At 50.2% G+C, this 138,842-nt stretch overlaps 7 protein-coding genes across 16 annotated transcripts in view; 6 read left to right on the plus strand and 1 right to left on the minus strand.

Annotated features, from left to right (window-relative positions):
• The first annotated feature begins 2,092 nt into the window (after positions 1–2,092).
• JUND (JunD proto-oncogene, AP-1 transcription factor subunit) lies at positions 2,093–3,926 on the plus strand. The gene has a single exon (XM_081896059.1). The coding sequence runs from the start codon at positions 2,313–2,315 to the stop codon at positions 3,348–3,350; it is 1,038 nt and encodes a 345-aa protein (XP_081752185.1). The 5' UTR covers positions 2,093–2,312; the 3' UTR covers positions 3,351–3,926.
• Positions 3,927–9,573: 5,647 nt separating this feature from the next.
• On the plus strand, positions 9,574–14,463 carry CIST1 (colon, intestine and stomach enriched 1). Its single transcript, XM_081895941.1, has 4 exons — positions 9,574–9,961; positions 11,750–12,088; positions 13,960–14,117; positions 14,303–14,463. The coding sequence occupies exons 1-4, from the start codon at positions 9,919–9,921 to the stop codon at positions 14,348–14,350; spliced, it is 588 nt and encodes a 195-aa protein (XP_081752067.1). The 5' UTR covers positions 9,574–9,918; the 3' UTR covers positions 14,351–14,463.
• Positions 14,464–17,133: 2,670 nt separating this feature from the next.
• Positions 17,134–75,732, plus strand: PDE4C (phosphodiesterase 4C). 4 transcript variants are annotated; one of them, XM_081895497.1, is made up of 17 exons: positions 17,134–17,305; positions 18,193–18,275; positions 27,239–27,456; positions 57,171–57,362; positions 58,280–58,316; positions 58,680–58,753; positions 59,075–59,127; positions 60,885–60,997; positions 65,427–65,520; positions 67,554–67,744; positions 68,159–68,257; positions 68,952–69,116; positions 69,750–69,849; positions 70,767–70,921; positions 71,243–71,365; positions 72,074–72,256; positions 72,804–75,732. In XM_081895497.1, exons 2-17 carry the CDS (start codon positions 18,234–18,236, stop codon positions 73,302–73,304), a joined length of 2,340 nt encoding a protein of 779 aa, XP_081751623.1. In that variant the 5' UTR covers positions 17,134–17,305; positions 18,193–18,233; the 3' UTR covers positions 73,305–75,732. The 4 variants fall into 4 exon arrangements, with proteins under 4 accessions (XP_081751623.1, XP_081751624.1, XP_081751625.1 ...); XM_081895498.1 differs by lacking the exons at positions 17,134–17,305; positions 18,193–18,275 and adding an exon at positions 20,705–20,746; XM_081895499.1 differs by lacking the exons at positions 17,134–17,305; positions 18,193–18,275; positions 27,239–27,456 and adding an exon at positions 29,504–29,730.
• Positions 75,733–88,015: 12,283 nt separating this feature from the next.
• Positions 88,016–98,441, plus strand: RAB3A (RAB3A, member RAS oncogene family). Its single transcript, XM_081895842.1, has 5 exons — positions 88,016–88,322; positions 93,957–94,184; positions 94,465–94,583; positions 95,477–95,601; positions 97,686–98,441. The coding sequence occupies exons 1-5, from the start codon at positions 88,107–88,109 to the stop codon at positions 97,874–97,876; spliced, it is 879 nt and encodes a 292-aa protein (XP_081751968.1). The 5' UTR covers positions 88,016–88,106; the 3' UTR covers positions 97,877–98,441.
• A 1,381-nt stretch (positions 98,442–99,822) lies between these two features.
• Positions 99,823–106,265, minus strand: MPV17L2 (MPV17 mitochondrial inner membrane protein like 2). The gene is made up of 6 exons (XM_081895929.1): positions 106,178–106,265; positions 105,041–105,261; positions 103,980–104,150; positions 103,766–103,842; positions 103,555–103,683; positions 99,823–103,044 (listed from the first exon to the last, which is right to left on the minus strand). Exons 2-6 carry the CDS (start codon positions 105,216–105,218, stop codon positions 102,973–102,975), a joined length of 627 nt encoding a protein of 208 aa, XP_081752055.1. The 5' UTR covers positions 105,219–105,261; positions 106,178–106,265; the 3' UTR covers positions 99,823–102,972.
• Positions 106,266–106,386: 121 nt separating this feature from the next.
• On the plus strand, positions 106,387–113,678 carry HAUS8 (HAUS augmin like complex subunit 8). Its single transcript, XM_081895810.1, has 10 exons — positions 106,387–106,543; positions 107,924–107,976; positions 108,484–108,505; positions 108,921–109,001; positions 109,729–109,799; positions 110,235–110,309; positions 110,617–110,775; positions 110,879–111,020; positions 112,102–112,243; positions 113,426–113,678. The coding sequence occupies exons 1-10, from the start codon at positions 106,420–106,422 to the stop codon at positions 113,544–113,546; spliced, it is 990 nt and encodes a 329-aa protein (XP_081751936.1). The 5' UTR covers positions 106,387–106,419; the 3' UTR covers positions 113,547–113,678.
• A 1,119-nt stretch (positions 113,679–114,797) lies between these two features.
• The window catches only part of MYO9B (myosin IXB), a 47,162-nt gene continuing 23,117 nt past the window's right edge, over positions 114,798–138,842 (plus strand). For 6 of the 7 annotated variants that reach the window (XM_081895337.1, XM_081895336.1, XM_081895340.1 and 3 more), the window contains exons 1-9: positions 125,443–126,336; positions 132,536–132,630; positions 132,881–132,943; positions 133,472–133,571; positions 134,083–134,183; positions 135,205–135,334; positions 135,679–135,768; positions 137,632–137,748; positions 138,684–138,818. In XM_081895337.1, coding sequence (XP_081751463.1) covers positions 125,488–126,336; positions 132,536–132,630; positions 132,881–132,943; positions 133,472–133,571; positions 134,083–134,183; positions 135,205–135,334; positions 135,679–135,768; positions 137,632–137,748; positions 138,684–138,818 — 1,680 coding nt within the window. In that variant the 5' untranslated portion in view covers positions 125,443–125,487. Of the gene's footprint in view, positions 114,910–125,442; positions 126,337–132,535; positions 132,631–132,880; positions 132,944–133,471; positions 133,572–134,082; positions 134,184–135,204; positions 135,335–135,678; positions 135,769–137,631; positions 137,749–138,683; positions 138,819–138,842 lie in introns of those variants that run through there. The other variant, XM_081895338.1, reaches the window with a different exon arrangement.

Consider the following 138,842-nt stretch of genomic DNA (forward strand, 5'->3'; position numbering starts at 1 on the left):
GCAGCAGGCCGCAACCCAACAGGGGCAGCTCTGATTTCCGACAGCTGCCTGTGCAAAAGCTGGCAGGCTTTTCTCGCCTGATGAATCCAGAAGGCGGAGAGGCTGCTCTGGCGCAGGGTCTCCCTCCCCTCAAAGGGGCCGAGCGCTGCACATCTGCTTTGGGTTAGCCCCCTCCCCCCTCCCTGGGGAGCCCCTCCCTCTCTGCTGCAGGCCCTGATAGGCTTCCAGGAGGGGAGGGGGGAGAAAGAGAGGCGTCAAGGGGGGGGCTTATCCTGATGCTCTGAGTAACCCCTCTGTTGAGCTTTCTCTAAGGACACTGGCTTTCTCCAACTCTTCTCTGACCTTTCGCTGCTATTGTTTCTCTGCTGCGCTACCGTTTATTTCGTTTTTGCACCATTTTAAGGAGGCCACTCGTTATTTTTTACATCTCCGCTCCCTGCAAAGTGCACCGAAACGTGTAAATACCGAAAGGCTGTGGCTCGGGCAGAGCCTACTCAGAGGAGTGACATTGACATTCACGGGCCTAAGCGATCGGTGCCCATCTGTTGCGTGTATAAAAGCAATTTCAGATAAATACTGTATTTTTCTGTGTATAAGACCATGTATAAGACGACCCCTATTTTTGGAGCCCCAAATTAAGAAATAAATAATTGCAACATTCCGTGTATAAGACGGCCGCCAATTACAAACTTAAAAAAATTAGGGGGGGATATAGTTTTATACACGGAAAAATACAGTACCTTGAAGGAAAAGGTGAGATATAGTTGTCAGCGCACATCTGTCTCAAGAGACAATGGAGTGCGCTTCCGAGGGTGAAGTCAAACTACTGTGTTAGCGCAAGCCTGGGTAGTGTTTCTGGGGGTCCTGAGCTGCTCGGACGGCAAGACCCTCTTCTCTGCCCCACTGATGGGGTCCAAAGGAAGGCAGAGCAAGACATTGGTCCCCAGCAGGAGTTGCCGAAAGAAGACAGACAAGGCGCCATCCAACTGCCTTAGGGACTCCTATCCCACAGGCAAAGCTGTCTTTTCCTCCCAAGATGCCAGCTGAGATGGACTTTCCTGCCTGGCGCTTCTGGAGAAGTTGGGGTGGGGGAGTCTGAGATGAGGTTTCCCCCAGGTCCAGGCTGGCAGGGAAACATTTAAACAGTGTAGCATAGCATAGTATCTAAATAATTCTATTTTATTTGCAAAATACGGAAATAAACAACTACCTGACTTTTAGAAGGCATCTGAAGGCAGCCCTGTTTAGGGAAGTTTTTTATGTTTGATGTTTTAGCGGTTTTTTAAATATTCTGTTGGCTGGGGAAACCCAGCCAGATCAGATGGGCAGGGTATAAATTATTATTCTTACTATTATCTTCAAAATGAGAGCTTCAGGTGATACTGGGAGCTCACACTTCTCACTCAGCTTGTATACTTAAGGCACATATGTAAGAGGCTCGTTTATAATTTTATTTTGGAAATGATGTCCCAATGAGCTGCATTGTTTTATACTTTCCGAATGGCCCTTTTACAACGCAGTTGTGCTCTGCATTATAAATCCAGCAAGAGCTAGAAACGGCTCCTTTTTCTTTTCCAACGTATTTCTTATCCATAATAATGATTTTGAGAATGGGCGTGGCGCGGGCAGATTTTTATCCCCCAAGTGTGGCGCAGAAGTTTGGGAACAGACAGAATGGGCGCAGCGAGCCCCCTTCCCAACTGGATCCAATGCAATCTGGATTGCAAAGTGGATTCAGTGCAAAGTGGATCCAGTGGCGGCCCTCGCGCGGCGCTGCCCCCTCTGCGCCCCCTTCCTCTCGGCGCGCCCCCGGCGGCCAGCCCGGCGATGACATCAGCCCAAGAGGCCGCGCGCTGTTGTGCGCAGTTGACGGCGCGGGTCGCCTGGCGACGGGGCGGGGGCGCGCCGGGGGGGGGAGGAGACGGGGGCGTGTCCCGGCGCCCAGCAGCCCTCCCCTCCAGACGTCACCTCCAGCCAATGGGAGGCGTCGGCGGTGAGCTCATAGCGGCCGGCGGAGGCTATATAGAGGGGGCGCGCGCGTGGCCGGCGCATTAGAGAGAGAGGCGCGCGCGGGGAGGAGGAGGAGGAGCAGCGAGGCGCCGTCGGGAGCGGGGGCGGGGGGAGGGTCCTCGCCGTCGCCGCCTGGGGGGCGCGCGGAGCCCCGATCCGCCCGAGGAGCCCTTGCGCCAAGCGCCGCTTGCGCGCCAGCCCGGCGTCGAAGGGGAGGCGGGCGCGATCCGGCCGCCTGCCTGCCTGCCTCCCTCCCTCCGCAGCCGGCGGGGGAGAGGAGGAGGAGGAGGAGGAGGAGGAGGATGGAAATTCCTTTCTACCATGACGACGTGTTGATCGCCTTGGCGGCCTCGTCGGCGGCGGCCCTTTCTCCCTCGGCGGCGCGCCCCGGCGGCGCCTTCCCCGACGGCTCCAGCATGATGAAGAAGGACGGGCTCTCCCTGGCGCTCGACCCGGGCGCGGCCGCCAAGAGCCACGGCGGGGGCGGCCCCCACCCGCACCCGCAGCACCAGCAGCCGCCCCCCAGCGGCGCCCCCGACGGCGCGGCGCTGCTCAGCTCGCCGGACCTGGGCCTGCTCAAGCTGGCCTCTCCCGAGCTGGAGCGCCTGATCATCCAGTCCAACGGCTTGGTGACCACCACGCCGACCAGCGGCGGCGCCCAGTTCCACTTCCCCAAAGGCGGCGGCGGCGGAGCAGGAGGAGCAGGAGGAGGAGGCGGCGCCCCCGACGAGCAGGAGTTCGCCGCCGGCTTCGTCAAGGCGCTGGAGGACCTGCACAACCAGAACCAGCTGGGCGGAGGGGGCGGGGGCCCCGTCGGGGGCGAGCTGCCCTCGGCCGCCAGCCTGGCCCCGGCCTCGCAGCAGCACGGCCCGCAGGAGCCTCCCATCTACGCCAACCTCAGCCCCTTCGCCGGCGCGGCCGGGGGCTACCCGACGGACGGGAGCCCCTTCCCGGCGCCCTCGCGCCTGCCCCCTCCGCCGCCGCCCGCGCCGCTGAAGGACGAGCCGCAGACGGTGCCCGAGGTGGCCAGCTTCGGCGACAGCCCGCCCTTGTCGCCCATCGACATGGACACGCAGGAGCGCATCAAGGCCGAGCGCAAGCGGCTGCGCAACCGCATCGCCGCCTCCAAGTGCCGCCGGCGGAAGCTGGAGCGCATCTCGCGCCTGGAGGAGAAGGTCAAGAGCCTCAAGAGCCAGAACACGGAGCTGGCCTCGACGGCCAACCTGCTCCGCGAGCAGGTGGCCCAGCTCAAGCAGAAGGTGCTCAGCCACGTCAACAGCGGCTGCCAGCTCCTGCCCCAGGCGGCCGCCCAGCAGCCCCACCAGGTGCCCGCCTACTGAGCGCCCCGACGGGGCGCACCGCCAGCCGGGACAGGCGCAGGAGCCGGGGGGAGGAGGACGATGCGCGGGGGGGGGGAGGGAGGCGGCCTCTCCTCTCCGGACCCCGGCTCCTCTTCCGCGCGGACCCCCACCCCCCCACGTCGGACAATGCAAAGGTGGATGGCTGCGGGCGCCGAAGGGGGGTCCCCGCTCTCCAAGACTTCTTTTGGGGCCGCGCTCGCCCAGAGGACTTGAGACGTTTTTTAAGACTTGGAAAGGGGCGCAGGATTTTGGGGAGGGGGCTGCTTTTGGAAGCTCCCACCCAGCGCAGCTGCCATTACCCAGTCTCACCCCCCCCCGGACTTTGCCCCTCTTTCCCCACCCCCTCCCAACGCAGCGTGCCCAGATGTGACTCTGCCTTCCACTCTCCCCCCCTCCTCCCCAGAGATCATGTCTTTCCTCCCGCCATATTTATGTTGAATATGCCCCTCTTTTCTTGCGGTTTTTCGGGGGGAGGTTTGCCATTATATCCTATCTCTTTATCTATCATCACATTCCATTGTGCAGTAAAACCCTGTGCAGGAGTTTGGAAAAAAAGAGACTGTCTGTTTGGCTTATTATTGCGTGGGAGAGTGTGGTATCGGGGAGGTTGGTTGGAGCTTTTCTCTCCAGAAGCAGCCTCCCAGATGTTTCTGGCCCTCGGCTGGCGAGGCAAACATCTGGAGGGCACCCGGTTGGCAAAGGCTGGCCTTGCAGAGTCAATTTTGAGGTGAGGCTCCTGAGCCCAAAAGTGTGGGGTGCCATCGCCCTCTGGTGCCCAGGCTGGGCACTGAACCCCTTGATACAGCCTTGGGCAGGAGGAGTGTGTGTGTTTTGGGGGAGATGTTGGTTATGTGGGATAGATTTCAGGGCCTCTTAAAAGCCCAGCAGTTTAGTTGCTCTGGGTCAGTATAGTAGTAATAATAATAATAATTTGTTAGTTATACCCTGCCCATCTGGCTAGGTTGGGGGTAGGTTTCAGCTTCAAATTCAGCTTGGCGGTAATTTTAAGATTCTCGGGGTGGCTGTTTGTTTTTTCCGGCCTGCCTTCCCTGGCAAACATGAGAAAGTTTAAAGAAAAACTATTTAAAGCAACTTTATTGCAAACAATTTTGAAGCCATGTAAGAGAGTTTCAAAGTAATTGCAACAAAACAACTTGGAAACATTTCAGAACATTTAGGGCACAAAAGGTCAGGGTTTTGGAGTATGGACTCCAAATTTGAGTGTTTCCTAATTTGTGTCCCTTTGAAACCCATTAATTCAATTTCTGAGAACTCAAATGTTACGAATAGGTAGCATAGTGTAGTGGTTAGAGTGTTGAACTACGACCTGTTTAGCCTGGAGAAGAGGAGGTTAAGGGGTGATATGATAGCCATGTTCAAATATATAAAAGGATGTCACATAGAGGAGGGAGAAAGGTTGCTTTCTGCTGCTCCAGAGAAGCGGACACGGAGCAATGGATCCAAACTACAAGGAAGAAGATTCCACCTCAACATGAGGAAGAACTTCCTGACAGTAAGAGCTGTTGGACAGTGGAATTTGCTGCCAAGGAGTGTGGTGGAGTCTCCTTCTTTGGAGGTCTTTAAGCAGAGGCTTGACAACCATATGTCAGGAGTGCTCTGATGGTGTTTCCTGCTTGGCAGGGGGTTGGACTCGATGGCCCTGGTGGTCTCTTCCAACTCTATGATTCTATGACCTGGGAGACCAGGGATCAAGTCCTGAATGGGTGGGTGGATGGGGTGACCTCGAGTCATTGTCTCTCCCTCCCTAAGCCTACCTCACAGGGGTGTTGTTAGGGGTAGAAGGGAAGAAGGCAACAATAGGCCTTTGAGCTCTTTTGGGGAAAGACGAGATAGTTACTGTATGTACCAATAAATAAAAGACAGACAGGTGGCCTTAAAATAAGTGCATTTTGACAAAATCTGATAGTAAAAGGTTTTGATTTTGTGAGTGAATTAGACTTCTTCTTTGGCGATCCCTTGTAGCCGAGTAAGATTTTATTCCATGAACACTGTTTTAACAGTGAGTCTGTGACTGGGGAGGCCAATTCTGGATCCACATGTCCTTCCACAGTGAGGACATAGGTTTCCGGGTGGGAGTTGATCCTGGTGAGGGTTTGCCAAGCATGCCTTCCTCTTAGCACGTTTCTCCCTTGCGTCCTGAGTTCAAGTGATATACTAGACTTGCTGGTCTAGTCTAAATCTTAAGGGTTGACTTCACTCACCTGCCTCCTCCTGAGCTTCTTGTTCAATTTCCCCTTTGGCAGCTTCCGTCCTCTCAAGCCATACTGAGACCCATAGGATGCAGCGTTTGGGCAGGGAATTTAAGAAGGGGGCTTTGTGTATGAGAAGGGGGGCTTTTGTGGACTAGTGGAACATTAAAGGCTGGGGTACGGGTGGTCTCTGACCTTTGGACCCTATCAGTGAGGTCAAGGGGTGGTTATCTGGATACACACTGGACAAGCTTGCACCCCAAACTTCCTTGCTGCTACTTAAACTACCCCTCCACTTAGAGCCACAAGCATTACAATCTCGATTCTGGCGAAGTATCTTAGGACAGGGATAGGACACATGCTTTGCATGTAGAATGACTTGGCATTGCAACTGCTGCCGTTTCCAGGTGGGAATGAAACACTTCCTGCCAGAAACCCCAGAGAGCCACTGTCGGCACAGACTGTGCTGAGCTCAGTGCTCTTGGCATAAGGCGACAGCTTATTTAAATCTTCCCCTCACGTCCATGAGGACTAGAATCTTTGGGGGAAATGCTAATAATAATAATAATTAATAATAACAATAATTTACACAGCCGCACTGCAGCTGGGAACTGGTGGAGCTCAGGGGCAGAGCCTGCAGAAGAGACTCCTCTTTAAATCAGCCCTTTATTCCAAACACAGTGGACTGGAAACTTAAATTTATCATTATGGAGTGCTCCATAACTCACCGCAAAGGGGCAGAGGCTCGGCAGCAGAAGATCTCTAGTCCAAGCCTGGTGTCTCCCAAGTAGGGCTGGGAAGGAGCTCGAGACTCCTAATGTCAGGGTCTCACTGGGCAAAGAAATTCTGCATTGCGGGGGGTTGGACTTAGATGACCCTCGGGGTCCCTTCCGACTCCCTCGAGTCTGTATCCTAGATTGCTAGCAGTTAGCTGGAGGGCCCAGCGGCTGGATGCAGTCGGAAGAGGCTCCCCCTCTTCTGCCTCCCGGGTTTGCTTTGCGCTGGAACTCAGCCAAGAGAGGCGTCCCAGACTGGGCTGTGTTTACATCTGTGTTTACTTCCCTGAGCTGAGTAACACAGGCAGGCGTACCTTGACTCCCCACAGCTTAATAGCAGAACCAGATGTGGACTGTCGTCCGGTTGCTAGAGAACTGGGAGGGCAAGGAGAGAAATATTTCATGTGCATTTGAGGCTGGGGGAGCGGAAGGGTGGGCAAAAACCTTCCCCCTTTTTCTCTCTCGGTAAGGGGGCTGTGAGCAGGGAGTGCAGCTAGCAGGGAAGACCCACAACCGAGAGAGCTGGAGCCAGATAAGTTATTTTCAGAGCAGACCCACCAAAGGCAGCCATGCCCATTAGGTTGAAACCCTGGTAGCATCACCAGAAGACAAGTGGGGTTGGGTACATGTCCCTCGGGGTCCCCTCCAGCTCTGTGATTCTCTGATTCTAGGATGCACAATCTATTTTATTATCCTAAGAAGGAGAGGGGATGGGATTTCTAGTCCTCACGGGTGCAGATCAAGGGTGGGAGAATTTTTATTTTTTGGTCGAAGGCCACTTTGGGATAATACGTCAGGGGCCACATTCTGGCAGCAAGAGAGCCAGAGCTGATGTTGAGGGAGGGAGGAAGTATAACAGAATAAAGACAATCCTGGTTTCTGTTTGCCCCGTGGTTGCCAAAAAAGAGAATCCTTGACCTTATCAACCCCATTGGATTTAAGGAGGTCACTCTCAAATAAGTATACAGAGGATTTTATATATATATAAATATAGTGGTACCTCAGTTTTCAAACATCTCCATTGACAAGCATATCAGTTTCCAAACGCTGTAAACCTGGAAGTAAATGCTTCGGTTTTCGAACTCTTGTCGGAAGTCGAACAAGCCACACGGCTTCTGTATTGAGTTTTCAGTTTTCGAACATTTCAGAACTCAAACAGTCTTCCGGAACGGATTACATTTGAAAACCGAGGTACCATTATATATATATATTTGTAAACACACACACACACTGAATAATGGGGAAAGGGCATGTATAAAACTCCTTGAAATCAGAAGAAGAATTAGAAAAAGGCGGAAGGCAAGCAGGTTTGTCAATTCCCCAGCTGTAAAATCATTAAGGGCCAAAGACCTGACCACCCTGTTTAAACAATACACTAGCCTCTTAGCATTGCTCTCTACTTGGGAGCATTTCCCCCCCCCCTTTTTCTAGGAAAAAGCCCAAGAGCCTCTTACATAAATAAATACAAATACCAGGGCAGACTCTTCAGAAGCGAAGAGCTAAATCAACAAAAACCGAGGGACACGGCAAGGGGGATTCTAGGGAGATGGTTCTGTTTCGGGCATCTAGATCCGCTCTCGCTTTTGTTATAAGAACATTTATAGCTTAGACCTTATAATTCTCACAACACTTGGGGGTTCGGGGTACCTGGAGATGCCAGGGGGTTGCAGCTGGGACATCCGCGGCAAAGCATGGGCTCTATGCCACGGAGCGGATGGGGTGCACCTCTGTTGGGGGGCACGTTCTCCTTCTGGGGCAGTTTGCCCACTTTTGGTCCCTCCCCCTCCACTCAGCTCCCACCTGTGGCTCCATGAAGCTGCCAGGATGTGCTGACAGTGGCCCCAATCCTGGAGGAATGGCTTTGACTGGGCAGCTGAACCAGGTGAGGGGAGACGATGGGGCTGAGACCCCCAAGGACTTAGGGGCTTCCCCTGCAGGCGAAGAAGAGACCAAGTGGAGGCCCAACGGGCAAGGAGGAGGTTTCTGCCTATGCCGGAAAGGAAAGTGAGGGGCAGGTGGGGCTCGTCCACCTTGGAAGGGAGCTCGTCTAAGAGAAGGAATCATAATTATTATTTTATTATTTATACCCAGCCACTCGGGGCGGCTCCCAACAGAACACTAGAAACAGAATAAAACTTCAAACATGAAAAACTTAAACAGGGCTGCCTTCAGATGTCTTCTAAAGGTCGGGTTAGTTGCTTATTTCCTTGACATCTGATGGGAGAGGGTGCCACCACCAAGAAGGCCCTCTGCCTGGAAGGCTCTGACCCCAAACCTCCTCTGCCTTGGGGGATATATTTGGGTGAAGAAAAGGCTCGGGAGCAAATGGTTCTTTGCAGGCCTCCTTCTGGCAACTCCTGCCGCCAAGATGGTGCCAAATGTCTTGCTCTGATTTCCTATGGACCTATCAGTGGGGCAGAGAAGGGGGACTTGCCGTCTGGGCAGCCCAGGACCCCCAGACCCACTGCCCAGGCCTGTACCCCGGGGAGGTCATTTCAGTGCTGCTAATGCAGCAAAAACAGAATAGGAGGCAGACACACTGAGTTCCTGGTCTCTGCAGTCGTAGCTGGCGCTGTGATTCTCCCACGGTTCGACTTCCCCTCTGGAGGCGAACTCCATTGTCGCCCAAGACAGGCAGATGCCAAAGGCAGCTGAGTTAAATGTCCAATTTCCAGAGGCACAATGTCAGACTGCTGGTCCATTCTGCCCAGTTCTGTGTCTACGCCGGCTGAGAGATGCTCTCCAGGGTTTCAGGAGTGTGGCAGGCCTCGTCTGCCTGCAGATTAAAATGCTTTAACGCGGCCTTGAACAAAAAGCAGCACAGACACCTTTCAAAGGCAGCAACGGGAAGAAAAGCAGCAAATCAGGAGTTAAAAAGTTGTTTTTGTTGGAAGGGAAATGGCTGCCGTAGGGATGGCGCCACCTGGCGCCTTTCCACCGCCACATTGCTGGTCCGTAGCTTCTGACTTTGCTTGAGGTCGGAGCCCCACTTGGGCGAAAGATTCCTTGGGGTTGGACTAGATGACCCTCGGGCCCCTTCCAATTCTACAATTCTGTGATGCTTCTTCACAAGCCAGGTAGGTGATGGCGTATTGTATCAGTTCTCCAAGGGTGGGGCAGGAGAGCAAGAGGGGCAGGAAGATTCAATGACACACACACACAAATATTCAAGTATTGCCTTTTTTTTTCTCCCCATCCCCTTGAATTTTAAAGGTGTGACTTATATTCGGACGTGGCTTATATTTGGGCCAATACATTATATTTAAAAATTCAGCCTGGCTGTGAGCCAATTTTTATTCTGGGTGAGGCCCAGAGGGAGGGACAAGTGAGTTCTGAGCTTGCTTTCCCTCACCTGTCCAGAAGGGGGAGCTGTCAGGCCACGCTCCTTCCTTCTTTCCAGGTGCCAAGCATCACAAGCGGGGATTTGGCCACTGCCCAGGTGCCCGCCTCCTTGGAGAGGTGGCAAGACAGGTGCCTGGGTCCTGTTCGCAGGCGGGAGGAGACTCCTTCAAGCAGCTGCTGTCCCTGCCTTCCTCCCCAGGAGAACCGGGTTCGGCTGCCATGGCCGTGTGGGTCCTTCTGCTACTGGTGGTCTCAGCTCAAGGTAGGGGGCTGGTGGGGGGCTGCAGAAGGACTGGGACCTGGGGCAGCAGCAGCAGCAGCATGGGCAGTGCCAGATTCACATCTAAGCTCAACAAGCCCTAGCTTAGGGCCCCACTCTCTTGCGGGCCCCAACGTTTTTTAAAGGGGAACAAAACTGGATGTCCGTTTCCGAAATATAAGATAAGAAACAAATGAAATAAAACCTACATCCAGCAACCGTGTTTTGTGTTGTGTAGGCTCCAAGGATGTGAGTCATGGGCCCCGCCTGCTCCCTCAAATATCCCTGCTTTGCTCCTTTCTATATATAGGGTGCCGACATTCTGCATGGACTGGTTGCAGGGCAACATGCGCAAATGGCTTGGCATACCTATTAGGTCCATCAGTGACCATCTAGCATATATTCAACACAAACACACAGTGGCAATTTACGTAAATCCAGCACTGCCCTTGGGGGTTGCCCAGCTGGTTGCCCCACCCCTTTCCTCTGCGTCCAACTTGTTTGTGACATTTGGGGACCCACAACGGAGAACAGCTGCCCGGCCCTGTTGCGGTCTGAAACACAACTCCCAGCCTCGCCGCCCGTCTTTGCCCCGTCCCTCACTTGCAGAGAAGCAGGATGTGGGGAAGTAACCAAACAGACTGTGCCCACGAAGGTGGGGCAGCGCCACAATCTGATTATTTGTGCCGCGCAGGTGGAGGAACAGCCCTCCACTTGGCTGGTAGGGAAAGGCGAGGTCGGTTGTAGCAGGCGGCCCCTCGAGAGCCTCAGCCAATATTTGCACCCGTTCCACCTTCATGGGTGTCAGAGCCACACGGGCACTGTGCCAGGAAGAGTATTTTCATTTCCCTTTCTTTCTGTCTTACTGTACTCAAGGCATATCACTGACACGCTGTCTGCCTCTCTAACATAAGAGAACCCCCAGTTTGGGAGGCACTCTACCCAGGGCCAGATTTAGGCTGGGTTGGAGTGTCCAGCTGTATCTCTTATTTGAAAAAATAAAGCAAGATTCTAGTCCTCATGACTCTGAATGAAAACGGCTTAAGGGAATGTACCTCAGACCTTTTGCATTCAAGGCCAGCTGCTCTGCCTTGAATAGCGTAGGAAAGCTGTCTGGCCGTTGGTCCACCTAGTCCCATACTGTCTGCACAGACTGGCAGAGGCCCAGGAGTCCCAGGCAGGAGTCTCCCCCCAGCCTACCCAGAGATCCCCCTGGGGATTGAACAATGGGACCTTTTGTCTTCTAGGTGAGATGCTCTACCGCTGAGCCTTCAGAAAACCAGAGGTAGACTAGCTTGGGCCATGGAGGTTCCATCGGGCCACCTTTAGCACTTCAGGGGGCTCTGCTGGATGACCCTTTGGGCTCCCAACAGTACACTTCGACGATTCACCCTCCAGTCTCTGCTTCTCAATTTGTATCGTATTATTTTATGCACTGTGGCTTGTCGTGGTTTTATCGATTTTAGTTTAGAAATTATTCATTGTAATTGTGAAGCGTGGGTTTCTGTTTAGTTTTTATATGCTGATGTTATTATTCTATACTATTCCAATGACTGCTGAATGTTACTCTATTTGATGCAGGTTGCTTATTTTAAAGTTTGGTTTTATTCTCACATTTTTGTATTGCATTTGATGGTTATAAGACGTCCATTCTTTGTTTCTTCACCTCGCAAACTGCCTTAGGTATAGTAAGATAGAAAGATAGTATACAAATTAAAAGTGATGATGATGAAGATTCCTTGAGCCGTGGAGGTTTGCTCCTTTCTGACTTCCCCTCCTCTCCCATTGCAGCTGTCTCCGCCACCACACAGGCCGCCTACAGATCTTCAGACACGAGCCCCCCGACCGTCTCCGAACAACCAAGGACATCCAGTTCTGGGGCGGAGGAAATCACTACACCCCACAGCGAGATCAGCCCCACGGCATCAGAAGCACCCACAGAAGAGACTGCCTCTGCCAACCGCACGACTCACCTGGGCTCCTCGCCTCCGCCCAGGCCCACTGAAAGCACCACCAGGGAGGGGGACAACACGACAACCGCCACCCTACTCACAACCCCCCTGGCCAGCTCCAGGGAGCCACTGCTCACCAGCCGAGAGGCCGGATCCACCAGCCACAACTCCACCTCAGGTGAGAGGCAGGTGAGGATGCCCTCTGGATCCGGGCAGCGTCCTGTGCCATCTCGAGCAGCAATATTTTGCCTGTCCGGGATTGGGGGCTAATAATCATGTTTTGTAGGGGATCGGATTGCAAGGGGTTGGACTGGATGACGCTGGGGGTCCCTTCCACAGTTCTCTGATTCTGTTAGGATCTTCCTGTAGACAGCTCCTGTATCTTCTGCAGAAAGGGTTTCTGAATGAGGAGCATTCACGATGGCTTGCGCTGCTGCTGCTGCTGCTAATAATAATAATAATAATATATTTATACCCCACCCATCTGGCTGGGTTTCCCCAGCCACTTTGGGCGGCTCCCAACAGAATATTAAAAGCATAATAAAACCTCAAACATTAGAAACTTCCCCGAAGTCTTCTAAAAGTCACACAGTTGTTTATTTCCTTGACATCTGGTGGGAGGGCGTTCCACAGGGCGGGCGCCACCACCGAGAAGGCCCCCTGCCTGGTTCCCTGTAACTTGGCTTCTTGCAATGAGGGAACCTCCAGAAGGCCCTCGGGAGAGGGACCCCGGTGTCCGGGGTGGAGACGCTCCTTCAGGTATACTGGGCCATTGAGGGCTTTCAAGGTCAGCACCAACACTTTGAATTGTGCTGGGAAACGTCCTGGGAGCCTATGTAGGTTTTTCAGGACCAGTGTTATGTGGTCTCGGCGGTCACTTTTTATCCTGCCTTCCAAGCAGAGTATTAAAGGCACCTAAAAAAAAGCGTGTGTGTTTAGAGTCGCACATTGTATTTGGAGAAAAAACAAAACTCCTACTCTGAATACAAAATAAAACCTGGAATGGACACAGGGTGAGAAGATGTAAGGAGTCTGACTGCAGCTGGATCAGGCCCAAGGGGGTCCCATCTAGTCCAGTGACTCCTCACAATGACCCCCCCCCCCAAAAAGAAGCCCCACAAGCAGGACCTGAGTGAATTTGAGCCACCAGTTGCTGTAGATTATGTGATGGGTGCAGAAATTCGACAAGGTACAACTTCCAGCACAGAGGTGAAGCGATGACAGGGCTGCACCGGCTGAATTCCTGCCTGCTCTGTATGGCTGGGAAGAGCACAGGGAAAGGAGCAGGAAGCAAGGCGGGGGACAGGAACTGATTGCAGTTCCTGCAATCAGTTGATCCCTTGTAGCCCTTGTAGACGAGAAAGATTGTCTTCCATAAACACGGTTTTAACAGTGAGTCTGTAAGTGACACTGGAGGCCAGTTCTGGATCCACATGTCCTTCCACACTGGGGTTTCCAGGCGGGAGTTGATCCCGGTGAGGATTTGCCAAGCGTGCCTTCCTCTTGGCACGTTTCTCCCTCGCGTCCTGAGTTCGAGTGTCTTCAAAGCCCATGACACCTTTGGGGAAGGCTGTTCTCCAACAGGAGCACTCGCAGGCCAGTCTTTCCCAGTTGTCAGTGCTTATACTACATTTTTTAAATTTTGCCTAGAGGCAGCCTTTGAACCTCTTTTGCTGACCACCAACATTACTCATTCCATTTTTAAGTTCTAATAGAGTAGCTGCTTTGGAAGACAATCATCAGCACCCGCAAAATATGACCAGTCCAACGAGGTTGATGTTGAAGAATATTGCTTCAACACGGGTGACCACCAGGCGGCACTGTTGCCTCACAATTCCCCTCTCCTGTTGGATTTTCTTACTGATGATTTCTGAATTGGAGGGACCTCAAGGGTCATCCAGTCCAACCCGCTGCAATGCAGGAATCTTTTACCCAACGTAGGGCTCAAACCCACGACCCTGAGGTTAAGATGTGGCCCTTGGGCCGCGAAAAGCTTGTTTCCAGGGCAAACGCTCTTGAGCTTCAAAGCCGTGTGTGTCTCCCCGACAGCTGAACCCGGCGAGGACGCGCCCATTTCCCAGAAGCCCGGCCTGGTGGCCATCATCTGCATCTTTGTGATCATCCTGCTCATTGGCGCTGTCGTGGTCCTGGTGAAATGTTACAAGGGGAGGGAGCCGGCCTTCCAGAAGCTGGATGAGGTCCCCATGGTGGGTAGACGCCTGGGATTTGGGGGGGTGGCTGTGTGGGGAGGGAAGGTCCCCCCCAGTTCTGGAGCCACGGTTAAAACTACGCTTCCCTCCTGGGCTAGAAAAGCTGAAAACCTTTGGCATCTCAACAGAATCTCATTGCAGCTTGAATTCCCCTCTCTGTTTTCTCTCTTTCTTCCCTGCAGGGCAAAGTCACAGAAGGTTCTCCGTTTGCCCATTTTCCTCCCAAGTAGCCTGGCTCCCCTTCCACCCCACTCCCCCCGAGGGCCTGCCCAAAGAAGGGCCGCATCCTGCTGTCACTTAGCGTGTGCAATAATAATAAGAATAATAAAAGTTTCCAAATTTGTCCCCGTGACTTTCTTGGGTGCCGGTTAATCTGGGTGTGTTCAGAGCACAGAATCATATAGCCATAGAATTGTAGAAGGGACACCCCAGCGGTCATTCAGTCTGACCCCCCTACAATGCAGGAATCTCAGCTCAAGCATCCCTGACAGATGGCCTTCCAACTTCTGCTTTAAAACCCTCAAGGAAGGAGAGTCCACCACTTTCCATCCCATGGTGTTGAGTTGGAATCTCCTCTCATATAGCTTGAAGCCACGGGTTCGAGTCTTGCCCTCCAGAAGCAGGAGAAAACAAGCATGTTCCCTCTTCCATGCGACAGCCCTTGAGAGATTTGAAGATGGCTCTCCTGTCTTTCCTTTTTCCCAGGCTAAACATGCCCAGCTCCTTCAACGGTTCCTCATCAGGCTCATCGGCTTCCAGACTCTGGATAATCTTGGGACTTGGCTACATTCAGTCAATTATATTGTTATGACTATGTTGTAGACATTTGACACCAGATGGCGCTGTAGAGCCATAATCTGTGTTTTCCTGTAATTTTAAAAATGAGTATAAATCTGCGCGATATCCTTCTTAAATTGCGGTGCCCAGAACTGGGCACAGTCAGGGCCAGATTTAGGTTGGATGAGGCCCTCAGCTCCTGAAGGTAATTGGGCCCTTTCTATGTCCAGCTGGCCTTTGTCAACAACAAATTGCTGCTCTTTTTTGGGTTGAATATATGCTATAGGGTCATTTATGGACCTAATAGGCATCTCAAGCCATTTGCACATGCAGAATGTAGGCACCCTAAATATAGAAAGGAGCAAAGCAGGGAGATTTTAGGGAGCAGGCGAGCAGGCGGGGCCCATGACTTACATCAGAGGAGCCGACACAACATAAAACATGGTTGCTGCATCTCGGTTTTATTTTATTGGTTTTCTATCTTATATTCTGGAAACGTACATCCAGGTTTTTTTTTACTTTAATTTTTTTTGGGCCCCCAAGAGAGTGGGGCCCTAAGCTAGAGCTTGATCCATGTGTTCCTGTGATTTTTTAATGAGTATAAATCCAGCCCCACTCACCCTCCTCTGCACACCTCCGCAGAGTTGGGCTAATGAGTAACGGGACCTGAGAGTTAATTAGTCACCCTAATTGCTCGGCCTGCAGGTCTCCTTGGCAGAAGGAGCTCAACTGGCATAATAATAATAATAATAATAATCGTGCTTCTTTCTGGAGGGGACGCAGGGGTACGCTCGCATAGCTCTAAACATTTTGCGAATCTTTGTACTTTTGTGCATTTACTGTATTTATTTCCCCCGATTTGAACTATAAAATGGTGATTTTCTTGAGTCAAAATGAGAGCACCCCTAAACATTTTTTTTAGAAAAAAAGCACTAATAATAATAATAACAATAATTTCATTATTTTTATCCCTCCCACCTGTCTGGGTTTTCCCAGCCTGTGGCTGACAGTGTCTTTCCACCAGCCTCGCAGAGGCAGAAATCTGAGTTTCCTGGCACCTTCTAAACCCCAGGGAACAAAAAATAAATAAACCTGGACAAGATAAATGGTACCAGGCCAAAGGGTGTGTTTTGGGTGTTCCTGCGAAGAGGAGACTGGTTTTGCCCAGCTGGTTTTGGCAGCAGGGAGGCTGCTTTCGAAACCAGAGAGGGTTGCCCATCAACAGAGAATCTGCTCAGAGGGTCAGCAGACAAAAGGAAAGCCTTCTTTCTTTCTTTCTTTCTTTCTTTCTTTCTTTCTTTCTTTCTTTCTTTCTTTCTTTCTTTCTTTCTATACCACCCAATACCCAAAGGTCTCGGGATAATTCATATAAAATACCGAATAAAGAAAATCAAAACAAAAATAACACAAACTGCGGAACTCCCAGCTGCAGGAGGCAGGGATGGCTTTGGGCAAATTCAGGGAGGGCTATTGATGGCTGCTAGCTGCAATTATTAGCATTATTATTGCTTATTAAATCAGTGCCTCACCCTTCGCTTGAGGGTCACAGGGTGACTTACAGTACTAAAACAACCGGTGGAGCCCCTCCATCGCCTAGGAGCATGCGCAGAGTGCTGCGGCGGAAACCCTGGCCTCTGAGAATTCAGAAGGAATAAGAAATGACATGTGAAATCCCTGGTGGGGTGTTAAACCCAGGGAAGCCTGCCCCCTCTGCCCGCCAAGACTTGGCAAATTTGTAACCGGAGTCACAAGGCTCCGGGTTAATTTCCCAACGCGCCCAATTAATCATTTATTTCTTTTATTTTTAAAAAATGGTCTTGGAACGCAATTGGCAGGGAGGAGGGTGAGGCCAGAGACCTCGGGCAATGGGCTCCCTTTTTGCTGGGAAAGGCTTAGGGGGCCCAAGAGCAGTGGCTGGATGGCTCAGTGGGTAGAGCACGAGGCTCTTGATCTCTGGGTTGTGGGTCACAGCCTCACGTGGGGCAGAAAGAGGGGTTGGACTAGATGCCCCTTGGAGGTCCCACTGAAATCTACAATCCTATCATAGTGCGATGTTGACGATGAGGATGGCAGTCGCACAAACCCCGGAGTCCTCCCCATTTCGGTTCTTCCAGTTGAACCAGTCATGTCCTTCTGCTGCTTCTCCTGCCAGGCTGGGACGCTTGCCAGGACTCCCTGGGGAGGAGTGGGGTGGGGGCAGGGGGTGGGGAAGGGTGCTCCAAGTGCCTGCATGCCATGGGTGCTCCTCCCCGTTTCAGAAAAAGGCACCCAGCCTCTGCTTGGATTATTTTGCTTCCTTTCCAATCCTCTCGACCGAGCGAAGGAGGGAGAGCCTTTGTGTTGAAGTTTCCCGCAAGGTGAGGGGTGCGAGTTCGAGAAGCAAAAGGAGCGAGAGAGGCCTCCAAACTGTAAGTCCAAGAAATGCCCAAATCTGTTAAGAGAGAGGGGGTGTTTTCGCCTCTGGGCACCAGATAATGAAAGCACACAAAAGGTGGCAAACAAGCTCTGTAACCAGCCTAAAAAGTTCAGGGTGGGGACACCCAGCAAGAAGTTTGGGGGCATCTTATCCCTCTGTACATATTAATGCTTTACTCTGTATTCATTGAAGGCTGTGCTGGTGATAATGATAATTAAAGGTTCATTTGTCATCAGTTAAAAGAAAAAAGGTGGCAAACATTATATACCATCAGTCCTGGAAGTGTTCCAAGCTAAACCTCTAGCACAGTTATTATATGGGGCTCAGATTTCGACAGGCTCAACTTGGATCTACAGAATTTATATCCAGATGGGCATTTATTATTATTATTATTATTTTTTCTTAAGGCAAATTTTCTCTGTCTCGCCCTGGGTACCAAATGCATCATTGCGCCTAGAGGCTAATCTTCCCTCGGTAGAATCACAGATCCGGCGTAGGACATTTAACTCTTGGCTTTGCCTAAACTCCAATCCCCCCCCGGTCTAATATCCCTAGTGCTGCAAGGTCACAAGAGCGCCTGGTCTAAAATTGCCCATCAAAAACTTCACTCTTGTGGTTTATCAGCACGACATCTGCTCACTTTGGGTTTTAGTAAAGCAAACAGTCTAATTTGTCAGTGCCTAAATGATCTCGAGCGTCCGAGCAGCTTGGCCACAATAAGGAAATTTTCATTTTGGACTAGTCAATAGAGGCATTATTATTGAAAACAAAGTTTGGCGGTCAGTGCTTTTAACCCAGCTCCGACTGAAAACTTAAGTTGCGAGCTTGCGGGATCAACCCTGAGATAGATTTTCTCATTTTCTTTCCTGCTCTTTGCAGGGACAGGAACAGGTGGCGGCCCACTCCAAGGTTTTGCCACCATGCGTCGAAGCCGGACGACGGTGTCCTTTCTGAGTATGGAGGTAAGGAAAAATAATGCGCGGGGGATCCCTGTTTAGGGAAGCTTTTAATGTTTAATAGGTGATTGCATTTTAGTGTTTTGTTGGAAGCCTCCCAGAGTGGCTGGGGAAACCCACCCAGATGGGTGGGGTATGCATGTATGTATGTATGTATAAATAAATTATTATTATTATTATTATTATTATTATTATTATTATTATTATTGATTATTATTAGGTGTCTGTGGGTGCAGGTTGGTGAGTGCCCAGCCAGGAGGGCGACGGACAATATTTGGGGTGAGGTTGCGGTTAATATCAGGTTACCAGATTTTTTTCCCAATGATTCCGGGGACACTTTTCAACTTCCTACTAAACAGATGGATTTTGTCAGGGGACTGATTTGTAAATCCAGCGACTGTCCCCGGGAAACGGGGGCGCCTGGTAACCTTAGGTGAAGAAGTCCATCGGAAGTTCTGGACCCCCCCTTCCCGTCTTGCTCAAATCCCAAAGTGCCTTCAATGCTCTGCCCTCTTCGTTGCAAGAGGGTCTTGTAAATAAAATCTGCCCTTTTCCCTTATGGGGTACCCAAGAGCCCGTCTAGAGTCCTTATGTAGCTTCCCTATCGGAAGGAGAAAAGAACAGAGGCCAAGCAGAGAATATTGAGAAGCAAAGCGGCTAGTGAGCCTGATCTTTATTAAAATGTTGCAACAGGGTCCTCACTCCCCACACGCAGGAGGGAGGAGGGACCCAGAAAAATGGGGTGCAAGCTCTTCTATAGACTCCTGAAATGGCCCCCCCTTCTAGCCAAGGGATGCACAACCTTTTTCCAAAGGGGGCCAGATTTGACGAAGCGAAGATGCGTCAGGGCCGAGCAAAGCTTTTTTTTAGGATTGAAGTTGTTGAGCTCTTTTTACAATTCTACCCCAAAGTGGTTGAGCTTTCTTTAGGTTTTAACCCCAGTGCTGTTAGGCTGTTGAGCTTTTTTTTTTTTTTTTTTTTTTTGCAATGCTGAGCTTTTTGAGGGGATTTTACCCCAGGACTTATACTTCCACAGGGGCCGCATTTAATCGACCGGTGGGCCGGATTAGGCCCCCAAAATGGACTTTGGAGGTGCCTGGTATAGGCTTTTTAAATTGCCGCTCTTCAATCTACAGAAGGCTCATCTGCAACAGAATCCTGTCTGCCAGGTTCCCTGTGGCTGGGTTTACCTGGCTGTTAATGGATTTACCTGGAGAGCCTGGCCCTCCTTTTGTGAGGATAAATTCTTAATTTCTGAGTCCCGGTCTCCGGCTCCCTTTTCCCCTTTAGGGAGGATTTGGGAGCAGGGGACATGGGGGAAGCGTTTCCCCTTCCCATCCAAACTGCAGAGGAATAGTTGAGGTCCCGGAAAGAGTCCAAAGGGCTTCAGGATTGCTCTCCACGTGGTTGATATACTTGTGGATGTGTTTGCCTGCTACGTTTATGAACATTTATTTTACACCTTTGACCTTCTGATTCTCATCACATTAGTTCTGCTTCCTAAGGAGCCCTTGAGCATCACCTGAGTCGCAGCATCACTTTGGCTTGGGGCTTGCTGGTCATTTTCTGACAGGAAACTTTCCTCCTTTTAATCAAATAACTCCAGTACTTTATTAAACTGGTTCTTCTGTGTCTCTGGGTACGTTTCTGGGTGGAATTTCACTTCGTATCACGGCGCTGCCACCAATTAATATTAATACCTTTGACCTTCTAATTCTCATAAGTTTAGTTCTGCTTCTTAAGCAGTCCTTGAGCATCACCTGAGTCGCAGCATCACTGGCTTGGCGCTTGCTGGTCATTTTCTGACAGGAAATTTCCCTCCTTTTAATCAAATAACTCTAATACTTTATTAAACTGGTTCTTCTGTGTCTCTGGATACGTTTCTGGGTAGAATTTCACTTCGTGTCATGGCGCTGCCACCAATTAATTTGGGCACAACAGCCCTTTTCCCCTTGTGCTGTTGGGCCCGTTCTCTCACTTCGAAATGGAGCACCACCTCACAGAACACGACTTCTGTTCAATTTTATGTTTTTCTTTCTCTGCTTCAACTTTTGCCAGTTCCAGTCTTAGTCTCATCATCTCTCATTCAGGGTGAGGATTTTCCTCAGATGCAGCAGCTCTGCACTGGGGCATCCCGAGTCTCTGGCTTGGCGCTTGCTGGTCATTTTCTGACAGGAAATTTTCCTCCTTTTAATCAAATAACTCCAGTACTTTATGAAACTGGTTCTTCTTTGTCTCTGGGTATGTTTCTGGGTGGAATTTCACTTCATATCACGGCGCCGCCACCAATTAATATTAATACCTTTGACCTTCTGATTCTCATAACATTAGTTCTGCTTCTTAAGCAGTCCTTGAGCATCACCTGAGTCGCAGCATCACTGGCTTGGCGCTTGCTGCTCATTTTCTGACAGGAAATTCTCCTCCTTTTAATCAAATAACTCCAGTACTTTATGAAACTGGTTCTTCTGTGTCTCTGGGTGCGTTTCTGGGTGGAATTTCACTTCTTGTCACGGCGCTGCACCAGTGAATATGCAACGGCCTCTCACTTCCAAACGGAGCGCCCACTTCCACCACTTCCCTCAAACTACCTTGTAGGGACTTGCGTGAGGTAAAACTTCACAATTCGGAGTCCCAGGCAGGATTGGTTCAAATGAACAAGAAGGGTTTTCTGGAGCAAGGAAGACACGGGGGGATGAAACTCAGGAGCCTTCAGCCGACAATGTTCTTTCCCTTCAAGGTTTTGCACTTAATCCTTTGCTCTGAACATGGAGGTCCTTCCTGTCAGTTACTCCTGAAGGACTTCCGAGTAGCAGAGCCAAGAGATCTCCGCTTGGGGAGGCTCCTCTTTCTAGAAGAATCTCTCCAGGAGAGCCAAGGAGACGGACTCTTTCCACCTCCCAATTCCTCCTTGCTCCACCTCAGCCTCCCAGTTCATTCCTGGCCCCATTACTCTTATTATGAGAATTGGAAGGTCAGAGATATAAAAGACAGTGGGACCTCGGGTTACGAACTTAATTCGTTCTTAACCTGAAACCGTTCTTAACCTGAGGTGCCACTTGAGCTGATGGAGTCTCCCGCTGCCACTGGCGCGCAATTTCTGTTTTCATCCTGAGGTAAAGTTCTTAACCTGAAGCACTATTTCTGGGTTAGCAGAGTCTGTAACCCAAAGTGTTTGTAACCCGAGGTACCACTGTAAATGTGCCAGGCAAACACATACATCAATATATAAGACGCATGTCTGAAACAGTACAGGAAAAAAGTCCTGGAACCATTTTGCCTCTCCCAAATTGACCTCAAATGTTTCTTATCTTAAATGTGCCCTGAAGGCAGGATTTGTGAGCAAAGAGACAATGGGGGGGTTTTTTCCTTCCCTCCCTCCTTGCAGAGAAACATTTGGTCAGTTTGGGAGAGTCAAAATGGATTCAGGACTGTCTTCCTGTACTGTTTCAGACATGGCGTTTATATAGTTCTGTATGTGTTTGCCTTGTAAATTTATGAACACCAAATTTATATATCGGAGACCTTGAATTCTTCTAACAAGGGGAAGGAATTATGGCTCTGCTTTAAAAAAAATAAATACATTTTTATTCAAGTTATATAAAGACAGGTAAAAATAAACAAATACAACAGGAAAAAAAATACAACAATGTTCTCTTCCCTAAATTATACAACGTAAAAAACCATAATAAAAAATCATATTCTGTTGGGCTCTACTGGGCCCTAGACTCCCCTCCACCCTTTTGGTAAGTATCAAATATCTTCCTCCCTTACGTATTTGATTTTTGATCTTATAGTCCGTCGCTGATAGAGTTGTTCTATCCCCGCCAGTTCACTTTATAAGTTTGGTCCAATATATTTCCAATATTTACTCCAATTTTGCTGAAATTTCTGTTCATCTAGATCTCGTATTCTAGCTGTTAATCTATCAAGCTCAGCGTAATTTACCATTTTGACCTGCCAATCATTTATGCTGGGCATGGTTTCCGATTTCCAATGTTGTGCCAGCATAATTCTTGCGGCCGTGGTGGCGTAGAGAAATATCGTCATGTCTTCTTTTTTAATTTCTTTACCTGTCATTCCCAGCAAGAAGGCTTCAGGTCTTTTGGGAAAGGTATATTTCAATATTTTTTTAAGCTCATTATATATTAGTTCCCAAAAGCCTTTCACCTTCTTACATAGGAATTATGGCTCTGCTTTTAGTCTTGTTGGAAGAATTCCCAGTAGGATAAGCGGCTCAGTTGAATTTCGCAGCCAGAGGGGAAGGGGCTCCAGGCTGCAAAAACCCTCCTGCAAATCTTTCCACCCGGCGAGACCTAACCCTAACCCTAACCCTAACCCTCGGGGAGTTAGGGGTTTCCCTTCCATGTGAAGACAGGATGAGGCCCTCTGCCTGGTTCCCTGTAACCTCACTTCTTGGGGGGAACCCGGAGATGGACCCCGGTGTCCGGGGGGGGAGACGCTCCTTCAGGTCCACTGGGCCGTTTAGGGCTTTCAGGGCCAGCACCAAAACTTTGAATTGTGCTCAGAAACGTCCTGGGAGCCAATGTAGGTCTTTCAGGACCGGTGTTATATGGTCTCAATGGCCGCTCCCAGTCCCCAGTCTGGCTGCCGCATTCTGGATTAGTTGCAGTTTCTGGGTCACCTTCCAAGGGAGCCCCACGGAGAGCGCATGGCAGTAGTTCAGGCATGTCCAAAGTCTGTTTCGGGGGCCTGATCCGGCCTGCCGGTCGGTTTAATCTGGCCCCTGCGGCATTTTTTTCCTGGGGTAAAAGCCTAAAAAAACCATAACAGCTTCAATCTGAAAAGAAGCTCAACAACCTCAACCCTAAAAATCTCAACAACCTTTGGGTAAAATCCTAAAAAAAGGTCAACAACCCACGGCCCTTTACTTTATCAGATCTGGCCTCCTGCAGTAGTCCAAGCGGGAGATAGCCAGACGGGGGTGTCCAGCGGTCAAGAAGACAATTTCTGCCTGTGCCGTGGGGGGAAGTGAGGGGCAGGTGGGAAAGGAGAAGAGTAGTAGAAGAAGAAGAGTTTGGATTTGATATCCTGCTTTATCACTACCCAAAGGGGTCTCCAAGTGGCTCACAATCTCCTTTCCCTGTGAGTTGAGTGGGGCTGAGAGACTTCAGAGAAGTGTGACTAGTCCAAGGTCACCCAGCAGCTGCAGGTGGAGGAGCGGAGACTCGAACCCGGTTCCCCAGATTAGGAGTCTACCGCTCTTAACCACTGCACCACACTGGCTCTCAGGAGCCCATCTGGGAGAAGGGAAACTCTGACCCTAAACCTAAATCTTTGGGGGGAGAAGAAAAGGCTCCGCAAATCCTGAGCGGAGTCTTCGTCCTCCCGCCCTCGGTCACGGCAGGCAGGCCCTGGCTTGCCCTCCGGGCGCTGGGCGATGGGTGCCCCTTCTCTCCGGGTTCCTTGGCAACGGGTCACGCTTCTTGGCCTCTTTGTCAGTTAGCGGCGGAGGACCGGTGAAGAAAACAAGCAGGAATTCCCCCTCGTTCTGGGCTCTTCTTGGCGTGCCAGCTGCAGTGCCCACCAGGGCTGGCAGGTCCTTGGCTCGCAGATTCTGCTCATGCAATGCCAAGCAGGCAACGATGCCCACCTCCGGGTCCAAATGTGCTTTTTTTGAATACACAAAAAAATTTAGGAGCATATCCAGTCCGGACACCGGGGTCCCTCTCCCAAGGGCCTTGCTGGTGAACCTTCAGTGTGAGAAGTGAGGTTACAGGGAACCAGGCAGAGGGCCTCCTCGGTGGTGGCACCCGCCCTATGGAATGCCCTCCCACCAGATGTCAAGGAAATAAACAACTATCTGACTTTTAGAAGACATCTGAAGGCAGCCTTGTTTAGGGAAGTTTTTAATGTTTGAGGTTTCCTTCTGCTTTTAAATATTCTGTTGGGAGCCACCCAGAATGGCTGGGGAAACCCAGCCAGATGGGTGGGGTATAAAAAATAAATTATTATTATTATTATTAGGCAGGCTTTGCAAAGCTCTTTTTTCTTTTTTAAGACACCCTGATTGATTCTTGTTCTCTCTGCTGGTTTTAAATGTTCTCCTGTTTGGGATTTGCCTTTAATTTGACTTTATACAGTATAACTGGTTTTTTCTAGCTGTGGTGCTTCACTGGCCTAGAAACGGTACAGGCCTTAAGCGATATATTGTATTAATTATAATAACAGTTTGATCGTGGGGCGCACTCCCACAAGGGGGTGGACGCTCTCCTTCACTGGAAGGTTTCTAGCAGAGGTCAGGGACTCTTCTGCATTGTGTGTGTGGGGGGGTTAGGGTTACGGTTAGGGTTCCCCGGGCTGACACTTGGCCCATATTGGGGAGGGGGATTTGAACCCGCAACCCACTTCCTCCAGCTCCCTTCCACCCTTCCTGGAGGCCAGGTCTGCCAGGTGCTCTCAGGCGGAAATGATTGGCAGCCGAGCCGTGAGAGAGAGAGTGGCCGTGCCTGCCTGTAAGTGGCAATTAACCCTCCTGCGGCGCTAATTGGCACCCCAGGGCAACCGTCAGAGAGAGAGAAGGAGAAAAAGCAGCTTGTTGGCAAGGAATCAGAAAAGCAGGTGCTCCCTCTGTGCGTCTTTGTTCCTTAGCTGAGCCTTTTCCCAGGTGCAGAGGGGGAGTTTGGCTGATAAACTCCCACAAGAAGAGGTCAGCTTCCGGTTTAAATGGGCACTAAGAACCACAAGGACTAGGAGCTTGTTTTATTTTGAAGGGGAAGTCCAGAGCTTTGCATGTAGAAGCTTCCAGGGTTCGATCCCCAGTATCTCCAGTCCCTGAACCCTGGATTGCTGCTGTCACACTGAGCGAGAGGAGCCAAATCATAGAATCGTGGAAAGTTGGAAAGGGACCCTTTGGGTCATCTAGTCCAACCCTCTGCAACACGGGAATATGCAGCTGCCCCCAACGGGGACTGAACCTGCAACCTTGGCGTTGTCAGCATGCTCTAACCAACTGAGCTGTCCAGACTGACTGTTGAGCCCCTTCCTCCCTTCCTGTTTTATTTGGCATCATGAAGACCTTGCTTCTCCTTCAGAGGAAGAAGAAGATCTTACTTCTTTTGTTCCCCCTTCCTTTCCTTTTTCTAAAATGGCTCGCCTTGCTTTTTCTTTGGAGCGATGTCATATGGAAGCAATAATAAATATGGAGGCGAGGGGATGAATTTTTAAAGCCTTTGCTGGAGGCTAATGCTTGCAGTTAATGGATGCTGTCCATAGATGGAGCTAGGAGATGGATCGAACTCGGCGCCTCTTCAATCAACCCACCCGCCCTCCCTCTCCCTCCCGCCCTCCCTAAGAGTCATCCTCGAAAAGTCTTTTCAGGGTGACGGTGATCCAGTAGACATAAGGACATCCAAAGACCACCACCATCTTCTTCTTCTTCTTCTTCTTCTTCTTCTTCTTCTTCTTCTTCTTCTTCTTCTTCTTCTTCTTCTTCTTCTTCTTCTTCTTCTTCTTCTTCTCCTCCTCCTCCTCCTCCTCCTCCTCCTCCTCCTCCTCCTCCTCCTCCTTTCCCTCCTGGCCGAGTAAGATTGTCTTCCATAAACACGGTTTTAACAGTGAGTCCGTGACTGTGGAGGCCAATTCTGGATCCCCATGTCCTTCCACAGTGGGGACATCGGTTTCCAGGCAGAAGTTGATCCCGGTGAGGGTTTGCTAAGTGTGCCTTCTTCTTGGCATGTTTCTCCCTTGTGTCCTGAGTTCGAGTGTCTTCAAAGCCCATGACAACTTTGGGAAAGGCTGTTCTCCAACTGGAGCGCTTGCAGGCAACTGTTTCTTAGTTGTCGGTGCTTATACTCCATTTTTAAAGATTTGCCTTGAGAGAGTCTTTGAACCTCTTTTGTTGACCACCAGCATTACGCTTTCCGTTTTAAAGTTCGGAATAGAGGAGTTGCTTTGGAAGACGATCGTCAGGCATCCGCACAACATGGCCAGTCCAACGAAGTTGATGTTGAAGAACCATCGCTTTGACACTGGTGATCTTTGCTTCTTCCAGTAAACTGGCATTAGTTCGCCTGTCTTCCCACATCCAATTTTTCGCTCACATCCAGCCTGTCACATCCTTTACATATAATGCCACTCCCTTCCTGTTTTCTTGTTTGATCTATTCCTTTTGAATAGTTTATACTCCTCCATTTCTACATTTCAGTCATGTGTCTCATCCCACTAGGTTTCAGTTACCCCGTTAAGTCGTATTTGCCATCCTGTATTAAGAGCTCCAATTCTTCTCGCTTGTTCCCCATACTCTGTGCATTAGTATAGAGACAACTGAAACTACAGAATCACAGAACTGTAGAGTTGGAAGGGACCTTGAGGGCCATCTAGTCCAATGCAGGAATCCTGCCCCACAGCTCTTCCTGGGTGAGGTCAAGTATAATCTGGGGCAGGAAGAACCAGATGTGCAAATATAGGGTGGGGGACACATGGCTTACTAGCAGGACATGTGAAAAGGATCTAGGGGTCTTGGGGGACCACAAGCTGAATATGTCAACTGAGTGATGCAGCAGCAAAAAAAGCGAATGTTATTCCAGGCAGCCACATGCACTGACCCAGAAGTCATTCCCTCCAGCTGCTTCCTCCTTGTAGTTTCCTACCCCTTAGCAGGTTTCCGCAGCACTGCTGCAGCTTCCAACGATCGTATTTAATCCAGCCCTTTGTTGGGGACTAGAATCTTACTTTTTTTTATTTACCGGTAGTCCCTTATGCCTTTTATTCAGAGCTGCAGTGTGTCATTCCAACTCGGCTTCCTATTTCCGATAGCAGGGCACGTAAGCAACAGTGTTCCCTTGTGGTTCGTGCCTTCATAGCTGGTGTTCACAGGTAGACTGCCTCTGAACCTGGGGGTTCTCTTTATTTTAGAAAGACGGGCAATGTGGCAGCCGGGCGAGGAAAGGGTGCTTCCCCAAATGGTCTGAGCACCCTGCTGACTCCCCCTCTCTTTTCTCCCCCTCCAGAGATCCCGAGAGCAGCTGGACTTGGGCCCCGGCATCGGAGCTCTCCCAGGGAACGCCGTCAAGCGCCGTTTCTCAGGGACGCTGTTGCTGCCACCCCTCGTCTCCCGGCATGTGGCAGGGGCTGACCTCAGCCGTGCCCCGGAGCCAGAACACGGCAGGGTTGTTTTCACCATCGAGGAGACACCCCCAGCCAGCACCGAAGGCACCAGCGCTATGAGGTAAGAGGTAGAGTTTTTCCCTGATGGTGTCGAGAAGGAAAGACCATGGGCATGTCGTGGGCTGCCAAATCTGCACAGTTTTGGGTGGCTTCTGAGCCTGCACAGAGTGCCCTCCTCTGAGAAGTTAGGAGCCAAGAACTGCCTCTCGCCTCTCTCTTTTTGGATAGAGTCTCCATTCCATGCCGAGATCGAACTCGTACAGCCAGCATCCTCTGGAGTGGAGGGGGGGGTGGCATGTAGAGTCCCTCAAGGGCCAGATAGCAAGCCTGGGGGGCCACATCTGGCCTCTCCCCCAGCCTGGGGCTCACAGGCCCTGCAGCTCTGTTTACCTCTTAGATAGGAGAGGAAAGAAAAGATGAGGAAGATTGCCAATTTCCTTTCCCTGCTCAGGCTCCTGTGCATTTTCCACAGCTCTGTAGCAGGCATAAATCTAGGGACCCCCCCCCCGCCCCCGTTTGCCTTGGCGATAAAAGTGATTTGGACGGCGACATTTCTGCCTGCGAGTCCCCCTTCCCCGCATGATCCACCAGAGGCGGGAGGAAGAATTGGAGCAGTCAAACCACTTTATTGCTCGTCTCGGTAATAATTAAGCTGTTGCAGAAATTGACTGGCTGATTGATTGAATTTCCTTTGCTTTTCCACTGCAAGGCACAAAACCGGCTTCTGTGGGAAGGAGGAGGGGTGGGCAATCGTTTGGGGCAGATTAAATTTCAATTCTGGCTTAAAGACGTGCTTGCGTAAAAAGTTTCCTGCCTGGTTGCAAGTTCAATTTCTGGCAGCGTCTCTGGGTAGGGCTCAGACACCTCCAGCCACCGCCTGAAACTCCGGAGAGCGGCTGCTTCCCTTCAGTGTATGAAACAGCTCCCTATTAAAATCAGAACACTGAGGACTAGAATCTTGCTTTATCGTTAGGGGAAGGAACATAGCCAAGTTCCTGTATGGCTCAATTCTAGATGGCCGGGAACAAGGACTCCTCTCTCACACACCCTGGAGAGCTGCTGCCAGCCTGTGCAGTCATCATTGAGCTTGAGGGGCCAAAGGCCTGGCTTAGCATCCAGGTCCTTTCTGTTGGTGTTTTTACCGCGTCTCCCCCACCTCCCCTTGATACGCCATTCGTCAAAGGGAAGGAGCCGCTGGAGGGCGTTTCGATCGCTGCTTTTTCATTTCTGCCGGTCGCAAACATAGTTTAGGGGTGTTTGTGTGCGTCTTAACATTGCTTTCTCCCCCAGTTTGAATGGGGACAGCTCCCAAAGGAATAAACCAGCCGTGTCTGGTGGTGCAGCTCAGGGTGACTCAGCTGGCAGCAGCAGGGGAAACGGGTGAGTGGCAAGGCTGGCACTCTTGCCCAGGACAGGCAGAGGGGGCACCATGGAACTGTAGAGTTGGAAGTCGTCCAAATCCCTGAGTCCCCCAGGTCTGAATCTGACACTCTAACCACTACACAACACGGTCTCGCTAGCCACTCTATGACACCCTGCTGACACCCATCGCAGCGTGGCGCTGTTCCCCCGCCCAACCCCTTCGGCAACCCACACGCGAAAAGCACGCAGGACTCCTGGGCTCTGTTTAACGCCAGGCCTAGGGGTCCTCTTGGTAACCCACTTGGGGGTTCAGAGCAGGGGGGCTGCCCTAAGGCTGCTTCGGAGGAGCCGGGTTTGGCTTCAGATTCCTCAGGGCTGCGGCATGTTTTCCCTGCAGTGTGTGGGTGGGTGGGGGGGTTGGTCTAGATGTCCTCAGGATCCCTTCCAGCTCTACGATTCTATTCTTCTCTGTTCCTGAATAAAAGGAGACAAGCATGTGCAGAGCGCGCCCGTCCTCGTCGCCTCTGGTCTGGCCACTGGGTGAGCCGCTTGGGGGGGGGCGGGGAGGAGAGGGCTGTCAGCCGCGCGGCTCCCTCCCTCCCTCCCTCCCTCCTTCCCCGCTCCCAATAAGTCTGGCCCCGCCGGCTCTATATAACGGCGAGCGCGGGCCGGCGAGGCGGGGAGAAGCCGGGCTGCCCGGAGAAAGTTGGCCGCCCTCTCCCGCCCGGGCGCCGCTGGGGCTTCAGCACCGCGCCATGGCGGACAGCAGCCCCTCCCGGCGCGCCCTGGAGCTGAGCCGCCAAGGCGCCGGGCTGGCCAAGCCGCCCAAGCACCTGTGGCGCCAGCCGCGCACCCACATCCGCATCAAGCAGCGCTTCCACTCCGACACCGAGCGGGACCGCCAGGCCCGCGCCTCCCTCCGCCCGGCCCTCCACAACCCCAGGATGTCCTGGCCCTCCTCGCTCCACCGCCGGTAAGAGCCTCCCCTCCCGGCTGCCGGCAGGGCGCGCCGCTTACTTCCGAGGAAACCGAATGGTAGAGTTGGAAGGGACCCACAGGGGCATCTAGTCCAGCCCCTGCAGCTGGACTGCGGAGCAACCGCACCCGGGGGAAGGGGAGCTTAGCGTGTCTGGGCTGGGAGATGGGTGTTCATTTGCCCTGCGCGGGAGGAAGGCGCGCAAGCCGCGTGCGTAACGATCCCTTTTCTTTCCCGCCCTCCGGAGACCTCCGTATCCCCTGCGGCTCCAAAGATGCGCCCTCGGGGTGGATCGCGGAGAGGGGGCCTTGGGGGTCTGGAGGGGCGGGAGAGGACCTTGTGGAGGGGCAGGGCGGCGCAGCGACGGGCAAGCAGAGCGCATCCTGAATTGGGAGAGGTTTCGGCCAAGGAGCTTCCTGTGCGCCCAGAGGCTCTCTGGATGGCGGCTCTTCGGGGTGGCTGGGCGACCTGCGAGGGGCGGGGGAGAGAAACGTGGCTGCTTATTTTGGGGGGGGGTCCGTCTCCTTCACCCAAGGCGAGGCGTGGGGCCCCTACGCAGAGACGCACCTGTGTGCGCTCTGGCGCTCCACGGACGCATCGCCTCTCCTCTCTGAAGCTGCCCTTTGCGCTGAGTAGGGAATGGGGGGGGGGGAGAGCCTATATTTGGTGTGTTTCTTTGGGGGGGGGGCGGGATCTCGCCCTATAGGGGAAGCTTCGGAGCTGCGCGCATCCCGCATTGGAGAGGGTTTCTGCGCGCGCGCCCTGGATTTAGGATTGGGGAGAGCACAAAAACGTGAATCAATTAAGAGTTGAGGGCAGCGTCACGTTCCTGCTCGGCTAAAACGCGCTGCGTGTTGGGTTTTTTTTTGCGGGTGGGGGTTCTTGGGTTGGCGACCCTCTGCGCTGGTCCAGCGAGGGGAGGTAGGGGCTGGCATGGAGATTTTAGGGCTCCGAAGCCACCCTAATTTTGGAGAGAGCGGGGCGTGGTCAGCTGAGCTTCTACCGGGGTCTTCGTGGTGGGTGCGGTCCGGGCGTGGACCAGGGGGGCGCCTGGCCAGGAAGCGGGGTGGTCTCTGTCGCAAACCCCTCTCTATGGATATCTGACCCAAATGGGCATTTTCGGCCCGTAAAGGAAGTTCGCTGGTCCTCGCTTCATCCTCCCCCCTCTAAGCAGGCAGGGGGGGGGGAAGAGATCTCCATGGCAGAGCATCTTAAGAGCCACGGAGCTGTTGCCCTCAAAACGATGCAATCTTCTAGTCCTCCTGATTCTGGTTTCAGCAGCAAGCCGCTTCATTCCCAGCCAGACCATTGGTCCGGGTGGTAGCTCTCATCCCTATCTGGAGATTCAGCCTGGAAATCTTTTGGGTGGTGCAAAACAGGCGTTTCATTGGTGAGCTATGGCGCTCCTCTAATGAGATCCTAGTCCTCATGGTGCAGAATAGTTCCACCCTCCATGGGACAGCCACTGCCTCTCAGCCTAACCTACCTTGGGGGGGGGGGGTTGTGGGGATTAAATGAGGAGTGGGAGATGTCTAGATATATTGCTGGATAAGTGTTTAATGATTTTTGTATTTCTATAAAAACCAATAAAAAGGTTTTTTTTAAAAAAAGTGAGGCATGGGAGGAGAACCATGTACTCTACGCTGCCCTGAGCTCCTTGGAGGAAAAGGTGGGGTAGAAACACAATAATATAAGACAAATTCATGGCGCTGCACCTCTTTGCCCCTGACCAGCAACTGCGTTGGGGTGGAAGAGCAGATCTTCTGTTCATCTAGCTCAGTATTGTCTACTCTGACCGGCAGCAGCTCTTTTCAGACAGGGAGTCATTTCCTGGTCCTGCCTGGAGACACCAAGGATTGAACCCTGGGGCCTTTTGCGTGCAAATGAAGTGCTCTACCCTCTGAGCTTGCTTCTGCCAATACCTCCCTGTGACTTTGCCGCCTCCGTGCCCCGAAGGGAGGGCCTGGGAAGTCCGAGATGAGCTGCCCTCCTTTTATTCTCTTTCCGCTCATTTCCTCGAGGTCCTCCAGGTGCAATTTGCCAGCCTGGATGTTCCAATCCGACCGGGAGAGAGAAAGTAAAAGAGAATAATGAGGTTGGTTTCTGCAGCGGCTTTTGTGCGGAAGAGAACAAAGCCAGTCTCTCTCCCTCATCTTCTTTTGCCAGATGGAATAGAAGCAGGAGATGGTTCAGAAATGCCTGCATTTATATGACTCAGAATAAGGCAACTTCTCATACCTCCCTTTCAACCAGTACCTTCATTCAGGAGCCTTAGAAAAAAGAAGCCTCCAGAGGCAGGGGCAGTCTACCTGCTTGGTGCTCTCTTTTTTTTTGCACAGAGTTAAGGGAACATTGCAGCTGCCTGGTCTGCCAAGGCAGCAAGTCACTGTCCTCTTAAAGTGGGCAAGAAAGCGTGTCCTTTTGGGGGGGGTGATGGGTGCAGACTTCTGGGTTTCACGAGCTGCGAGGCCTCATGCAGAGCCATGGAAACCCTATGAGGTTCTGTCAGGAACTGGTCTGTTTGCCGATCAATCTGCCCCGCCGCTATTTTTCCACCCCCGCATTGCCACGTTCTTCCTCCTGTTTGCCGCCATCTGTGCCGCCGGCGACATTTGCCTGCCAAGAACCCCATCCTCAAGGCGCTTCTGTTGAACCCTGACTTGCAGCTGCTCTTAGCTGGGTCCCGAGTGCTTCCTCGCTGCGTACCCAGAAGAAGGCCAAGTCCCCTCACCCCACCCAGAGTCTCCTTTTGGCACCAGCGACGCCACAGATGGCAGCACATTCCACGTTTTATTTCTGGGAATAAAACCTTCAGCCCTGGATTGAGAGGCCCAGCGTGTGGCGTTTCTTTTCCAAGAGTCATTTTGGAAAGAGTTTGCCCTGGGGCGCTCAGGACAGGGCAGGGACTAGCATACTGGTTGAATCCTTTCTTTCTTTCATCTAAAACCTCTCTTTTGGCCTCTGTCTTTTCCCCCTGTGTGGATTAAAGCTGAGCTCAGTGGAGCCTCCCCTGGGCAGGGCTGTTAACCACTGAAGATCAGATGTCAGCGACACACAGACACACACAAAGGGAATCAGATGGCCCTGATCCAGCACGCCTCCACTCATGTCTTCTGGGTAAACTGGGTTTTACCACTGGGCACTCCCACCAACAGCACTCTCTTGCCAAAGAGGGTGCCTGTTGTGCCTCTGTGCAACCCAGTGACCTCTTTCCACTGAGAGCGGCTGTGGAGCAAGCCACCCACTAGAGAGGATGCTGTCTGGTGCCGGCACCATGAGAGCAGGTGGTACCCGTGGAACAGGAACTCCCGGGGAAAGACAGAGGGGCGGCATGCTCAACGAGATTCTGCGATGCCCTGAAAGCAGCCCTGGGACTCTCTTTGCCCTAAAGCGCAACGTCCCCAAAGGCTGGCTGATGGATTCATGCTTTGCCAAACTGCAGAGTACAGAGCAGATGGTCTCTATGGCAGTCTCAGTCCCTTCCCAAACCGAAGCCTGTCTATTTTTAATACCAAAGTCTGAGATGATTGATGGGGAGGAGAAGAGCGAGAGGTTTGTGTGTTTGTGTGTGTCACATGTACACTCGCACACCATCGCAGCAGAGCAAATTTTGTCTCGGAACAGAGTGCCACCTGCCATCTGAAACCCCAGCGAGGACAAACCTTGCAACGAGCTTAGCGCTGAATATATTCACAGAGGGGAAATGAAGGCTCGTTTTGAAAAGAGTTGAACGGGGCAGGTTCTCGAGGCGGTGAGAATGGCGGTGGCAAACGATGGCAAACAGACTTCAACGAAGAGCTTTGTGCTGTTATAGATTTGCCCCCCCCCTAAACCCTAGAAATTAATAAATTGCATAGGATTTGGATAATTTGGGATGTGAAGGGAGAAATTTTGCTTCAGAGGAATTTTGCTTGGCCCTAGGCAAAAACTTTTGCTTGGCCCTTGGGACGCGGGTGGCGCTGTGGGTTAAACCACAGAGCCTAGGACTTGCCGATCAGAAGGTCGGCAGTTCGAATCCCCATGACGGGGTGAGCTCCCGTTGCTCAGTCCCTGCTCCTGCCAACCTAGCAGTTCAAAATCACATCAAAATGCAAGTAGATAAATAGGTACCGCTCCAGCAGGAAGGTAAACGGCGTTTCCGTGCGCTGCTCTGGTTCACCAGAAGCGGCTTAGTCATGGTGGCTACATGACCCAGAAGCTGTACGCCGGTTCCCTCGGCCAATAAAGCGAGATGAGCCCCGCAACCCCAGAGTCCTCCACAACTGGACCTAATGGTCAGGGGTCCCTTTACCTTTACCTAGGCAAAACCACCTGGCCAAACCAGGGCCATTTAAGAAACAATATGGGGCCATTGAGGGCCACAGGCAATGCAAGAGAATTTCTCCCCCCTTGCCAAGAGGTGTGGACAGAGACTGGGGGTTGTGGGAATGTTGTGGGTAGCAGGAGAGTATATCTTGATTAAATATTATCCTTCCTCACTCACGCTAGTGAGCTGGTAGCAGAGTACATTCCCCAGTATATTGCAGGAAGTTAGTTGATAGATTCGTTTGAATCTCTTGAGTTAAGCAAGTCAGTCTGGCTTGTCCACATTGGACTGTTCCTGCTAAATTCAATCCCTTTTAAAAAGGATAAAGTCACAACAGTCTTCTCTTAGAAGTAACAAGAAGTTTACTCACATTCAGTTCGCAGTATGATCCTGAAGGCAGGCTCTAGCTTGTAGTTACAGAAGAGAGAGTGGGTTTATCCCATGTGGGGATTGAGCCCATGTGCTGCTGGCTGAGAGCCGGCGGACAGCAGAAGACATCAAGATGGAATAAACTGAAGAAGGGGAAAGATGGCTTCGTGACCGGCCCTTTGATGGGGGTCTGCTAGGGTCACGCCCCTCTACCTGGTCACACACAGAGGGAAGATGCTCCAGACCAGGTGAGACAGAAAGTCCTCCTGGCTGGAGGAACATCCCCCTGTGGGTCAGTCCACGAGTTGGAGTCTTGAATTGCTGGAGCAACAAAAATCCTTTCTACTTGCATTTATATCTTTATCAATATCTGCACAGCTTGTGAGCTTTATGTATACAGCAACGCCTTGACCTGTATTACTGAAGCCTTACCTTCTGCAGCAGTTTTGAACCTTCAGTTGCCTCTATGTAGTGACTGGAACTGTGGGCAACGTCTGTTTTGTGGGTATCTCAGCACCATAAATTAACTCTGTGCCACATAAAGAAGTCTTTTCTTTTATCTGTCTTGAATCAACACTCCACTCCGTCAGAAGTCCCTAAGTTCCAGTGTTCTGCGAGAGAGAGAGAAAACTTCTCTCCATCCTCTTTATCCATCATCATTTTCTTATGTCATGTCTTCTGTTCTCACCTGGGGGAATTAAAAAAAGAAAGGCACACTGTCAACAGGACCAATAACACTCTGAAAGTCTGAACATGATTGCTTTCGATTCCAAGTTTTGAGGCTGTTAATAAAGAATGAATTTTTTAAAAAACAACATGACTATGCTGAATTGGTGGTGTCAGGGTTTCTGGGAGAGAGGAGGAGATGACAGAGGAGACGGAGAGCGAGTGGGAGGAGGGGCAGAAGGATGAGGAAGAAGATGACGGAATTCTGAGGGAATCCACGAGTCTGAGCAGCGAGTCAGAGGATTCTCAAAAGGGGGTTACCTTAATCAAGCAAAGGGGAGGAGAAGGGAGAAGCGGAGAGGAGCCCAGTGGAAGACAGAGGAAGCAAGAGACGTCTCAGCCGGAACGGAGTAAAGGGGGTGGAGTCGTCAGCCTCTCGGAGGGAGCAGGATTAGGAGAGAACAGAGAAAGGGGGTTGGAGCAGGGTGTTCAGCCGGAAAGGGTGGAGAGCAGAACAGGGGGTGGTGTAGCGGTCGAAAGAAAGGTCAGCAGCAACGTACGCGCGCCAAGTTCAAACGTAGAGGCGCGCGGAAGTGGAGAGAGCTCAGGGGAGGAGCCCGGCCCTAAAGCCAGAAAGAGGGGGGAAGAGGCGGCAGAGGATTCAGCCTCAGGCGAGTCACGGAGAGAGGGAACCCAGGGGGGCAGGAAGACCCTGCGGAAAAGAAAGGAGAGGAAGAGGTGGTCTAGAGCCAGGCTATTAAGTTGGTGCGGAAGAGGGGAGGAGTCAGAGGGGACTTCAGCGGTCTAACGTGGCAGACGTACGGCCACAATGCTGAACTGTATGAGAAGCAGAAATCTTCAATAAACTTTTCCTGTAAATAAGCTGCAACGGAGTGAGGTCTCTTGTGAGCTGGGACCAGACCTGGGTGGCCGTGACAGTAAGTCCCCTCACTCAAAGCAAAAATTTTTTTTTGCGAAGCTCACGAACGGGAGCAGCCATGAGCGCTGAGGAGCAGCTGGTTGCATTGCGGAATCAGGTTACCGCTCTCACATCGGCAGTCATTGCTTCGCAGAAGAAGAATGACGACTTGGAGAAGACGTGCCAGGATTTGCAGGCAAGGTGGGAGCGCGCGGACAAGGCGGGGGCCCCAGGATCCAGAGCGGAGGGCATTGCGCTTGGACGGAGGGGGGGTGCCCTAGTTCCGCATTTTAATGGCAACTTGCAAGACTATCCCAATTTCAGAGCGGACGTTGTATATGCACTGCACTTACTCCGTCACGATTTTAAAGATGAGGAGGAGAGAGTGGGGTTCATTGTTTCGCACCTGCATGGGGAGGCCAGGGCTTGGCTACGCAATTTGTGGCGCGAAGATGGACCGGCCCGTCGCGATTCAACTGCATTCATCAAAGCGATGGATTCTTGTTTTCAATCCTCTGTGGATGTGGACATTGCGCGCCGTCAAATGCACGGGCTGAGGCAGGGGAAAGCGACTGTGCGCCAATACCACTCTAAATTTTTTGCATTGCTCACCGCCTTAGATTGGCCAAAGGACAGTAAACCGGTCAGAGATCTTTTTTGGGAGGGATTGAGCCCCCCCATCAAGGATGAGATCGCTAGGGGGGACAGACCCCAGACCCTAGAAGACGTGGTGCAACGGGCTTTAGCTCTTGGAATTCGACATAAGGGGCGTCCGTGGCATGAGGAGGACGGGCCCCAAGCGCGTGCGCAAGCAAGGACTCTCCCTTTTGTGCACAGGGACTTCAGCCGTGCGCACCCCTCGCCAATGGGGAAGGACAGAGAGGAGCCAATGGAGATTGGTGGTGCTAGGGCTCAGAAGCCATCCCAGAGCCCTGTCCCTGGTGCAGCCAAAGCGAAGCCTCCTAGAGGAACCAGGAAGTGTTACATCTGTGACAGTGCGCACCATATGGCGAAAGAGTGCCCCCAGAGGCTCCAGAAGCACACTGCAGCGCTGGCAACTGTAACAGCAGAGGTGCAACCAGGGGAGCAGCTTCAGGGAAACGACAGTGCCTGGCTGGAAGCAGAGCTACTGGGGCTCAGCCAGGCGGATCTGTAGACAAGCCCCCAGCATCACTGCAGAGCGTGGACCCTTTGCCTCCCAAACCGGCAGTTCTGCTCACAGCAACACTCCAGTTGCCTGATGGGAGACTCCTCGAGGTTCCAATAACGATCGATTCGGGAAGCAACGCCGACTTCATGGGACTGCAGTTCGTTAAGCAGCACAACATGGCGCTCCTGCCTGCAACGACGCCTCTGAACGTGGTCACGGTGGACGGCAGGAAGTTGCTGGGGGGGCAAGTGGTGCAGCAAACCCCTCCCATGATGATGCAGATTGGCAACCATCGAGAGCTTATTAGTTTCAATGTCACCCACTTATCGGACACACCCATCGTGTTAGGCATGAGTTGGCTGGAGAGGCACAGTCCCGCGGTTGCGTGGTACCAGAGGCAGATCAACTTTTGTTCATCGTATTGTGCTCAGCATTGCTTTCAGTCCGATCAGGGAGGAGAAGCTGAGCAGCCATTGCATCTGGGTATGGTGCAAACAGTGCCTCACAAGTACCAGGAATTCTTGGAGGTTTTCTGTGAGAAGGAAGCTGACAAGTTGCCGCCTCATAGACCTTACGACTGCGCGATTGATTTAGTGCCAGGGGCGCAATTGCCTGCTGCCAAGCTGTACTCCATGTCGGAGGACGAAATGCAAGAGCTTCGGGAGTTCATAGACCATAACCTCAAGCGCGGTTTCATCCAGGAATCTAAAGCAGCGGGAGGCAGCCCTGTTTTCTTTGTGAAGAAGAAGGACACGCCCCAAAAAAGGCTTATAGTGGATTACAGGTTCATCAACAGCTTGACTAAGCCCAAAGCTTTCCCCATGCCCAAGATTGACGACCTTTTAGCGACCGTCAGGAGGGGCAAGATTTTCACCAAGCTGGACCTACGTGGAGCTTACAATCTCATCCGCATCCGGAAAGGAGATGAGTGGAAGACCGCCATGTTCACCCCTCTGGGCACATACGAATACAGAGTCATGCCTTTCGGCCTCCAAAATGGCAGCCACGTTTTTCAAGCATTTATGCACCACGTGCTAGCAGGTCTCCTCTACAAAAAGTGTGTCTGCTTTCTCGACGATATCCTGATTTTCTCGGAATCGCCGGAGGATCACGATAAGGACGTGAGGGAGGTCCTGCAGAGGCTGAAGGAACACAGGCTGTACGCCAAGTTGGAAAAGTGCCAGTTTGATGTCAGAGAGGTTGATTTCCTTGGCTACAAGTTGTCCGACGAGGGACTGGCCATGGACAGGGCTAAGGTTCAAGCGCTGTTGGACTGGAAAAGCCCTCGAAATCGGAAAGAGGTCCAGAGGTTCATCGGCTTTGCCAATTTTTACCGCAAGTTTATCAAAGGTTTTGCGAACGCGACGGCGGCTATCACTGACACCCTCAGTTCCAAGAAGAAGAAGTTCGTCTGGACCGAACAAGCGGAGCGGTCCTTCCGGACGCTTAAGGGTCTTTTCGCCTCCGAAGAGCAGCTGCTCCACGTGAATCCCGGCAGACCCATGCGGGTAGAGACCGATGCGTCAGATAGAGCGGTTGGGGCCGTTCTTTTGCAAGAGGATTCACAAGGCAACTGGCGACCGGGTGCGTTCTACTCCCGGAAGCTCAGCAAGACGGAGCGCAATTATACCATATGGGACAGGGAGTTGTTGGCCATTCATGCAGCTTTCAAAGCGTGGCGACACTTCTTAATAGGAGCCAAGCACACGGTGCAGGTCCGCACGGATCACAAGAACTTAGAGTATTGGCGGACGGCTAAGTTGCAGACCCAGCGACACATGCGCTGGGCGGAGTTCTTTGCGGACTTCGACTTCAAAATAGAATACATCCCAGGAGACTTCAATGTTATTGCAGACGCGCTGTCCCGAAAGCCGCAATACTTGGAGGAAGCAGCTCCAATCGCAGCAAAGCACATTTTCGCACCGCAGGCGTGGACGTGCGCTACCATCGCAGTCGACCTGGACGCGGTGCGACGCGCGTTGCAAAGGGATCAGTTTGCACAGTCTAAGATGGAGGAGCTACGCGGAGGGTCGCGACACAACGATGAGTTTCAATTACAAGATGGACTTTTGACTCGTAAGGGTGCCCTTTACGTGCCCACCGACGATCTTCGAGCCAAGGTTCTGCAACAGTTGCATGACGCCCCTAGTGCAGGCCATTTCGGCAAAGAGAAGACGATGGAGTTGGTGGCTAGAGACTTTTGGTGGCCCCAGATGAGAGGAGAGGTGGCGGACTACGTCGCCAGGTGTGATATCTGCCAGAGGTCCAAACCAGTGCACCAGAAGCAGGCGGGATTGCTAGAACCGCTGGAGACACCGCAGCAACCATGGGAGAGGGTAGCGTTGGACTTTGTTACAGACCTGCCCAGCTCCAGAGGTAAGACGGCGGTGTTAGTGGTGGTGGACTTGTTCACCAAGATGGCGCACTTCATCCCTTGTGCCAAGGTGGCGACGGCAGAACAGACCGCAAAGCTCTTCATCGATCACGTCTTCAGAGTGCATGGACTTCCGCAGTCCGTCTTGTCCGACAGGGGGCGCCAGTTTGTTTCCACTTTCTGGCGAAAGCTTCTGGGCATCTTGCACGTCAAAATCAACCTGACATCGGCGAGGCATCCACAAACCAACGGTCAAGCGGAGAGGGTCAACGCGATCATGCAGCAGTACCTGCGGTGCTACGCCAACCAGCGACCTGCGGCGTGGGTAGACTATCTGCCGATGGCTGAATTCGCCTACAACAACACGAAACACGCTTCCACCGGGGTGACGCCTTTCTTCGCGAACAATGGCCGTCATCCCAGAACCTTCCCGAGATTTGCGGCACCAGGAGGGGGGGGGCCTCAAGATGCCGACCAGTTTGCAGCGGAGTTGCAAGAGGTGCACGAGGAGCTGCGGAGACATTTGGAGCTGGCAAAACAGGCGTATAAGGTGCAGGCCGATAAGCACAGGAGGGCGGGAGAGGACATCCAGGTTGGGGACTGGGTGTGGTTAGCAGCCCACGCGATGCCGGCCAGGTCATTGGCCAAGAAGAAGTTAGGACACAGGCAGCTAGGGCCATATCAAGTTGAGGCTAAGATCAATCCGGTGGCTTTTCGTCTAGCCCTTCCGGAAGGTTCCAGGGTGCACCCGGTCTTTCATAGGTCGGTGCTCACTCCCTACAAAACCCCACACAGGTTTCAAGAGTCAGGAGCACCCCCAGAGCCACGTAGGGGGGCGCCTGAGAGGGGGGAATCGCCAAGACCAGAACCTCTTAACGAGGTCACAGAGATACTGGACTCGAGATGGGGGGAGGAGGGAGTTGAATATTTTCTCGCCAGGGAGGGCACACCAGCCGCTGCTAATAGTTGGGTGCCAGGCTACGAGTTAGACGAACCCCTTTTGAAAGAAGAGTTCCATGCACTTTTCCCACATAGACCCATGCCAGCTGAGTACTTTGATGACTGGCTTTTCACACCCACATTGTCAGATAGCACGTTCAGGGGTTTCTCTTCCCCCGAGGAAAGAACACCAGAATCAAGCCCGCCCAGGGGATCGTGCTCGGGGGTGGACACGGAAACCCCTTATTGGTGGGAGGAGCAGCCAGAGGAGGAATGGCGTAAGAGGTGGCTGATAGGTCCTTGGCGGGCAGCACCGGAGGAAGTAGCGATGGAAGCAGAGACTGAGAAGCATTTGGGGGAAGAACCCGACTTCGAATACACATACACAGAACTGCCAGCAGAGAACATTGACGTAGACGACCTGTATCCTGAGCCTACCCCCGAAGAGCCGCAGTTTCCACAACCGGTCCCCGGCGAGCGGGAGGGGGGAAGGGGGGGCTTCGAGGGGGGGATGGATGTCAGGGTTTCTGGGAGAGAGGAGGAGATGACAGAGGAGACGGAGAGCGAGTGGGAGGAGGGGCAGAAGGATGAGGAAGAAGATGACGGAATTCTGAGGGAATCCACGAGTCTGAGCAGCGAGTCAGAGGATTCTCAAAAGGGGGTTACCTTAATCAAGCAAAGGGGAGGAGAAGGGAGAAGCGGAGAGGAGCCCAGTGGAAGACAGAGGAAGCAAGAGACGTCTCAGCCGGAACGGAGTAAAGGGGGTGGAGTCGTCAGCCTCTCGGAGGGAGCAGGATTAGGAGAGAACAGAGAAAGGGGGTTGGAGCAGGGTGTTCAGCCGGAAAGGGTGGAGAGCAGAACAGGGGGTGGTGTAGCGGTCGAAAGAAAGGTCAGCAGCAACGTACGCGCGCCAAGTTCAAACGTAGAGGCGCGCGGAAGTGGAGAGAGCTCAGGGGAGGAGCCCGGCCCTAAAGCCAGAAAGAGGGGGGAAGAGGCGGCAGAGGATTCAGCCTCAGGCGAGTCACGGAGAGAGGGAACCCAGGGGGGCAGGAAGACCCTGCGGAAAAGAAAGGAGAGGAAGAGGTGGTCTAGAGCCAGGCTATTAAGTTGGTGCGGAAGAGGGGAGGAGTCAGAGGGGACTTCAGCGGTCTAACGTGGCAGACGTACGGCCACAATGCTGAACTGTATGAGAAGCAGAAATCTTCAATAAACTTTTCCTGTAAATAAGCTGCAACGGAGTGAGGTCTCTTGTGAGCTGGGACCAGACCTGGGTGGCCGTGACAGGTGGCTTCCGGCAAGGATTTGTGAGTCTTCCTTGTTTTGATGGCACCTAGTTCCTCTGCGGTCATTTTGCCCTGCTTCAGAGAGAGAGAGAGAGAGTGGGGGAAGGCATTTGAGCACCTTTGGGAGAGAGAGTGGGTGAGTAACTCAGGTGACAGGCTGGGAGGCGGGGAGTGAAAAATTGTACACATCACTTGGGAAGACAGGCGAACTAATGCCAGTTTACTGGAAGAAGCAAAGATCCCCAGTGTCAAAGCGATGATTCTTCAACATCAGCTTCGTTGGACTGGCCATGTTGTGCAGATGCCTGATGATCGTCTTCCAAAGTGACTACTCTATTCCGAACTTTAAAATGGAAAGCGTAATGCTGGTGGTCAACAAAAGAGGTTCAAAGACTCTCTCAAGGCAAATCCTTAAAAATGGAGTATAAGCACCGACAACTGGGAAACAGTTGCCTGCGAGCGCTCCAGTTGGAGAACAGCCTTCCCCAAAGGTGCCCTGGGCTTTGAAGAAACTCGAACTCAGGACGCGAGGGAGAAATGTGCCAAGAGGAAGGCACGCTTGGCAAACCCTCACCGGGATCAACTCCTGCCTGGAAACCAATGTCCCCACTGTGGAAGGACATGGGGATCCAGAATTGGCCTCCATAGTTACTTATGGACTCATTGTTAAGGCCATGTTTATGGAAGAGCTGTCTGGAAAGCCAGGGGTCAGACCCAGAGGCATCTCCCTAGCCCCAGACATCTTGGGATTCTCATCCAGCTATCCTCATCCTAGCTATCCTCATTCTAGCTATCTGTAATCCAGAGCCTCGGGTGCCATTGAATTCTTCCATCAGCGTCTAGTGATTAAGCCCAGGCTTTCTCAAAGCTGGACCGACGTTTCCGCATCTCCCCTTGCGAGATGCTCCTTGCTGACCTGCCTGCGAACTCTCCGCCAGAGAGAAAAAACCAATTTCCTCCTTCTCTTCTGCTTCTTGAATCCCCAGGCCACAAATCAGAGGGAATGGCTGGGCTGCCAGGCAGTGAACCTCTGCTCTTTTGTTCCTTGAGTCCAGCACTGCTGCAGGTTCTGGGAATTGTAGAGGTGCAGAGTGGAAAGGGGTCCCCCAAGAGTCATCTAGTCTGACCCGCCGCAATGCAGGGACGACAGTGAAAGAATCATAATCACCAAGCTGCTCCTCTGAGCCCCAGGGCTTCAGGCGTGCGCCATCCTTTTTCCATTTTTTATAACAATTTATTGATTTTCAAAAGATAACAAAAAATAAAAATGAAAACAATACCAAAACAAAACAAATTGACTTCCCTCTAGCCCCTTCCTTGGTTCCCTTATTTATCAATATACCGCATGTCCATTGTTCAGGTTGACACCTATTTAAATTACTTATTATCCATTCATCACAAAATTGCCAGTGATTTTTAAAACCCCGCTAATGTAATAACCTAAAAAAATTCCTTCCAGTAGCACCTTAAAGACCAACTAAGTTAGTTCTTGGTATGAGCTTTCGTGTGCATGCACACAGTGTGTATCTGAAGAAGTGTGCATGCACACGAAAGCTCATACCAAGAACTGACTTAGTTGGTCTTTAAGGTGCTACTGGAAGGAATTTTTTTTATTTTGCTTTGACTATGGCAGACCAACACGGCTACCTATCTGTAAATGTAATACCCTGTGTACACTGCTTCTGTAGATATGCAATAAACATCTTAGATTCTTTAAATTTCTTGTCGTCGCTTCCTCTTAGTTGTCACTTTTGCCATTTCAGCATATTCCATTAATTTAACTTGCCAATCTTCTTTAGTTGGGACCCCTTCTTCTTTCCACAGATGTGCACCGTCCTTGAATGGCTTGGCATGAGACTTGCCCTCATTGAGGTTGCTTTGGGGTCCCGGCAGATGGCTTGGGAAGCGGGTGGCAGGTGCAGCCGCCCATCTCTGAGAATCTCCCCTGGTTGCGGGAGAGTTTCCACCTCTTTGCACCTGGCAGTTTTCCGTCTAGAAAAAGGTTTGGGGCCTGGCGGGAGGGGCAGCGGCAAATCAAGGCTGTAAGGCTGTCAGGGAGAGACGGGGAGCATCTGTATAATTGAAGGCTGTTCCCCGTATCCACCCACTCTTTTCTGCAGAAGTCGAAGCCTCGTATCCAGGGGGCTCAGGTGCAGAATTTAATTCTGAAGCCCTTCATCACTGAGAAGCCTGGAAGGCGTCGGAGGGGAATGAGAACGCTCTTCGAGAACTGGCCTTGGAGCAAAATCGATAAATATATACATATTCCTTTCTCTTTTCCCCTCCCTCTGCCTACAAAGCGACTTTCCCTATATTGTCAATCTATGACTCACTCGCTAGTAATTCCGCTGTGGGTTTTTAGTTTCTTTCGAAGTGGGTGCGTGTGGTTTTCGAAAAGATATGTGCAGACCAAGCTTTACGATGATTCAGCTCTCGATATAGCTTAGCGGGGGACTCTTGCTGGGTCAAGACCATGGGCAGGCAAACTAAGGCTCAGGGGCCAGATATTAGGCCCAGATATTCCTAAAAATGCGAGAGAAATATTCTTGTATGCTACGGTAGCGGCAAGAATTCTAATCGCTATGAATTGGAAAGGAGAGAAAACATGACAAAGCTGAAGTGGCAAACTAAACGGTTGGAGTATGCCAAGTTGGCTAATTTCACACAAAAATTGAGGGATCGCTCTGATCAGACATTTATTAGGAAATGGGACATGTATAAAAAATATCTAATGGATTATTGTAACAGCATGACATCTGTGGCAGCCTTTGAATGACTTCTGCAGTATGATGGATCAGTATGAGAAATATAATGTTGATGAAAATTAACAGAAGGAAAGAGAAACAAGCAGCGTGCTAGATAGATTAAGCGGTAGGCGCATGGTGGGGTGACGGGAAGCCGTTAGGAATCCAAGAGGAACATATTGTAATGTAATAAGTTTTATTTTTTATTTTATTTCCTTCATAGATAATACTTCTATATGTTTCTTCATTTTAATTTCAATAAAGTGTTTAAAATTGAAAAGAAAAGAAAGGGAGCAGCACAAACCGGGTCTTTCCCCTGGGAGGTTTTGGCGCGCAAAGCGTGGGCCGCAGGGGTCTCTCTGTTCCTCGGAGTTTTCCGCTAGCTCCCTCTGAATCAGTGCCTGGTCACTAAATGCCGGCATGGGTGAGGAGAGCACCATTTGAGTCATGCCAGGCGCTCCTCCGGGTGATTCATGACCAACTCGTGTGCTGCCAGCCCAGCCGAGTCGTGCCTGAGTAGCACCCCAGGGCTCTGAGAGGCAGCTGCTTCCACAGCCTGAGGGGCTCACTGCTGACCCCCCCCCAGCCGCCATAAAGAGATCCACCCAGTGTGTCCCAGCACGAAAATCTTATTTTTACCCTTTCCCCAACCTCCGACGTCGAATCACAACAGTCCGGTGCTTTGTTGCAGTAGTCTCTGTTTCAGGAGACAATGGAGCGTGCTTCCACGGGTCAAACTGCTGCAATAGGCAGCGCTGAGGTGACCAGCCTGGGCTGTGTGTAGGAAAGTCCTGGGCTGTCAGATGGGGAAAGAAACCCCCTCTTGGTCTGGCTGACGGGGTCCGAAGGAAAGCAGAGGAAGACAGTGGGCACCAGGAGCTGCCGGAAGGAGGCAGACAAGGGACTCCATTCTGGATTGGCGTCGGGTTCACTCCTGAGCCTTTTCTTCTCCCAAAATATCCCGCAAGGGAGCAGAGGTTTAGGGTCAGTTTCCTTTCTCCCCTCTGGGCTCCCTTCCCAGCTGGATCTCTGCCTCTTGGCCTCCTGCCTCTCCTGCTTCAGCTCCTGACTCCGATTCTGGACCGCTCTCTGCCACCGACTCTCCCTGCTCACAAAGCCCTGTTCCCTCTTCTTCCCAGTCTTCTCCTGCTTCTCCCTCATCCTTGCCCCATTCCCTGAGCTCTGAACCTTCTTCCCTTGGGGGTTCCCTAGCCAGTTCCCCCCACCATCCCTCTGCTTCCAACCAGCCTGGTCCTGTGGAGAAGCAGGAAGCGAGAGCTGGTGTTGCGTGTCTGTGTGGATAGGTGAGAGAGGAGGACCGCTTGGCTTTTAATTCTCCCTGCTTGGGAACAAACCAATTTTTATTTTTAAAGAAGAATCAGCGGGCCCTGTAATTGGTGGCCATTAGGGGTGGCTGCTGACAGGCAAAGGGAGAGGATGATCTCAGGAATGGCAGTGACAGAGGCTGGAAAGGATAATGGCGCAGGACTGCTTTTAGGGGCGTGAGACGTTTGTGCATGAGTCACCCTTCACGACCTGTGTGCCTCTACTCTGCAAGTGCCGCCATTAAAACGTCTTCCTTGCGCCGAGCTGAATCCTGAGCAGTGCGCTTTGGAGTCTTGGCAACTGTCATGCAGGCAGGAGCAGCATTTGGAGATCTCTTGGATTCCCCCCCCCCGATCCCAGAGCTACACTGCCTCAGGCTGCCCCCACTTTCTGCTCTGTAGACACCAGCCTCCTTCCAAATGTACCGGGCATTTTGCTGCAACAGGGGCAGCCCTCCCAGTGAGCGAGGCCCCGGGCATCTTCCCCTTCCCCCCGAAGCCTTCCCATTGCACGGCAAGCGGGTTGGACTAGATGAGCCTTGGGGTCACCAGCAGAAGGGTCCTTGAAGTTCTTGGCAAACCCATCCTGGGCCCCTTCCGAACTCGCACCCCTGTGTTATAAGAAAAAACCTGCTCCTTTTCCCTTATGGGGTATCCAAGAGCCCGTATAGAGTAGGTTCTCTGTCGGTCGGAGAAAATAACAGAGGCCAAGCAGAGAATATTGAGAAGCCAAGCAGCTCGTAAGCCTGATCTTTATTGAACTGTTGCAACAGGGTCCTCACTCCCCACACGCAGGAGGGAGGAGAGAACCCAGAACAATGGTGCGCAAGCCCCTATATAGTCTTTTGAAATTGCCCACCCTGTAGCTCAAGACCACCCTCCTCCAAAACATCATCCATGCATCATAGAAAGAGGTCGTCCCCAGCAGAAATGGGAGTGTGTTGCTTCTCTCCTGTCTGCCAGGAGACCTGAGAATGCCTTATCAGATTGCCTTTTCTGGGTAGCAGCCAGATGGGCGGGGTACTACTACTACTACTACTACTACTACTACTACTACTACTACTAATAATAATAATAATATTTCCTTGGAGATGGTAAATACTTAGTTCCTGAATCTCTTGTGCATATTGAGAGTGTGCTCAGCTTAACAGATACTTGCCAGACAGTCCAAAGACAATTGGAAAGCTTTTCCCATTTCCTTGCAGGGAAATATTTGAGGTCAATTTGGGAGAGTCCCAATGGCTTCAGAATTGCTCTCCTGTACTATTTCAGACACGTGGTTGATATACTTATTTATGTGTTTGCCTTGTACATTTATGAACATTTATTTTATATATATAAGACCTTAGAATTCCTATAACACCTGCTTCTCAGAAACCCCTCAAGCCCACAATCTTCTTTTGTTGTTTGGTTCTTAACTTGCAAAGGGCGGCGAGGGAGAGAAAGGAAGGCTCCCAGTTTGTGAGCTGGAAAGGAGCAAAATTACCTTTAAAAGCCCAGGTCCCGCCGAGCATGGAAATGGAGCGAGCAGCAGTCTGGTCGAAGGCTGCTGTTGTGCTTTATTAACCCAGACCTGTTTATTGCCCTGTAATAATGATGGTGCAGGAGATATGGATCTGGCTGCTTGCCTTCCGATCGAATTTTAGCAGAGGGGAAATTCAGGCTTAGGAAATGGCCTTTTCCGGAGAAGGAGGCTGCCCCCCGCCTCTTCTTCCAGCTGGAGGAGTTTTCGATTTAGAGTCTCCTGGGGGTACCAATCAGTTCTGCATTATTTGTCCCAGGGGGGAATTCAAAGGTCAACTGCTCTTTCAGCCCCCTGAGCCTGCAAGGACCAGAATGGCCAGCCTGCAAAAATGCGGGCTGCCAATTTTGATGGTGGAACACAGCCTGGATGGCTCAGTTGGTTGGAGCATGGCACCAACAACGCCGAGGTTGCAGGTTTGACAGGGACAGCCTGCACTGCAGGGGGTTGGGCTGAATGACCCCTGGGGGTCCCTTGCAACTCTACAATTCAGTGGTACCTTGGTACTCAAAGAACTTGGAGCCCAAACCCGGAAGTAAGGTTCCAGTTTGTGAACTTTTTTCGGAAGCCGAACATGCTCCATTTTGAGTGTTACGCTGAGGTCTGTCTGTTTTTGCTATTTATTTTGCGTTTATGTGGCTCTTTTCGTTTGTTTTTGTGACTGTGTGGAACCCAGTTCAGCTACTGATTGATTGTGTGACTGCAGTACATTGTTTATCGATTTCCTTTTGTGGATCAATGGTCTCGTTAGATAGTAAAATTTCAATTGCTGTTTTAGGGGTTGTTTTTGAAAGTCTGGAATGGATTAATTCATTTTGCATGACTTTCCATTTTGGAAAGCTTTTTGGAATGCTTTGGTTTTGGAACGGACTTCCGGAATGGATTAAGTTTGAGAACCAAGGTACCACTGTACTATGAATTTGTACATACACAGAATTCTACCTCCATAAAGTCTCTCTCTCTCTCTCTCTCTCTCTCTCACTCTCTCTCTCTCTCTCTCTCACACACACACACGCACACGCACACTAGCCTCCCAAATGCTACAAAATCTATCGCTGAGTGTGGTAGAGTTATGTTTCCACAGCCATTATTGCACGAGACGTCCAGAGCCCCAGGCAGATGCACAGAGTAGGGTCTCCCCTGGATGCCAGACCAAGGCCAGAGGCTCCCTCCTGTCCCCAACTGGAGGGAGAATTTAATATAGCTGAATTTCCTCCGGCTGTGATCTGCTCATCGGTTCACACTTTTTATTTTTGCACAGGCGAAATTATTATGGGCTCAGCCGGCCAGCCAGTGAAACGAGCTTTCCATGTTCTGCAAAAAAAGCCCAGGAGGTTTTGAAGCTAGCGAGGGATACAGGGCTGTTTAGGGCTTTCAAGGTCTGCACCAACCCTTTGAATTGTGCTTGGAAAGGTCCTGGGAGCCAATGTAGGTCTCTCAGGACTGGTGTTCTGTGTTCTCCACTCCCAGTCCCCAGTCTAGCTGCCACATTCTGGATTAGTTGTTGTTTCTGGGTCACCTTCCAAGGGAGCCCCATGGAGAGTGCATGGCAGTAGTCCAAGCAGGAGATAACCAGAGCATGTACCACTGTGGCCAGACTGTCTGAGGGCAGAGAGGGTCTCATCCTGCGTACCAGATGGAGCTCGTAGGCACCTGCCCTCTACGCAGGATTGACCTGCACCTCCATGGACAGCTGGGAGTCCAAAATGACCCCTAGGCTGCGGACCTGGTCCTTCAGGGGCACAGTTACCCCATTCAGGACCAGGGAGTCCCCCACATCCGCCCGCCCCCCAAAACAGTCCTTCTGTCATGTCAGGATTCAACCTCAATCTGTTAGCCGCCATCCATCCTCCAAGCGCCTCTGGACACAGGACCTTCACTGCCTTCAAGGGACCTAGGAGTACCGAGAGCCGGGGGACCAATCTTCACAGTTTATTGCCTCCCTCTTCTTTGGGGGTTCTGCCATTCCCTCTGGGACTTTGCAGGGCATGGGCCGTGTGAGCGATCGCCCCTTCGTTCGGCAAGCATTAATAGGCAAGAGGCTAACCCAGTTAGGGCCAGAAGGGGTGGTGATGGCTGCCATGGTGCTCTCCTCGGCCGGCTAATTCGATTTCCACCGCAGGGCAGATGTGTCGCTCGGCTTTTCTGGAAGGGAGCTCATTCATAAGGGGGCCCTTGGCGTGTGGGCAGAAGCCGTTTACTCCTGAGCAAAGTGTTATAAGAAAAAACTGCTCCTTTTCCCTTATGGGGTACCCAGGAGCCCGTCTAGAGTCCTTATGTAGGTTTTCTATCGGTAGGAGAAAATATATAACAGAAAATAACAGAGGCCAAGCAGAGAATATTGAGAAGCAAAGTGGATTGTAAACCTGATCTGTTATTTTCTCCTACCGGTAGGGAACCCACTTTAGACGGGCTCTTGGATACCCCATAAGGGAAAGGGAGCAGGGTTTTTTTTCTTATAACAGAGGTTTTTAATGTTTGATGTTTTACTGTGTTTTTAATATTCTGTTGGGAGCAACCCAGAGTGGCTGGAGAAGCCCAGCCAGATGGGTGGAGTAGAAATAAATTATCATTATTGCCAGTGCTTTTTTCTGGGGGCACGCAAGGCTACACATACCCCTAAACATTTTGTGAATCTAAGTTTGGCCTCATTGAGGGGGCAGTATTTCAATATGAGTAGGAAAATGAAAGTAGCCCTAAACATTTTTTTTAATGAAAAAAGCACTGCATTGCTTTATATTTTCTGTATGTCCCATGATTGTATTTCTTAAAAAAACAAAACCCAACCCAGTTGTATTCTGTGTTATAAATTGAGCAATGCCAGGAGCTGTTTCTTTTTGTTCTCCAATGCATAATCGATCACAAAAGCAGGGCTGCCATTATGGGTGGGGGCGAGGGGACTGAGCCCCCCCCCCAAATTCAGCCAGGTACAATATTCTGCAATTTCTCCCCCTCCTTTTTTGATAACAATTTATTGATTTTCCAAAAATAACAAAAGGGGGGGGGAGAAAAGGAAAATGTCACAAACAGATTAAACCTTGATTTTTTGGGCGGTCGACTTCCCTCCACACCCCCTCTTGGTTCCTTTATAATATACTTGTTTATGCACATCCATAAAACCTTACATACTTAATCCAATTTTGAAATCTTCTTCATCTTATTTCAAGTGACTTTTAAAAGTTATACTAATGTAAAAGTCTGTACACAAAGCTTTAAAAATATGCGCCGAGCAATTGCCCCTTTTTTGCAATAATTTGTCCTGCATAGTTCAGTAATTTATTTTGCCAATCTTCTTCTTTACCAGTTTTGGGGACGCTGCGCTGCTGCCCCCTGGTGGGGCTCAGGGGGGCGACAGCCGAACAGCACCCATCTCGACAGGGGGTCTTCTGCCCCCTCCCCATGTTAGTCCACTGGCAAGGAAACAACGGGAGAGTCAGAGAAATATTCACTAAAAGACCAGAGGCTTATCTGCTCTGCATTATATGTTTATATGACAATTGTTGTTGTTGTTGAGTCGTTTCGTCGTGTCCGCCTCTTGGTGACCCCCTGGACCAGAGCAGGCCAGGCACTCCTGTCTTCCACTGCCTCCCCCAGTTTGGTCAGACTCATGTTTGTAGCTTTGAGATACCCCTAAAGAGAACAAAAGTGTATTTCTTTATGCAACAACTGCGGCTAGAGTCTTAATTGTCAAGTATTGGAAAGGAGACCAGATCCCAACTGAGGCAGAGTGGCAAAAGAAATTGTGTGAATATGCTGAATTAGCCAAAATTAGCTCTGGAATACCTCATAAGGGAAAGGGAGCAGGGTTTTTTTCTTATAAGAAGAGCATGCAAAGATGTCCTCTATTTCCTAAATAACTCTTAGGAAAGACCTGCCTAGTCCAGCCTCATGTTTCTCGCATTGCATAACCAGATATTACATCTGGAGATTGTAGAAACTACAAGTGGAAGAGCTGGAACCTGAACTCGCTTGGTTCCCTCTTCCCTCCTCATCCCTCTTTCCTTTTGTGTCGTCTGCTTGGCCTCTGTCGTTTCCGCCTACCGATAGGGAACTCAGTTATGGACTCTAGGGGACTTGGGATTTTTTTGGGGGGGGGTTGTTTAACTGCCCCTCTCCGTTCCTGGTTTTAACACCCATGATCCTATTTTTTAAAAACCACAACCCAGTCGTATTCTGTGTTCTACATCAAGCAAAGCCCGGAGCTGTTTCTTTTCGCTTTCCAATGCATTTCTTATTAAAAAAAACAAACCCCAAACGCAGCCTGGCAAAACCACCAGGAAGTTGGGCTTGTGTTTTCCCACCGTCAGTCTCTCAACGGATGACAATGACGAGTGAGCGGCAGATATTTGGGAAGAGCAGAAGCAAAAGGTCACGGCAACTGTTTGCATTTGCCGGGGTGTGTATTCCCCCCCTCCTTTTTTGGGAGCGATCCTGACTGCCAGCGTAATTGGACCCGCCAAGGGCACCGCGATGACAGGGCAGGCTTGGCCAAACTTTGGGAGCCAGGCCCGTCACTTCTTGCCGTGTTTACTGTGACCGGTGCCAAGGCCGGATTGTGTCACCCGCACACAGGGGCTTCTACATTTTTAATAAAATGGGTTTTTCTGGACCGCCGGCTGCCAGCCTGCCCCGTTCAGAGGTGGGCTCAGAGGCCGGGCTGGTCGCACCCCCCTTTCCAGTCCCGACAGAGACAGCGATGAGGGAAACTTGGCACTTGCACTCAGGACTTGGAGCCCGGCCAAGGCGTTTGTTTAGCTTCCCAGCTGGGGGCTGGCCTCTCGGCAAAAGGATTCCTGGGACGGGACGGAGCAGAGGCGTGCTTCACACTCGGGGCCTTCCCTTCGTGCCGGGATGGCGGACCCCCTTCTTCCTCTCCGGGATCTGGGCTTCACTGAGTGCTCCCTGCGGAAAGAAGACCGATCCTCCAGGGGCTTCCGAGTGGAGGGGACTCTTCCTTGGCAAGGCCTGGGTTCGAGTCTTGTGGGGCACCGAGGGCATCTGAGTCGGCTGGCAACACTCCCCATTGCCCGAGTCGTCTGAATTTGCCGGTCAGCAGGAACGATGTTGCCCTCCTCCAAGGCACAAGGCTCCCCTGGGGGCTCCCCGGCCCCCTCGCCCCACAACTCGCCCGTCCTCTTCCGGAAGGCAATGGCCAACCCTGGCATGCGACTGCAGAGGCGCTTCACCGTGGCGCACCCGCTCTGGTAAGGGGACGCTGCGATAAGGCCCCGCGCTTCGGTCGCCTTCGAGTGGGTGGGGGGACCTTTCTCTTTTTGCATTTATTTTTTAATATCATATTGATTGAGTTTCTATTTTATATTGTTAAAGGACATTCATCTTTTCCCATGATGGTATTTGCTCAAATGAGCTGTCGACCTCCCTCCCTCCCCGCTTACAGATCACAGCATCTACACTTTCCCCCCATTTACATTATATCCATTTCTATTGTCAATTTTGAAACAAATATGTAAAAAGGTATATATCAACAACGTTACAAGTCTTCTTAAGTCCTGCTAGTGTTGTTAATTGCTTGCCATTTTCCATCGGATATTCTATAAATTTACTCCAGTCTTTTTGGAAAACTGGTTTCGGATTTTCCTGGTCAACTCTGCCAATTCTGCATATCCAATCATCTTCATCTGCCACTCTTGTATCAATGGTACCGCAAGCTGGGACAGAGCACCCAATGCGAATTTTACCCTCATGTACAAGAAGCTGGCTTCTGCACCAACCAAGAGGCATTGCGAGAGCTCAGCCTGGCAGAGGTACTTGCGGCCCCCCCAATGTCCCCGAGGGCCAAGTGGAGATGTTTTGGTGTCCACATTTGGCTAGAGGCTCTTGTCGGCACTCGCAAGGCGCCTGCAAATATTCCACCAAGCCCTCCAGCTGCCACATTCTGTATTAATTGTAGTTTCTGGGTCACCTTCCAAGGCAGCCCCATGGAGAGCGCATGGCAGTAGTCCAAGCGGGAGATAACCAGAGCATTCACCACTCTGGCCAGACAGTCTGTGGGCAGGGAGGGTCTCATCCTGCGTACCAGATGGAACTGCCCTGGACACAGAACTGACCTGCGGCTCCAGGGACAGCCGTGAATCCAAAATGACTCCCAGGCTGCACACCTGATCCTTCAGGGGCACAGTTGCCCCATTCAGGACCAGCAAGCCCCCCACCCCCGCCTGCCCCCTGTCCCCCCAAAACAGTCCTTCTGTCTTGTCAGGATTCAACCTCAATCTGTTAGCTGCCATCCATCCTCCAACTGCCTCCAGACACTCACCCAGGACCTTCCCTGGTTCTGATTGGAAAGAGAGGTAGAGCTGGGTATCGTCTGCATACTGACAAGCCCCCAGCCCAAACCCCCTGATGTAGGTTAGCTTAGCCATTGCTCCATCCTGCAGCAGTGAGTTCTGCAGTTCTCCTGGTTGGAAATGTGTCCTTTGACTTCCTTTCCTGGGTGGAGGGATGTGCAGATGGAGTGAGCAGAGGCCTCTGGTTCAAAGGGGTGCCTTTTTGCCCTGGGAGGGGTCTGTCCGTCACCACATGGCCCCCGAAAGCTTCCTTGCGAGCGGCGAAACGGCCCTCGGGGTCACCAAAGGTCACGGTGGGCCGAGGACAGGGAAGCCCCCTCCGCTGGTCATCCCTTCCCAGATGATCCCGGCCCACAATGAAGCTTTTGTGTCCCGTTTGGGTGCCAGGAGGAGAAGCGAACCAGAAGGAAAACAAGGAGCGGCGTGTTTTGGGGGAGAAAGAGATGGAGCAATTTGCTCGGTTATTTCCCCAGGCTGGTTCAAAGCTGCATTCGGCAATAAATAAAACCCCACTGGTGTTGAGGGGACACCCCGGTGGGTCCCATCGAAGGAGCCCACCCCCCTGGCCTTGTGCCCCCCACCCCACGACCCACTTCAAGACAGGCGTTGGGGAGACAATGGGGTGATTCTCTGCCCCGTCTGGGCTTGACGTGAGCCAGGGAAAGTGGCTGAAAGGGGGCCGTTTGTTCCCAGTCAGATGGGTTTTGCGGGGAGGGTGGGGGCGGCAGGGGTTGTGGGTGGGGGGGTCCTGTGGGTGCCCGGAGGAGGAAGACAAGGATGCTGTCCCCACGGAGGCACTCCTGCATCGGGTACGGCCTGGCCAGGACAAGGTAGGTGCCAGCTCTCCTTTCCGTTTCCCGGATTGTATTCAGGGATCCAGTGGCAGGGAGGTCCACAGGACCACGGCTGGATATGAGACACAGGGAGGGGAGGGCCCACCGAAAGGGGCAGGATGCTATAGCACAGTTGCTGACAAGAGCAAGAATGCCCCTGCTCAGAGGACGCCACCGGCTTGACCTTTTGCTGCCAGGCCAAGTTCAGCTGTTCCTCTTCTCTTTTAAAATAATAACATTTTCTTTTCCCATATTGAAAGCTGCTCAACAGTTCTATTCCTGTTCGACAAAACTAGCAACTTCTTCCCCCGAGTTACCCAGCCCCAACATTTATAACCTCAACGACATACAACTGCGTTTTAAGGTTTATCTAATTTCCTCTTCTCCGACACATTTCTGCTGTTTTCTGCTTTTGGGAAATAAACTTTTCTCAATAGACCACAACGGCTTTCCCCAGTGGCGTAGCATGGGGGGTGCAGGGGGGGCCGGCCGCACCGGGCGCAACATCTGGGGGTTAGGGTTAGGGGACGCAAATCCACGGGTTAGGGGGCACAAATTACTTGCCTTGCCCCGGGTGCTGACAACCCACGCTACGTCACTGGCTTTCCCAGTCTTATCTTTGAAAACGCAGAAAATAATTCCTAACGTACAAAAGTTGAAATGATAGAACAGGTTGGAATTCACTCTCCAAGTTGCTGAGTCTGTTTTCCCCTGCTTTGAGCGACAAGGAAGGAGATCCCGACTCAACGTCAGGAAGGACTTTCTGACAGTCAGAGCTGATTGGGATGGAAGGTGGTGGCCTCTTCTTCCTTGGAGGTTTTTAAGCAGAGGTCGGATTGCCATCTGTCCTGGATGCTTTAGCTGAGATTCCCTCATTGCAGGGGGGTCAGACTGGATGGTCGCTGGGGTGTCCCTTCCGACTCTACGATTCCCCTGATGTCTGTAACACCTGTGGATCTTGGCTCCCTGCCTCCTCCCTTCTCTTCCAAGTCCCTGGTGGGCCGCACGCTTTTTCTCTCACGGCGTCATGGAAATGGGCGCAGGGCCAGCAGGCGAGAGTGGCCCCGGCCGCTCCAGACACAGAGAGACAGCGGAGGCAGGCAGAGACTGCGGTGGGCAGATGGGAAGGAGGGGGCCGCCCCAACGAGAGGGATCACCGCTCCGTCCAAATATTGGGACATATGGGGCAGATTCACATGCACATATTTGTAACTAAGTCTGCCTTCAGGAATTGCAGGGGGTCTATATGCTAGCCTATGGAACTGCCTGCCACAAGACGAGAGGCGGCAGCCCCCAGCGTGGGCAGGGGGAAAGAGAGAGGCCCTCAGCGTGAGAATAGGAGCCGGTTCCTAAATTCATGAAAACTGGGCCATCTCCCGAGAGCTTCTCATCTCTAGAAACACATATATATCTGAGATGAAAGCCTAGGAAGGGATTTGTTTTGACTGGGTCAGGAGTCGGGAGCAGAGGGAGAAACATCTGGAGAACTGCAGGCTTTGCCCCCCATCCTGGCTTACGTATGTCATCTTTTGGGGGGAGAGAACAAGCTTCTTCACGTACGCAGCAGCGACCGAAAATACATGGAATCCAACCGCTCTCGCTGTCGGCAGTCGGGAACTGGCATTCGTGTTTATGCGGGAAAAGTTATGCCTTTTCTTTTTAAAAGGAAGAATTAAATTAAGCCATAGGCTAGCGCACTGCAGCAGCATCCTGCAAGACTCATTTTCTTCTTTTCTTAACATTTTATTCGTTTTCAGAAATAACAGAAATAAAAACAACAATGCAAAATCAAATCAAATCAAAATAAAATAAATTGCAAGGCCCGTTTTCAGCTCCCCAGCACTAGTCTCCCAGGGTGGTTGTGACAATTTGGGGAGAACCAGAGTCCTTTTTGTTGGGGATAATTCAGATGTCCAAAAAGGTTATTTCTATCTGCCACTACTGGGGCCTGTGTTTTGTTAGCCCAAAAATGGAAAACGAGCAAGGGCCCAATCAAAGAAGACTGGCAACTTGAGTCGGCAAAATATGTGCAGCTTGCGGACTTAACATATAGAATAAGAGAACAAGAAGAACATACGTTTAGTGAGGAGATTGGAAAACGGTTATTGAATAATATGGGGGATATTGTGCATATTTAAAAACGCTGGCAGCATTACGATAAATTCAACAGTGTAAATAAGTTTTGATGGATGCAATAATGGAATACTGAATGGTTTAGTTTTTGTGAAAATGGGCAGGGATTTATGGCATGCAAAACGAACCACAGAAAGAGAAGAAGGGAAGTTATTTTTAGGATGTTTAAATGAGTATTCTAAATTGTAAAACAGAAAATTATATATAACGTATTTTTCCATGTATAACGCATCCCCATGTATAAGACGACCCCTATTTTTCTTAACCCAAAATTAAGAAAATGCACTATCCGTGTATAAGACGACCCCTGATTTTAAACTTCGAAAATTTAGGGGAAAAGATAGTCTTATACACGGAAAAATACGGTATATATAAAATGAAAATGGGGAGATGTGTCTGTGCTGCCTGAAGCTCCTGGGATGTAGATGGAACAATAGAGAAATAGATCAAAAGTGGTGCCTCCACCGTCAGAGGCAGTCTACCTCCGAATCCCCAGTGGTGGGAAATGGCAGGGGGCGGCTGTTGCTTCTTGCGCCTGACGCCCCTCTCTCCTCTCTTTCTCCCCCCAGTTTTGACCTCGAGAATGGCTTCTCCCCGGGACGGACCCCTCTGGACGCCCAGACCCACCCCGGCCTGGGGCTGGTGCTGCAGGGGGCCACCCCCCATGGCCAGCGCCGGGAGTCCTTCCTCTACCGCTCGGACAGCGACTACGACCTCTCGCCCAAGGCCATGTCCCGCAACTCCTCGGTCGCCAGCGACATGTGAGCTTGCGCAGAGCGCTGGGCGCCAGGCGATTCAAAGGCAACGCCCTGGGGGTGTTGGCAGTGCGGTTTCCGTGAGGGAAGGTGTAGCTGTCAGTCTGGCTGGGGTGAAAAAAGCCTCCCAGGTGCCTGGGGGGCTTGGCGTTTTTGGAGAGGGTTTGGCGGGGGGAGTCCTATGGAAATTGAATTCTGCTGCGTCGTCCCCCCCCCAAAAAAAACCCCAGTATTGAGCCATAAGACTCACCCCAGGCTTTTTACATTGGTGGAGGGCAGAATGCTCAAAGCAGTGAATCTTCAGTTCCCTTGAAAGTAAAAATATAAATATAATAATAATTTATTATTTCTACCTCGCCCATCTGGCTGGGTTTCCCCAACCACTCTGGGCGGCTTCCAACAGAAGGTTAAAAATAGATTGAAACATCAATCATTAAAAACTTCCCTAAATAATAATCATAATATTCCGCTGGTGGACGACTTAACAAATTTGCAAGTCTGTTGTGGTAACTGCCATGCATCGCTCTAGATGCATTGTGGTTTTTCAATGTATCTGCGTTGCTTCTTTTATTTCTCCACTTCTGGTTCTGCATTACAATTTGAATCCCCTAGAATTTTATAGAATTGGGAGTGTTCTTCCCAAGCATCAGAACGAAGCCTGAGGACCCCCCAGCTGCTTTCCGCTTGCGGGGAAAGGGCCCAGCGCCTTCTGCGATGCCCAACGGAGGACAGGAGGCCTCAAGCTTTGCTTGTTGAGGTCCGGCAACTCATTTATCTGTTTTTAATCTGGAAAATGCCAGGAGGATTTGGTAGCCTACCTTGGAAGCGAACTCTTCCACAATGCAGCAAAAGTGCAATTAATCCGAACCAGCGCCCTCGCCTGTCCTACTTGGGATTAACAGGTTTTACCTCTTCTGTTGCAGGCATGGAGAAGACTTGATTGTCACTCCTTTTGCACAGGTAGGAATCTCTTCAGGGTTGGGGTCTGTGCTTGAGGGAATGAGAGTGGGAGGAAAGGCTAGGAATTACTAAAGGTACAGGAACCCTGTCTGTGGTTTTTTGCAATTATTAAAGGTACCCGAACCCAGATGGTTTTTGCAATTACTAAAGGTACACAAGTCCTGAAGGTGTTTGCAATTACTAAAGTACATGAGTCCTGCAGTTTTTTGCAATTGCTAAAGGTACACGAGCCCTGCAGGTTTGTGGTTTGCAATAGTTAAAGGGATTAGCCATGGCCGGCTGCATCGGCATGCATGAGGGGGAGCAAACGTTGCGTGCAGCTAATTCTGAAAGTCCTTCCTTCCTTCCTTCCACCCCCTCCAGGTCCTGGCCAGCCTACGGACGGTGCGCAGTAACTTTGCCATCTTGACCCACCTGCAGGAACGCCTCAGCAGCAAGTGAGTGAGTGAGAGAGAGAGAGCTCTGCACCGATTGAAAGTGTGAGACGGGGTAGTAATTTGGAGAAAGTACAGGCCTTTTTCTCCTGTATCTTTCTCACTGTATCTTTCCATGTATAAGACTATATTTTTGCCCAGATTTTTACAGTTTAAAATTGGGGGTCGTCTTTCGCACGGAATGTTGCAATTAATTATTTCTTAATTCTTCCGAGAAATGTTTGAAAACCAGAACACACACTTCACTCTGACAGGGACTTGATCACAATCCCCTCTGCCGCCAAATATGACACTGGGGGCTCAGATATGCACTGTCTCTTACAGGAGAGTGTCTGGAGTTCCCAACCTTCCGCCCACATCTAAAGTCAACCTGCCAGGTGAGTTCCATCTGGGCCCTGTCAATTATTTTTTTTTGGGGGGGGGGGGAAGGTGCCCACCGGGGAAATGAGAAAAAAGCCTTCTGTCGCCCTTGCACCAGAAATCCCCTTTAAGAAACCCGACAAGGATTTTTTTTGTTTTGCAATTAAGAAAGGTGCAGGGAAGCAAAATGTGGGGAAGCAGGAATAGCCAGACCCCTAAGTGTGGGACCTGAACTCCATGAATTTGCTTCATCCTCTTTGGAAGCCCCCTAGATTGACAGCCGTCATTCCCTCCTGGGGGAGCCAGTTGTATGTTATTTGTGAAGAGTATTCCCCCTTTAAAAAAAGATTTTATTCATAATTTCCCCACAAAACCAATGAAAGAAGTTGACTCACATCAGCTCACAGTTGGATCCCTGAAGACAGAATTAGTTACAAATATGTACATGTGGGTCTGCCCCATATGGGGGGATAATCCCAGTGATTCTAAGAGCTAGCAGAGCAGTTCTAGCTAGAAGTGGGTCAAATGAAGAAGGAAGTCAAAAAGAGGTGCTGCGTGACTCGTCCTTTTATTACCTGGACAGGTAAGGTCACATGCAAAAGGAAGGATGTTCCAGCCAGGAGGAACAGGAAGTTTCGACCGGCTGGACCAAACATTCCCTCGCATGCCTTCTCTAGCATTGCAAGGAATGTTGTACTTGACTGCCTCTCCTGGAACACACCCCACAATTTATACATTTTAGCTCATTTACTCGGCGTCAGGTGCAAAAGAAGGATATTCCCAGCCCCATCGGGAGACGCCAGCAGGACCTGAACCCGGGACATTCTGCATCCACAGCAGGCTCTCTAAGCACCAGGCTGTGGTCCTGTTAAATTAGGGTCGTGCGTGTTTTAAAACATGCAGAGCCTGAGGGAGGTGGCAAGGTCTGTGGCTGTCAATCAAAGCATATTGGAGATTCACTGGGTCCGTGGCAGAGGGTGGGGGGTCATATCCCGGTTCCCAGGGCCTTCCCGTCTCTTCCCTGCTCTGCACAAAGCATCTGCAGTCCGCTTACGACCCAGGAAGTTCCTTCCTCCCTCCCTCTCCTGCTTTCTTCCTCTCTCTCTTTCTCTTTTCTAATGCCACCTCTGCGGCTATAGCCTCCGATTGACGTCAGTTCTTTCATTATTCAAAAACTCTCTGCTTTTCGCTTCTTCACCCCTGCCGTCGGTCTCTGCCTCCGGGCCTGTCTCCTTCTCTCTCTCCACCATGCCACCCTGACCACCCGTTCCCTGCCTGTATTCCCCCTTGCCCTGACCTCTGGCATCGAGGAAACCCGTGAGCCGGGCAGTGTGGAAGCCACAAATGCACAAATGCACAGATACACAAGACTCAGGCCAAAGGAAGAGCTTCTGCAAACGAGGCAGATGTAGAAATGGCCGCTTGGAGAGATTTAAAAGGGGGCACCAGTTCTGAGCACCTCCTGGTAGGAGATGGGAATCTCCTGCCTGAAACCCTGGAGAGATGCTGCCTGCCTGTGTAGACAACACTGAGCTAAGTGGACCAATTATCCTCCTGTTTAAACCAGCCCTTTATTTGGACTGGCGAAATGACCGCAGTGATGGAGCAGCTGCTTTGAATGTAGAAGGTCTCACGGGGGGGGGCATCCAAGGGTCGTCCAACCCCCTGCAATGCAGGCTCAGCCCCTGGCGGCAGTGTCTCCATGCTGGGCATGTCCCCTCGAGAGCTGCTGGCGGCCAGTGCAGACAGGATTGTGCCTCTTGCCTCTCCGCAGAAGATGCATCCCAAAAGCTGGCCGTGGAGACCCTGGAGGAGCTGGACTGGTGCTTGGACCAGCTGGAGACATTGCAGACGAGGCATTCAGTCAGCGAGATGGCCTCCAACAAGGTAAGGCGCCCGGGTCAGGGTGGGACCCCCAGCCCCAAAGGGACAAGGCTCATCCTGGATGGCTGGGAGAAGAGGATGCTTGAGCAGCAGATGGGTCAGATCCAGCAACCAGCCTCGGTTTATGTTCTTTTTGCAAAGCCAGGGATGGAGAATAAAGAAAGCGTTGGGAAGCTCTCTCTCTGCCAGCTGCTCTTCTCTGGACACACACGAGAGGGAGAGGCAGAGAGCTTGTTCCCTGCAGGTGGGCAATTTAGCCTCCTCCCAAAGCCCACCTTGCCCACCCAAAGGCAGGGCTGGATTTAGGTTGGATGAGGCCCTCAGCTCCTGAAGGTAACGGGGCCCTTTTTATGTCCAGCTGTCCTTTGTCAACAGCAAATTGCCACTCTTTCTTGTGTTGAATATATGCTATATGGTCATTGATGGACCGAATAGGTATCTCAAGCCATTTGCACATCACAAATAGGAGCCGACACAACACAAAACACTGTTGCTGTCTGTAGGTTTTGTTTTATTTGTTTTTTATCTTATCTTTTGGAAATGTACATCCAGGTATTTTTCCCTTTACATTTTTCTGGGGCTGGAGCTTGTTTAGCTTCTACGTCAATCCGGCGCTGGTCAGATCCGGCAACCAGCCTCTGTTTATGTTCTTTTTGCAAAGCCAGGAGGATAAAGAAAGCGTTGGGAAGCTGTCTCTGTGCCAGCTGCTTGTCTCTGGACACACAGGGGGGGGGGAGAGAGAGCTTGTCCCCTGCGGCAGCTGAGCCCCCTCCCAATGCCCACCTTGCCCCCCAAAGGCAGCTCCGAAGTCTTGCCCGCTTCTTCCGTCCTCCTCCTTCTCCCCGTGCGCGCCTTGCAGCTGCGTCTGGGTACCACCGCGCGGTAGCAGCATCCCCAGGCTCCCGCCAGCCAATCGGGAGGCGGAACGGGCTCCTGCCCCTCTGCCCGCGGCTTCTGATTGGGCGGTCGCCGAGAGAACAGCTCACCTGGCGCATCCCTCCGGCTCGGTGATGCAGGGGGACCCCCGTCGCGAGCGCTTCCTCCTCGCTTTGCAGAGAATCCCCCTTTTCTTTCTTTCTTTTTGCGGGGCTTTTTGGGAGGGGGAGAGATTTCTTTCCTCCTCCCTTTTTTGGGGTTTGGGGGCTCAGGCCCCCAGTCCATGCAGCTCCGTGGCCTGGCTCCTGCGGGGCAGGTGGCGGAGCGCTTCGGAGGAGGAGGAGAGGAGGGTCGGCTTGCGAGCAGCAGCGCGCTGGGCAGGCGGGGGACCGGGGACGGTGCGATGCCCGACGCCAGCCCCCCAGGGTCGCTCGTGTTCCAAGACCCCATCGCCCAGGTAAGCAAGCGAAGCACAGGTGCCCCTTCCAAAGGTTGGCAAGCGAGGGGGCAGCAGCAGCAGCAGCAGCGGGGACTTCTGTTCTGCTGCAAAGGTTTGGCACGGTTTTTGTTTTTAAAGTGGGTGTGCGCCCCCCCCCCCAGCCAGGGAGGGGTGTGAATGCATGCTTGCTCTGTGAGCCTCGCCATCTTAGGATGTGTGGGTGTGTTTATTTAATTTGTTTTAAAAAATATTTTTATTGAATTTACCATTTTTATCATCGTCACAATCATTATTTCAAAAACAAAATACCTTATAAATCCTCAAACCCATCCCCCCGCCCCCAGTGACTTCCCTCAACTTCCCTTTCTGGTTTTTGGGCATATTATCTCTCCCTGCTCATTTATTATTCTTTAATTTTGTTGTTGTTGTTTAGTCGTTTAGTGGTGTCCGCCTCTTGGTGACCCCCTGGACCAGAGCACGCCAGGCCCTCCTGTCTTCCACTGCCTCCCGCAGTTTGGTCAGACTCATGCTGGTAGCTTCAAGAACACTGTCCCACCATCTCGTCCTCTGTCGTTCCCTTCTCCTTGTGCCCTCCATCTTGCCCAACATCAGGGTCTTTTCCAGAGAAGAGTCTTCTCTTCTCATGAGGTGGCCAAAGTCTTGGAGCCTCAGCTTCAGGATCTGTCCTTCCAGTGAGCACTCAGGGCTGCTTTCCTTCAGAATGGATGTGTTTGATCTTCTTGCAGTCCATGGGACTCTCCAGAGTCTCCTCCAGCACCAGAATTCAAAAGCATCCATTCTTCGGCGATCAGCCTTCTTTATGGTCCAGCTCTCACTTCCATACATCATTACTGGGAAAACCAGAGCTTGAACTATATGGGCCTTAAGTAATTCTTCTTCTTCTCTTATCATTTTAACATCCTGTTTCTCTTTCTACATTTGTTAATTGCAAGTGTTGAGTCAAACCCTGCATGTGAGTCCATTCCTTTACAATGATTCTGTAAATATGACATAAATGGATCCCAGGTGATGAGGACTGGAAGCTTGCTTTGTTTTTATGGACTAGCTTAGTGGTAGAGCAAACTGCCCTGCAGGTTGGATCCCCAATGGCACCTCCAGGTAGGGGTGGGAAAGTATTTCAAACGTCAAAAAAACAAAAGACCCTTTCAAAACCTTGCATTTGGGGAGGACGACGACACCCTAAATCTCAAAGTCTTGCTAATGCTTTTTGAGGATTTCAATATTTACCGATCTCCCTAGTGAATCCAACAGCACCCATTGTTGCAAATGCTTTAAAAACCACTAAAACTGGAATAGAAATCCATCGTTTTGCAAGCTGCCCCAAGTATGGAATCCCTCCTGCCCCCCCCTGGCCTCCACCATTTTTTCATAAAATTGTTTTGCCTTGACTCATTTCTGCATGTGCTGCAGCTGGCATCCCGTAATTGCAACTTTTATGGGTCTCCTGCAGTTCTTGGGACTTCTGAGAGACCCTCCCCACTTCGTATTCCCTGCTCGCTTTTTACGAGGAGCTGAGAGGCATTGCCATTCTCTCCCTTACACGTCACCCCAAATCTCTGAGCTACAAGTGACTCCGGGGGCCCCAGGCATTTGGAACGAAAACAGTCAGAGACTGCTGGCTTTGGGATAGATGGTTTTATTTGCTCCTCTGTACAACCTGAGCATACAGAGGACAGAGGCTCACGGCATCACGACCCCCAACAGATCTCGCTTTGGATCCAGCGGGTCTCTGTGTCTCCAGCTTCCAGCTCAACTCCCACCCAAAAACTCTGGCTCATGGTCTCCTATCTAGCAGCTAGGCAAGGGGGGCAGAGGAAAGAGCCCCACCCCTGAGCCTGGAGGGCCCCCCATGTTTAGTTGCAGCTCCTGCCACCTGACTCGCTCTTTTGGGGTGCTGATGAGGACCCTCAAATGCAGGGCCAGATTTAGGTCTGATGCGGCCCTCAGCTCCTGAAGCTAATGGGGCCCTTTCTATGTCCAGCTGTCCTTTGTCCACAACAAATTGTCACTGTTTTTTTTGTGTTGAATAGATGCTCTATGGTCATTTATGGACCTAATAGGTATCTCAGCTCTATGCACTTGTAGTTCTACAGGGAGAGGAGTTGCAGCTATCCTGGAAGATCTTTTCCTCTAGATCAGTTGTGGGGGACCTGCACCCCTTCAGAGGTTGCTGCACTCCAGCTCTCATCATCCTCAGGCAGCGTGGACTAGTGGTCGGAGTTGCATACCAACGTAGACTTGCCACGGACAAATTCAATGATATTTGGAACTGGTTTTTATAAATACCGTATTAGGTTAAGGTCTGGTTACCTAGAATAACATATTTGGGGGTGGGGCAATGTGTACATTTTTGTTGTCGCTTGTGGGTGCTATTTTCTTATCTTCTTTTGTGTCTTATCTTACTCTGTGCACTTGTAATCTTAATAATAATAATAATATTTATTTATACATACATACATACATACATACATACATACATACATACGATACATACATACATACATACATACATACATACATACATACATACCCTGCCCATCTGGCTGGGTTTCCCCAGCCACTCTGGGCTGATTCCAACAATAGATTAAAAATACATTAAAACACCAGTCATTAAAAACTTCCCTAAACAGGGAATAAAGAGAAGATACAGTGATACCTCGGTTTCCGAACGTCTCAGAAGTCGAACGTTTGAGTTTCCGAATGTTGAAAACCCGGAAACAGATGCTTCTGATTTCGAACGCACCTCAGAAGTCAAACGGCTTCCACTGAGTCCCCCCCTCCCCCGGTCTTCCAGAACAGGTTGTGTTTGAAAACCGAGGTACCACTATATATATATTTTTTAAAAGGATGGGGGAGTCAAGCCACATCTAGAATGGATCGCTGCGTCCCATCTGCCCAGAGGCATCTCGCTGCTTTCCAGAGGCCTTTCCTTTTGGGTCATGAGGACTAGAAGCAATTCTCCACGTTTGCCAGAACTCTCATCCCCTTGAAAACACGGCTCTTAACTTTCGGCTCGATGCAAATTCTCCTGCAGCAGAGGCTGCCTGTGAGTTGCTCCTTTGAATTATTGAACTATTTCCTGCTCTCTCCCCCCAGTTCAAAAGGATGCTGAATCGGGAACTGACCCACCTCTCCGAAACCAGCCGCTCCGGAAACCAAGTGTCGGAGTACATCAGCAGCACTTTCTTGGGTGAGTCCCCCAGGGCAGCGCAATGTGGAGACGGAGAAGAGAAAAAAGGGGAGCGCACTCACCTTTCTCCTTTCCTGCCTGGCCTCGGTGCTGATCATGCCCAGGTTGTGGGTTCAAGCTGCACTCTTCAGCAGCCCATTCACTCTCCAAACTCCTTTTGAGAGGCAAACTGTCCATAGCTCAGTGGTAGGGCAATTCCCAGGTTGGGCTGGGAGAGGTTCTCCTACCTGAAACCCCGAGGAGTTTCTGCCGGTCAGTGCAGATTTATGTATAAGCTAAACAAGCTATTGCTTAGGGCCCCACTCTCTTGGGGGCCCCCAAAAAAATTAAAGGAAAAAAACAACTGGATGTACATTTCCAAAATATAAGATAAAAAACAAATGAAATAAAATCTACATCCAGCAACCGTGGTTTTTGTTGTGTCATCAAGTTATGGGCCCCGCCTGCTAGCCTGCTCCCTAAAATATCACCGATTTGCTCCATCTATATATAGGGTGCCGACATTCTGCATGGACTGGTTGCAGGGCAACATGCGCAAATGGCTTGAGATACCTATTCGGTCCATCAATGACCATCTAGCACAGGAATCCCCAAACTTGGCTCTACAGATGTTTTGGGACTACAACTCCCATCACCCCTAGCTAACAGGACCAGTGGTCAGGGATAATGGGAACTGTAGTCCCAAAACATCTGGAGGACCGAGTTTGCCTATGCCTGATATAGCATATATTCAACACGAAAAACAGTGACAATTTGTTGTGGACAAAGGACAGCTGGATCCTGTTACCTTCAGGAGCTGAGGGCCTCACCAGACCTAAATCTGGCCCTGACAGGGACCAATGGTCCAACTCTGTAAAAGGTAGCTTTACTGCGTAAATTATCTAGAACCATGAGGACTAGCACCTCCAGTAACCGAGGTCCTGTTTGCGGGCTTCCCATCTGGCCGGCCACCTTTTTACATTTTGATATCCATTTTTTAAAAATTAAAACATTGGCGCTGGATTTAAAACACAGTGCAGGAAAACAAGTGTGTGTGTGTGCATGTATATATATATACACACACATATATATAGTGAGTGTTGAGCCAGAGGTTCCCTTCCTCTGTGCCTGTGCGTTTGTGACGGAGGCAAGAGTGAGAAGAAGCCTCTCCGGGGTGAGGTGGGGAGAGAGACCCCGTCTGCTCTCTGGAAACATCACTTTGGGGAGAGGACCGGCATTCCAGCACGCAGCATCTCCCGTTGCCATGGCGTCAGTAATATTATTAGCCTCCTCTGACGTCAATCCTTGCGTGCCTCGGGAATATTGGGGCGGGGGTCTCCCTCGGAACAGCGGGAGACTCGTGCGAGGGGCCGGGCAGGAGGGGGGGATATTCGACATGGGCCGCCTTTGCTATGTCCTCCAGACACGATGCTCCAGAAGAGGACCAGCCAGGGCCCTTTTTAAAGAGGGGGCTTTAAAAAGAGAAGGGGATTGGGCAAGCAGGGCTAGAATCGAGGAGGAGAACGAGAAAAGCCGGTCCTCTCTCCTTCCTCTTATCACCCCCTGTGCCAAATCACAGACTGTAAGCTCCTTGCGGCAGGGACCTGTTTTCTTTGGGCTTCGAAAAGCTTAATGCAAATCTTCGCCTTGTGGATAATTTATTGGGGGGGGGGCTGTTTGTCGCTTCTGATGAGGTTTTAGTTCATCCTGCCTGTGGAAACTGCTCTCCACACCCCAAAGACGGTTCTAGTGTGCATTGTTTCATGGTGGGCAGCCGAGAGGGTCATCCCTCTACCCCACCAGAAGTGGCACGCCCCAGAGTCAATTTACACCTGTGTTTTAATAATAATAATAATAATAATAATAATAATAATAATAATAATAATAATGTTATTATTATTTACATGACACCCATCTGGCTGGGTTTCGCCAGCCACTCGGGGCAGCTTCCAACAAAATATAAGAAATGCAATTTATTTATTTTTAAATCAGACATTTTTCTTTCAATGAATGGCATGCAGTGAATGTTATATCCACCCCCCTGCCTGTTTCAGACAAGCAGCATGAGGTGGAGATCCCAACCCTGGTCCCTAAAGAGAAGGACAAAGAGAAGAAGAACAAGAAGAAGCGGCCGATGTCACAGATCAGCGGCGTGAAGAAACTGACGCACGGGTCCAGCTTCCGCTCTGTGGCTGCCATCCCTCGCTTCGGGGTCAAGACGGAGAAGGAGGGTCTGCTGGCCAGGGTGAGGAAGAGGGCAGGTGCGGGGCTGGGGGGAAGCTGGTTCCCGGTTCCAGGAAGCTGGGTGCGGATCTGATTGTTATAAGAAAAAACACTGCTCCTTTTGGGTACCCAAGAGCCCGTCTAGAGTCCTTATGTAGCTTCCCTATCGGTAGGAGAAAATAACAGAGGCCAGCCAGAGAATATTGAGAAGCAAAGTGGCTAGTGAGCCTGATCTTTATTAACTGTTGCAACAGGGTCCTCACTCCCCACACGCAGGAGGGAGGAGGAACCCAGAACAATGGGGTGCAAGCCCTTATATAGACTCCTGAAATTGCCCGCCCTGTAGCCCAAGACCACCCCCAAATACATCAGACATACATCACAGAAAGGGGTGGTCCCCAGCAGAGCTCTGACAACCCTGCCCTCTCCTCCTTAGGAACTGGAAGACGTGAACAAGTGGGGCTTAGACGTCTTCAAGATTTCCGAGTATTCTGGCCACCGCCCTTTGACAGTCGTCATGTACAGCATCTTCCAGGTGAGAGGGGGCCCTGGGGGACGGGTGCTTGGAGTTTGATGGGGGGGGCAGTGGGGACCTGTACCAGCCAGCCTCTTCTGCACCACCCTCTCCTGTAATAATTTATTCTTTATACCCCACCCAGCTTCCAACAAAATATCAAAATACAATAATCAAATAGTAAAAGCTTCCGTAAACAGGGCTGCCTTCAGATGTCTTCTAAAAGTCAGATAGTGGTTTATTTCTTTGACATCTGATGGGGGTGAGTTCCACAGGGCGGGCGCCACTACTGTAATCGATGTGGATCATCATAAAAGATGTGGGAGGAAAGGATTCATAATAGGACCCACAAAGGGGAGGATGGAATTCCAGGAGATTCCTTGGAATCTTGTTTTGGTGATTCATGTTTGATATATCTCTGTGAAATTTTAATTTGAAAAACCAAATAAATTACGGTAATTTAAAAGGGGAGAAAAAGAAGTCCTTCCTTTCATCTGCCCCAGTTCTCCCGACATTCAGCCCACGAATGTGTGCAATTTAATTGACACCTGTCATATAACCTCTCACTTGCTAAAAAGTCTCAGACCATGGAATGAGAGGCCACAGGCTCCCTGCATAGAGACCCCATTTCGAGACCCTCACCCCGCTTTTTTAAAAGTGCTTTTTAAACGACCGACAAGTCAGGGGACCTTCTTCTGCACCCTTCGCCCCGCAGGAAAGAGACTTGCTGAAATCTTTCCAAATCCCCGCCGACACCTTCATCACCTTCATGATGACCTTGGAGGACCACTACCACGCGGACGTGGCCTACCACAACAACATCCACGCGGCCGACGTGGCCCAGTCCACCCACGTCCTGCTCTCCATGCCGGCTCTGGAGGTGAAGAGGGAATTCTGGGGAAGGCGGGGAGGGGAAGAGTTTGGGGGTCACGCAACATAACTCTGCTGGCCTTTTTAGCTTGTGGTTCGCAGTATCATAGAACTATAGTGTCGGAAGGGACCCTGTGGGTCATCCAGTCCAACCCTCTGCAATGCCGGAATCTCAGCTTAAGCATCCATAGCAGACGGCCATGCAACCTGCTGAATCTCTAGTGGCAGAGAGTTCCGCAGGACTGGGCTGATGACACTAAAGACTTGGTTGCTCATTGCTTTTCAACTTGGGGAACGGTTTATATTGCAGGCTACCCTGTGGTCCTCGGATGAAGGTGCTGTAGAAATTTAATAAATCAATACAATGAAAAAATGAGCAACAGCATTACAGCAGTTGGGCTGGTGAATGAATAGGAAGACCTTGAAGCAGGCTCCGTAGTTGATTCCCCCATCCGAAAACTGGCTGCCACATTCTGCCCCAGCCTTGCAATAATCCAGCCTTGAGGACCACAGTGGTCACTTGCCTCCTGACCGTGCCAGTGCCCAGCCTGGCTCCCCAGTTTGAGTTTTGCTCACCCCATCATTAGCTCCGTCCTCCTCACTCTCCTCCCCTTTTTGTCTCCCCTCCATCTGCTCGCTCCAGGCCGTCTTCACCGACTTGGAGATTTTGGCCGCCATCTTTGCCGCCGCCATCCACGACGTCGACCACCCCGGGGTCTCCAACCAGTTCCTGATCAACACCAGTGAGTAGGCCGGGTGTTGATGGGGGCAATTCCCATCTTTCCAGCTGTTCCCGAGAACGTCTCCTCCTGTCCTTCCTTCCTTCCTTTACCTGGGGCAGGTTTGCCCCACTTTGCACAGGACGTCCCAAAGTGAAGTGCAAAAAGCGATAACAAGGGCCTCTTGATAGTTGTGCAAATGTGTGGGGTGTGATCCAGGAGAGGCAGTCAAGTACAACATCCCTTGCAACGCTAGAGAAGACATGCGAGGGAATGTTTGGTCCAGCAGGTCGAAACTTCCTGTTCCTCCTGGCTGGAGCATCCTTCCTTTTGCATGTGACCTTACCTGTCCAGGTAACTAAAGGACGGGTCAGGCATCACCCTTCCCTCTTTTTGACTTCGTTCTTCGTTTAAGCAGCTTTTAGCTAGGACTGCTCTGCTAGCTCTCAGAAGCACTGGGATTATTCCCTCATACGGGGCAGATCCACACCTACATCTTTGTAACTAAGTCTGCCTTCAGGAATCCATCTGTGAACTGATGTGAGTCAACTTCTTTCATTAACTTTGAATAAGATTGTGGCAGCTTTATTCTTTTAAGAGGGATTCAAGGAAACTTACCAGGAACGTACAAGTCAATCTGAGACAGATTGAATTGTATGATAGTGAGAGGCTCACTCGAGCCTGCGACCCGCTATCTGCTGTGCATGTAAAAGGGGAATGTAACTCGGCTACATAAAAGAACTTGCTAGCGCAAGTTAGGAAGGATATGAATAAACAATATATCCTCTCCTGCCACCCAGAACATTCCCACAAAATGTTGGTCGGCTGCTTCAAGCCCCTATGCGGAGCTGCTCCCTTACTCTCTTTCTCAGCCACATGTATGGCCTCCTCTGATCCGGAGGCATCCCCTGTCAAACTGACCACCCTTTTTCCGTTCCTAGATTCGGAGCTGGCGCTGATGTACAACGATGCGTCGGTACTTGAGAACCACCACCTGGCCGTGGGCTTCAAGCTCCTGCAAGAGGAAAACTGCGACATCTTCCAGAACATCTCCAAAAAGCAACGGCAGTCTCTTCGCAAGATGGCCATCGACATGGTGAGGAGCTCAGGGCTTAGCTTATTTTGGAGGCTGCTGTTTTGTTTAATATTGCTTATTTTGTTCGATAGATTATAAACTGCGTGTTTATTTGTTAATCATATAATATGGCTTTTCCTTTAGTTGTGGATTTTGGCTTATTTTTTAGTTGTTGCCTTGTTCACAGTGTTTTATAGACTGCAATTCTTTCACTGCTGATTTGCTGTATTTGTGATGTTCTAATATGTTTTATCACGTTGTTATTATTTGTTGTTTGGGATTAATTTGAAGGGAAAGCGGCATAGAATAAAATCCTTTCCCTCCTGTGGTTTCTGGTCTCAGGTCCTGGCGACAGATATGTCCAAACACATGAACCTTCTGGCTGATCTGAAGACGATGGTAGAGACCAAGAAGGTCACCAGTTTAGGAGTCTTGCTTTTGGACAACTACTCTGACCGCATTCAGGTGAAACTTCTTTTGGAGGGGACAGGGGTTTGATGATCCTTCAGGGGGAGGGCAACCCCATCCAGGGCAGGAAACTGACCCATTTCTCAGACACACGAACTTGGCAGGATTCGAGCTCAGCTCACTTTTGCTCATCCTTCCTGCCACTGCACCCAATTAAATTTGTAGCTCGGCAGTATGAATCCAAGATTAAAATCAGGATATAATTTTATACAACATAATAAATCACCACAGGGGAGTCTGCTGCCCACCAGGCAGACTCCTCCATCGGTGTCATGGGCATAATAATAATAATAATAATAATAATAATAATAATAATAATAGTTTATTTATACCCCACCCATCTGGCTGGGTTTCCCCAGCCACTCTGGATAGCTTCCAACAAAAGATTAAAAATACATTAAAACATCAGTTGTTAAAAACTTCCCTAAAGAGGGCTGCCTTCAGATATCTTCTAAAAGTCAGGCCCTCTGCCTGCTTCCCTGTAACCTCACTTCTCGCAGGGGGGGAACCCCCAGAAGGCCCTTGGGAAGTGGACCCCGGTGTCCAGGGTGGAGACGCTCCTTCAGGTCTACTGGGCCGTTTAGGGCTTTCAAGGTCAGCACCAACCCTTTGAATTGTGCTCGGAAACGTCCTGGGAGTCCAATACGTCCCTCCAAATGTCCCCGAGGGTTCATGCTTGACAGCGACGCATATCTGCCGTTTCAGGTGCTGCAGAACATCGTTCACTGCGCAGACCTCAGCAACCCGACTAAACCCCTGGAGCTGTACCGCCAGTGGACGGACCGGATCATGGTGGAATTCTTCCACCAGGGAGACCGGGAGCGGGAGAAGGGCATGGAGATCAGCCCCATGTGCGACAAGCACAACGCCTCCATAGAGAAGTCCCAGGTGGGTGCGCCAAGGGGGGCTTGTCGATGGGTTGGGGGGGAGCACCCTCCAAGAAGGAGCCACACCTGGAAACGAGGGGGCTTCCTGTGGAAATACACTGTCTTTCGAGTTACAGCTTCCTCTCCCTACACAATTGTGAGTGTTTTGTGGATTTCTGATGCCGGTTGTATGTTCAAATATTTCTCGCTGTCCGCTTTCTGTGACCATTCACCAAACTTCCCGCTTGCACCTTGCAGGATTCCCTTTTGGAGGGGGCCACAAACATCTTCTGCATCTTCTGGTTTCCTAATTTATTTTATTTAATGTTTTGACCCAACCTGGACTGCTTCCCCCCCCCCTTTTCTTGTTTTAAGGAGTGGGCGACGCCTCCAGTTCATTTCTGAGTTTTGCCAGCCGGTTTCCAGTCACACCTTGTATTGATCTGAGTCAGTTGCAAAAAAGCCTTATTTGATTTTACTTTTTGAATTGAGACTGGTGTCCTGGGAAGCGAAGGGTGTTCCTTTCTTCTGCGTCCTCTCAGCCCCTGTCTTTGTCTCCCTTCCGGCAGGTGGGATTCATCGATTACATCGCTCACCCGCTCTGGGAAACCTGGGCTGACCTCGTCCACCCGGACGCCCAGGAGATCTTGGACACCCTCGAAGACAACCGCGAATGGTACCAGAGTATGATCCCACACAGCCCCCCGCCGCCCCCTGACGGGCTGGCGTCCGAGAAAGGAGCCCCTGACAAGTTCCAGTTCCAGCTCACGTTGGAAGAGGAAGACGGAGAGGATTCGGGAGCCGAGAGCTCCCTGGAAGAAGACCACAGCGAGGCGAAAACCCCAGGGACCACCGATGACTCAGAGTCGGCCCCCGAGCCTCTGGCGTCCCCCATGGACAAGCAGGGCAGCCCCCCAAGGAACGTCCTGGCGATGCAGCACTTTGATAACCAGAGGACACTTTTGCAGAGTGATGGGGGCTCTGCCACGGGGGCCATCACCAAAAGGAGGACAAGCGAGGCCGGTCTTGATCAAGAAGGCAATATCACCTTCCTGCCCCTTGGGACGTAACGGGGGAAGTGGGGTTGGGGAAAAGGCACTGTTGTCGCTCCATCTTGGCGGCGTCACGGGGGGTGTGTGTCTTGAAAGGCCTCTCCGCCACTGGAAAAAGGTCAGCCTTGGTGGTTTCCTTGCCCTCTTCCCGAGAAAACTGTGGAAGAACGCCAACGGCGGGCGTGTGCCCAGGGGCAGAAGGGCACGCCTCGCCCCTCCTGTCTTCCTCCCACCATTTTCCACCCTGGGTTGTGCCACAAGCCCAGCCGTGGGGAGAAATCTTCCCCCTTCCTCCTGGGACCTGCGTGGTTCCAATGGGGACCGAGCCCACGGGAGAAGAGGATCCTCGGGCGACTGCAAGCTTTGTGGGCAGAGGGTCACGAGTTCCGTCCCTGACAACTCCCACTTTTTTGTTTCATAAAAAATGATTTTGGGTAACCTCAACAGGCTGAGAAAAGGCCTTTCTCCCCGTCTGTGAGACTGACTTTGAGGATCCGTTGGGGGGTCAGTCCAAACACATATGAACTGCCCGACTTGCGTTCTCTCCAAATGTTGATTTCACTGGTGGGGTGGTGGAGCTTGGGCTGTGTGCGGTCCAGGTCGAATCCCGTTTCTTGGTCCAGGTTCGAATCCCACTTCGGCTTGAGACCTTGCGTGCGACTTGGGATGGATGGGTGAGTTGCACTGGACTTGGAAAGGCCCCTTTGGGTGTTGCTTCAGCAAGCGGAGGGCTGTGCAGAGAGAAATCACCCAACGCCGCTCTCCCCATCACAATCAAACCAGTATCCCTCCAGCGACCTGAGAAATGATCCAGTTATTGCTCTTCACCCAGGGGAGCAAGAAGCCCTTGCCCTGCAATGGGAGATTCACCTCCTTTATCTTCTCCCTTTCTAAGACTCCTCCTGGAACCTGCAGGCATCCAGGCCTTGCTCCACGTTTTCTCATCCCCTATAGCTGCGCTGGAAACAAACTTCGGCAGGCTAACGTCCCGCGCTGTCTTTTCTCCTCGATGGAAATATTTATAGACAGCTATTTTTAAAAAAGAAGAAGAAATCTGCCATGTTTTTTCTCTTCAAGGCACTGCTTCGGAATGAAAACACCCCTTACATTTCCTCCCCCACCCTTTCCATTTTCCATTTTCCCCTTTTGCAGTGCCCCCCCCAGAAAGGGCAGAATGGATATAAATACTTTCAGGATTTGGGAAGAGATGAAGCTGGGTATTTTTAAAAGGAGATTGGGGTTGGGGATGTTCTCGGGAACAAAATAGGAAGTGAAGAAGACATCCAGGGGGGTGTATGTGAGGGGGAGAGACCCTGCGGGGTTAATTCATCTTTAGAGCAGACCCCTTAAGACTCTAAGAATCTTATATACAGTGGTGCTTTGGTTCTCAAACTGAATCCGTTCCCGAAATCCGTTCCAAAACCAAAGCGCGCTTTCCCATAGGAAGTCATGCAATACGGATTAATCCGTTCCAGACTTTTAAAAGCAACCCCTAAAACTGCAATTTAACGTGAATTTTACTATCTAATGAGACCACTGATTGATAAAACGAAAGCAGCCACCAATGCACTGTGCTACAAAATAAATAAGACAGGATTGTAGATGGTAAATTTCTTTTAAAAATCTTGGCTGCACTGATGAGAGTCATTGTTTGGATGGGGGGCTTTTATCCATTTCCGCAGTCACACAATCAATCCATCAGTAGCTGAACTGGGTTCCGCACAGTCACAGAAACAAATGAACAGAAAAAGCCTCAGAAACAAAAATGCAAAACAAAGAGCAAAAACCAAAGCGCCAAACTTAATCCGTTCTGGAAGTCTGTTTGACTTCCAAAATGTTCTAAAACCAAGGCATGGCTTCTGATGGGTCAGGCGCCCAGGAAACAATAGCCGACAGCCGCATTGGACGATCGGCTTCCAAAAAACGTTCAAAAACCGGAACACTCACTTCCAGGTTTTCGGCATTTGGGAACCAAGACATTTGAGTACAAAGGTACCACTGTACAAGCAAGGAAATTGGGATGGGGGAGTCCCCAAGCCACAGCAAATGAAGCTGCCACCTTTAATTTATTAGATGAGTATATATTTTGCGGAGTTTTTGTAGCCTTAAGTTTTAACAATAATAACCTGGAAGTGTTGAATTTGAAGTGTGCTAACCCTCACAACCAGTCCGCTCACCCCTGTTTCGTTGTCCGATACTGATATTACTGTGACTTGCCTTCAGAAACACTGCATTATGTCTGTGTATATAATATAATATTTTTCCCCCCACATGGCACTTTGAGTTTCCTGACCGGCCGCTGAGCCCTTGGCTGGGAACGGCACCTTGTTTTTCTATGGCACCTTGTCTCCCTCAGTATAATTTCCATGTAAAAAAACCCAAATGCTGATTTATTTTATTTTATATATATATTTAAAATCATGCTATAAAGCTACAGCACTTGAAACCTAAGTCTCTGCACCAAAGATCTTGCAATAACAGAAAAATGGGCAAAGAAAATGTTGGTGGGTGGGAAGATGGAAGTGCGGTGAGTTGGTTGTGATTATTATTATTATTTATGGAATTTATATAGCGCCCTATACCCAGAGGTCTCAGGGCGGTTTGCAGTGGCAGTGATGAGGGAAGGGAGAAGGAGATACAGGTAAATTTGGGGAGAAATTCAAAGGGAGAGAGAGCCGACAATATGATGGCTGAGAACACATTTATTATTACAGCATTATTATTATTATATATACACCACTTCATTGTAAAAAAAAGCAACCTCAGAAGCAGTTGGAAGCTGGGGCAACCCAATCAGATGGGCGGGATACAAATAGTAAAATTTTTATTATTATTAAGGGCACCAGAGGCTACTAGGCAATATGAAAGGGCCCTCCTCTTTTAAACCTTCCCTCTTTCCCTCAGAATACACTTTGAGAGGCATCATTAAGACATCATCTCTACATCACTAGCACGCCACAAATGGGGAGGGGTAAAAGGTGAAAAATAAAGGACCCCCAGATGGTGAAGTCCAGCCAAAGGTGACTCTGGGGTTGCGGCGCTCATCTCGCTTTCGGGCCGAGGGAGCCGGCCTTTGTCCACAGACAGCTTTCTGGATCATGTGGCCAGCAGGACTAAACCACTTCTGGCGCAACGGGACACCGTGACGGAAACCAGAGCGCACGGAAATGCCGTTTACCTTCCTGACGCAGCAGTTTATCTACTTGTGCTGGTCTGCTTCCGAACTGGTAGGTTGGCAGGAGCTGGGACAGAGCTATGGGAGCTCAGCCCATTGTGCGGATTCAAACCGCTGGCCTTCTGATCAGAGGCTCAGTGGCTTAGACCAGGGGTGGCCAACTCCCAAGAGACTGTGATCTACTCACAGTTAAAGACTGGCAGTGATCTACTGCTTTTTGGGGGGGCTTCAGGTCAAAGTTGATGAGCTTTTTTAAAGGAAGGAATGCCCTGTTTTGGGAGGTTGAGGTCAAGGTTGTTGAGCTTTCTAAGGGGGGACGGAAGCCCCTTTTTTTGGGGTGCAGGGCAATTTAAACATTGAACTTTGGGGGGGGGAGCCAGTGATCTACCACAGGCATCCAGTGATCTACCGGTACATCACTATCTACCTGTTGGACGTGCCTGGCTTAGACCAAAGCGCCACCTGTGTCCTCAGGGAGGAGTATACAAGGGTTACACAAGTTGAACATTAGGTCTCTTGATCAGACACCTTTCCCAAGGCCTCTTAAGTCCCCTTCACTGAAAGAACAATAAAACTCTTGACATCTCCTTGCCCTCCGGACTTGTCTGGAGATGGGCTTTCCGAACAGTGGCCTCTGCTGATGTCTACTGTTGCCCCCTGGGTGGGGTGCCGTGGATGTGCTCTCCCGCTTGGGGAATTCTGGCGGGTTGCCCTGTTCCTGCTTCGTAGTTCATGGAGGGAGGGGAAGTCCAAATTCACCTTTCTCTCGGGGTTCAAATGGCGCTGGAATGAGGAGAGTATGGATTTTCTACAGATTTATGAAGCTAGGCATCTTCCCTGGGCTGTCAAGTCGAAAGGATACATTCAGGCATAATAGTTGCAACATTGCAACAACTTTCAAGATGTGTCTCCCATGTCATTTCCGTAACACTATTTCAATCCTTCAGGGCATCTCAGGACTGGGAGAAACTCTGCCCAAAGCCCTCCAGACCCACTGCTTCCTACATTGCTCTTGAGGCAGCTCCTTTCTTCAGAACCATGAGGACTAGGCCAGGGGTAGGCAACCTAAGGCCCGGGGGCCGGATCCAGCCCAATCACCTTCTCAATCCAGCCCACGGATGTGTTTTCACATGAGTAGAATGTGTCCTTTTATTGAAAATGCACCTCTGGGTTATTTGTGAGGCATAGGAATTCGTTCATACCCCCAATATATATATATATATATATATGCAGGTTTTGGTGTCCTTGGGTGTCTTCCCGTGTAAAAGTTGGGGTGTCTAGGCGACGTTTCGACGAGGTCTCACTCGTCATCTTCAGGCTGGTGCTTTTGGCTTCTTGTTACTGGAACAGAGCAGGATCTCAGTGTTTGAGTTCCTATAAATACTGTTGAGGGGGTGTGGTGTATAGCCTCCAATGTTCTGGGCAGAGAGGAAGTTCCCAGGCTAGTGTGCCTTTTCTTCTTTTGTTCCTTAATTACTTGAGGGATATCTTGAGTGATTTCTTGAGTGATATCCTGGTTACCACTTAGGTGGGTCATTAGGTGTGGATTAGTTGCTAAAGTCTTTGTGTCTTGACCTCTTGAACTTTGTGAAGAGTTTTTCTGAGAAGATGGCTGTACTGCACTTAGTTGTGCTCTGGCTTGGCTTCGTGTATAGGGGCGAGCTGTGGTTTTGTGGCCTGTGTCAGCCAGATCTGTGTAGGGATTGCAGGGGGGTGCAGCATCCGGAGGTGCCACCATGGTTTGGCTACTGGATGGTGTCTGTAATTTATCTGTGGAGAGGGTCTGTGGTTGATTGGTGATGGCGTTCTGTGTGCCTCTGGATCTGGTGTCAGTTTTTGTGGGGAGGGCTAATTTCCAGATGTCTGGCAAGCGGGATGTGTCGTCACGCTTGTTCATGTTGTGAGGGTGTTTCTCTATCTCGATGGCTTCCATGATTATTCTCTTGTGGTGATGTTCCATGTTAAAGAGCAATTTGGAATCTGCAAAATTAATTTCGTGTCCTGTTTCTTTCATGTGTTGGAAAAGAGAGGAAGTTTTTTCTTCTTTTTTGACGGCATTCTTGTGTTCTGCGATACGTGCATTTATTCGTCTGTTTGTTTGTCCAATGTACGTGGCTGGGCAGACTTTGCAGGGTATTTCATAGACCCCTTGGTTTTCCAACTGGATTTTCCAACTGCCCAGCCACGTACATTGGACAAACAAACAGACGAATAAATGCACGTATCGCAGAACACAAGAATGCCGTCAAAAAAGAAGAAAAAACTTCCTCTCTTTTCCAACACATGAAAGAAACAGGACACGAAATTAATTTTGCAGATTCCAAATTGCTCTTTAACATGGAACATCACCACAAGAGAATAATCATGGAAGCCATCGAGATAGAGAAACACCCTCACAACATGAACAAGCGTGACGACACATCCCGCTTGCCAGACATCTGGAAATTAGCCCTCCCCACAAAAACTGACACCAGATCCAGAGGCACACAGAACGCCATCACCAATCAACCACAGACCCTCTCCACAGATAAATTACAGACACCATCCAGTAGCCAAACCATGGTGGCACCTCCGGATGCTGCACCCCCCTGCAATCCCTACACAGATCTGGCTGACACAGGCCACAAAACCACAGCTCGCCCCTATACACGAAGCCAAGCCAGAGCACAACTAAGTGCAGTACAGCCATCTTCTCAGAAAAACTCTTCACAAAGTTCAAGAGGTCAAGACACAAAGACTTTAGCAACTAATCCACACCTAATGACCCACCTAAGTGGTAACCAGGATATCACTCAAGAAATCACTCAAGATATCCCTCAAGTAATTAAGGAACAAAAGAAGAAAAGGCACACTAGCCTGGGAACTTCCTCTCTGCCCAGAACATTGGAGGCTATACACCACACCCCCTCAACAGTATTTATAGGAACTCAAACACTGAGATCCTGCTCTGTTCCAGTAACAAGAAGCCAAAAGCACCAGCCTGAAGATGACGAGTGAGACCTCGTCGAAACGTTGCCTAGACACCCCAACTTTTACACGGGAAGACACCCGAGGACACCAAAACCTGCATTCCTGTACCCGTGAAAATCTACGAAAGCATATATATATATATATATATATATATATATATATATATATAGTCGGCCCCCCACTGAAAAGGTTTGCTGACCCCTGAAGGACACTTCCTTCCTTCCTTCCTTCCTTCCTTCCTTCCTTCCTTCCTTCCTTCCTTCCTTCCTTCCTTCCTTCCTTCCTTCCTTCCCTCTTTCTTTCTTTCTTTCTTTCTTTCTTTCTTTCTTTCTTTCTTTCTTTCTCTCTCTCTCTCTCTCTCTCTCTCTCTCTCTCTCTCTCTCTCTCTCCTTCCTTCATTCTCTCTCTCTCTCTCTCTCTCTCTCTCTCTCTCTCTCTCTCTCTCTTTCTTTCTCCCTCCCTCCTTCCTTCCTTCCTTCTCTCTCTCTCTCTCTCTCTCTCTCTCTCTCTCTCTCCTTCCTTCCTCCTTCCTTCTCTTCCTTCCCCCCCCCCTCTCTCTCTCTCATATCTTGATCTGCCAGGAGAAAGGACCCTGGGCCAGTGGCTGGGCGACCCGGAATGGACAATCAAAGAGGGGTGATAATCTCATTCCTCAAGTCATGTCTTGTGATACACTCTTTCATGGAAGAAGAGAGGCTCTGCCTGGGGCATTTGACGTTCTTCTTGTAAGGCCGCCTTACAAGGAGAAGATGACAAATGCCCCTTTTCACCGCTCCCCCCCCCCAACCCTCCTTCCCTCTCTGCAAATCCGTCACTGACAGGCCCGGCTTCCAAATAACATAAATATTTAAGCCCAAGGTGGGACAGCTTATCTTTGCTGCCGGCTTGCTGCTTCCGCTCAGCACCCTTGATTCATTGCATGCATGTCAACGCCCGGTTCAACATGTCTCCACGAGGATTTGTGGATTGCAGTTGGGGGGCCAGTTGGGCCAGCTTGCAAGAGCTCCCATTTCTCATCTATCTATCTCTATCTATCTATCTATCTATCTATCTATCTATCTATCTATCTATCTATCATCTATCTATCTATCTATCTATCTATCTATCTATCTATCTAATCTATCATCTATCTATCATCTATCTATATCTATCTATATCTATCTATCTATCTATCTATCTATCTATCTATCTATCTATCTACAGTGTCCCTTGGTTCTCAAACTTAATCCGTTCCAGAAGTCCATTCCAAAACCAAAGCGTTCCAAAACCAAGGTGCACTTTCCCATAGGAAGTTATGCAGAATCATTCCAGACTTTTAAATGTTTAGTCATTTAGTCGTGTCCGCCTCTTCGTGACCCCCTGGACCAGAGCACGCCAGGCCCTCCTGTCTTCCACTGCCTCCCCCAGTTTGGTCAGACTCATGCTGGCAGCTTTGAGAACGTTGTCCCACCATCTCGTCCTCTGTCGTCCCCTTCTCCTTGTGCCCTCCATCTTCCCCAACATCAGGGTCTTTCCCAGGGAGTCTTCTCTCCTCATGAGGGGGCCAAAGTCTTGGCAGTGATCCCCTTCATGGATCACTGCCTTGCCGGGGCGAAGGGGCTTGAATAACTCAGAGAAGCTATGAGCAATGCCAAGGTGGACAGCTCATAGTGGAGAGTTTTGCCCAAACGTGATCCACCTGGAGGAGGAACCGGCAAGCCACTCCAGTATCCCTGCCAAGAAAACTCCATGGACAAAGACAACAGGCATATAAAAGTTACGACGCTGGAAGATGAGTCCCTCAGGTCGGAAGGCGTCCAACATGCTACTGAGGAAGAGCGGAGGGCAAGTCCAAGTAGATCCAGAGCTGAGGAAGGGGCTGGGAAGCTGAAAGGACGCTCAGCTGCTGATATGCCTGGAAGCGAAAGGAAAGTCCAATATGGAAAGAAAAATATTGCATAGGAACCTGGAATGTAAGAACCATTAACCAAGGTAAGTTGGAGGTGGTCAAAAAGGAGATGGCAAGACTTTTAAAAACAACCCCTAAAACAGCAAATTAATGTGAAACGTACAAAAAACTGGAGGCGATGGAGACAGGGGAAGTCAAATGGCAAGGGATTTCTAAGATGAAAGGCATAGAGGGAAATCGGCATGTCCTATTCCATGATGATAATAATATTTTATTATTTGTACCCCGCTCATCTGACCATGTTGCCCCCGCCACTCCAGTCGACTTCCAACATCTATGGGCAGCTTCCAGCAAAATATTAAAATACTTCATCAAATATTAAAAGGTTCCCTAAAGAGCGGAAAAGCGGGATCAAATCAGAAACTGGGGCGGCTTCTGTAAATCCTGGGGGAAAGGGGCACTCGGAGGGTGGTGCAGCCAGGCCGGGACCCGTGCCTCTGTGCATGTGCAGAGTGCCTCCGCTCTGCAGCAGCTGTGAAGGGATTCTTCCAGGTTCCTTGCAACAACCTGGATGTTTCTAAAACCTAAATTTAAAATTGGAGTTAGGTTGCCACCTGGTGGCTACATGGCAAGTCTGTAGAATCTTCCGCCACATTGCAACAGATTTATGAACTGATACAAATCCCGTTCGTTCTCCCCTCTGGCATAATAATAATAATAATAATAATAATAATAATAATAATAATAATGGACCTTTCCAGTATAGAGGACATTTGTGACGGAAAAAGTTGGTTCCACAAGTGTTTCTTTTTACTTTTTCCTCCTGCCAGCCTCTGATTGGCTGTGGTTCCAGGAGGGAGAGTGAAATATACTCTTTAATATTTACACAACGTGTCCCGTCTGATTGGTTGATTATGTTTCCCTCCTGGGGTCTGATTGGGCCAATCAGGTTGTTGCGTTATAGGATCCTATTGCCTATTGGTCTAGGAGCCAAGCTTAGTATGTAACAGAGAGTTTAAAAGGAGAGGAATTAGGGGGTGGTTGAGTTGAGGTGGTTGAGGAGGGAGGTTGGGGGGATAGGTAGGAAGATGATGATAATAATAATAATAATAATAATAATAATAATAATAATAATAATAATATACTTATACCCTGCCCATCTGGCTGGGTTTCCCAAGCCACTCTGGGCGGCTTCCAAGAGGAGATTAAAAATACATTAAAACATCAGTCCTTAAAAAACTTCCCTAAACAGGGCTGCCTTCAGACGTCTTTTTGGCCATTCCTTTGTGATGGCAAATACTCCGTTCCTGAACCCAGGTCACAGGCTCACCCTGTTCACACACAGATAGGCCCTTAAGACAGGATTTGTCAGCACAGAGACAACGGGGAGGTTTCCCATTTCCTTTGTCCTTGCAGGAGAAACATTTGAGGTCAATTTGGGAGAGGCGAAAAATTGGTTTCAGGACTTTTTTCCTGTACTGTTTCAGACATGCGTCTTATATATTGATGTATGTGTTTGCCTGGCACATTTACAGTGGTGCCTCGGGTTACAGACACTTCGGGTAACAGACTCTGCTAACCCAGAAATAGTGCTTCAGGTTAAGAACTTTACCTCAGGATGAAAACAGAAATTGCACGCCAGTGGCAGAGGGAGACTCCATTAGCTCAAGTGGCACCTCAGGTTAAGAACGGTTTCAGGTTAAGAACGAATTAAGTTCGTAACCCGAGGTCCCACTGTCTTTTATATCTCTGACCTTCCAATTCTCATAATAAGAGTAATGGGGCCAGGAATGGACTGGGAGGCTGAGGCGGAGAAAGAAGAATTGTGAGGTGGAAAGAGTCCGTCTCCTTGGCTCTCCTTCAGAGATTCTTCTAGAAAGAGGAGCCTCCCCAAGCGGAGATCTCTTGGCTCTGCTACTCGGAAGTCCCTCAGGAGTAACTGACAGGAAGGACCTCCATGTTCAGAGCAAAGGATTAAGTGCAAAACCTTGAAGGGAAAGAACATTGTCGGCTGAAGTCTCCTGAGTTTCATCCCCCGTGTCAGAGACTTCCTTGCTCAAGAAAACCCTTCTTGTTCATTTGAACCAATCCTGCCTGGGACTCCGAATTGTTAAGTTTTACCTCACGCAAGACCCTACAAGATATTCTGAGGGAGTTTGAGGGAAGTGGTGGAAGTGGGCGCTCCATTTTGAAGTGAGAGGCCGTTGCATATTCACTGGTGGCAGCGCCGTGACAAGAAGGGAAATTCCACCCAGAAAAGTACCCAGAGACACAGAAGAACCAGTTTCATAAAGTACTGGAGTTATTTGATTAAAAGGAGGAAAATTTCCTGTCAGAAAATGACCAGCAAGCGCCAAGCCAGAGACTCGGGATGACCCAGTGCAGAGCTGCTGCATCTGAGGAAAATCCTCAGACTGAATGAGAGATGGTGAGACTAAGATTGGAATTGGCTAAAGTTGAAGCAAAGAAAGAAAAACATAAAATTGAACAGAAGTCGTGTTCTGTGAGGTGGTGCTCCATTTTGAAGTGAGAGAAGAGCCCAACAGCGCCAAGGGAAAAAGGGCCGGGGCAATATTCCCAAGCCTTTGCAACCTGACCCATCTCTTCTAATGCTGCTCTTTCCTTTGGAAACGGAGCCAAAGTTTCCTCCGTCTTAGTAATAACACTATCTATGTTCCTTTTTTCTTTCGGACATCCTTGAGGAAAATAAAACCGAGCAGGGGCGGGAAAAGCGTTTTTTGCTTCTCTGGGCCACAGACTCCCAGAAACCGGCTGGTCTGGGCAGCCATTGTGAAAGGGAGGAAGGTGGGAAACTCCAGAATCTGAATTGAGAACTGCTGCCATTTTGCTGAGGCAAAAAAGCAGAGAAAGGGAGGAAAAATGCCAGGCGGGAAAGTTCTGCAACCTGCACTAAAAACAAAAGAGAACCAACTCTTTTTGTGCCGGCCGAGCGATGCTGCAACTCAGGGGATGCTCAAGGACTATTAAGCATAACTAATGCTATGAGAATTATAAGGTCTAAGGTATTATTAATATTAATTGGTGGCGGCGCCGTGATATGAAGTGAAATTCCACCCAGAAACGTACCCAGAGACACAGAACAGCCAGTTTCATAAAGTACTGGAGTTATTTGATTAAAAGGAGGAAAATTTCCTGTCAGAAAATGACCAGCAAGCGCCAAGCCAGAGACTCGGGATGCCCCAGTGCAGAGCTGCTGCATCTGAGGAAAATCCTCACCCTGAATGAGAGATGGTGAGACTAAGACTGGAATTGGCTAAAGTTGAAGCAGAGAAAGAAAAACATAAAATTGAACAGAAGTTGTGTTCTGTGAGGTGGTGCTCCATTTTGAAGTGAGAGAACAGCCCAACAGTGCCAAGGGAAAAAGGGCTGTTGTGCCCAAATTAATTGGTGGCAGCGCCATGACACGAAGTGAAATTCTACCCAGAAACGTATCCAGAGACACAGAACAACCGGTTTCATAAAGTACTGGAGTTATTTGATTAAAATGAGGAAAGTTTCCTGTCAGAAAATGACCAGCAAGCGCCAGGCCAAAGTGATGCTGCGACTCAGGTGATGCTCAAGGGCTCCTTAAGAAGCAGAACTAATGTTATGAGAATCAGAAGGTCAAAGGTGTAAAATAAATGTTCATAAACGTACCAGGCAGACACATCCCTAAGTATATCAACTGCATGTTTGAAACTGTACAGGAGAGCAATCCTGAAGCCCTTTGGACTCTTTCCGGGACCTCAACTATTCCTCTGCAGTTTGGATGGGAAGGGGAAAAGCTTCCCCCAGGTCTCCCTGCTCCCAAATCCGGCCTGAAGGGGAAAAGGGAGCCGGAGACCGGGACTCGGAAATTCAGTATTTGTCCTCACAAAAGGAGGGCCAGGCTCTCCAGGTAAATCCATTAACAGCCAGGTAAACCCAGCAACAGGGAACCTGGCAGACAGGATTTCTGCTGTAGACCTCCCTCCCTTTGGGGTGCGTGTGTTAAGGGAGAAATTTGAGGGCTCCCTTGGACAAAAAAACAAGGAGACCAGCCAGGAATCCCAGAGCAAAACAGCAGCCTTGGTCTTGATGGAAGACTGTCGAGACAGGACTCCCACCTGCCACCAGGTGGAACAAGATGGCAGCCCCAAACAAAAGAGAACCCAAACTTTTATTAGCTGCTCCCCATCCCCATCCCCCATTTCAGGGACGCGGGTGGCGCTGTGGGTTAAACCCCAGAGCCTAGGGCTTGCCGATCAGAAGGTCAGTGGTTCGAATCCCCGCAATGAAGGGGTGAGCTCCCGCTGCTCGGTCCCTGCTCCTGCCAACCTAGCAGTTCAAAAGCACGTCAAAGTGCAAGTAGATAAATAGGTACCACTCCAGCGGGAAGGTGAACGGCGTTTCCGTGCGCTGCTCTGGTTTGCCAGAAGCGGCTTAGTCCTGCTGGCCACATGACCCGGAAGCTGGACGCCGGCTCCCTCGGCCAATAAAGCGAGATGAGCGCCACAACCCCAGAGTCAGCCATCACTGGACCTAATGGTCAGGGGTCCCTTTACCTTTTAATCCCCATCTTACACCCCCCAAACTACATCACTCATACATCATGAAAGGGGAGGACTGGTGGCTGCAATCTGCGCATCCTGGACCCTGCCCCGTGGTTCCCCTTGCCCTCCACCAAACACCCATCAAGTGGAACAAAAGAGATATTCCCATTTCCCTGTTTCCCAGCCCAGTTCATCCCACCCTTTTGTCTTCCTCTGGGTTTGTTCTTTCTGGCATGGCTACCTGTCTGGCCCTCAGGTATCAGGAGGCCAGGGATTATCCCTCAGGCAGAGGGGCTGCTGAGGAGCTGAGCTCACATGTCTAGAGGAATTTCTGAAGTTTCCCCAGTGAGCCAGAACAGAGATGCATTTATCATTTGGTATTGTGCAGCAGAGGCCCTTGGAATAGACAGGAAGAAACGGAGATGAAGTGTTTTGTGGGGACAAGTCACAAAAGTCACAAAAGTGATGGTGCGGGTTTTGGTAGTGGGCTTTTGTGACTTTTGTGATTTGTGCATGATATCTGCTGGAGGGGCAACCCCCCCAACCTATACATAAATTCCTGCAACATATACCGTATTTTTCGCTCTCTAAGACACACCAGACCACAAGACGCACCTAGTTTTTGGAGGAGGAAAACAAGAAAGAAAATATTCTGAATCTCAGAAGCCAGAACAGCAAAAGCATCAATCCCTCTTGCTGTTCTGTCTTCTGGGATAGCTGCGCAGCCTGCATTCGCTCCATAAGACGCACACACATCTCCCCTTACTTTTGAGGAGGGAAAAAGTGAGTCTTATAGAGCAAAAAATACGGTATATGATACTTTTTGGGGGGGGGGTCTTGGGCTACAACAGGCATGTCTAAAGTCCATTTCGGGGGCCTAATCCTGCCCGCCAGTCGATTCAGTCTGGCCCCCATGACAGTATATGTCCTGGGGTAAAATCCTTTTTAAAAAAGCTGACCGACTCTTCAATCCTAAAAGCTCAACCACTTTGGTGTAAAATTGTAAAAAAAAAGTTCAAAAACTCTTCAATCCTAAAAACTCAACAATTTTGGTCAGCCCTAAATAAGGACTCTATATGGGCTCTTGGGTACCAAAAAGGAGCTGAGTTTTTTCTTATAACAATAGTGTTATTACTGGAAGGGATTAAAAAGTTTATCAGGGTTGACATAAACACGAGGCGTAAAAAATAAACTTCTGGAGAGCAAAAAGATTACATTTATAAACGGAACTGGTGATATAAAACAAGGAACCGCAGAGAGCGGAGGAGGGAAGTCGAAGGAAATTTTGGGTTTTGTTCAGATGTAGAAACACTGTAAAATGAGAAATGGGGAAAATACAATATTTTTCTTTAAAAAAGAAATTATAAATGGAACACAGATAAAATTGGGGGGGGAGCTTTTGAAAGCTAATACGAGTGATGTGATAATGTTGGCATCATATTATTAATTTCATTTCTGTACCTCTTTATGTTTTTAAGAAAAGCGGTTGACAAGCTACATTAAGGCATCAAATAAAACCCAGAATAAAATGTAAATCGTGTCAAGAGGCAGGGAGTTCCAAAGTTTTAAGGGCTGCCATGTTGAAAAATGGATGTTTTCATCATAACAGCAGCAATAACCGTGTATTTGGCTTGATATTTTTATTATTAAAAAACCCCTCAATCCATAATTGATCTTATATGGCCAGAAGAATCTCCAGCATCGTTCCTCATAGGTTTGTGGATTATATAATTGCTTTGACACCAGCGGGCTTCTATATGTGGTATTTTATTTTATTTTTGTCTGAAACGTCACATGAGCATTTTTTGTGAGATAAAAATCATGGTGATAATTGAACAGAAAAGCACAACAGCAGACTATCCTGGGGTGAAAAATTGGTCGGAAATTCCCCTCTGGTCTTTCTTCTTCTGATTTACGTAATTTATTTCTGGATGACCAGCATTTAAATGACTCTGAGGGGGCTTAAGAGCCCTTGAATAAAAACAGAATTAAGAATAAATAAATTCCCCTCATGACCAGCATTTATTCGAGGGCTTAATAGCTTAATAGCCCTCGAATAAAAATAGAATTTAAGAATAAATAATTTTCCCTCAGGGTCACGTGATTTGCTTCGCCATAGGGAAAAAATGGCGGGAGAAAGAAATCTCGCGAGGTTCCGCGAGGCTTCTCTCTCCTTAGAAATCAGCCCCGTTGGGTTTCAAGCGAGCTGGTTCCGGGGCTGCCAATCCTAGGCGATCCACCAATCGCGTGGCGGGATGGCAGCTTCCCACGATCCCGCCTCCAGGAGCTGCGAAGGCGGAGGCGGCGCCTTGCTCCCTGACGTCACCCGCCCTATTTGCATAGCCGCCCTCCCCTTTCGGAGCGCCGGTGACGTCAGCCCGGGTTCTGCAGGCAGGTGCCGTCGCCTCGCGCCGCTTCTGCTGCTGCTGCTGCTGCTGCATTTGCTGCTAGACCCGAAGCGCGTTCCCGAGGTGAGTGCGCGCCTAGGGCAACCCCCCCCCAGCTTGGCACCCCCCCCCGAGGCCGTCTTTTCACCTTTCCTGCATTGCACCTTTTGCATCCCTGCATTGCATGCGAAAGAACGCGTCTCCGGGGGGGCTGGTAACCTTCATTTGACACATGCAAGATGCAAAATTGCAGGGGGGGGGGAAAGAAAAATAGCCAAGCCTAAAGCGCTGGATTCTTTAACCAAAAAGATCATTAAAAATGGAGGTGTTTTGGACAGGGATGATGCTGGCTTGCTCACGGGAGCGGTGCTTTCCTCTTTTTTTATTTATTATGAATTTCCTTGCAATGGGCTAAGCTGGAATTGCTGGCCTGGCAAAAGAGGCTTCGGTGATGCAGATGGTAAACAGGCGGATTGGGAAAGGAGGGACGGGGGGGAGGGAGAGCGAGCAGCGCAGGTTGGAAAAGATCTGCTGGGCCTTCTTTGCAATGGGGGGGGGAGGCAGCTTTTTGCAAAAAAGCAAAAAACCCAACGCAAAAAACCCCTTCCCAAACCTCTGCGTTTTGTAATGAGCTGGATCCGAATCGCTTTGGCAGGAGCTCACCTTTCGGGTGACAAGAATGAGCCTTAATATGGTTTTGTCTTTCTCCCTCTGCCCCCTTTTCCAATTCCTCTGATGCAGAGAGAGCTTGCCAGTCGCAAAGCTAAAAAACGAAAAATCAAGGCGGAGGGAGGCAATTGATTCACGTTTTTTGGATCCTCTCCCCACCCCACCCCCTTTGGCAGACCATAATTGCAACCCACTGCGTGCTTTTCTGGGGTGAGCGATGCAGCATTGAATGTAGGCAAGGAGATGATGATTTTGGGTGCTTGCCTTGCCTTTTGCACGGGAAGGAGAGAAAATGGGATGGATTGGGCCAGCGTTAGCCCTACTCAGAGTAGATCTATTGAAGCATCACACACATCCCTTGCTTCCAGAATGTACCCCCTTTTTTGCAATTCCACCTCCTATCCTCTTGGTTTTCATCCGTTTGCAACTGGATCAGATTTGTGCAGGGGGAGAACGGAGTGTGTGTCCTGTTGATGGACGGCCGTCCAGGCCAAAGGGCTGCCATGCAACGCCTGGCGTATGAATGATTGATGCCCGGGTGCCAGGGGCAACCAGGAAGCTGGGCCCTATCGATGTCGCCAAGATCGACGTCTTTTCTGCGGGGACCGGGGCTGATGGTGGCTGGTGGCCTGGGTGCAGGGCCCGATTTACGTCAAAGCTCAAGCTCTAGCTTAGGGCCCCACTCTCTTGGCGGCCCCCAAAAAATTAAAGGGAGAAAAAAACGGATGTCCATTTCCAAAATATAAGATAACAAACAAATGAAATAAAACCTACATCCAGCAACCGTGTTTTGTGTTGTGTAGGCTCCACGGATGTAAGTCATGGGCCTCGCCTGCTCCCTCAAATATCCCTGCTTTGCTCCTTTCTATATATAGGGTGCCAACATTCTGCATGGACTGGTTGCAGGGCAACATGCGCAAATGGCTTGGCATACCTATTAGGTTCATCAGTGACCATATAGCATATATTCAGCACCAAAAACAGCGACAAATTGATGTTGACAAAGGACAGCTGGACATAGAAAGGGCCCCGTTACCTTCAGGAGCTGAGGGCCGCATCAAACCTCAATCTGGCCCTGCCTGGGTGGCATTTGAAAGTGGGCTGTGTGTGTGTGAACCAAATGTGTGGGGAGGAGGAGACGGCCTGTGGGTGGCTCAGGCAGAGCCTCCTGTTCAGGAGCAGTCTATCTGTGGACAGGCAAAGAGATGGGGCCCTGCTGCTTGAGCATCCGCCTCCGTTGTTGTCGGCTGTTAGTTTGTATTTGGCAGGATTAGGTCAAATCTCATATGCGGCCCCGGGCCTCTCTTACCAGGACCTTGGCACCCTCCTCTTGGTTTTGGACTGGCTGGAATGTTTCTCTCGAACTCGGACCAGGCCTCTTGGAGGCAAGATTTGCAGCAGTGGCTCCTCCCGCTCCTGGCCCCACTTACCCATGCGGCCCTTGGGACAATTGCACAGCGCACAATGTGGCCCTTGGGTCACGCAGGGCCGGCGGGGAGGGCAGGATAGGGGGAAGCAAGGCAGACGAGGGCCCCGGAGAGGCCCGGGTTCAAATCGCCGCTCAGCCATGCGCCGGGTGACCTTGGAGGCCATTGAGTGTCTTGTCATCCTGTTCTGCCTCACAGGGTTGTTGTGATGATGAAATGGGGAAGGGGAGGGTGGGAGCAACTTAAGCGTCCTTGAGGAAATGCAACAAATATTTACAATGTTTGAGACGCTGCATAATAAGTAGAATAGTTGTTTTCTGCATTATTCGAGGGATTCTTGGAGGAGTGGTGGGCTAGCGCTAGGCAATAAATATATTTATTATTAAGTAAATTTGTATACCACCTGATAACCACAGATCTCAGGGCAGTTCAGAAGATAAAATTGCAATATAAAAGCACAGCATGCAGAATAAAAATAAAAACGAGAGCAATCCAATAGCGCCCCAACTCCCTGACAACATCCAATGCCCTTTTAAAAAGGGAGTTGGGGCCAAAGGCCTAGTTGAAGTGGAATAATTACATAATTACGGATATGTAATAAACAACTTTAATATGTAAGTAATCTTCAGAGGAAATACGGAATACACAACAAATTACAATATTATGATTATTACAGCAATTCTTGCAGCAAATGTGAGTTATGCAATAAATAACCATAATATTATTTCGATCATCCTTGGAAGAGGAGATCTCTATATTGAGTAATCCTCAGAGGAAATATGGGATACAGAGCAAATAATATTATCATTGTTATCAGAACAATTGTTGGGGCAGATGTGAGTTATGCAGTGAAACGGCTGTAATCTTATTTCATTCACCCTTGGAAGAGGAGACATGTAATATTGTTGTTATCATGGATATGTTGTTTTGATTTTATGTATTTTTATATTTTGATTTTATTCTGTGAACCACCCTGATAACCTCCTGTAAGCCAGATCAGTGGGTGGGGGTCCCCATTCTGGGTGGGGAGGGAGCTGAAATCAGGGCGTTTCCTGCCCCCCATGAAAGTTTGAATGCAGTTGCTTTGCATTCAGGTCCCATGTTCATCCACCTGGGAAGCCATTGCCAGTCAGAGCAGGCATTACTGATCTAGGTGGGCAAGCTGGTCTGGATTCCGCATTAGACAGCTTCTTTCACCCCTCTGTGTGTGCCGTCGGGGTTGCAGAAGGAAGCAGACCCCGCAGGATCACAGCCGGCAGGCAGCCTGTTCCCGATACCAGGGACAGAACATCCCGCGTGGGCAAATTTAGCTTTCCGGAACGCCTCCTCTGACGCAGGAAAACGTGGCTCTTCTTCTTCTTTGCCTGCTCACAAAGGCACGGTTTTTTTCTCCCTTGCTGGGAAGAAAGGGGGAAACTGTGAGTCGATGTGCAAGAATATCTGGTGCGTTTTGGGACTACAACTCCCATCGGCCAGTGCTGCTGAAGGAGAAGGATGATGGGCTTTGTAGTCCAATGGTATCTGAAGGAGGGGCGCCGCATTGACACCCCACTGCAGTCAGGGCTTGAGAAAAAGGCAGATCAGCCCTCTTCCCGTATCCAGACTCTTCCCAAATTAGTCACACTTTTTCCTGGGGGGTGTCAATCCTGCATGCCACAAATAGGCAGGCAATGGGGGGGGGCGTAAGTTGTCAGTCATTTGTGGGGGGGCATCTCTCCATTTCTTCGAAGGAAATAAGGAGTTTTGCGTTGGCAAAAGCAAGCTGCCCGTCTCTTGCCTTGATCTCACTTAATCCTGTTTCCTTGTTATCCTTTTTTTGGGTTTAGCTTCTTTGCCAGAATTAAAATTCCTGGAGGTTTGGGGTGAACCGGGGGGCGCATCCTTCCCAATGCAGCTTGGGGACCCCCCCTGCCCTCCCTGATGCACGAAAATACCGCTAACTAGGATCTGGTTTTTTTATTTATTTAATCCTCCCCGGCCTGAGTGTGCAAATGTGTCTCCCCCTCCCATAAAATCCCGGTTTAGGTCGCCTTGACGCCTCCTGTAGGAACGGCTCAGCGGCCTCAAGATTTGCCTGATGCGAGCGGCTGGCCGTTTAATTAGCTAAAAGGGTTATGCAGAAGGAAAAGTAGGCCGTGGAACAAAGCGTGCGGGTTGAAGGGCCGTTTAATAGGGCTGCGGCCCTCCCCACCCCCAGACTCCCGGGGAAATCTGGCCAGAAGCAGCGTTTTGTGTACGCTGTCCGCAAAGAGAGATTTGCTTATTTATTTTGCTCAGCTGTTTTAATCCAACAGGGTTAGAAATGGATCTGGGGCAGTGGGCGAATGAGATGGGGTGGGCTCGATCGGAAAAGATGGCGACGGATTCGTGGAAAGCCCCCGGCCGGAAATGAACGATCCTTGTCCCGATTCTTAAAACTTGCCTTGCGGTTGATGCATCCCCACCGACGTTTGCAACTGTAATACATGCATGTATTTAAAGAGGTAGAGGTGCTGTATTTTTTTATGGTGCACTGCAAAGCACAGCAACGAACGATGGGATTTGAGAAAGGAACCGAACAGGCTTCCGTCTTTGCCGTCTTGTTTTCCTTCGCATAGCCATTTCCCCCCAGCAGAAGGCCGTTCTCTGGGTGTCACTTTGACTAATAACCACATATTCGTTATTATTTCTCCCCTCTGCAAGCATTTTTTGCCAGCTCGCATTTGAGCTGCATTGCAGGAGGGGTGGAGGAAGGTGGATGTGGAACGGAAACTGGGTTTCGTTCTCTTCCCAGTCTGTTGCACCATTAATAATGCTGGTCCTTTTTTGCATAGTTAAGATAAGGGGGAAAGACAGGACTGGGAGCCTTGTTATCGTTACTATTTTATTTTTGCCCATTTTACTCTCAAAACAGCCCTTTGAGGGAGGCTCCTTTGAGAAACAGATCTCTAATAATGATGATGATGATGATGATGATGATAATTTATCAATATGCCACCCATCTGACTGGGTTACCCCAGCCACTCTGGGTGGCTGCCAACAGAATATTAAAAACACGTTAAAACATTAAACCTTAAAGACTTCCCTAAACAGGGCTGCCTTCAGATGCCTTCTAAAAGTCAGGTAGTTGTTTATCTCCTTGACATCTGATGGGGAGGGTGTTCCACAAGGCGGGTGCCACCACTGAGAAGGCCCTCTGCCTGCTTCCCTGCAACCTCGCTTCTTGCAGGGAGGGAACCGCCAAAAGGCCCTTGCGAGATGGACCCCAGTGTCCAGGCTGAATGATGGGGGTAGAGGTGCTCCTTCGGGTCTACTGGGCCGCTGAGGGCTTTCAGGGTCAGCACCAACCCTTTGAATTGTGCTCGGAAACGTCCTGGGAGCCAATGTAGGTCTTTTAGGATCTGGTATTATATGGTATTGGCGGTCACTCCCAGTCCCCAGTCTGGCTGCCCCATTTTGGATTAGTTGCAGTTTCCGGGTCACCTTCCAAGGAAGCCCCACGGAGAGCGCATGAGCTCTTGCTTTGGTTTCTCTTTAATCCTTTCTGGCTTCCACGGGTGTCTCCTGGGGTGCTAGCGAGGGTCACCCCGGCTGACCCCCCCCCCGTGTCTCACCACCTTTCCTGCCCTCCCTCCCTCCCCAGATGGCCTCCGCCACCGACGCCCGCTATGGCCAGAAAGAGTCCTCCGACCAGAACTTTGACTACATGTTCAAGATCCTCATCATCGGCAACAGCAGCGTTGGCAAGACCTCCTTCCTCTTCCGCTATGCCGACGACTCCTTCACGCCGGCCTTCGTCAGCACCGTCGGCATCGACTTCAAAGTCAAGACCATCTACCGCAACGACAAGCGGATCAAGCTGCAGATCTGGGTAAGGAAAGGGCCCGTCTCGCAGGGTGAAAGGAAGGAGGAATAATAATAATAAATTATTTATACCCCAGCCACTCTGGGCAGCTTCCAACCAAATATTAAAATACAGTAATACATCAGAGATTAAAAGCTTCCCTAAGCAGAGCTGCCTTCAGGTGTGATCTTTCAATGTGACTGAAAGAGCCCCATTTCTCCGCCAAGAAAGAGTTGATGTTGGGGCAGAATTGGGGGCCTGATCCTGCCGGGCCCCTCCGTAACAGCCTCCTTTGGCCTTTCCCCAGGACACGGCCGGGCAAGAGCGATACCGGACCATCACCACCGCCTACTACCGGGGAGCCATGGGCTTCATCCTGATGTACGATATCACCAACGAGGAGTCCTTCAACGCCGTCCAGGACTGGTGAGTCCCGGGGGAGGAGACCCTGGGGGTGGGAGGGGGGTGTCACCAGCCTCTGGACTATTATTCATCTTTTCGATAATAATTTTTACTAATTTTCCATTATAATCCAATATTAGCCTCACTGTAACAATACCAAGATATACCGTATTTTCCCGTGTATATGCTATAACGTTATTGTTCTAGTTAAATAAATTGTTTAAACTGTTATTAAGGAATTGATTATTTTCCTCCTTCCAACAAAGTACAGCAGAAAAGTTGTCCAAATATAAACTGCTGACTTATTAAACCTCACCATAATTTCATAATTGTCTGTCAGTGTGTTTCTAATAGTATAACCAAATCAGTAGTTTTTTATATAACTTTAAAAAAGGACTCTGAAAATTTATTATTCCAAAAAAGGAAGCCTTCCTCTGATTGTAAATATTAAGACTATACCAGCAAGAATGAGTCTTTCTGTAAAAAAAAAGAAGTGATTTGAATCAAGTCTTACTAATGATTTAAATCGTGGTTTAAATTGATTTGATTTAAATCAAATCCACCCTGAGTGTGGGCAACACAGAAGTGTACTCTGGGGGAGAAAGAGACTTAAGGCTGCCCTTAGCTAGCCCAGATGGGGGGCAATGGAGGGCAGAGAGCTCTCAGCTTCTGAAGCACATAGTCCAGACATTGGAAACCCCCCCCCCCGCTGTTTTGTGACTACAATTCCCATCATCCCTGACCACTGGTCCTGTTAGCTAGGGATGATGGGTATTGTAGTCCCAAAACAGCTGGAGGGCTGAGTTTGGCCATCACTGGCTTCAATGCTCCGCAGGAAGGGCAGGCAGTGAGTGGTCTTTTTAGCTGTCCCAACAGTCTTCCCATGACTCCCCTTGCTGCTTCCTTCTCTCCGCCAGGTCGACCCAGATCAAGACCTACTCGTGGGACAACGCCCAGGTCCTGCTGGTGGGGAACAAGTGCGACATGGAGGACGAGCGGGTCGTCTCGTCGGAGCGGGGCCGCCAGCTGGCTGAGCACCTGGGTGAGTCGGCAGCCAGAAGAAGGCGCTCTGGGGGTTGTGGGAAGGAGAGAGAGGTGGAAAGCAGGAATCCAGGAGGGGGAGAGGCTTCAGGGCTTTGCAAGGTTTCTTCTCAGCCGCCAAGGATGGCTTAGGCTGCCTCGCAGGGTTGTTGTGCCGATGGCGGGGGGAGAGGCCCATGGGCAGCGGCCTGAGCTCTTTGGGGGAAAAGGGCGTATCAGTGTAATAATAACGATGGAGAGGAGAGTAATAAAAATGATGTTTCATGATGGTAATTATAATAATTGGTGGCGGCTGCGGCTAAAAACAGTAGCACCTCGGTTTTCGAACGTAATCCATTCTAGAAGACTGTTTGACTTCTGATAAGCTTTCGAAAACCAAAGCATTTCCTTCCAGGTTTTTGGCGTTTGACATCCGAAACGTCCAACTTCGGAGACGTTCAAAAACCGAGGTGCCCCTGTAATACTAAGTGGTATGATAACAATAATTAAGGGTGATTCATAGAATTGTTTGAGTTGGAAGGGTCCCTGGGTCCAGCCCAGCCCCCTGCAATGCAGGCATCTCGGCCAAAGCATCCCAGACCAATGGCCACCTGACCTGCTTCAAAACCTCCAAGGAAGGAGAGGTCACAACCTCCCAAGGCTCATACAGTCAGAAAGTTCTTCCTGATGTTTAGTCCTTTCTTGGAACCTGAAGCCATGAGTTCAGGTTCTGCCCTCCAGAGCAGCAGAAAAAAAGCTGGCTCCCATCTTCCACGGGGCAGCCCTCTGGTGGGAAGTTTTTGAAAACATTTGACACTTTGTTGTGTTTTTAATGTTTTGTCGGGGGCCGCCCTGATTGGCTGCATATAAATGAAATAATGCTAACAGTTACAATAATAATGATGATAATAATAATAATCAGACGGTTCAGGATGAGGATGGTGTTAATGATGTGGTAATGAAAGAATCCCTAGCCGGAATTAAGATTTAAGAATTAAGATTGCCGGAAGAAATATCAACAACCTCAGATATGCAGATGACACAACCTTGATGGCAGAAAGTGAGGAGGAATTAAATAACCTTTTAATGAGGGTGAAAGAGGAGAGAGCAAAATATGGTCTGAAGCTCAACATCAAAAAAAGAAGAAGATCATGGCCACTGGTCCCATCACCTCCTGGCAAATAGAAGGGGAAGAAATGGAGGCAGTGAGAGATTTGACTTTCTTGGGCTCCATGATCACTGCAGATGGTGACAGCAGCCACGAAATTAAAAGACGCCTGCTTCTTGGGAGAAAGGCGATGGCAAACCCAGACAGCATCTTAAAAAGCAGAGACATCACCTTGCCAACAAAGGTCCGTATAGTTCAAGCTCTGGTTTTCCCAGTAGTGATGTATGGAAGTGAGAGCTGGACCATCAAGAAGGCTGATGGCCAAAGAATGGATGCTTTTGAATTCTGGTGCTGGAGGAGACTCTTGAGAGTCCCATGGACTGCAAGAAGATCAAACCTCTCCATTCTGAAGGAAATCAGCCCTGAGTGCTCACTGGAAGGACAGATCATGAAGCTGAGGCTCCAAGACTTTGGCCACCTCAGGAGAAGAGAAGACTCCCTGGAAAAGACCCTGATGCTGGGAAAGATGGAGGGCACAAGGAGAAGGGGACGACGGAGGACAAGATGGTGGGACAGTGTTCTCAAAGAGACCAGCATGAGTTTGACCAAACTGCGGGAGGCAGTGGAAGACAGGAGGGCCTGGCGTGCTCTGGTCCAGGGGGTCACGAAGAGGTGGAAACGACTAAATGACTAAACAACAACAACAACAACAACAAAAATGAAAGAAGAAGAAGAAGAATGGGGGGGGGAATATGAGACGGGGGAATATGAGAGATGTTTGCCCTTCGGTGGGGGCAGTTTCTCTGTCTCCCCTCTTGTGTTTGGCCAAGGGAGGAGGGTCTCTGCCTTGTTGGGGGTCCTGCTGGGCGTTTTGAGATCCTTGTTTCTCCTTCCAGGGCTCTCTTGCATTTCCCGCCCCCCCTTGCTCTCCTTCTCTCTCTGTGTGTTCATTATTTTGTTTCATTTTTGCAACCCCCCCCCCTTCCCCTGTGTGCCAGGGTTCGAGTTCTTTGAGGCCAGCGCCAAAGACAACATCAACGTCAAGCAGACCTTTGAGCGCCTGGTGGACATTATCTGCGAAAAGATGTCTGAGTCGCTGGACACGGCCGACCCCGCCGTCACCGGGGCCAAGCAGGGTCCGCAGCTGACCGACCAGCAAGCCCCCCCGCACCAGGACTGTGCCTGTTGAAGAGACTCCCAGGCGGAGCCCCCAAACCTCCCCCTGCCCCCCTCCTGCCGCACCTTCCTCCTTGCCTGCCTCATGTCTCCCCCCCCCCCGCCACCTCCCGAGTAACTATGGAGTCCTGGCCTAGCCATCTCCCCACCCCCATTGACCCATCCCATTGCTTTATCCTTCTTTGTGGGGTTGTTCGTTTTTGGGGTGGGGGTGGGGGGGACGAGACCCCAAACCTAGGAGGGGTGTCAAAGCTTAAAAACAAACCACCTCCCCTCGCTCTCCTTTAAGGGAGGGGTGAGAATTCAGCCCCCTGCCTGTCTTCTCTTTGTGGATCGTCTTTTCTTTGTGGGGCGGGCTGGGGAGGCGGGTGGTCAGCCTCGAGAGGAAGCTATTTCCACTGTTCTGGGTTCTTCTTTATGTTATTTATTTATTTATTGGACCACACGCCTCTCGATTTGTAGCTGTTCTTGGTTTTGCAAATCTGCGTGTCCACCGCTGTTCCTCTTTCTTCCTCCTCCTCCTCCTCCGCCTTCCTTTGCTGGTTCTTTTGTCAATGCATTCTGTGTGTCTCCCCCCCAAAACCACTCCCCGTCTTGTTGAAGAGAGCAGAGCAGGCACCCCATGCTTGGACCTGCCGTTGCCGCGAGGGTTTGACTCCTCGGTTAGAGCGGCTGCTTCCCGTGCCGAAGGAAGTTCTCCCTGTTCCGGTCCCTGTTCTCGGCTCCAGGTAAGGCTGGGGGAAAGAAAGCGGAGAGCTGCTGCCAGCCAGTGGGCACAGCGCTAAGCTAAATGGACCAGCGGCCTCATTCTTCACAAGGGGTATTCGTTGAAATCAAACGCAAGGACTGGAGGCTTTTTTAGCAATTGGGCTGTTGCTCAGCAGTAGAGCGCCTGCCCTCCAGTCCTCAGTCCCCAGTGGTATCTCTAGGTGGAGCTGGAAACAACGCCCCCCCTCCCCCCCGTCTGGAGGGCCACTGCCGGTCAGTGTAGACAATATACTGAGTGAGACAGACCCAACGGTCTGACTCTTGTAAAGCCGAATTGCTTCACTCCCCGTGTTTGAATCCTGCAGCTGCCGTCCTCCCCGTTTGCCCCCCCTCTCCAAAGTAGGATGGGTCCTGCAATGCTGCTAGCGGGGAGGCCCACACCTGCTTCTGTGCCTGCTCCTCCGGCTGTGCAATTGTGGGGGTCCTTCCTCCCCCAAATCGGTCCTCTCCGTCTCTCTTCCTCCCAGAGTGGCGGCGTGTGGCTGTTGTGGCGTCTTCAGGGCAGGACATCTGCGACCCTCCAGCTCCTGACCTGCTAGCCAGTGTGGCCGGCGGTCAGCGAGGGAGCTGGGAACCCCAACAAATCTGGAGGGCTGCAGATCTCCCTTCTGAAGCCTCGTTCGGCAGCGTAGAAAACGATGCCTGGCTCTGTATGCTTTCAGATCTAGGAAACGGCTCAATGTGCAGTTGCGGGGATCTCCTGGCCTCCAATTTGTCTGGACGCAGATCTCCCAGCTTCCCAGACTCTCTTTGGCCTCGCTGGCTGGCTAGGCAGGGAGGGCAAATACCCTCCTTGCCAGTCCGGCGTCACCAAAATGCCGCCAGGAGAGCTTTCCTTGATTCCCACCGCTGCCCTGCAGAGGATGGCTTGTGTCTTTCTTTCTTTCTTTCTTTCTTTCTTTCTTTCTTTCTTTCTTTCTTTCTTTCTTTCTTTCTTTCTTTCTTTCTTTCTTTCTTTCTTTCTCTCTCCCTTCTTTTCCCCTGAGAAAACCCCTTTCCAGTCCTCCTCCCGTCTTCCTTGGTGTACAGGAAAAAGGAAATGCAATCCCCAAGGCCCGTTCCCTGTAAATAGAAGTAGACTCTGAAGTGTGTGTGTGTGTTTGGAGGTCCTCTTGCCGTGCCGTGCTTTGTGCTGCTGGTGGTTTTATTTATGTTTCATGTGCGTGTGAGCGTGCGTTTGGGTTTTTTTAAATTTATTTAAAGAAAATGTTAACATACGCGGTTTTTCAGTTGCTTGTAGGTTATTCTCTTTTTTAAAAACAACACCACCGTATTTATTAAGATGAACGAGAATAAGGCGGGCCCAGGAGGAGAGGTTGGCAAAAGGAGCAGCCGCCAAACTCCTCCTCGGATTAATCCATGTTTAAAGCAGTATCGCACCACTTTAAAAATGACAGCTGCCCGCACTCCCCCCCCCAAAGAATCGTGGGAATAGTAGTTTGTTCAGGGTGCTGTTCCCTTCGCAGAGCTACAAATCCCAAATCGGTTTAACAATCAACTCTTCTTTCCAGGGAACTGTAGGACAGCATTTAATGCACTACAAAAACCCTCCCCAAAGATCCCTGGGAACTGGAGACCCCCATCCCCTCACGGAGCTACAATTCCCAGAGTGGGTTCACTAGGCAACTCCATCCTTTCCGTTTGGCCCATGAGGGCCAGTATCTTAGTTTCTTCCAGGAGGGAAAGGTCCCAGGTTCAGTTTCTGTGATCTGCACTGTACTGGAAACCCCGGATACTGACTGCTGCCAGTCAGTGTTGGCAGTCCTGAGCGACATGGGATTCTGCCTAACGCAGCTTCCTCTTTGCCCTGACATATACCCTCTGGGAGCATGTCTGGGTCCTTGATGGCGCAGACCACTTAGGGCTGCGGTCCCCAAACTTGGGTCTCCGGACATTTTCAAGGTCCACTTTTGTGGAACCACCTTCCCCAGTAAAGTCCACCAGTCTGAGCCAGTCCTGTTGATCTTCCAGACCCCCCTTCAGCAGCTTGTGTTATTGCAGCTGATTTGCAATTGGGAATTTGTTAGCTTTGGCTCTCTGCATTTTGCAGGGTTGGGGGCCAGATTCTGGCCCCGTCTGCACTGAATAGTCAAGGCAGCACCGTTGCACTTTCAGCAACCATAGGCTCCCCTAAAGGATTGTGGGAAGCGCGGTTTGTAAAGGCTGCCGAGAGCTGGAAATAGGAGGCCCAGATTTCCACCCCAGAGCCAATTCCAGAGCCAGCGCCTCTTCCCAGAAAACGGGGGGAACGGAAGGCTCTGCGAAGGGAATCGGGGTCCCCTACCAACTCTCTGCATACTTTCAACGCTCCCCGACCCACTGGTCCTGCTAGCCAGGGAGGATGGGAGTTGTAGTCCTGAAAAACACGCAGAAGCCCAAGTTTTGGGAAATGCTGACGGGGTAAAAAGTTGGAGGAAAATCCCAAGCGCTAAAACAGAGATTGTAATGCAGGCAGTAAAACCCGCCTGGAAATCCTAAGGGGAATTGAGGGGGGGTGGTCTTTTAAGAGCTCTCGGCACCCTGAAAACTACAGCTCCCAGGTTTTTGGGGTGGAAGGGGGAGCTGTGACTGCAGTATCCTCTCCGCGTAGAGTTCAGATGCAGCCTCCGAGTAAACCCAAAATTAGCTGGCGTCGGGCGGCCTGTTTCAAAGGGCCTACTCTGGAGCAGGGCTCGCTTGGGCTCTGCCTCTTGCCTTCCCTTCCAACACGGGGAGGGGGAACTAGTTGCCCCCTTGGGTGCTGCTGGGGCTCCAGATCCCATCAGCAGCCAGCTGGAAGCCTGGTTTGCCCCGTCCAGCTTCTACATTCCCTGCATCCCTCCATTCCAGGTTTTTTCTTGGAGCGCGGTTCCTATGAACCCGAAAGCGCTTTGGCCCAAGGCTGGTGGCATCTGCAGGGCACCAGGTTGGGGAAGAGGCTGTTGTGCTGGAGGAGAGGGAAAAGGTCGCTTTGCCCCTGCCCCCTCGGACCCGCAAGCGCTCTTTCCCCGCTTCACCTGGAGAACTCCTAGCTTTCAGTCTTCTCAAACGACCAAACTCTCACTGTTTAAAACACCCCTTTTTTCTCTCATTCCTCACCCCTCCATCCCACAACCCCCCTTTTCTTTTTTCATGGAAACGCTACGTACGGTTTTGGGTTTTATTTTCGTTTTGGCGGATATTTAGACACAAAACATTCTCTCTCTCTTTGTGAAGTTTACTTCTATGGGGAAAATTATATATATATATATAAATATAAAAATATATATATGCTGTACTGTATTTAAAAAAAAACTGTCGGAAGTGTCAAAATGAGTTCAGTTTCTTAAAAAAACAAAAACAATGAAAAGCTATGGGGTGGAAAGGAAATCCCAATATCGTGGTACCAAGGAGAGTTGTGAAGAAATAAAATTCTGATCACGAGAAGTGTTCCATGCTGCTAGTCCCTGTGGAGGAAACGGGGAGGCCGAGCGCTTGAAGGGGGTCTGATGTGGCAAGGGGGGCCGGGTGCTTTTCAAAGGGGTTTTCTCCCAGTTTGGGGAGTGGGCTGGGGCTTAGTGGTGTGGCTGCCCCTCCAGCAACAGAGGCAGTCTACCTCTGAGTGCCAGCTGATGGGAACCGCAAGCAAGGAGCGCCTCACTGTTGCTCTTGCATTTTGATAGGGGCTTGGGCTGTGGTGAGGCTGGGAGGCTGAGTAAGTTTTTAGAAACGAGGAAAGAATGGGATTCTAGAGTCAGAAGGGGACCAGAGAATCATCTATTCCAACCCATTGAAAGGCAGGAATATGCAACTGTCTCATACGGGGATCAAACCTGCAACCTTGGCGTGTGGCCAGCTGCGGCCGTTCGGCTGCAGTCGGGAGCCTGGCAGCTCCGCCGCACTCAAAATATAATTTAATAAGAATAATAATTTATTACTTATAGCCCACCCATCTGGCTGAGTTTCCCCAGCCACTCTGGGCGGCTTCCAACAGATTAAAAATACATTAAAACACCAGTCATTAAAAGGACAAACGGCCTTGACCCGACGGCAGCCAGAGAAGAAGCACCTGTCTTGGCAACGGCGTGCAAAAAAAGGCAACCTGCTTTTTCTTTAATTGGGAAGATCTGGCACTTTCGAATGAACTGGGAAGGACCGGGGTTGGCAGTCGGGAGATGCCCGTGCCAAATCTGCCCCCCAGCCTGTTTCAGGATCCGAGGCGCTGCTGGAAGAGGGAGTCGAGGCCTCGGCTGGGAGGAGAGAAGGCTGCGCCCCCGGGCAACGGCGCCTGCTTCCCAGATCCAGCCACCGATCTGGTGGGGCGCCAAGCTGGCTCCGGCACGAGTTCTGGATCCAACCTTGGCAGAAGCGAGTGGCCCTCGTTCACCCAGTCGTTTCCATCTCGACTGTGTCGGCTTCCTCGTTTTCCTCCAGGCTGAGCGATGGGTGCTTAGGCTAGAGAGAAAGCGGGGTGGGATCTCATCAGTTGGGGATCTATGCAGCTGGTGGGATCTCTGACTAGAGCAGAGAGTATCCTCTTGACCCAGCAGAGCTGCTGCTGGGCTGACCACTGGTCTCGCTAAATCCAAGGCAGCCTGCTGAAATGATCCCTTAAGGCAGGCAGCCCCAAACTCTGCCCTCTAGCTTTTTTGGGACTACAACTCCCATCATGCCTAGCTAACAGGACCAGTGGTCAGGGATGATGGGAATTGTAGTCCCAAAAACATCTGGAGGGCCGGGTTTTGAGGTTTTTATTGTGCTTTAAAATATTGGAGCAACCCAGTCAGATGGGCAGGGTATAAATAAGAAATTCCTATCCTGCTGTCCTGCCCACCTCTGCCCTACAAGAGAACATGGTCCCCGAACTCATGATTCAAAGGATCTGAGGCTGCAGTTCTGGGATAACCCCTCTCTCCACCGGAGACCCCAAACTCACGCCCTGTGCCGCTGCCTCAGTTTACCCACCCGGTGCTTCAGGTACGAGAGGTATGTGTCCCAGCCGAGGGTGATGACGTTCATGTAGAGCACCCGGTAGGCGGCGGGCAGGAAGAGGAAGTTGATCAGCTGCGCCGGGGGCCACACGCACCAGTCCATCTGCCAGCGGGGAAAGGAAAGGGGGGTCAGTTGCCCCAGGGGACAGGATGTGATGTCAGGGACGGGGAGGGAAGAGTCTTACCTTATAGAACTCCCAGAAATTGTCCTCCAGCTCTTGCCAGCTCTGGTCCAGCGTCTGCCCCTCCAGAGACCCCATCCCTGCAGGGAGACAAAGGAGATGCCTGGGAGGGGGGTCAGGATGATGCCAATCCTTGGCCCTGCTTGACCCCCTCCACACGCATACAATCCCTCCCAAGCGGGATTTTTCTCCTGGCGGTGTCAATGTCCTTACTCACCCAAGAAGTACCAAACGCCCAGCGCCGGAGAGGCCACGATCTGGTCGATGAAAACCTTCTTGAGGACGCTGCGGATCCCGCTGAAGCCGGCGGCAGGGAAGGTGCGGTCGAGCCACAGGTACCAGTAGTGCATTAGGGGGCCCATGCTGCAGCCGATGGCAAACATGCGGGCTGAGGAGGAGTAGAAGGCATATTTGTAGTGGGTTAAACCACTGAGCCTAGGCTAGGACTTGCTGATCAGAAGGTCGGCAGTTCGATTCCCCCCATGGGGTGAGCTCCCATTGCTCGGTCCCTGCTCCTGCCAACGTAGCAGTTCAAAAGCACATCAAAGTGCAAGTAGATAAATAGGTACTGCTCCAGCGGGAAGGTAAACAGCGTTTCCATGTGCTGCTCTGGTTCGCCAGAAGCGGCTTAGTCCTGCTGGCCACATGACCCGGAAGCTGTACGCCGGCTCCCTCGGCCAATAAAGCGAGATGAGCGCCGCAACCCCAGAGTGGGCCATGACTGGACCTAATGGTCAGGGGTCCCTTTACCACAGGCAAAGAAAAGAGGCTCCATCACTTGGAAGTCTAAAGGGAGCGCTTGTGAAAAGCTGAGGTGGAGGGGACTTCCAGAAGTCCCTTCCAAAACCAAAGCGTTCCCAAACCAAGGCACGCTTTCCCATAGAAAAGAACGCAAAAATGGATTAAACCGTTCCAGACCATTAAAAGCAACCCCTAAGGCAGCCGTTTAGCATGAATTTTACTATCTAACGAGACCATAAAATGAAAACAATGAGCAATGTACTGCAGTCACACAACCAATCAGTAGCTAAACTGGGTTCCACACAGAAAAACAAAACCAAAAGAGCCACAAAAACGTGAAATTGATAGCAAAAACAGACAGACCTCCGTGTAATACAGAAAGCCTTGCTCTTGTGTTGCCACCCTCCTGACCTCTCGAGGAGCATGGCTAATGGCCACGACCCACAGACCGATGGCCTGACTCTGCACCCCCGGGGATTGAAATCCCAGGTAGCGCCGTGGAAAGGCCGTTTCAAGCAAGAGGCAGGCAGGGCTCACCTGTGCGGGCCAGATCCCGCTTGCGCTTGGGGTCCTGCCTCATCTCCCAGGCCTGGCGGAGCGTGTCCCCGGCAGCCAGGAGCCCCCCGCAGCTGACAGTGTTGGTCACGAGCAGGAGGCGGCCTTGGAAGAGCGGCTTCCAGTAGACGGAGAAGATCTGCCGGCCGCGGGCCATCATCCTGGCGCTTCGTCGCAGGCCCAGCGACTGGCTGGGGGGAGAACTGCAGAGAATGGTTGGGGGGGGGACACAAACAAGATGGTGAGCTTCCTCCCACGGCCTTCTGGTGGTTCCCTCTCTGCAAGAAGTGAGGTTACAGGGAAGCAGGCAGAGGGCCTTCTCGGTGGTGGCACCCGCCCTGTAGAACGCGCCCCCCCCCGTCAGATGTCAAGGAGAGAAACAACTATCTGACTTTTAGAAGACACCTGAAGGCAGCCCTGTTTGGGGAAGTCTTTTAGGTTTATGTAGCTAGTCGTGTTGGTCTGCCGTAGTCCAAATAAATTAAAACAATTCTTTAAAAAGATAATTAAATAGACTCTTCTTAAAAGCCTAAAAACTCCTTTAAAAGAATCAAGTCTTCAAAAAGGTTATATGCGCTAAGGAAGTCTTTAAAAGAATCCTTCCAGAAGAATTTAAAAATGATAATGTAGCACCTTAGAGACCAACTGAGTACAGTGGTACCTCGGGTTAAGAACTTCATTCGTTCAGGAGGTCTGTTCTTAACCTGAAGCACCACTTTAGCTAATGGGGCCTCCTGCTGCTGCCGCGCCGCCGGAGCACAATTTCTGTTCTCATCCTGAAGCAAAGTTCTTAACCCGAGGTCCTATTTCTGGGTTAGCGGAGTCTGTAACCTGAGGTACCACTGTAGTTTTAGGTATAAGCTTTAGTGTGCTTTTTTTCGCGTTTTAAATATTCTGTTGGGAGCCGCTCAGAGTGGCTGGGGAATCCCAGCCAGATGGGCGGTGTATAATAATGATAATAATGATAATAATGATAATAATGATAATAATAATAATAATAATAATAATAATAATAATAAATTAATTAGGAATATGAGCGACAGCAACAACCGTCCTGGCCTCCGCCCGCCCTCGCAAGTCTGCCCGCGGCCCTCTGTGCATGCTCAGAGGCGCTCTCACCTCGGGCCTCTCCTCCGCCTCCTCGCGGGAAGCCCAGGCGAACACGAGGAGGGTCAGAGTCCGAGCCCACGCCGCCACTTCCGCCTCCGCGGGGTCACGTGAGCGACAAAGCCACGTGACGCCGCCTGCGAGACGCCCGCCCGGAAGCGAGGCGGGGACCGCTCTGGCCGCGCGGATTCCTCCGTCTCGGTGTCTCTGCGCATGCGCAGCGGGCCCCTTGGCGGGCTTTTCGTCTGAGGGCGATGGCGGGAAGGGAGGCGGCGGCGGCGGCGGCTTCTTCTTCGCCACTCCGGAGCGGCGCGTCTCTCCGCGCGGAGCCCGGCCTGGCGTCGGAGGAGAAGGCGGGAGCGCGGCCCAAGCAGAGAGGTGACGGCGCTCTGCACATGCTCGGGGGAGGCCGGCGCGGGGCCGCTCTGCGCATGCGCCTGGGGGAAGGCGGCCGCGCTCTGCACATGCTCGGGAGCACCGCTCTTTCGTGGCGGTGGTTCTTTAAATGTATTGTTACACAGACAATTTCGCAACACATTATTTATATCGTGATTTATACAAATTATTTATATATTTATATAATTATTTACATATACTGTTTTGCAACACATTATTTATATCATGATTTATACAAATTATCTATATATTTAAAAAATGATTTATATATACAGTTTTGCAACAAATTATTTATATAATCCTTTCGCGACATTCGCTTGACTTCCTCCCATCCCTTACATGGATCCTAATGACTATTTTTCCAAGTTTACATATCAATACAGTTTCCATAATTTACATTTTTCTTAATTGTCCACAAACTTCATTACTTTACAAGTGATTTTTTCCAAAAGTCCAGCTAACGTTTTGGGTTATAAATCCCACCCCTAATTCTTTTTAAAAGTCATTTATCTTCTAGATTCCTTAGTCTCCCGGTTAGTTTAGCCATTTAGCTATTTCACGTGAACTGCCCTGAGACCTTCGGGTTTAGGGCGGTATAGAAAATAAATAAATAAAACATATTTGGGCATAATCCAGCAATTTTGGCTTCCCATTCTTCCCTAGTTGCTGTTTTATCTTAATCATTTGTTTGCTTTATTTTGTAAGCTGCCCTGAGATCCCCTGGGCAAGGGCAGAAGATCCATATAATTATAATATAAAATAAGGCCCGTATGATGGGGGGTTGTCTGATGCACATGTTGTGGGGGGGAGGAGCTGCACATGCGCAGGTGGGACAGAGGTCTCTGCACATAATAATAATAATAATAATAATAAATTTATTTATCCCCTGCCCATCTGGCTGGGTTTCCCCAGCCACTCTGGGTTGCTTCCAACAGAATACTAAAAACACGCTCAAACATTAAAAACTTCCCTAAACAGGGCTGCCTTCAGATGTCTCCTAAAAGTCAGGCAGTTGTTTATTTCCTTGACATCTGATGGGAGGGCGTTCCACAGGGTGGGAGCCACCACCGAGAAGGCCCTCTGCCTGGGCATAGTCATGATTTATGTTGGGGGGGCGTCAGAACTTCAGCTAGTTCAGTATTTTTATTGCTTTTGAGTGCTCAGCTGCCCCCCTCAGCTATGCCCATTGGGGAGGGCAAGGGGCGCTACAGGAGCAAGAGGCACACTGCCGTTCCAGAGAGGGGAGGCACTTTGCCCCCCTCCTGCCACAGCCTTCAGAAAAGCTGCTCCTGACATGCTCAGAGGCACCTTGCCTCTTCCCATTTCACACTTTTCCTCTTTTCCTCCTTTCTGCCTCCTTAGGGGCAAGAATCGTGCCCTCGCGATACCTGGACTATCAAAAAGGATCCGGAAAGGTGAGGTCTGGATGTGAAATTCCTCTTTGTGGCGTTTCTGCTTTAGGTTTGTGCTTCACTTCCTCTTGAGAAATCTTTGGTAAAATAATCACTAATAACAGGTTGTGGCTCCTTGTTTGTGGATTGCTCTCTCAGGAGGTTTGCCTGGTGCCTTTATTATAGATTTTTAGGCTCCTGGTGAGAATGTTCCTCTTCAGTCTTTTAAATGTGTCTGTGAGAAGGGGGCCATCACTGTTTTGCTGTTTTGTTTTAATGGTTTACTTCTTTTTATCCCGTGTTTTCTTCTGTGAACCGCCCTGAGATCTTATGACAAAGGGCAGTTTATAAATCTAATAAGTAATAATAATCCTTGAAATAAATTCCACCGAAACCTGCTTAGGGTGGGTGTGGGGAGAGGTGTAAACCCCTTTATTTTGATTTTTCCAATTGCTGGAGTGAAACTCACAGTCCCCAACCAAGACATAACAGCCCATGCCTAACTTGCCATGTCTTATTCTTCCTTTCCAGGCCGCTGCCAAAGCCACAGCTGGTGAGTTTTTTTTTGGGGGGGGGGTCATGCATCTTGAAGGGGCTCTCTGGGGCGGACCTGCCTTTCTCGGGGGCAAGTTCACATGAGGGTGGGGATCCTTCCGACACGGTTAAATCTGTCGAGAAGGCGATCTGGGTTGGTGATTCCCTCCTGGAATACAAGAGGCCCCCATCGCTTTCGTTATGCAACTGGCTCTTCGAAGACAAGGTCTATTCTTTGCCGTTTCAATTCAGCCGTTTCTAATTTTGATCTGCATTTATTTGTCTCCATCATACAATGAGCTCAACGCCGGTAAACCGCTTGGGAGCCACTCTGGCAAACCAGGATAATTGGAATATATATATTCCTATACATATATATAGTCCGGTAGCACCTTAGAGACCAAGTATAATGGGGTTTTCCTCCCCTCCTCTAGACCCTCACGAGGTTTTGCAGTCCACTCTGGTGGAGAGCCACGGAAGATCCCGGCCTGAACTGGAGGTCTCTGTCATCAAAAGTACGTGTGTTCCTTCCAGTTACAGCCTTGAACTGGTTGCAGAAGTGCTGGCCTCTTTTCTCCCCCTCAACGAGAGAACCTCTGCGTGGTTCTTGGAGGGGTGGGGTGGCATGTCCCGCAGAAGACCCAGGGGTTCAATGATACCTTTCCCCCCCATGTGGGATATTTAAGGCAACTCCGTTCGTCCAGGACGAGACGCCTTGAGCTCTCCCCCAGAGACGTCTTTAGCATATGCGCTGCCGGGGTGCAAAGATCCGCCCGGCGCCCCCAAATTTAGTTTAGCCGCCCCCCAGAGGTGTCCAGAATATTTTAAAGCACAACAAAACCTCAAAACATAAAAACTTCCTTGAACAGGGCTGCCTTCGGATGCCTCCTAAAAGTCAGATAGTTGTCTATTTCCTTGACATATGATGGGAGAGGGTGCCACCACTGAGAAGGCCCTCCGCTTGCTTCCCTGTAGCCTCACTTCTTGCAGGGAGGGAACAGCTAGAAGGCCCTTGGAGCTGGACCTCTGTGTCTGGGCAGAACGATGGGGGTGGAGACGCTCCTTCAAGTATACAAAGCACAGGAAAACACTAAACGGAAAAAGCGGGGGGGGGGTCATTGTCGCAGCCATTTGTGGGTTCCCTCCTTCCCAGTTGCAGCCCAGTCTCCTATCGGCTTTTGACTGTTAACTGGAATGTGACTGTACGTGTGTGTTTGTCTTTTCTCTGGTTGCCACTTCTAGGCAAAAGCTGCCCCAGAGCATCGAGTTCGAAACACCACCTAAAATCCACCCCCCGAGAAAAACAGAGCCTGGTGAGTCATACTGAGACATTGAATGCAGATTTTATTTTCTAGTGAGGGGCTACAAGTTCTTGTTGAGCTGTTGTCAAACAGATACTCTCAAGTCTGCTGTTAGGGAGGTGTTTTGGTTGCAGTAAACTTTCCCAGACGGATGAGCCAGTCTTGGCCACGAGGGTCCCCTTGTCTTGTTTTGAATGCATTTGGTGTTTTTGTGCTTTTAGTTGTCTTTAATTATCTTATGTGTAAATCGCTCTGAGAAGCCGGTTTAGAAGGCAATTCATAGCTTAATAATCATCATCTGGGACTTAAGGTTTCTATAATTTAAAAAATGGCAGTGCTATACTTTCTTAAGCACGTAAAGAAAATTGCAGCAGATCGCCCGTCCTCCCTGCTTTTCTCGACAGTTTCCCACACATTTGATAAAGAATCGGCTTTGTTTTCTTCCAGGTCTCCCCTGATTCTGACGACTTGATTCGGATGCTGGAATCGGAGACACTTCTGTTGACCTATGCCTCCCTAAAGGTACAAGACCAGCAGTCTTATCCCTGCTTTGACAGCTGGCGGCAAAACGTCACTTAGAGAAGGATCTGAAATATTTCCCTTGAAGATTGAGTTTGTTTTATTCTGGATTGTTTCATATGCTGCTTTAATGTGTTGTAAATGGCTTTGAGATATTTCCCCTTTAAAATATAACACGGTATATAAATGAGGAGGAGGAGGAGGAGGGAGGACCCCCCCCCCTTTAAAAGCCCCTGCACTAAATACTTCTTCTTTCACTTGCCTTTTGTGGACGCGTGTTCGAAACCCGACAACATTGCATCGCAAACAGATGGCGAAGAATACCGCCTTCCTGGAAGGGCGATCCGAGAGGAGCCTGTTAGCCCTCAGCAGGGAGGCTGCGAGGCTGCAGGCGGACGCCCAGAAGAAACGTCGCAGGCTGCAGCGCCTGAGGAGAGACCGCCAGCTCTCCGAGTCGCTGGGCAGACAGGTTGGGCTTCCTGCTTCCCAGGGGGCAGATCTGAGGACATTTCTGTGCTTGGTTCTGTCCTGCGGCTAACGCCTCTCCTTCCTTCCACCCCCTGGGCTTCCAGCTCGAAGCTCTCGCTCCCGTTTTTGAGCAGAGCCCGGCATTCGAAGAAGAATACAGGCACTTTGCCACCGCCCTGGACACGGCGAGACACGAGCTGCCGGTGAACGAGATCTACCTGGGCGAGGACAAGAGCCAGTATCTAGGTAGGGAAGTGGATACCCCTCAGCGGCAGAGACTCCTGGATTCAGCCCCATGTGGCGCCAGGAAGCATCTGCTTTTGGGGGAATGTTGAGGGTGCAAGGAGAGGATATATTGCTTCTGAATATCCTTGCTAACTTGCGCTTGCAAGTTCCTTCACTTAGCAGAGTGCCTTCCCCTTCTTACGCAGCAGAAAGCTGGTTGCAACCTCACGTGAGTTTCTGAAGACAATAAGCAATTCAGTCTGGCTTGTCCTGGTAAGACCCCTTGAATCTCTCCTAAAAGAATACAGTGGTACCTCGCAAGACGAATGCCTCGTAAGACAAAAAACGCGCAAGACGAAAGAGTCTTTCGTTTTTTGAGTTGCTTCGCAAGACGATTTTCCCTATGGGCTTGCTTCGCAAGACGAAATGTCTTGCGAGTTTGTTTCCTTTTTCTTACAACCGTTAATACCAGGGTGCATCCGTGCTTCGCAAGACGAAAAATCCGCAAGACGAAGAAACTCGCAGAACGAATTAATTTCGTCTTGCGAGGTACCACTGTAAATACACCGCAGGCTTATTCATAAGTAGCAAAAAGTAGTTTTACTCACGATTAGGCAGAGCGCAGTGTGGTCCCTGAAGGCAGGCTTTAGGCTTTAAGTTACCAACAGGTTTACCCCGTATGGGAGATAACCTGGGGAACTGCTGTGACAGCCAGCAGCCCAGTCCAGGTGATGCAGAAAGCAGGCAGGATGAACAAGAAGATTGGGAAAAGAGAAAGGGAGCAGATTTTCCCCCCAAAAGCGTTTTATTTTAGAAATACAATTTAATTTTTTTTTTTAAAAAAATCTGATTTAAATTAAAAAATCATTGATTTTTATCCACCCTGACAGCTTGGGAGATTTGCAGTTTCAGCTTGGTCCAAGAAACAGCCCTCCCAAGCCTTCTCCTGCAGCGCTTTGCAAGACCTCCGAGGGCAGGAGTTGCAGCCACCAGGAACAATCCTCTCCAAGAATCTGCTTTTCAATGGGGAGGGTTCCTGGTTTGATGCCTGCCATCTAAGAGGATCTCTGCCTCTCTCTGAATCTCTTCCCTCGACTTGCAGACGACTTGCAGAGGGCCTTGGCCGCCACCCAGGAAGCTCTGCGCAGAGCCCTGCCGGAGCACGCCAAGGAAAACGCCAAGGGCCTGAGCGTCACAAAGGAGCTGGAGGAGACGTCCTTGGAGGTGGCTGCCGAGCTGCCAAGGTATTTAGCGTAAAAGCACATTTTAAAAGAACCTAAGGAACCTTCTTCCTGTTTGGTTGGGTGGAGGAGGAGGAAGAGGCAAGTTCTTAAGGGGCTGAGGGAGATCTTGGTGAATCGTGTTGGGAATACAGACATACTCCATGTTGGGAATAAAAAGAATGAGACAGAAATATGACGTCCCATTCCCCCCCCTGCTGAAGTAGAGCATCTGCTTTGCTTGGAGATTCACTTTACAAAACAGTGAGATTGTGGCCTTTTTGGAACTGGCTTAGAAGAACACTAAGAACAAGACAGAAATTGCAGAAAACAAATGTGTAGAGAGAAGTTATTCTCATTTGCTCATAAGTACTAGAACTGGTCGCCCAGTGCTTCAGAAAGGAAGCTGTTCTTCACTCAGCAGCCCGTTCACCTACGGGACTCACTGCCACAAGGTGGCCCACAGGCTCAAACGGCTTCCAAGGGAGGATTTAGGCTCATCCACGTGATGCTATTCAGGAGAGGCTGGCTGCAAACTCATTTATTTATTGGAAACGAAGGGATTAGTCAGAGCAGACGCACTGGATTTAAGGGATGTGCCTGCTTTCCTTGGGTGTACTTTGGGTATGGTTGGAGATCCCTGAGTGGTCATTAGCCATGATGGTGCAATGGAACCAATAATAATAAGAAGAAGAAATAATAATTTATTTATACCCCACCCATCTGGCTGGGTTTCCCCAGCCACACTAGGCAGCTCCCAATAGAATATTAAAAACACGATAAAATTAAAAACACGACAAAGGATCAGTCATTTAAAACTCCCCTGAACAAGGCTGCCTTCAGATGTCTTCTAAAAGTCAGATAGTGGTTTATTTCCTTGACATCTGATGGGAGAGGGCGCCACCACCGAGAAGGCCCTCTGCCTGGTTCCCTGCAACCTCACATCTCGCAGGGAGGGAACCGCCAGAAGGCCCTCAGAGCTGGACCTGGGCAATCAGAAGCTGGGGAGAAATAATAGGGGGAAGGCCCTTGCCATTGTTTCCTTCGAGGAAGCGCCTGGTTGGAGCGACAATGTTGAACGTTGGTCGGTCTGAGCTGTCAGGACGTCATGTTCTTAGCAATGGGTCTTGCTAGATCTTTCGCAAAGAGATGAGCCTGTTTGCTTCTCTGCTCCCATTTCCTGCTCTCCTCCTCCTCCTCTTCCAGGACCTTCGCGCACGGACTGGACTTGTCGGCCGACGTTGGCAAAGAGGCCTCCCTGCGCTGCCAGAAGGTCTTTGAAGACGCCCAGGGGGTGGAGAGGATGAAGCAGCTCTACTTTGGCTAGGCCCAGACCCCCAGGCTGGCTCCCTCCAGGCCGCTCATCCCGAATCCGGCAGCCGAAGCCTCTGCCAGGCTGCTGGAATTTTTGTATCAAATTGAATTTTTGTATTAAAGCACGTCACTCTTTCACTGCAAAGTCTGGTTGCAACAGTGTCTTCTTTTGGCCTGTTTTATTTATTTATTTATTTTATTATTATTATTATTATTATTATTATTATTATTATTATTATTTGTTGTTGTTGTTGAGTCGTTTAGTGGTGTCCGCCTCTTCGTGACCCCCTGGACCAGAGCACGCCAGGCCCTCCTGTCTTCCACTGCCTCCCTCATGTTAGTCGCTTCGAGAACACTGTCCCACCATCTCGTCCTCCGTCGTCCCCTTCTCCTTGTGCCCTCTGTCTTTCCCAACATCAGGGTCTTTTCCAGGGAGTCTTCTCTTCTCACGAGGTGGCCAAAGTATTGGAGCCTCAGCTTCAGGATCTGTCCCTCCAGTGAGCACTCAGGACTGATTTCCGAATGGAGAGGTTTGATCTTCTTGCAGTCCATGGGACTCTCAAGAGTTTCCTCCAGCACCAGAATTCAAAAGCATCCATTCTTCGGCGATCAGCCTTCTTGATGGTCCAGCTCTCACATCCATACATCACTAATTATTATTATTATACCGCCCTCTACCCGGGGGTCTCAGGGCGGTTCACAGAATAAAATCAAGATGCAAAACCCTCTTTGATTGTCCATTCTGGGTCGCCCAGCCACTGCCAGAGCGTCCTTCCTCTTGGCAGATCAAGATGAGCAGGTGACAGCAAAGGTGGCAAGGTTTTTTAGCTGGGGCAATCGGAATAAGATCCACTATTTGACTTGATTCAAAACCCAAAAATGCATTTTACATAACTGACTTTTTATTTCTATCCTTTCAAAATCTTTTTTTTTTTTTATTGCTGTGGCCAATGGCAAATAAAGATTTTTTTAAAAACCACAAAATACCTAATAAGATACTTAGTGATGGGGATGCGTTTTTGTATGTTATACAATTTTTTTTACAAAATGAAAGACCCATATCTCTTTTGCGTATCTCTGAATAATCAATAATTCACAAAAATCCCCTATTGAGTCCCAGCTCTGATCTATTCCCAGGAAAGGAAGGGCACCGGGCGGCGCTCGGGCTTCGCCTGCGCGGTTTGCGCCTGCGCGGCCGTCCCCCGCCTTCCGCTTCCTGCTGCCCCCTTCCGCGCCTGCGCGGTGGCGTCCTCCAACCCGGAAGTGGCCGCCTCCGCTGGGGGCGGGAAGGGAGCGAGGGCGGGACGAGGCGCCTCCCGGCCGTCGCCTCTCAGCCGCGGGGAGCCAGCCCGGAGGAGCCGCCGCCTCGCTCGCAGGTAGGGCGCGGAGAGAGGGGGAAATGGGGGGGGGTCTGTGGTAAATTGGGGGGCACTGGGGTGGTTGGGGGGTTCTGAGGTGATTTCTGTGATGGGGTTCTGAGGTACTGGAGTTTGGGGGGGCTCTGAGGTAACCTGGGGGGTTTCTGAGGCGATTTGGGGGGTCTGAGGTAATTTGAGGTTTTTTTGAGGTGATTTGGGGGGTTTCTGAGGGAATTTGGAGGCTTTCTGAGTTAAATATGGGGTTTTATGAGGTGATTTGGGGGGGCTATGAGGTACCTTGGGGTTTCTGAGGTGATTTGGGGGTTTTTTGAGGTGATTTTGGGGGATTCTGAGGTAATGTTCTTTGGGGGAGAAGGGGCTTTGGGGGGTGGCACAATTCTCCCCCCCCCAGCTTCGTGTACCCCCTCTAAGAAGGTGTCTCCCTTGGGGGGGAACTGAGGCTGAAGGAGTTTTCTCCTGGGGAGGCATTTAGAAGACACCCCCCCCCCGAATAATAATAATAATTATAATAAAGGCAGGTCCGAGGCCCCTTCGCTCTCTTCCACACGCGCCCCCCCCAGTAAAATACCCGAGGGAGCCTCAAATAAATAAGCTGAAGGGAAGCCCCGTTCAAATGGGGGGGGGGTCGAGTGGGCGGGGCTTAGCTCCCCCGACCCCCCAATGTTATGTCCAAGGGGCAGCAAAGACATACATGGGGTTTTCTGTTTGCTGAGGTAGTTTGGGGGGGTTCCTCGCGGGGGAGGGGCTTTTGTGGGGGGGGGACAGTCTAGTTTATATATATATATATATATATATATATATATATATATACAGTATATAATGCATATTATATATATTATAGTATATATATATTATGTTATACATATAGGGTACAAGCATATACAATATAATACAACATATGGTATGGTGTAATATGTTTGTGTGTATATAACATGTATATGTGTCTGTGTATATATAATATGTACATTATGTTATACAGTACACACAAATATAAGGTATGCTATGATATGTTTGTAGCATATATATGTGTATATGTGTGTATATATAGTGTATGTACTGTGTTATACAGTACATACATATACAATGTAATATAATATATGGTATGATATGCTATGTTTGTGTGTGTATAACATATGTGTGTATATTTACATAATATATATTACATTGCATTATATTATGCTACACTATACTGTACTATAGTTTGCTATATTATTATATACAGTGCTTTTTTCCTTAAAAAAATGCTTAGGGGTACTCTCATTTTGACCTCAGAAAATCACCATTTTATAGTTCAAATTGGGGGGGGAAAATACAGTAAACAGACAAAGTGCAAAGATTCACATAATGTTTAGGGGTACCCGTCCCCCCCCCAGAAAAAAGCACCGTGTGTGTATAATATTTTTATTGCTTTCTCTCGGTCAATGACCAGTAGAGAAGATATGGAAGAAAACAGAGAGCGTAAAATACATCATGATAAGTATACTATGAAAGATTTAAAAACAATGGGAAATAGTGTTACAACAATGAGAAATATAAAATCATCACATTAAAGGGGTAAGAAAAGAAGGTAATTCCTGCCTTGCTGGGGGTTGGGTTGGATGACCCTCAGGGGTCCCTTCCATCTCTACGATCCCGTTGTTATTTTAGAGTCCTCCATCGCAACATATTGTGAGACTGAATCCCATACTTTCAGTACATACTGTGTGTGATACAGTGATTTCTTTCGTCAGTCCTGGATCCCAAGGCGAGGGATTTACCTGAAAGCCGAGAGCTTTGAGGGCACGGGGGGGGGGGTTGTAGGTAGTTGGATGCCGTATTTCTATTATTATTATTATTATTATTATTATTATTATTATTATTATTAGACTACCTATCTTGAGGTTGCTTATCCAGAGAGGGACCCTGTGAGCTGCCTTTATATATCTTTTTTTGTCCATGCGGATCAGGGCTGAGTGTGAGTGACGGCATCTTTACCTTTTGCTCCACTTACCGTATTTTTCGCTCTATAAGACGCACCAGACCACAAGACACACCTAGTTTTTGGAGGAGGAAAACAAGAAAAAAAAATATTCTGAATCCCAGAAGCCAGAACAGCAAGAGGGATCTCTGTGCAGTGAAAGCAGCAATCTCTCTTGCTGTTCTGGCTTCTGGGATAGCTGCGCAGCCTGCATTCGCTCCATAAGACGCACACACATTTCCCCTTACTTTTTAGGAGGGGAAAGGTGAGTCTTATAGAGCAAAAAATACAGTAATTGGTTCATTGTGCTGGAAGGAAGAAGTGGCATCGTTTTGGAGCCTCTCTTTCGGGTGCTGGGCCTGGTGTGTACAACCTGGGAGATCTTGGCTCTTTCCTGCTGCTTTCTGCCAGGCCCTTGGGTGACTCTTCTCCCTTCCCTGCAATTAAGGCTGGGAGTTGGTGGCTGGGCTCTCCCGCCAGCAGCCTTGGGCCACGGATCCTGGTTTCTGGAGAGCATGGAGAGCAGCCCCCATCTGGCGGGGGCTGGGCCATCTTGCATCACTTTGCCTTGCGGATGCGTTACTAAGAGGGCCGCCCCACTCGGAGCGCCTCAGTGCCTCTGGATTTATTACAGTGGTGGGAAAGGGCTGGTGGTGATGTCTGATTTTGTTTATTCCCCCCCCCCCCAGGCAGACCTAGGAAGAACTTAAAGCAGCCAGTTGGCACCACTGCTCTCCTAGCTGCCCCCCCTTTCTGTGTGTGTCTGTTTGAAATTTACTCGCCAGCGCTCGAGAGAGCAGAGATTTTTGGGGCCGGCCGGGTTGGGTGCGCGTCCGAAGATGATATCATGAGGCCGCCTTCCATCGAGCAGAGCAGCACGCTCACACCCTTATGTGGTTTGGGCAGCAGCCTCGCGTCAACTTTGTAACTAACAGATTTTTCTCTCTCTTCCCCACCCCTCACCCCCCCTGCACATACCAGCCCCCCCCCCCCAATCTGTAGGGGATAAGTTAGGGCAAGAAATACCAGAAATATCAAGCCAAGCCTTTTGGATTGCTCTCTTTTTGAAGAGTTTTCACTTCGTAAAGTTTCCTGTCAAGGAGAAAGTGGGGGGGGGAGCGGGGACACACAACACTAGTGTGGCTTAATGGATGCGCTCTTAGAATCTAGCGAATTGTAGTTTTGTGAGGGGCAAACTACAGTTTCCAGAGTCCTAATTTGGGGCAGGGTGTGCTTTAAATTCATGGTGCAGGTGCTTCCCCTGAGACAAGGTGGGTGTCAACACACAAGGAGAGCGTCATTTATGGATGTTCTGTGCAGAGAGGGAAAGCAGGGTTTGGTTTCGTTTTAAATTGAGGAATGCCCAGTAACTTTGGTTAGGAGGCCTCTAATGCTTGATTGTATTTTTTACAACGGGATTTTGGCGAGGTTTCCGTCCTTGTCCCCTCGCCAGCCATGCAGCTGCCACCTCTAACCCTCCCTTCTCCCTCAAGGTGTTCATGAGAACAAGAGGGAGAGAGCTCTTGTCTCTACTGGCTTGAGGAACTGATGGGATGCGGATTAAATACCCCAGTGCTCTCAGTTTGATAAGCAGACACCTTGGGTGGCTGTGTGTGGCTGTCAGCTGTGGAAAAAAAGACTTTAAAAGTTTCTGCATGGTTTCTTTTGCTTTCAACCTCTCGCTGCGAGACCGTTCCTGACCTCCGACTTCAGAGGTGCTGGTTCTTGCGTGGGGGGCGGAAGGCAGATGGAGTCCCCACTTTCTTTCTTCCAAACTTGGAGGAGGCCCCTTGATGCGGGAGCCTCCTGGGCTGCCTTCTCCCCTCTCCATTCCCCCCCCTCCGCTTCCCCTCTGCATTTTTCAGCTGCAGATGTTCTTGATAACTTCCTCTCTCTTCCAAAGTGAGCCATGCCTTTTGCTCTCTACGTCTGGAGGATGACTAGCTGACTAAACAAAGAGATTTTTTCTCTCCCGCCTGCCCCCCACTCCTTGAGAGGTTGACTCAGTCCGTTTTCTGTGTCACCCAAACCAAACCCTGAAGCGTCTGGGCTGTGTGATAGGGGCAGAGCGCCAGGCCTCTGGGCTCCTCTCTCAGACCTGCCACACAACCTTAAACATTTGTCTCCCTGAATAATTGAAAGAGGGTTACACGCTGTCTGCTGAAGTGTGTGTGAAAAAGAAGACGCACATATCTGGTGGCTGAAACTTCAAGCAGACAGCACTTTTTTGTGGAAAAGAGTGATTCATGGACGATGTTAGCTTGAATAATCCAGAGTATGAATAAACCGCTCGAGTCGTATGCTTCTAGCCCTCAGTTACCCACCCTTTTATTGAACTTCATGGGTCGAGGAGACTCCAACCCGGACAGATCTTAAATTTCTTTGTGGGGACTTTTTTTTTTTTGAGAGTGCAGCGCTAGACATCTGATTTCCGACCCTGCCCCAGGACTTGAGGTCTCAGCTTGCCAGGGAAGTTCTGTGGCTTCACTCCCTCTGTGGAAGTATTGAGCGGGGCAGCAATCTTGGCTGCAGGCCCTGGGTTCAAATCACATACAGGGCGGTGGGAGCAGCCCCTCAGTGGCTGATCTCGAGCATTCATATTCAAGGCTCTAGGTTTTAAAAAAGCTGTGTGTTTCTCTCTCTTTGTTCTGTTTAAAAGACAAGACCTGCGCTGAGGTATTTAGAAACTGACACCACCGCCCAGCCTTTGAGTCTGCAGATGAGAAAAAAGTTGCAACCATCGGTTCACTCAGCAGCCTTCCTATACACAACCTATGCAGACATGATCAGTGATCAGTGTAGGATTCCTTTGGCTGTCTGTGCTTTTGACTTGATTTCCCATATCTCTATGCCGCTTTCCATTCCAATGGACCCCAAAGCGGCTCACAATCAATAAATCACAATAGCATGAGAGAGCACAACAGAACATTGCAACTACAGCATAAATCATATAGAATAATCAACAGATAATCAGTGAAGCAGTTGCAATCTGTAAAACGCTGTGCTGCAGCTATTCACAGTCCTGTGCCCTTGGCACTGAACTGCCCAATGTTTGCACAGGGATTAGCAAATCCTTCCTTGCTGTTGTTGTTTGGGTCTGTGTTTGTTTTTTTCAAAAAAATATCCATTCATGTCTACAAAGTCCTCCTCTTGTGTGTGTGTGTGCTTAGTTCTGTTTCCTAACGCTCTCAAAAGCCTTTTTAGTAGTGAAATGGAGCATGGAAGCTCTGGACTTTAGCGGAGCTGCTGTAACACAATACAGCACTCAGACAAAGGTGGTCCTGTTGCCTTTCAAAGGGAAGCTCCTTAAATATTTTAGGCCCAGGTCTAATGGTTGTGATCTCTCTGTCTGTGTTTGTGTGTGTGTGTGTGTGAGAGAGAGAGAGAGAGAGAGGTGCTATCTTACAATAGTGTGAGTCCGACAAAGCTGAATTGTCTGCTTTTGAAAAGCAAAAATTTGCATTAACTTGTCAGAGTAGGAGGTGAGCAAATGTGGTTCCCATCTTTAGAAAGGGAAAAAAAGACCCAGGTAACTACCGACCGGTGAGCTTGACATTGCTACCAGGACAGGTGAGGAGGCTGGTAAAATGGGGGTTGAATGAAGTAACTCTTAGGTGGATTTGTAGCTGGTTGACCAACTGAACCCAAAGAGTACACATTAATGGTTCCTCATCATCCTGGATAAAAGTGACAAGTGGCTGCTGTCCTGGGCCTATTGTTCAACATCTTTATAAAGGACTTGGATGAAGGAATTGGGATGCTCATCAGATTTGCAGATGACACCAAACTGGGAGGGGTAGCCAACGCCACAGAAGACAGAATCAGAATTCAAAGTGACCTCAACAGATTGGAGAACTGGACCCAAACAAAATGAATTTCCATGGGGACAAATGTCAGGTTCTGCACTTCGGCAGGAAGAAGCAGATGCACAAATATAGGATGGGAGATACCTGGCTCACTAGCAGGACACGTGAAAAGGATCTAGGGGTCTTAGTGATCAAGGGTCGTAGCTGGGTGGTGGGATACCTGTTTTGCCTTCGAAGGCACCATGTTCAATCCCAGGAATCTCCAGGTGGGGCTGCTGCCTGTCAGTGTAGACAATGCTGAGCGTCAGGTGAACCAGTGGTCTGACTCTGTGCAACAGCTTCCTGTTTAAACCAGTCCTTCAGTCATAATCACAAGGACTCGAATCTTACTGCCCTTCTCATAAAAATCAAGTAAGTTGCTCAGGAGTGGGACAGACAGACAGGTCCCAAGTTCAGTCCTCAGGAACCCCAAGTAGGGGTGGGAGTGTTCTCCTGTCCGAAATCCAGGAGAGATGTTGCTGCCAGTCAGTGTAGACTATACTGAGCTGGGTGGAGCGAATGGTCTGAGCTGGTACAGAGCAGCTTCTGGAGTTCCTCCATAGTGGACCTGTAATGTTTTCAGCAGTCTGGAGGAGTTCTCCGTTTCCTTTTGCCATGGCTTTGGGATCTCTGCCCTTCACAACTCAGGGCCTTCAGAAATCTCCCATCTCTGTCGGCAGGGACAGAAAGGCCCATATTTGTAAATAAAGTGTGTGGGTCGATGGAGGGTTTTTTTTTTTTTAATGAGTTATTTGAGGCTGTTGCTTCTGTGACGATTCTGCCTCCTCCAGAGGGGGCGGCAATAAACCCCAGTTTAGCAGGGAAGAACTTATTGAGCCAAAGTGGTTCACTTGCAGAAATGTGCCTTTTATTCCCCCACCCACCCCTGGCTGCCCAGTTTTGCTATAATGGTAGCTTTCCCTTTTTAGCACTGGCATGATTCATTGGTTAAACATGCAGCTGAAAATTACGGGTTTATGTAGACTAAACCGCTGCCTCGGACAGATTGGCGGGAGGGGATGGGGACAGACACTCTGCCGTGTTTTCCAGAGGCTGTGATATGCACAAGGTAAGAGTTCTCTGCGCGCTTTGCAAATCCTTTGACACCGAGGTGCTTTCTGTCAGTTTGTGCTGGGAAGCCTTGGGCCTTGAGAAACAGCCTCAGAATTTCTGTCTGCAAAAGGCTCCGGCAAATTACTTTCTACAAAGCCAGAAATTTGCTTCCCTTTTCTCTGCTGCTTCGGCTCTAGCCCAAATAGCAGCTCCCCCCTCTTAACCGAGCAACCCTCCCTTGGCAAACAGACCATTGCGCCAAATTGGAAGAAGCTGTAGTTCTCAGTGCCCAGGAAAGGGCATTCGCTGGCACCAGAGCCTTCCGAAAACCTCCAGAGGAAAGCGATTCCACAGCTTCCCCTCCGTGGCTTAGCTGAAGGAGAAGTAAGCAGAGTTTCCTATGTGTCATGCCTTGGAAGGAGGGGGGAAGGAGTGAGCTCCCCGGGTCCTCATCTGCCTTGAGAGCGGGGCGGCCTCCCTCCACTCTGGTAAGAACTCAAGACATGCCTGGGGAGAATTTGCCTGACCCTTGACTTCTCCCCTAAGTAGGCGTCTTTCCTAAGCGGTCACGTTGCAGCCGGTTTGTTCCGCCAGAGCCCACGGGCAGCAAGAGACAAAGCCGTGTCTGTTCCTGGCCTCTCCTTTCAGGCAGCACGGGGCGCCTGCTTTGGCTAAATCGACGGGTCACAGAAACGGCCTTGGGGTGGGGGCCTTGCCAATGGGGAGGCAGCCGTTCATCCCTGCCTCTTTGCGGCCCCCTTTCCTGCCTTCTTCCTGAGGCTCAGGTAAAGCGTCCCACTGCCTTCCAGGATTTGCAACAAGGCTGCCCATTTTGTTTTGCATTTCCTATGGGAAGGAAGCAGAAACACCACTTCCCCACCCATTGGAAAAAGGGGGCAGAGGCGTGGGAGCTCAAGAACAACTCTCCCCACTTGTGGTACCCAGGGACCAGAATTCAGGGGCCTACTGCTGCAGGTGTGGCTATTAGCCGGGGGTAACCTTATCTTGCATAAAACGCTGTAGAGCACTGCTCACGTTCCTGTGACCTTTTAATTGGGCCTAATGACAATGCATTTTATTCTCTTGTCTCCTTTGGGGAGAACAAATGAGAGCAAACACTCATCCCTTGGCCTGGCTCTTCCTGCCTTCTTTTGTGCTGCTTTGATGATGCCTGGCTGTTTTTCAGGCTCAGGACTCGCTCTTTGGAGAGCATCTTTGGAATGGCACTGCTGCCTGCTAAAACCCTGGGGGCTATCGAGCTGCTTGTTTCCTCCTGTGGCTCAGAATATCCTGGAGGGCAAGTGCTCCTTGATGATAAGATGATGGGGCCAGTTGTGGTCATGTCAATGGAGTGTGGCTGGTGTGACAGATGAACCCAGACCTTGCCAGGCTGCCTCTCCCATTGAGTACAACGTGATGGGCAGCTGACAGCTGACTTTCGGTGTCACAAAAAGGCTGTAAATGGTTCATTACTACTGGAGGGCATGCTAAAAGCTGTATATCTGTGGTGTGGAGAAAGCAGATAGGGAGATGTCTTCTCCCGTTGTTGCACTGGAATTTGGGGCCGAATGTTGAAAGGAACACCTTATTCACATAGGTGCAGCGGAATTTGTTCCCAAAAGATATTAGTAATGATCTCCAATTTACATGGCTCAAAATCGAGACAAATATACCATCAAAGGCTGTAAGCAATGATGGTGCCTCTGAATGTCCGTTTTTGGGAATCACAAGCTGTTCTCCGTTCCTTCTTGTGGGCTTCCCTTGGGGAACAGCTGCTTAGCCACTGGGCTAAATGGACCCTCTTTGGCCTGATCCTGCTGCTAGGTTCTTCTTCAGTTTTTAACACAATGCTGTCATTTTGCTCCCCAGGACAGGTGATGGTGAGGTGTTCTTGTTTCAGATGCCAAAATAACTTGGTCAGAGGAGGTTACGCTTGGGGAAAGGGGACACCCATCTCCTCTTCTGCTCCAGGCACAAAAATGTATGAAACTAACCCTGGCGACTGGCTCTGCGAGTCAATGTTCTGGAGAATAGCAGAGTCACAGAGTTGTAGAGTTGGAAGTGGGGTGCAAAGGGCCGTTCAACTCCCCTTTCAGCTTGACCCTGGCGATTCGGCCGGGCTGCTTTCCTTCAGCCTGCCCACCTGCTTGGGCGTTGAGTTTTTACCTTCTCTCGCAGCTCGGTGCTGGGCTGTTTTTACAAGTTGTCTTAAGGTGTGGCTCCTCCCTTCGAGAACCGCAGTTCATTCTGTGTGCATAGGGCTCTTTAAAAAAATGTCATTGTCCATTTGCACAGGTGACTTTATGTTGGGGTCCCTCTGCGCCTGGGCACCGAGGCTGAGACTGGCCTGTCAGTTGGACGGCTGTGGCTGTTGTCACCTCGTGCTTCTCTGCATCCCTGCTCTAAACAAACTGGAAGCTTTTTTTGGCTTGTATCAAACGAGTAGACCCAATGAAGTTATAGGACATTACAAACTCCGTTGCATCTGTATCATGGGGGTCTACTCTTGAGTAGAATTTGGTTCGATACAACCATTGGAAAGTACTTTTTAATGAAATGCTTGCAAATGTTTTAAGATATGGCAATAACATTCCTTACAGCGGATTTTAAGGGGGAAAGTGAAGGCACTCGGAATTGTTACCATCCTTGACTGTGAATGTATGTACCACTTCGGACTGATCACGTGAAAGAAGCTAATTGCAGCTTCTGATTTGCAGATTTGATTACTGCCGTGTTCATCCCAGCTGCTCGGTTTGGCATCTTACAATGTCGCCAGCTAATGTTACGGGTTTCTTTTAAAATGGGAGAAAATTTTCCACTGAAAAATGTGTTGTAGAAATTTTCCCTGAGGTGGGAAAGATCCCCCACACTGTACCATGTCCCTTGGGACATCAGAAATCCAAGGTGACGGTAGTTTGGGCTTGCCTAGACCTGGAGCAACGCTGGTGTCTTCAAGGAGCTTAAAAAAACAAAGTCCTATGTGCCCCTTGGCCATTTATCCAGAATCTTCACCATCCAAAGCAGCTTTTGTGTATTGGAGAGTTTGATTTTGGGTATGTTTTTGCCCAGGCTTTGCCGCAGAGACTCGGAGCAGCTTGGAGCAAACAGTGCAAACTGAATGTTCCTGCTGTGAGGGTGCGCGTCATCTCTGCCCCAGGAGCAGTGGCCCTGGCCCCTTCCAGACGCTGTTCACTCCCAGCCACATTGGTCACCTCGTCTCTACAGACGCTCCTGCTGCTGTTCATAGGAACACAGAAAGCTGCCTTGTTTCAAGTCAGACCAAGGATAACGCCTGACATCTCCGCCATTTTTAAGTTCTCAAAGTTCTTCACCTAGCTCAGGGTTGTCCTCTGAACTAGCCAGATGTTCAATCAGTCCCAGTCAGTCCATCATTTGAAAAAATGAGCTGTCTTGCGCCAAAATGGCAACTAGACATTTCGTTTTGGCGACTGCAACCTTGGTTTAAGGAGCTGTTTTGTGCCCTTCATATATATCTTGAGTTTTTAACACTGCCAATGAGGGAGGTTAGGCTGAGAGAGAGTGACTGGCCCAAAGTCACCCAGTGAGCTTCATGGCCAAGTGGGGATTCGAACCCCGGTCTCCCAGGTCCATTGCCCAGCGCCTCCGCTTTGGGCTCCTCCCCTGACCCGCCTCTCTCCTTCCTTTTCCTTCCAGATACCCAGCCCCGCAGCCGAGCCCAGGGCGGTATGCCGAGGCAGGATGAGCGCGAAAGATGCCGGCGGTGCAGCCTGCCCCGAGAAGGCGGCCTACACTCTTCATATTTACCCCCAGCTCTCGGCCGAAAGCGCCTCCTGCTGCCGCGTGACGGCAACCAAAGACGCCACCACCGCCGACGTCATCCGGGACGTCATCGGCTCCCTGAGCCTGGACGTCTCTAAGCACTACGTGCTGGTGGAGGTGAAGGAGTCGGGCGGGGAGGAGTGGGTGCTGGACGGGAACGACTCCCCGGTGCACAGGGTCCTGCTGTGGCCCCGGCGGGCGCAGGACGAGCACCCCCGGCAGGACGGCTACTACTTCCTGCTGCAGGAGAGGAACACGGACGGCAGCATCAAGTATGTCCACCTGCAGCTGGCCTCTGGGGAGGACAAGGGGCGGGAGGAGGCGCGGCGGCTGGTCGAGCGAGGCTTCCTCCCCTGGCTGCAGGAGGACGTCAACGACCTGTGCAACCTGCCCAACCTGACGGAGGCCACGCTGCTGGAGAACCTCAAGCGGCGCTTCCTGAAGCAGAAGATCTATACCTACGCCGGCAGCATCCTCATCGCCATCAACCCCTTCAAGTTCCTGCCCATCTACAACCCCAAGTACGTCCAGATGTACGAGAGCCACCAGCTGGGCAAGCTGGAGCCCCACATCTTCGCCATCGCCGACGTGGCCTACCACACCATGCTGAAGAAGCACGTCAACCAGTGCATCGTCATCTCCGGGGAGAGCGGCTCCGGCAAGACGCAGAGCACCAACTTCCTGATCCACTGCCTCACCGCCCTCAGCCAGAAGGGCTACGCCAGCGGGGTGGAGAGGACCATTCTGGGCGCTGGACCAGTGCTGGAGGTGAAAGGCAACCCGTAAAACTCTCTCTCTCTCTCTGCTGTCAAGTCCTTTTTGCAACCGGGAAGGATGGGTTCGGTCTCTGGGGGTCTCAAGTGGGGAGGATTGCTTCTGTGGAGCTCAGGCCACTGGGGGACAGGATGGGTGGCTGGTCTAGATGGGCTCGCTTTGAATCTTCTTAGGTCCTTACGGGAGATTCAGGGCAGGCATAAGAAAGTACAGTACATCTTTACCCAGTGCTTGGATAAACAACAACAACAAATTTATTGATATGCCACCCATCTGACTGGGTTCCCCCAGCCACTCTGGGTGGCTTCCAACAAATGAAACAAATTGAGCACAGTAAAACATCAAACATTTAAAAACTTCCCCATACAGAGCTGCCTTCAGCTGTCTTCTAAAACTCAGATAGTGGTTTATTTCCTTGACATCTGATGGGAGAGGGTGCCACCACTGAGAAGGTCCTCTGCCTGGTTTCCTGTAACCTCACCTCTCGCAGGGAGGGAACCCCCAGAAGGTCCTCGGAGCTGGATCTCTGTGTCTGGGCTGAACGATGGGGGTGGAGACTCTCCTTCGGCTATACTGGGTTGAGGCCATTTAGGGCTTTCAAGGTCAGCACCAACACTTGGAAGCGTAGTGGGGAGCCAGTGTAGGATTTGCTCCCACGGGCTGTCATGATGACGCCCAACTTGGATGGCTTTGAAAGAGGGTTTGACAAATGCGCCAGGCTGCCGAGGGCTACCGGCTGCGAAGGCTGTGTTCTGATTCACCAGTGAGGAGAGAGGCTTCTGTTGTCTCCAACTCCTGCTTGCAGTCTTCTCCTGGACGGGAGGCTGGTCTACATGGTCTCGCTTTGTCTGGACTCAGCTGCTGCAGGGCTCCTCTGATGTTCTGATATAGGTTTTTAAGCCGCTCACTATTGAGGTTTTGGACAGCTCTGAGGAAGGAAGTATTAAGACGGGGCCTTTTCCTCTGTGCTGGGCTCCTTTGTTTTCTCTGCAGGGCTCTCCTCCTGACCCTCTCCTTAGCAGCATCTTCCTCTCTCTCCCCCCCCCCCCAACCAATTTTTCCCGGGATTTCAGAGATCTCTCCTTATTTAGTCATATTTGACCCATGCTGTCTTTCACAAATGGAGATTAAGAAACAGGAGCGGGGGGGGGGGGGGTCATTGGATGTTGGCTGCCGTTTTCTTTTCTAGTCCTGAGCTGAAGCTGACCTCATGGCTTGGTTTCACTTAATCAGAGCGAGAGGCAGCAAAAGTCTCCACAAAGACCGAGCCTTTCTGCACACTGTAGAGCTGCACTTTGCATAGGCCTTTTTCTCTCTCTCTCACCCCCCAACTGCTCTTTTTCTGTCACATGCTTGCTTCTGTTTCCTAATCCTCAGAGAGCAAAGAACGCTCTTCCTCAAATAGGCTGGCTGCGACTCAGGTGAGCGGCTTCCGTCACTCCTGGGTCCTTGCAGAGTCCCACTTTGCTCCCAGCACCAGCCTGCACAGTTTTACCACTTCAGCACACCAGGCACCGTCCAAATGCCTTAGGGACTCTGGATTTGCAGAAGGTTTGCTCCTGAGCCTTTGTCAGAGTTTCCCTTCTCCCAGATGGGGAAGCCCCACCTGCCCCCCACTTCCCTCTACAACAGGGGCAGAAACCCCCTTCTTGACCATTGGAGCCCCTCTTGGTCTCGTCCGCTCCATCCTCTGGAGCCTGTCTTCACATGCAAGGGAATCCCCTGAGGGTTTGAGACCCACCAACACCCCTCGCCTGGTTTAGCCAGCCAGTTGAAGCCGCTCCCAGGGTGTGGCCATTGCTGCATGCTGACAGCTGAGTGCAGGGTGGGGACCAAAGGTGGACAAACTACCCCCAGAAGGAGCACGACATGTCCCCCACCAGAGGTCCCCCCAATAATGCCCTGTACACCCCAGAGCAGTTTACAATATTAGTACATAAAACCGTATAAAAAATAAAAGTAAAAAAAATAATGAGCCAGCTGTTGTGGAAATGTGTATTCCTAGTTGCCTGAAGGAATAGACAAATTGCCAGCAGGTGCTTAAAAATGGAAAGAGAAGGCATCTGCTAAGCTCAGGAGCCTGCAGGAAAAGCTCTCTATTCCTCCTATACATGGGAGGAGCATCTGAGAGACTTTCCTCCCGTTGTAGCTCAGGTTCCAAGTTGTTAAGGACCCCTGGAGAAGGGAGCCAGCCACTCAGTAGCAGAGCAGCCGCTTTGCAGGCAGACTGTCCCTGGTTCTGCCCCTTTATCTCCTGGTAGGAAGGAAAGACCCCTGGAGAGCGCAGACCACCTTTGGCTAAACAACAGATTAGTCTGAACTGGGATGAGACAGTTTCTTGCGTTCCTCAGAATAACCATAATAATCCTTTTCCTGTCCTGCAGACCAGTCATCTCTATTTATTATTTGCATTTAGAGCCTTTAATCTGGGCGGGGTTCCAGAAACAGAATAAAATAAATACTGTTAAAAGCAGAAAATAACAACTGGGGGGACGGGACACAGCCACTCTTAAGCTTTAAAGCAAGCTGGCTCAGGCTTCTTGCTGTCCTGGCCCCTTATGTCCAAATGTCTCTGTATTTTTATCTGAATATTTTATGTGTGGAACACCCAGGTCTGTGGTTGCTTGCTTGAGATCATCAGAACATAAGAGCCTGCAGGGTCAGGCCAAAGGGCCGTATCCTTGTTCTTAACGGGGGCCAACCAGATGCCTGCAGGAAACCCACAAGCAGGAACTGAGCCCAAGAGCTTTTAACGTGGGGCTGGGGAAACATTTGTGGCCCCCCAGATACCCTCCTGCTCCCAAGCATCATCAGACCCAACAGCCAGCATGGCCCAGTCGTCCGTGGATGATGATGATGATGAAGATGATGGGAGTAGCATCTGGAGGGGCCACAGGTGCTCCCCCCCTGTCCTCTGCTGCAGCCTTTCTCAACCTTGGGCCCCCAGCTGTTGTTGAGACTACAGCTCCCACCACCCCTAGCTAGCAGGACCCAGCGGTCAAGGATGATGGGAGTTGTAGTCCAGCAACATTCAGAAAGGCCGCTCCAGTGAGTTTCTCAGCAAGGCTTGCGGTTTTGCTCGGACACCTAAATAAGCTCCGCTCTCTTAGCACCTCTGATTTCTTAAGCCCAGGTAAGGAGGATCCACCTCAGCTGGCAAACAGAGACAGGCGCTGCCTCCCCCCCCCCCAAAAAAATCTTGCTTCCATTCCTAAAGTGACTTGGGGAGGATGCTTCAGAGCTCCTGCATGTGCGCCTGTCCTTCCCTCTCCCCTCCCCACCTCCGCCAGAAAGCAGAAGTGAAGATCTCTGAGGCTTGGCTACCTCTTTGAGCTTCTTCCACTTGCGGTCTGTCGGCCAAAACAGGAAGGAGGTGGCTGTGGGGAGCCCCTTCGGGATCAGCTGATGGCATGGCATTGGTTGCTGCTAACTCATTCAGACTTTCGGAGGGGGAGCGGGGAAGGGAAGGGAAGTCCTTCAGGTTCCATTTAAGAAGAGCCTGGTGGCTGAGGCCAGCGGTCCATCTAGTCCAGTACCCGACTGGACGGCTCTTCTGGGAAGCCCACAAGTTAGGGGGACGTGAGCGCAAGAGCCCTCTCCCCTCCTGTGCTTTCCTGTGGCATTGCTGCCCCCAGCAGTGGCATCAGAGCATAGACATCATGGGTGCCTTTGGGAGGGTGCGGCAGATGGCACTAAGGGTCTTCAGGTGCTCTGAAATACCATAAGGAAATGCAAGGACTCCTCCCAGAATGCCTGTGTGGCTGCAGGCTGTTTGGGAAGCTGAGATTCTTGTGCAGTAGTTGGGAAGAAACACCCCCCCCACACACACATCTGCCTCCGGAAATTCATTTCTTAGAAGTTTCCGAGAAAGGACTCTTGCTCCGATGCTTTCGGAGTCATGCCTGCCTTCTGGCACACGGAAGAGAGTTCTGCGTTGAGCCAGACTCATCTCAAGCCCTTGGCTTCCATGGCTTCGGGGACGACTTCTTCCGTGCCACTGGACTCGCCAGGGGATGAAGCCCAATGAAATGGGGGCGGGGGGGCAGGAAGAGAGCTACTGGCAGCCTTTTGGGGCACAGATTCTGTCCTGGCACTGCAGGTAGCATTTTGGAGAGCATTTCTTTTTCGTTCTCTTAATCTAGCAACTTACTTTGGGTTTTTGTGGGGGTGGGGGGTTTTCTCTGAGAGGCTGTAAGAATAGGTGGATACCCTTTCTCAAAAATGGCCACATTTCGCTGCCACTGACATGGTTTGGGGACTTTATATGGCCCAGCTTGGGTTCATTTTTTATTTTTTTTAATCAGCTTTGGAGAATTTGCTCTGTAGTTGGGCTAAATACCACACAGATGAGGTCACCACACTCTTGGGTTCCTTTCAGAAAACCATAGGCGGCTTACATGGGTAATTGTAAAAGGGGCGGAGAGGAAAGGAAATTAGGAGATGGGTCAGGGCAGCTCTTAAACCCAGGCTTCCCAGTTCAAAATTCGTGGTGTTTCTCAAAATGACCTCAATGCATCCTGTTGGAACAACAAAAAACCTGTCTGTTTGCAACAAATTGGAGCCTGCGTAAATCTAGGAATGTAACCTAAAGTGCAGGGAGTTGGGGATTGAGCTCTCAGCAGTCCCTGAAGCCAGTAGGGTCAAAGGTCTTGGATGGTGGTGGTGGTGATGATGATGATGGTGGTGCTGGTGGTGATGATGGCATCTGGTAACATCTGGAGGGCCACAGACCTTCCCCACCCCTGACCTAAAGCCTTCTTTAGTCATGCAGCCAACAGACATTCAGCTGTGAGGGAAGATTGCAGCATCTGGGTCTTTATAGTAAAGAGGAAAGGCGAGTGAGAGGTGACTGTTCAGTTTATAACATTCTGCATGGCTTGGGGAAATCGCGTTCTTCTCCCTCCCTCATAATGCTAGAATTCATGAAGTGAAGCTGAATGTTGGAAGGTTCAGGGCAGACCAAAGAAAATGCAGGGTTAGACTGTGGAACTCCCTCCCACAGGAGACAGTGGTGGCAGGAGGCACCCGCTGCCTGTTGTCTCGCACCAGCCCTCCTACCAAAGCCCTCCCTTCCCTCCTGCAACCTTTCTGAGTTCTTCTGGAAGCCACCTTTGCTCTTGGTTTGGTGTGGTTTTTGTTTCTTCACCTTCTCTCCCCTCCGTTTCTCGCTTTCTTCCTGGGTTCAGCCCATGGGGTTGCAGCTGATGGTGAGGAGGTCATCGAGTCAATAGGTTTTCTGAGAGAGGAGGGTGAGGGAAGGCCCTGACTTCCTCTTTTTAAAAAAAGAAAGAGCCTTGCTTATTCTTCTGATGTCACAAGGATGTTGTGTTGGCTCTGTGACTCTAGGATAAATGAGTCAGCCCCAGTTTGGGGTTGGTTTCCGCCCAGGCCTGTGTTGTGGGTGTTGCAGCCAGCTGCCTGCCACAACGCATGTGTGTGTGTGTGTGTGCACTTGCAGGAGGAGAGTAGGTGAGAAAGCTGTTTGGTCCAGCCTCTGTGCCTCGTTTCTGGCATCCATCTGTCTCGAGTGAGCCTCTGGGGGTGAAGTCACACCGTAACCTCCACGGGGCGCAAACCTGGGCAGGGTGCATGGACTGCCAGACGACAAGCCTTCCCTCTCGGCCTCACTGATGGGGTCCAAAGGAGGACTGGTGCTGAACTTTGTTTTACAAGCATGATAAATTTATATAGTACGGTTTTCTGGATTTAAATAAGAGTGGGTGATGTGCTGCTAGCACTTTGAGCTGTGTGTGAGAGAGAAAAAGAGCTTTGTTACTCTATCCGAGTGTCAACAGCAGAGCCTAGCACCTGCTGAGTACAGAAAATCTCTGATTTAATCCTGGCTGCCTTTAGTTATTTGAGTAGAGAAGAGGAACAATTCAGCTCTTTATAAGCATAGACCATGGTTTGTAGACCATGAGGACTAGAATCGTACATTATTTTTAGGGCAAGGGCCACAGCTCAGTGATAGGGCGCAGGCTTTGCTCGCTGAATGTCCCAGCTTCAATCCATTTAGGACTGGGATTGTCAGCAAGAAACCCCGAGAGCTACTGCCCATGAGTGGGGGGGAGGGGGGAGGGGGAGCTGCCCCCCATCAAGTAAATAAGTAAAAATACTTAACTGACCAATGCTACTGTCAGTCGTTTCTGAACTTTGCTGCGGACATTTGCCTCATTATTTCACTTCACTGCAGGCCTTTGGAAACGCAAAAACAGCCCACAACAACAATTCCAGCCGGTTTGGGAAATTCATCCAGGTCAACTATTTGGAGAACGGCATTGTCCGGGGGTGAGTGCAGCTTCCAGGCTCTTGGGGGGGGGGCGTGTTGTTCTCGCTGTTTCACAAAGCAGTTGTCCTCCAGCAGCAGAATATGGCTGGAAGTGAGAACCCCTCTCTTCCTCCCCCCCCTGTCATTCATAAGGAAAATGGCCTGCCTGGCTCCACGGATCCTAGCACCATTAGAACCTTGTTGCCGGGGGGGGGGCAGCTTGCCTTTCTTTCCCCCCATTCACTCTTTTTTTCTCTTGGTGGATTCCAGGGCTGTGGTTGAAAAGTACCTGCTCGAAAAATCTCGCTTGGTGTCCCGGGAAAAGAACGAAAGGTGAGGAGAAACTTGAAATACATGGTGCATTTTACACTTCGGAAAAGGGAAAGTCGTGGCTAATAAACTATTATTATTATTATTATTATTATTATTATTATTATTATTATTACTGTGCACCCAGAGTAGGAACCGAGGAGAGATAAGGGTGGATGAATGAGGGAGGGCTCAAATAATTTGGAAGCCAGAAATCTCTTAAGACGTGCAAAATCCCTGGGACCTGGGATTGAATCTCCACAGCCAGACACTGCCTTTAAGCCCAATGCACTGTGTAGCTTGTTCTGAAGATAAAATGGGCACACTCAGGGGTATAAACAGGAACGGGCAGATAACTTCCCAAATCTGCAGAGGCCCATACCTGTCCAGGGGGCCCCTTGACCATCTTCTCCGGACAACCTGGATCCACTTCGGTCTGGTTTCAGGAGCACATGCAGAAAGTTGCGCAAGCTATGAAAAGAGCGAGCCAGGCGGCTTCTGTTAACAGACGTCTGTGTGTGTGTGTGTGTGTGTTCGTTCTCCTTCCTGAAGGAACTACCATGTGTTCTACTATTTGCTGCTGGGCGTCAGCGAGGAGGAGCGTCAGGAATTCCACCTCAAGCAACCCGAAGACTATTTCTACCTCAACCAGGTACACAAAGGCCCTCCTTATGTGAGCCTGGCTGGGACAGATGGAAAAGGCGCTTTTGTGTCCGCCCCACGCTCCAGAGGTACTGGTGGGGGGGGGGCAAACAGGCCTCCTTTGTTCCCACTCAAGTGTTCAGCAGGGATTGCCTTGCTCAGCCCCAGAAGGCCAGAGGTCGCGTGTCTTGAGGAGGGTTTCCTAGCCGGGTCAGGCCTGATGCAGCCAGCTGGACATCCCATTCTTTAGCACCACGTGCCTCCCTCTATTCTTTTTATAAAAAAAGTTATCCTTGTTTTATTCATGATGTTTAATACTCACACACACATATCATAGAATCGTAAAGTTGGGTGGGGCCTCATCTAGTCCAGCCCCCTGCAATGCAGGAATCTCAGCTAAAGCATCCGCAGCCCCTGCTAAAAAACCTCCAAGGAAGGAACATGCACCCTCTTTTGAGGGAGACCACGATTTTGTCTCTGTGCTTCGGTTTAGTCGTTTATTTACTTTTTCCTTCTTGCAGCATAACTTGAAAATTGAAGATGGGGAAGACCTCAAGCACGACTTTGAGCGCTTAAAGCAAGCCATGGAGATGGTCGGCTTCCTTCCGGCGACCAAAAAGCAGTAAGCACATACGAACGTGGGGAAAGCCCTGCAAGGGGGGGGGGATCAGGCTCACAGGGACTCACCTTGTCCGCGTCCAGTTCTCACAGTGGATAACTGGATGCCCCAAAGGGAAGCCTTCCATGCTGAAAACATTTTTGTTTAGACAAGTCTACCCAGATATTTAGAAAGTTGCAGCCAGTTTTATTTGTTATTATGCCGCCCATCTAACTTGAGTTGCCCCAGCCACATCTGCACATGCAATAATAATAATAATAATAATAATTAATTATTTTTTATTTATACCCCGCCCTCCCCAGCCAAGGCCGGGCTCAGAGCGGCTTACAAGCAATAATAAAAACAAGATGAATGATTACAACTTAAAAACAAAAATAAAATACAACATTAAAATAATGGAACATTAAAATATTAAAATGTAGCCTCATCGCAGGAGGAGAAGGAAAAGAAAGGAAAAAAAGAGAGGGAGGGAATCAAATTGGCTCCAAGCCAAAGGCCAGGCGGAACAACTCTGTCTTACAGGCCCTGCGGAAAGAAATCAGATCCTGCAGGGCCCTGGTCTCATGAGGCAGAGCATTCCACCAGGCCGGAGCCAGAGTTGAAAAGGCCCTGGCTCTGGTTGAAGCCAATCCAACTTCCTTAGGGCCCAAGACCTCTAGGGTGTTGCTATTTATGGACCTTGAGGCTCTCCGTGGGGCATACCAGGAGAGGCGGTCCCGTAGGTATGAGGGTCCTAGGCCGTGAAGGGCTTTAAAGGTCAAAAGCAGCACCTTGAACCTGACCCTGTACTCCACTGGGAGCCAGTGCAGCTTGAAAAGCACTGGGTGAAGATGCTCCCATGGCAGAGACCCCATGAGGAGCCTCACTGCAGCATTCTGTACCCGCTGGAGTTTCTGGGACAGCTTCAAGGGCAGCCCCGCATAGAGCGAATTACAGTAGTCAAGCCTGGAAATGACCGTCGCATGGATCATAGACACCGTCGCTGGTGTCTTCAACTCTACTTTCTGTGCTTTTCTTTCTCCAGGATTTTTTCCGTCCTGTCTGCTATTCTGTACCTGGGGAACGTCACCTACAAGAAGCGGGCGGCAGGTCGGGACGAGGGCCTGGAGGTCGGACCCCCCGAAGTGTTGGACATTCTCTCCCAGCTCCTGAAGGTTCCAGACCCCTCCTCATTAAGAAAATCTGCCGATTGATTGCTTCTGGGGGGGGTGCGGTGTGGACGGGACAATGAAACCTAACATTTTATTTATTATTCCTCCCAAACATTAAAAGTGATCCAGGAGTGGTGGAGATTTATCTTGGGGGGGGGGGGGAAATATATGTAGCCTCCAGATGCCGAACTCCCATAAATCTAATGGATATATTTCATGGACCGAGGGAGCAGCTCCCTGGGGGATGCTCTGAGCCAAGGGGTAGCAAAACCACTGCAGGCTGGCTCCGCCTGCCTCTCTCAGGTCAGGCATTCCTGATCTTGCTCCCGCCCTCCCCACTCTTCCAGGTGAAACGTGAAATCTTGGTGGAAGTATTAACGAAAAGAAAAACGGTGACGGTGAACGACAAGCTGATTCTGCCCTACAGCCTCAGCGAGGTGAGATGGCGTGAGCTAAGAGCTGGCCAGCGAGCGTTACTGATAGAGAACAGAGAAAGGCAACATTTTTTTTTTTTTAGGAGTAGGTTGGATCACAGGGTGAGCTGAGCCAATGGGCTTCTTTATTTCGAGATTAGGACAGTTCTCATGATTTGAAAGAAAACAACTAAAAAAAAAGGAGAGAAGTGTCCTAACAGTGGGAGTCACAGAGATACAGCTACAGCAGATAGGACATGGGTGGCGCTGGGGTCTAAACCACAGAGCCTCTTGGGCTTGCCAGTTGGAAGGTCGGCAGTTCAAATCCCTGTGACGGGGTGAGCTCCCGTTGCTTTCTCCCAGCTCCTGCCAACCTGCCAGTGCAATTAAATAGGTACCGCTGCAGCGGGAAGGTAAATGGCGTTTCCATGCGCTCTGGCACTCGTCACGGTGTCCTTACAGCAGCTGAGAAGGCCTGGTTCAGTCTGGGGAAAGATGCCCTGCTTGAGGCCATAGAGAGTGCCTGAACAGATCAAGGTGTCTCCCCTGCCAGGTAAGTATAGCAATATTTAATGTCTGGACAAAATACAAAGACTTATTGGAGAACAAAACACCGAGGTGGCTGTCACCCTTGGAGGCTAAGGCCCGAAAAAGACCTAATATGGAGGCCAATTGGCCAAAATATTGGGAAATATTAGAAAGAGACGGAGACAATTGGAAATTGCAGAGTTTAGAGAAAATGAAAGATAAAGTGCGAGACTGGTTACACTATGCTCAGATTAAAGAAGTGTTTAAGAATGATAAAAAGTTAGGATTCCAGGTGGAGAAATCGAAATTGGAAACAGAATTGCTAGAACCTAAGACCAAGGTACTTTCAAAAATGTATAACTTGCTGCTGAAATGGAACACACAAGACGAAATGGTTAAATCGGCTATGATAAAGTGGGCTCAGGATATTGGGCATAACATTATGTTTGAGGACTGGGAAAGGTTGTCGACCACTGGGTTGAACTTCACCGCATGTAATGCTCTGAAGGAAAATGTAATGAAAATGATATATAGATGGTACATGACCCCAGTGAAATTGGCTAAAATATACCATTCGTCTGATAATAAATGTTGGAAATGTAAGGAAAATGAAGGAACATTCTTTCACCTCTGGTGGACCTGTCCTAGAGTGAAGGCCTTCTGGGAAATGATATATAATGAGTTAAAAAAGGTGTTTAAGTATACCTTTACTAAGAAACCAGAGGCCTTCCTTCTGGGCATTGTCGGCCAGAATGTGTTAAAGAAGGACAGAACATTTTTTATGTATGCTACAACGGCAGCAAGGATACTCATTGCTAAGAACTGGGAAACTCAAGATCTACCCACACTGGAAGAATGGCAGATGCAGCTGATGGACTATATGCAACTAGCCGAGATGACTGGCAGAATCCGTGACCTGGGAGAGGAAAGGGTTGAAGAAGACTGGAAGAAATTCAAGATTTATTTACAAAAGTACTGTAATTTGCCTGAATGCTAACAAGGATGTCAGAGCAGAAACAACTGTCTACCATCAAATTATATTTTACATTTGAGTTTAACCTAAATTATTGGATTTAAGATTATAAACAAAATGATAATTTGCTTGGAAAAATTTTCTTTTTAATGATGCAAGTGGAAGCAGGAGGGGTGAGGGAGTCCATAGTAGAATGAAAAGATGCTATAAAGTTTATTTTGTTTGTTAAATATGTATTTGTATGAAAAACCTTAATAAAAAATTATATAAAAAAAAGAAAGAAAAAAAAGAGAGTGCCTGAACAGAACCAAGAGGGCCCCCTCGAGCCTGATCTTCCGAGATTTCCTCAACGTTCCTTTGTCTGTGCCTCTTTCTCCAACCTGCAGGCCGTCACGGCTCGTGACTCCATGGCCAAGTCTCTCTACAGCGCCCTTTTCGACTGGATAGTTCTGCGAATTAACCACGCACTCCTCAACAAGAAGGACATGGAGGAATCTGTGGTGGTATGTCTTCAGGGAACAATGGCAGCCTCTGGGGCTGGGCGATACTTGCTTTTCAATGTCACCAGCTAAACATCGCGATATGCTGATATATCACGATGTCTGGAATGTAGAGGCATTGGCGGGCTTCGCGGTTTCCCCCACATTGTGATTTCTGCATAGCGCACACACAGACACGCGCATCATGATTTGCAGCAGTTATGAAACCGATATCACGATACAGACTTCAGATCGGTTTGGGACGATATATCAATATATATGGGACGCAGGTGGCGCTGTGGGTTAAAGCCTCAGTGCCTAGGACTTGCCGATCGAAAGGTCGGCGGTTCGAATCCCTGCGGCGGGGTGCGCTCCCGCTGCTCGGTCACAGCGCCTGCCAACCTAGCAGTTCGAAAGCACCTCCGGGTGCAAGTAGATAAATAGGGACCGCTTACCAGCGGGAAGGTAAACGGCGTTTCCGTGTGCGGCTCTGGCTCGCCAGAGCAGCGATGTCACGCTGGCCATGTGACCCGGAAGTGTCTCCGGACAGCGCTGGCCCCTGGCCTCTTAAGTGAGATGGGCGCACAACCCCAGAGTCTGTCAAGACTGGCCCGTACGGGCAGGGGTGCCTTTACCTTTACCTTTATCAATATATTGCCCAGCCCTTGCAGACTCGCTGTCCCAATTACACACCAATGAGCATGGCTTTTCTTGCTGCTTGCAGTCGGCAAAGATCACGGGACTCATCATCATCATCATCATCATCATCATCATCATCATAAATTTTATTTATACCCTGCCCTCCCCAGCCAAGACCGGGCTCAGGGCAACTAAAACCAAATATAAAAACAATTGATTGAAATACAGCTTAAAAAACAAGATTAAAATACCACTGTCCTTCTGACGCCACCCTCTTGCTTCGCTCCTCCCTCCCTCCCTCCCTCCTTCTCACTGCACAGTGCTTTTCCATTGGGGTTCTCGACATCTTTGGCTTTGAGGACTTCAACACCAACAGCTTCGAGCAGTTCTGCATAAACTACGCCAATGAGCAGCTCCAGTATTATTTCAACCAGCACATCTTCAAGCTCGAACAGGTAAGGAATCACTGGTTGGGGAGG

This window comes from Podarcis melisellensis (genome assembly GCF_964234715.1).
Source record: "Podarcis melisellensis genome assembly, chromosome: 18".
NCBI classification, from domain to species: domain Eukaryota; kingdom Metazoa; phylum Chordata; class Lepidosauria; order Squamata; family Lacertidae; genus Podarcis; species Podarcis melisellensis.

Coding starts and splice junctions, on each gene's coding strand:
- MPV17L2 (XM_081895929.1), bottom strand. CDS start 105,218: ATGATGGCCCGCGGCCGGCAGATCTTCTCCGTCTACTGGAAGCCGCTC. Junction 103,843..103,979: donor GGGCGTTTGGTACTTCTTGG/GTGAGTAAGGAC, acceptor GTCTCCCTGCAG/GGATGGGGTCTCTGGAGGGG. Junction 103,684..103,765: donor ATTTCTGGGAGTTCTATAAG/GTAAGACTCTTC, acceptor CCCCGCTGGCAG/ATGGACTGGTGCGTGTGGCC.
- PDE4C (XM_081895497.1), top strand. CDS start 18,234: ATGCGTCGAAGCCGGACGACGGTGTCCTTTCTGAGTATGGAG. Junction 59,128..60,884: donor ATCTAAAGTCAACCTGCCAG/GTGAGTTCCATC, acceptor GCCTCTCCGCAG/AAGATGCATCCCAAAAGCTG. Junction 70,922..71,242: donor GCAAGATGGCCATCGACATG/GTGAGGAGCTCA, acceptor TTCTGGTCTCAG/GTCCTGGCGACAGATATGTC.
- CIST1 (XM_081895941.1), top strand. CDS start 9,919: ATGGCCGTGTGGGTCCTTCTGCTACTGGTGGTCTCAGCTCAAG. Junction 9,962..11,749: donor ACTGGTGGTCTCAGCTCAAG/GTAGGGGGCTGG, acceptor CTCCCATTGCAG/CTGTCTCCGCCACCACACAG. Junction 14,118..14,302: donor AGCTGGATGAGGTCCCCATG/GTGGGTAGACGC, acceptor TCTTCCCTGCAG/GGCAAAGTCACAGAAGGTTC.
- RAB3A (XM_081895842.1), top strand. CDS start 88,107: ATGGCAGCTTCCCACGATCCCGCCTCCAGGAGCTGCGAAGGCGGAGGC. Junction 94,185..94,464: donor GGATCAAGCTGCAGATCTGG/GTAAGGAAAGGG, acceptor GCCTTTCCCCAG/GACACGGCCGGGCAAGAGCG. Junction 95,602..97,685: donor CCAGCTGGCTGAGCACCTGG/GTGAGTCGGCAG, acceptor CCTGTGTGCCAG/GGTTCGAGTTCTTTGAGGCC.
- HAUS8 (XM_081895810.1), top strand. CDS start 106,420: ATGGCGGGAAGGGAGGCGGCGGCGGCGGCGGCTTCTTCTTCGCCACTC. Junction 110,776..110,878: donor CCGAGTCGCTGGGCAGACAG/GTTGGGCTTCCT, acceptor CTGGGCTTCCAG/CTCGAAGCTCTCGCTCCCGT. Junction 112,244..113,425: donor GTGGCTGCCGAGCTGCCAAG/GTATTTAGCGTA, acceptor CTCCTCTTCCAG/GACCTTCGCGCACGGACTGG.
- JUND (XM_081896059.1), top strand. CDS start 2,313: ATGGAAATTCCTTTCTACCATGACGACGTGTTGATCGCCTTGGCGGCC.